At 40.5% G+C, this 144,179-nt stretch overlaps 1 long non-coding RNA gene across 1 annotated transcript; it reads left to right on the top strand.

Annotated features, from left to right (window-relative positions):
• Nucleotides 1–40,911: 40,911 nt before the first annotated feature.
• On the top strand, nt 40,912–138,166 carry LOC114551202 (uncharacterized). The gene is made up of 3 exons (XR_003691866.1): nt 40,912–41,386; nt 136,827–136,985; nt 137,099–138,166. It is a non-coding gene; the product is annotated as an uncharacterized LOC114551202 (long non-coding RNA).
• The last annotated feature ends 6,013 nt before the right edge of the window (nt 138,167–144,179 follow it).

Genomic DNA, 144,179 nt, shown 5'->3' with positions numbered 1-144,179 from the left:
TACTGCAAAGTTCCCTGCCAGTGACTTATAACCGACCATCCTCCTGGCAAACTGGCAAAAAGACTGAGCTGCTTCAACATCAAACCAGTTTAAGTAGATGGGGCTGGTAAATTGGACTGTGTAACTCTGATATACCCAGAAGGCTGTTCTACAGAGCCACTTTATCTACGCTACACCTTTTTAAGAAGAGGAGTGTCTAATCTCCCCTGCAATTTACAATGGACTGGCCAGCAAGTAATATATTACTATATACATAAATTATTCTGAAGTTAGGAGATGAAAACAGTGTATCTTGGCCAGAGGAGCACTCACTATGTTGCATTAATTAAGTTCTGTTCTGTTTAGTAATAAGCTCTAGAGTAGTTCAATTGAATTTATAGAGTTATATATTGTTGTCACTTTTGCTTGGTTTTGTTAGCCATCTTGACATTTTGTGACTAAAAGCCTTTGTACCTGCTATTTCAGTTTTATGCTTACCCTTCCCAAACCTTTAACATCATATTGTATTCAAACTCAAATATCTTACTTATTTTCCCCAAATTACAGTAAAATCAAACTAACTAGTTGTAAAATATCTGCCAGAATTTGTCAAAATGATGGCAATACAAAGATAGGGACTAATTATAAGGGCAATACTTCACATACACCACAAGAGCATGGTACAGTACAAGCACACACTTTAGCCAGTAGACTCCAAAGATCCCTCCACAATAGAAGCTCTCAAAACTCTGTAGCTCTGTGTGTTGAGCAGAATTCTTTAAATTGCACAATGAAAGTGCAAAGAAAAAATGTGCAAAGAAAAAATAAGCCTGTCCAAAAGAAAATCAAGACTTGTGGTTAACATAAATGGATGTTTTGGCAGGTGAGGTGACGAGCCGCTGTGTTTCGGTGGGTTGGCCAGCATTGTTCATTTATGATAAATGTGCATTACGTGCATGAGCGGCTGGAAACACGAGTTTAAAACGGCCATCGGTTCCAACCGTTGATGAGTGCCAGTGAAAAGCAGGCTAAAGTCCTAACATGTTAGCCCAAGCATATCTTGAGTTGTTTTGATGTTAAAAGCCATTTTAGCTAGGTTTCTGTGTGCTGCCCGTTTCTTTGCTATTCCCCTGAATACCATCTTGTTGCATTAATAGCAGCCTCTTAAAGTTCCCCACAAGCTGAAAGCTACATGCTCCAGCTGAGGAGAATCTGCTGGCATGGTGTGAAGGGCTACTTGGGATTCCCTTACAAGTCATTATCAATCTGTCCCCTTTTCTCAACATGGTTATAGGGCACATTATGGGGTTAAAGAGAGGCCTTAGCTCTCTCTCTCTCTCTACCTCTCTACCATATCCTTTTCTTCTCACATACTGTATCACATGCAGGCACACACACACACACACACACACATATGCTGACATTTGTGATTACAGTGATTACCAAGCAGTGAAAAAGTCATATGTTGTTTCCAAATAATAGATTGTCAAAGCAGCAAATGAATCTGCTCCCACCAGCGATGCGAAATAGACATATTATTTTCAAATTTCAATTTATTGTCTTGTGAAGTCTGCTGTCTTGTGGGGCTGCCACTCACACAATTGTTTTGCTCAATAGTGTTAGCAATCAGGTAGTGAGACGTTGCCACAGTTTGTCAGATGGGGCTTATTTTTCATCTGTCGCTGCCATTGTCGGAGAATGTGGTTAAGTCACATTCAGATGAGCGTTAGCTGTGTGTTTACAGAATGTGCAGGAATGGTGTGAAATTGGCGGGACACCATGTGGAGCTTTGGGATCTCCCATGATGCTTTGGTTCAGGCCCTACATTATATCTACTCTGGTCTTTTTGTTGCTGCTTCTCCATGAGTAGCATCTAGAGAACAAGATGCTGCACAATAAGAAAAAGTTGCCTTTTTTAGTATTTTTTAAATGTTTATATATTGAGGTTAAACATGTTAATAATTATACATTTTAATATTGACATATAGGAATTAAAATTTCTACAATATAGAAAAAAAATAACAGAGCAAACTGCTGCAAAGAGTGTTCTATCATCACTGTCAAACTAATGATTAAAAATGGATCTACATTCATCACAGTTTCAGGCATTTTTCTGTCAGCAAAGATGTTGTTGCAGAGAGGTAATAAAAGAACCGTGAAACCGGTGACAGTAACCAAGGCAAAACTATTTCTCTCATCCTGAGATGCAACAGAGAACAAATAATTGATTTCATACCGAGACTTATACTTTATTCATTGCAGGGATATGGAACTGCCAAATACAGGCTAACTTCTATGATTTCAAAAAACCTCCAACAAAGAGATAAGAAAATCCCGACCCATGGCCCAGTATGATAATATCTTATCCAATGCTATTTTAACCTAAAGTAGGTTCTTTTCTCTTAAAATCTGTAAGGCTTTTATAGATTGTTTCCTTTGGCACAATATTTCTTTTCTTCAGCTCAATGTCACACAATTATGACAAAAATGTATCATTTCATCTGGGATTTATTCTGAAACTTTTCACTTTCAATATATCCATATTGTGCTCACTTGCAATTTGTTCAGTAGTACATTTACTTCACTATTTATTTTGAGCAACAAGCTAGTCTAAGATGGATATAAAAAAACAGCACAAATAATATTGCAGTAATGTCATTTTTCCAAGAAACATATGCAAACATAACCTAAACAATAGCAACAATAAGCAGCCATGGCATTGTTTAAGCTTCATGGGAACTGCGGGAACTGTGCAAGAGTCTTTTCAGAAAATATGTACTGCTAATGCAAATTTAACTTGAGCTAACTGTGTGCTGGCTATTGCAGCCTCAGTAAAAATGACAACAAAGTAGGAAAATATGTCAGTCAGTAGTGAGTAGCTGAAATAAAACTAAATGTTCCGCCTAAAGAAAACAATAATGCAATGTTCGACTGAATGTTGGAGATGTAACAACGTCACTATTCGATTTGGATACCAGGCTGCCACTGACGATTGGATGTAGGGGTTGTAATGATGATACCCAAGCCTTTTAATTGACTATGTATAGAAGTCATGATAACCATAATGTCAAGTTATATTTCACTGGTAACTAAAAAAACAAAAAACGGATACAGTGATCAGAGATAAAGTTGCTGGATTTCATGATATGCTATAAATAATATAAGATTTTTCACAACTAAGATAGTTATTAAATTAATGGTTTCAAATTAAGAACAGAAATGTAAGAACAAAGGTTATATCTCCTACTTTGTACACACTGAATCTTAAAAAGAGCACAAGTCAAGCTTGACTTTCTTTAGTGATGAGATATTTGCAGTTTTGCAGAGAGCTCAGTTTGCTTACAGTGAGAACATTAGGCAGCCCCAATGTCCTTTTCTATGTATCCACATACTTATTTTTCTCTGAGTCATGCACCTTATTGTGCTACAGTACAGGGTACATACACAGACATGCAATGAGTCATTGGTACTGTCTCCTCCCTACAAGTGTCCTCTCTACAGTACATAAAGGGCATCATTAAGATCTTGTCTATTGTCAAACTCAAGACAGAATTAAAGTGCAGGGAGACTTTATAGTGTTTCTTATAGTTTTGCTGGGCCTTGCTGAGTTCATCTGTCTCTCCCCTCCCTAAGCCCACTGCTCTGCTTCAACGCTCATTGTTTTGATCTATTGGCCAATAGCATAATGCTGATCTTTTAGCCAAGTGCGTACGCTGTTCATCACCATTGCCCACCTGTTTGCTGCAGTTGCCAGCAAACCTATTTAGAGGTATGTAGGAGAGAAAAATGGTTTGTACTGTGGATTCCTGTTTGTAGCATCACATTGGAATGAATGGAATGTTGTCCTGTAGCAGTGCATCAATGAGGCCTTGTATCTCCATTCTACTTTAAAGGCCTGCATTATTTGCCATTTGCAGAACCTCAAGCACTGTGTCAGAACAGTTTGAAAACGTGCTAAAATCTAGTCACCTGTTCTTTTAGTTACTTCTAGTGTTTCCTTTGTAAAATGAAACAGGGGCACCTCCTGTTCCTAAAATCCACACAGGCATGAGAGCATGGTAAGCCGATTACCCAGCAGGACCAGTTTTAGTCCATACTGTACCCTGATCAATGTAAGCACACAGATCACAGTATGTACAGGTAACACGGTAAGTCTCCTGTTTTCTTAGGAACCAGAAAATTGCCACAAAAGAGACAGTTGAATCCAAAAATAGCATTGTTCTGTACTACAGTAGCTCCTTAATTTCCCAGGGGATGGCATCCACTTCTTTTAGAAAGGCCAGAAGTGACTCGCCCACTCCAATAGAGTGGCTTGATATACAGTCTAACAGGAGTGTATAGCCCAGACCATGGCTGTGACAAACAAAACCCTAACCCTAAAAAAAAAAATCACCAACCTTGACTATAGACCTTTAGAGTATTAAAAGCATTTTTTTTTTCCATTTTGGGAATAATTATTTCCATACGTAATATGTACTGAAAATATACTTTAAGACTTGCAAATTATTTCTTGCATGTGTTCAGTAATTTGTAGGACACTGGGGAAAACATCTACGCTACTTCTCCCTGGTCCTAAAGATTCCAAATCATGCCTCGGCCCAGACTCTGTGTTTGTTTATCCACTCTGTAGGAACACTGTAGTGCTGCCACACCTGATAATACTCTGTCAGGGTGTAAGGAGCTTGAAAGCCCTTGTCCTGCCTACGGTCCTCACTCAGCATGTTAGGCAATACACACACACACACACTATACAGGCAGTGGGTCGTTACCTGTTGAGTGGCCACAGGTAACTGCCACTCCACTCTCCATTCTAACTACTAATGCTAAGGTGAGGGGTGCAACAAGAGAGAACAACACCCTGCCACTCCTGGGGATGTGTCAAGGGAGACAAAAGAGGGCAGTTAGAAAAGTATGGCAGAGGCTGGCAGCAGGTAGCTCATTATTTTGTAATGTGTTTAAATGTTTCATTAGTCTTCAGAACATTTTAGCACTCTGGATTTCTTTGTGTACAGTGTACCTGTTGATGTTTTCCCCTCTAATAAAAGTCTCCTATGTTTTGCAGTTGGGTTAAATTTGCCAGGCAATTTAACTTGGACACAACATGGCCCAGGATGTTAACAGATAATGTAACACATTTACTGTAAGATCCACACTAAGCCATGACATTGTGGCTAACAAGCTACACACTGGAGGGTATCTGAATGTTGGCCTTTGTACTCTGAGTAACTGATCTCTCTGTCCCTTATGTAGTGTAGCTTATACTGTATGTGCCTCCTCCACTAACACAGTATTTTTCTGTATTCTGCTCCCGTCAGTTCATCTGGCACATAATGTGTTTGTCAGGCATGGAGGCCCCCAAGCTCGGCCAGGCTGAACTCCAGCCATACGTCTTTCTTTCATTACTTTGTCATAGGGATCCAGTGGCCTCCAACTCTTGCCATTAATCCTATGCCAAGTCCCCACCTCAGAGTCCCATTTTGTTTGCAAGTTGAGCCTTGTCTTGCCATGGTAGTTAACTGAAAATAAGGACTGTCATAGCCCTGAGCCCCAATAATTGTTCCTCTGCACCTTTCTCTAGTATTTGCTCTGCAACCATGCAAAAGGTGGCTTAAACAGAAGCAGCTTCTCTTTCAGGCTGCTTTACTGATCAGTTTATTGTCTGAACTAACGTAGGCTGCCCCCAGACTAAAAGATAAACACAAACAGGAAGTACTGCTCTCTCTGTGCTAAGCTTGGCTAAACATGTCACAAAGAGATGCAAGTGATCTCAAGTCTTATCTAAGACAAATTTCTTCAAATGTAAAAGTAACAATAGCATGGGTTATGTCATGGCCTATGTGTATTTTTGCCCTCTAAATGAAAATGCAGAAGTCAATCAATACAAAGGAGCATCACTGCAGCTTCATCAATATCATTTAAACTTTCAGATCTTTTGAAGAATTTCAGGGATATTTATTCAGCTAATAACCTGTGGACTTTATTGACCTCAGTGTTGACCACAAAACAGATAGAACTGATATCCTTGACATAAAATAAAGCTATTAAAATTTGTTGCTGAAACGTATTGCAAAGTTGGTTGTTCACTTGTCGTATACTTATCTAGGATATAAATTGAAACTTCAAGATAGGGAAGGAGGTAAGGAGTGGCTTGAAATTCCAAACAGCACAATAGAGATTTCTAGTTTGAAGTTAGAAATGCCAGCATCTTGTGAAATATCTTCAGGTCAGTGCTGCTGATGAATAAACTCAACAACCCCAACAGCAACAAAAGTCTACTTGCATCTTTAATATTACTAAATTAAAATGCCATTAAACAAATTTAGGACATGACTTAATCCACAGAAGTATGAGTGTGAATCAGACATTAATATTTATTACTTTAGTTATATAATTAGGTTTTGCTATAATCGTTTAATGGTAACATCTTCAGGGTGATGAATAGCAATTTGCAAATTGAAGATAAACATGTGGATAACACTGAAAACCTTGTGTATATCGGCTTAATCGGCCATAGAAAATCATTGAGAACATGAATAATTACATTGTGTTGTCAACCATACTTACTACGTCCTGTGTAATGTGATGGGTGAAGCATTAACACTGTCTTAGCAGAATGAATAATTCATGATTTAGCTGCACATATCCATTAAATGCTTGTTACCATTACTTGACACTAATAAATGTACATTATGATTGGGCTTGATGGCTAGAATCACAAAACAGAGGGAGATGGTGGGAGAAAGAGTAAAGCCTCTGAGTGATATAAATGCTGATGGTGATGTAAAGGTTTTTTTTAACATTACCAATCAAATTGCTTTGAAGAAATGATGATTATCCTGGGAAAATTAAACCATAGTCTGTTTTGGCCAATTGCCAAGCGCAGGTGAGAATAAAAGTGATTTATCAGATTATTTCCTGAAATGTTTTGCAACTGACAACTTGAATAATTAATACTCTTGATTACATGGCATAACATAATGAAACATTGACTCAGAGTTTGCTTATTTACTCACTCACTGGGAGTGATTGCCTCTAGAGATCATTTGTACATAAGTGGCAACAAATATGTTCAATCCTCTAAAAAGGGAGGTGAGCTGCATTATTGAGCATTGGGATTATCTTTGTTTACCGCATTGCTACCCTTAATCTCCCTTTATCCGGAATCCCTACGCTGAGTATGACAAATGTATTTATAATTTGGTTAATTTGTGTTAAGACGTGTGTGTACAAAGTGGCTTGATTTGCTTGAATGCCCTTCACTTTCCTCTCAACTGCAAAAACAAGCAGGAACACTCCTCACTCATCTGCTGTTTTCTCATGCATACCAATGGACCCCAATCGATGGCATCTTTTAATTGAAAATAGATAGAGCCGTTTATATGCAGACTGATCTGCTGCACCTTTAGCCCTGTTCCGCTCACGTGCTGTGATTGCAGATACCTGCTCTACTTAAACAAATGTGTGTGTTTGTGTGAGGTACAAATCTGCCAGACGTATTTCTGAGGGTAAGGAGCATTGATGCTATGAGTAGCTCAGGCCTTAATGTCATTAGTCAAAGACGGAATGTTTAATCATCCCTCTGCATGGTTATCGATTTGCCATTAGTCAACAACTATTTAAAGAAAACCTTGAATAGAACCTCAAGCTTTAGCCGACAGGGTTTCTTAATCACCAATGGACGACCTTGGACTTGTTTAGTTGTATCACAACACCACATCAGGTATTACAGATACCTCGCCTCTGCACTTCACCAGGACTATACATCATTGTGAAATGCCCAGAAGGCTCTCTTGATTGTGCTCCTGAGAGCACATAAGGGATTCATGAGGGAACATAAAAAGGTAAGAAGAGGAAGATGCTACACAACAGCACAATGAAAACGGCTCCCAGGTGCACTCGTGTCGGTCAACTTTTGTTGTTTCATCACTGGAAGTAAACATTAGCGTATTTTTGAACACAGAAGCGGGGACATAATTATGAGGTCAGACATATGTTTAGGTTTCAATCTAAGGACTCAGAGATACAAAGATGTCAATCCAAGCACTCAAAAAGATACAAAGGTTTAAATCCAAGGACTCATAGGAGATACAATGGTTTCAATCAAAGGACTGATGTACAAATGTTCTGTGATTAACAGTTAGTCAAGGCTTGTCACTGCATTAACTAATGGTAAAATAGACAGCTTAGTTAACTGTTATTAACAGTTAGTCAAGGCTTAATATTGCATTTACGAATGATATAATAGACACCTTAATTAACTGTTATTAATAGTTAGTCAAGGCTTATAATGGTATAATAGACACCTTAGTTAACTGTGATTAACTTAGTTAAGGCATCAACTAATGGTAAATAATGCATCAATTAATACCTTAGTTAACATGAGCACTGTTAATACATGTTAATTAAACAATTTATTCAACTGTTAATAACGGTTAGTTAATGCTAATTAATGCATTAACTAATGCTAATTAATGTACCCTTATTGTAAAGTGTTACCAAATGTTCCAATCCAAGGACTCATAGAGATACAAAGATTTCATTTTAAAGACTCAAAGAGATAGAAAGGTTGCCGAGATCGCCATAGCAACATGTAAGGAGAGATAGCCAAGCATGACTACTAATTGTGCACACAAAGGACAAGACTACATGTGTTTATTTATAGCGAGATTCACCAGTCAGCTCATGTACAATTTAACTTCTTTTAAAAAAAAAAAAAAGGATATTCTTAAAATATTCTGTATACCTGCAACTAGCTATTCAGAGTTTCAAATGATATACAATAAATACCTATGTATACATGTATTGAATTCTTTTTATTCAAACCCTGGAAGGCATTGGCTATTATGAGCTAAAATCTGATCTCTAAGGCTATTACCATTGCAATCACATGATGATTTACTTTAAGTGTGAACACAAAATGTGCACCTCCCATGTCACAGTACCCTGCACACACAAACATATCACATTATGTAAAGCTCACTGCTATGGCATGACAGATAGCTTTAAATCCTTTCGCCTGGCAGATGTTTTGTTTGTCTCACACACCATGATACATTATATGTCAACGGCAATTCTAACCTAGATTTCTCTCCAGATGAGCACTTTCACTTTGATTTGTGCAGGCAGCGTGAACCGAGTCGGGGTGACGCATTTGGCTCTGGGTTATCTGATCGAGTGGCATCCACATGATCGATGCCCATCATGGCATCATCATCTGCTGATGTGAGAGAGAGGTTTGAGGCAAAATTCATTAGCACATGGAATCCAAACAATTCCATGTGAAGTTAGCTTTTGAAAAATAAAACCTGTTTAGACAGGTGGAAATATCCAGGACATCAAACCAATGTCATGATCAACCACCACAAGATCAGCAATTAATTAAACTTTGCCTTGTAATCTTTCTTTTGCTCAAGATAAGGACAACCAGAGATATTTTCTCTTTATCAACACAGGATAGTGGGCCAAAAGCATTGGGATATTTCATTCAAGAAGTGGGTAATGCCAGGAATCGATTTCTGGCCCATGCAGGTTTCAGAGTCAGCTGTCTTGCAGATTGCAGCACAGCATGTCTTCCTGTCACCACCGTGCAGAGCGATAATTATTGTGTTTGACATTTTGTAATACTCTATGACTTCTTAGGTTTCCCATCAATGGTTCAGCACTCTGTATAACAGCAGCACAGCGTTCAGCACTGTTGCCTAATAGCAAGGTTTGAATCACACTGGGTCTTTTTTAAAAGGAGTGTGCATGCTCCCCCCATGTTTGTATAGTTCCACAAAAAAGACATGAAGGTCAGAACAAGTTGAAACTGGCCATAGGTGTCGGTGTACTTGCTGTATGGCTGGCGACCTCACCAGGGTGTTTGCTTCCCTCCTGCCCAATGCATGTTGGGATAGCCTGCGGTGCAACTGTGACCATGTACAGCAATAGATGGTCTAGAGTAAAAAAAAAAAAGTCTGCCCCCATCCCCCTTCAGGCAAAACTGAGACAAGTGCACCCCCCCTTTGCACTCCTGTCTGCTCTGTGTCAAATACATTTATAGTGCAACATGACAAAAGTGAAATAATGGAAATTATTAATCCAAATATGCTGCTCTATTTGAAGTGCTACATTTAAAGACAATAAAAGTTACTGAAATAGTTTTTTTTTTTTTTTTCTCTTTTTTATGGGTCATGGTGCAGTTTGAGCAGATGAGTTTTCAGTCTGCGACCGATTATAACTTCATAACTACGGTTATAACTTGAGCCCTGTTTCATGTTTTGTTTTTGTTTACAAATAAGTGTTGCCAGATTACTATGATACTGAAGAAAACCTGAAAACAGGATTATTGTCAGGAAGATTCTGAAATCAAATGCACCTTCTATGCCTATTCCAAAAGGACAGCAGCGTTAATGATATCCCAAGAAAGTGTAAGACACACTGCATTTATAAATGTTTGTATCATGTACGTAAATTGCTTCCCATCAGCAGCTCCAGCTGCCGGACGTGTTAATAAGTGAGACAAACCAATGACTAACTTCCAATTGTTTTTAGAACACCAGCTGTACTTTCCTCAAACCTCACACAAAACCTGCCCCTCCGACCAGCGCTGTCTCGCCTCACAGTTCATTGTGAAAAATTAGGTCTTTTTTTAAAACATTTTTATACATAAAATCTCCTATTTTAATTTTCACTGGATCTTCTTTGTTTGCACAAACAGACCCCATACTGTACTGGGGAATGACAGACCAATTGCCTGGTTATGCCTTTGTTTGCATTTGCTTCCTAAAACATGTTTTATAATAACAGTAATAATAATGTACTTTGATATACTATACCAGCTGCAGCTTGTAAAGACTAGCTGAGGCAGCTGGTGGAAAGCAAAATAGTGGATCCCATCATCCACGCCTCTTCTATCTGTCTCTCTCTCTCTCTTTCTCCATCTCTCTCTCTAGTGGAAATAAACTGTTTTTTTATATCAGGAAACTGCCACACAGCTGGTCCGCTGTCACACTTTGACTGATTTTCCATGCCACACGATTCATAATCATTGTGATCAATTATCATCTTGTTCCCAGATGACCATCTCAATTTGGTGTACACTCAGTGTTAAAATGGCTTTTTATCAGTTTGATCAGTTCATTTCGTTTAGCTGTTGCTCTTTCCAGAACGTAAATGTCGTAGCTTTTATATATCAAAGTTTGACTTGTTTGGAGATTGACCCAGTTTTTGAGAACAACTTTCCCAGCTGACAAAGCAGCATAAGTTCATTATTGTTAAGGCAGAGAAAGATTATCACTTGATTGAAAACTACATACAATAAGTGTGCAGTGAGAGAGATTAATTTGCAATATACATCTAAAAATATCAATATTTAAGTTCCCAGATCATTTTTGGACAGTACTGCCAGTCCAAAACGTACATACAAATAACTGATTTAGAAGAGGAAGGTATGTTGTGCATATCAACAATTCTATAGCTGTTTGGGAGAAAATTCCTAATAGCAAAAACATTACAAAACCTAGAAAATTGTAATGCAGTTCAAAATCCCTGCTCCTCATTCAGCTGCATTATCCAACTCCAGTTCTGGCATCTAACAAGGGAGTCGCATCTAAAATCAGCTTTTCTTGTTGATTTATATTAGTGCTAATGACAGTAGCATGGGACTGCTGACATGAGGCTGGACATTTCCATGTTGCAGGGAAGCTGTCAATGAGCATTTCAAGGGTGTTCATGCTCACTTACAGTGATTGACGTCCGTGGAGATGCTAATGCTGCAGGACATGGGATCATTTTCTGCCTCTTTGTGTGCATGGGAGGGTGAGTAAAAGTAAAGGCGAGAGAAAGCATGTGTATGTGTGTGTTTATGGTGGGCCTGGTGTGTGTGTTTGTGTGTGTGTGTGTGGCTGGCCCAGCAAGAAGAAAGTCACTTGCCAGGGTGAGGCTTCTCTTGCAAAAATGTCAACATCACTGAAAATGAATTTGAGGTAAGTGCGTTAATGGACTCGTTTGGGAACTGCCTCTGTGTCAAAAGCAACTTATTAGAATGAGATCAAGAGAGAGAGAGGGCTGATTAATTATTTGCATATATTAGATGGTGTAGTTGCTAAAGCTTGAGCAGTGTCTCTTGACATCAAGTTAGCCCAGGGAGGTTTAGCCAGTCTCCACATTCGTACTATAAGGATGATCACCCATCAGTGATGTCCTGTTTTCATTCCCGTAAGTGTCTTTGATATAGCAGTAAAATCTGTAATTATTCTATGCGGCATAATTCATCTAATTTATTGTGAGGGCATTTTGACACATTTTGAGTCACCTCGGACTTATCCGTGGGGTGCCTCGAGGTTAAGACTCAAAGGTAACTTTACATTCTGTAAGAAAACTTTCAACCATTTCCTTCGCTCCAATTATGCCTCTTGAAGGGATTTTTTGGTGACGCTGAGATACATTGACAGCGCCCGGTGAATGTGAATTTCCCCCACCTTTTGTTCCGTCCTGTTTAATGTGAGACTCCCCAGAGAACGACATGATGTGTGCTCTTTGAGGGAAGGTGAGATAGAGTGTCAATTAAACTTTTTTCTCTCTTCTTCAAAGGGTGGGAGACACAAGGGGCAAAACAATTAATTAAGTTTCCTGCCGTAAAGAACGTTGGCGAGCAGAATGACTGCAGACATGTTTCCTGCAGAGTCCTTTTATTCTTTTTATTACATTTATTTATTTTGATTTCAAAAATGCACATGTGAAAATAATTCAAGTGAGGCGTTAAGAATTGTAATTAAATTTCACGCTGCTCTGTACCACTTGAGAGATACTTTAATTCAGCTAAAGGGGGTTTTCTTTTCAAACAACTGACATCCTGAACCCCCCGGAGTGGTTTCCTTCACATCCTGCTGTGGTGATGACCACCATATCCATGCTTTTCTTTCCCCCCCACTGAAATGAATACACAGTAGGACTTTGATGTGATTTATTCCAATTCACTGTGGTTGTGATACACATTTCATACCAGAGATCTGCATTTATGTATTTCTCTCACCTTCTTCTCTCGATGGAGCGGTTATACTTTCAGACAGCAGATGCATTGCGATGACATTTATGTGAATGAGGGCTGAGAGGCTGAGACAGCCAATGATGCTTCAATGATAAGCCTTTGATAGCTGTCATGTGTGGCGTGCATTCGCATCGGGGCCTCAATCAGGGATTCCATGTAAAGAAATTGCTTCATCATGTCAATATAGGACGGAAAAGGCATCAGAAAAATGTGTTTCCTTGACTCAACTCCTTATGTCCTTCCAAAAATGAGCAAAAATACATACACATTTTGACCCTATGTGGTGTCCTAATATTCCACAAGGGCCATTGTGGAATATTCTCTTAGCTAATTGAGATACATGTCTCTGTCCAGGCAGTACATTTGTTAAGATCTGCATTAGTTGGCACTGTAACAATGGCATAAGTGACCTCAAGTGCCTTTTTATATTTCAGTGCCCTTGAGTCTAAATTGAATTATCCATGAACATTGTATTGTCTCCAGAGAAAAGCAGCTGACAAACCAGAAGGCTCGGCATAGGAAATGTGGACCCGAGGTGAGCTGGATGTTTGGTGCTGCACATTTCTGCACATAATACAGGAAAATACGTGAAGATAATTCCAATAGAGACATTTTTCTACCACCACATCAAACTGGTTATTGATTTAAAAGCGCTTTAGGAAATATCTGAGGAAATATAAACCCATCTTATCAGTTAAAATGGGCATGTGATAGGGAAAGGTGCCCCAAGATACCGTAGAGCTGACTTATTCGTATAATTGAAACTTAGGTATCGGGAATTGCTTTTGGGCATTTCCTTCCACACTCATCACAACAAATAGCTGCGATTTTGCCATCAATGTCCAGACTTTAGTCCTCTGATTCACATTCATTTGTGGAGTGTCTTATATGAACTACTTTTCTGTTAGGAAATAAGGTTTCATTGTATTGCCAATGACTTATGAGCTACAAATATTGTCACAGGACAGGGCGTCATGACATCCAGTGTACCAATTGCGCAGGCAGTGTTGGGAAGGTTACGTTGGAAATGTAATAGGTTACCAATTACAAGTTACCCTATTTAAAATGTAATAGTAGTGTAGTTATTTCAATTATTTTATCAAAGTATTGTAACTTATTACATTTAATTACTTTTTCATTACTTTTCTAAATTCAGGCGTGTCTTACCTACTTTATTTAATATGACCGCTTGTAGTTACTGTAAGCTAACTTAACTTACATACCTGCAGATGTTTTTATGTCGATTGACTGACTGTTGGCAAACGTTCTTTGCATTGCATGGTTATGTTCAACCCCTTCTCAGATTTTTGTATGAAATGTTTTTGTTTTTTATAATACCAGCAGTGGCAACGCTAAGAAATCTTGAGAGGCAATTTAACTGTCAGACGGGTGGCGCTGCACATTCAAACATGAGAACCAATCAAAAGCATCAGAACAGCATCACATTTTACTAAGCGGCTGTGGCTGGTTACATGTAACTAGTTACTACACAACACTCTGCGCATGCAACGTTTATTTTATTAAATCACAATTTTAAACCGTGAAATAATGACTGCTCTTAGCTCTAAAAAGTAACAAGCAGAATAATGCAAAGTACAAAACTACACTGGCAGTCGAACACTGCTCATCATGATGTGTGGCTGTCTGATTCACACTACTGTGCTGAAATTGAGAAGTTGATAATGTAGCCTTGAAAACATTGTAAATTAAACATACTACAGTCTTTGCAATCTAACAACATACTGAGTGAAAGTATGAATGCAAACAAATCCATGCTGCTTACATGGAAAACTTGGTCGGCCATTGCCAGACAATGGACATACCGAGCCTGACGCCTCATTAAAAGAAACAGGACAGAACAGACATCACCATTAGTCTGATTTCTGCACAGACAACAGATGCTGTAACCTTGAGACAAAAACAAAACAGATACTGGTCCTGCATTTCCACTGATCTAGTACATCTCTGTAATCTATTTACCATCTACCATGGTGTATTACCCCAAACTAGTATGTGAATGGGATTGCTGGGTCAGCGCACAAGCAAAGCAACCGCCAGGATCAGATATCAAGAGCTGGAGGAGTTACACAAGGAGAGGGACTAGAGCGGAGTGTTCTGGTCAACTCGTGTGAGGGGTCGATCTCTATAGAAAGGCCTAACTTACCTAACTTATAAATGTCATTAGCTGGAACATGTCTATACTTAATGTGGGTCCTTCTTTGTAAAAAAGAGTGTTTGCTTAAAAATATTAATAGAAACATATTTTTAAGTGTCAACAAATCCTATAAAAAGACAAAACATTATTAGGTATTACCTGTGAGGCCAAAGTCGGATATATATATATATATATATATATATGTGTGTGTGCCATAAAGCTCCATTGTTGTCCAAAAGCTATTAAAACACATCAAAAAGCCACTGGGTGACATGCTCTTTCACTACCACGACCATGGGCATGTAGTTTGTTTTGAGCTGATCCCACACACACCATCCTGCTGCCAGAAATATTCACTAAAGCACAGAATGAGTATTGTAGTCAAAAGTGAAAATAGTCCCCCAACAAACAAAAACTGTTCTCCTGTTTGCTGAAAACTAGAGTGACCCTGTGGATTCGGAAAATGAGTTAGCCTTTCTTGAAAATAAAACAATTTATTTGTGACCGGTTATTAAGATTTAGATCTTGGATAAAAACCAATGCGCTTGAGGCTGAGTGCCACAGTCAAGGTCGGAATGTCAGACATTATTAAAAGATGGACTAATGCTTTGTTGATTTTGGATTTATCAGAAATGAGAAATGTAGGATAATACCAGTCTTTGAATAATGCAATTAATTAGACCTAACAGCTATCCTTCAGGCGGCTAACATATCACCGCTATAAATTTATTAGATTAAGAGTAAGGAGTAAGGGGGTCGACTCATCTCAATAGTGTGAATTGTGTAAGATCAGGGCACTCTTTGAGGTGGACACTGCAAGCATGTTTCAAAACTAAAGTAGACAATGAGACAGGCTGACAGGAAGTAAACTAGGTAAATTATGGTCTGAAACTGATACCAGCCTAAATTGCCAACTGCTGGCTTTAATAAATGGAGGAGAAAGACAGTGAGGCCTGCCAGAGATGACTCAGCAGGAGCATGAAATAGTTCCAGATAATCTCTTTTGCTGCTGGGACATAATGCTTCAGGAATTTTTTTATTTTAATAGGGCATTATTTGTATTCTATTCAATCATTCTACAACAGAAATAAAATGTCACCCTCTAGAGCAGCTTTTGAAAAGCAAAAGAAAGAATGAACACAAGCAGCAGAAGCTTAGTGAACTACCTCAGTTTTATATTTTTTAATCACTTTATTTTAAACTATTTCTTTTAATCCATCAAGTTTCATTTCCTTCAAACTATTCCATAAAAAACATTTTGACTATTATACTTCTAATATAATATAAATATTTGTTTTGCATTTGTTCTAATCTTTGTGTAGTGCAACTGGAATAGTGTGTGTTTTTTTTTAACTTGGGGTATATGTACTTACTATTAGAGGAATTAAGTGGTATTTTTTAATGTGTTTTAAAATCTGCTTGTATGTACTGGTCAGGTAGAGGCAGTAGTATAAAGGGTGTCAACCTCTGTGAGTGGAAGCTGGATTGCTCCTGCTTGTTACATGCGGGACAAATGGACACATGCATGCTGTGGAGAGCACAACGTTGGGCCTGATGGCTTCTTTCTGGGGAACAGTTTGACTTATGAAGTATTCTTTGCATCCCTACCAACAGAAACTGTACGCAAGGAACATTGCCTTTGTGGATTCATGTAAAGTCAACATTTTTTCAAGTTCAGCTTGTTATAGTTCTCATGTCCAGGTAAATTATTAATCACACAGTCTGATGATCCCATTTCTTCAAAGCTATTATCATCCATGTCTTTGAATGGAAAGGAATAATCCTTGTCCAGTCTCGTTGTTGCAGACATTGTCTATTCAAGTAGGCTACTTCCATCAATGTTCATCAACATTGAAGCCACTTGACAATTCTTATTAATCATTTCTTTTTTCATACACTGTGTTGTGGGTGCTGTACAAGTAAGGAATTGATTAAGGAAATTCTGACTTTTAACCCTGGTCCTCATCTGTGGTATCACAGTATAATGCTAAAAATGTATAAAGGGAATGTGTGCAAAAACACAATGGAAAGGTCAGTGTAAATTGCTGGAAAATAACATTTCTAGCTTGTTAATGCATTGCAAGTTGTAGCTAATGGATTTTTTTTTGTCATTTCATAAATGACATTTTTCAGATGACTATGAAAATACACAACATAGTGGCATTCGCTGCTTCCATCGTCATTTACACTTTTCAAAAGATCAGTGTTAGCATTTTACTTCTGTAGTAAAAGTCCATACTGACTGCTACGGAGTCCAACGTTTAGAAACAGAACACAGTTACCAAGCAGAGAACTTAATTAGGCCAGTCACAAATGTAATGTTGTTTTACTCTTAGTTTGGTCATCATTTGATCAAAGCTGTTGTAGGTTACGTTCCAGAGTTTACATCTCCACAAATTACTATCAACAGCATATAGGCAGTGAGCAAAAGATGCAACTTGCACTGCTTTAAAAAAAAAAAAAAAAAGATTCTGCAGAACTTGGTTAACCAATGGTTGGAGAACTTTCCATAAATTTCACTTTATAATGTGAAATGGGCATTCTGCTGTGTCTCAGATTTTAAGAACTTCCTCAAATTATTTACAAATTCAGAAGCTCACTGCATATTCTCATTGACCACAGTAATCATTTCCTCACAGCTTACCCTGTGTGTAATGAAACCCATTGCCTCCTAAACCCGAATTATTTTCTTTTTTTCAAGGGGCAGAGTGATAAAGGTTTACCCCATCAGCCTCTTCATAATAAAGTGAACAAAGTTCACATAAAATTGCCCCTGCACTGTCAGCTGTTTGGTGCGGTTAGTCTGGTGCACTCTTGTTTCATCAGTCCTAACTTTATCAGGGTTGCAAATGATGTACTGTATGAGCAAGCCTTGGAGTACGATGGGGAGAGAACTGCAGATCTATGTGAGTGCGGTTTGGCTACCACCTTAAAGAGGTTCAGGAGTGAGAGACGGTAAGTGAACAAATTGTTTGTACCTTATGAGCAAATTGAGTCTAGAGCAGCCATATAACATGGCAACCCTGGCAAAATCAGTTTGTAAGTGTTTATAGTTCACTTGTAGCACCAGTTTCAAAATCGCTAGGTGATTCAGAGATTATGATGTGATGGATACTGTATGTACACTAGATTTTTAATTTGAGGAAAAAATAAATCTTCATTAGGCACAAGGATGCACAATAACAATGTCCACAGTGCTTTACACAATCACAGCATTTTGTGAGCAACTGACCATCATTTAAGTTATCTGTATAAACACTGTAGGGCTCTGTACAACAGCATTGATGGTGATTGTGCGGACTATACCATCTCACTCGTGACACTTAGGGTATTGGGGGTGTTGTTTGGTACAGTATTTAAATCACTGAAAGTAGCTCTTTAAAAAAAGTAGTTGACATTAAGTTTTTTGGTGATCACATGGGGTTAAATTTGGTTGAAGAAGAGAATTAACTACTCTGCTTGGTCAGGAGTTACTGACTGGGATAGTAGTTAGTTTAGGAAAGATGATCATGATAATGTTCATCTAAGGGAAACAAAAAAAAAAAACACTACATTTTGTGTAATCTAATATTAATGTAATTGCATATCTAATAATTTAAGAATTTTTCTCATTATAAATGTGTCCGTTATTACTCAATGTGTCTATGATTGTTGTCTTCCAAAGCCTAGTGTTGTCTTTTTAAAAACATGTACTGTTTAACTCTGTATCCATCCTGTAACCAACTCCCATCCAGTCAACTGATCTCCAACGTTGTCACCACTGATGAACAGCAGTCTCTAACTGAAACCACCTTAAAAACATAATGTACAACTACCGCAGCTTTTTTATTTTATTTTATTCCTCCACAGGGGTGGGCTCCATGGGTACCTTAATGCAATCAACCGTGTGGTTCTGCTGCACACAAGAACCTTTGCCAAAACATACTGTAATCCCTCTCTTGTGTGATTTTCTAGCTGTCAGTGTAGTGATGGCAATTACAGGCCCTAGGGTGCCAGGCAGGTGGCCTTTGAGTTTTAAAATCAGTCAGGAGGTCTATAGGGGCCATTTAACCTAGCTTACCTGACTTTTTGTTGGAAGCACTTTGAGAGAGAAAAAAAAAAAAAAACCTAGTATGTGTGCATGACTGTATATAATGTGGACCCACTCTGGCAAACAACCACACTTCAATAGACCTTTCTCTACTGTACTGTAAAGTCCCCATCTTTCTCACTCTCATTCTCCAAAGTAGCTTATGTGCCCTCTCCGCAATTTGGGAATTGAATGCATGCTTACATATACACACACATATTGCATTTATCCACATACACAGGCCTGGGTGTGTGTGTGTGTGCGTGTGTGTGTGTGTGTGTGTGTGTGTGTGTGTGTGTGTGTGTGTGTGTGTGTGTGTGTGTGCAGAGAGAAAAAAATACTTTATTGTTCTCAAACTCTATGTACAACTACTCCTCGTACTGTGTACAGTTATACACGCTGGGCCCTATTTTAACGATCTGAAACGCAAGTATCAAACGTGAAACGCAAGTAGCTTTGTGGGCGGATCTCGGGCGCTGTTGCTATTATACCGGCGGGATAAATGAGTCTTGCGCCCGACGCAAATCTAAAATGGGTTGGTCTGAAGTAGCTAGGTGTGGTTTGGGCGTAACGTGCAATAAACCAATCAGAGCGTCATCTCACATTCCCTTTAAGAGCAGGCGCGCTCGTTCCATGGCGGATTGCTATTATGACGGCGGATTTGCCTGGCGCACGCCAGCGGGAGCTGTCCGGGATGCGGCAAAGTAATAAATGACCGTCTTGGCCGGGTGGCGATGTTGCTGCGGCCTCTCCGGCGCATCTCCACAGTCTATAGAGGATTGCTGCAGCCATGGAGCATGGGCCTCCAAACGCACCACCTGCTCCTGTTGTGCCCGTTCCTCTCCATCTCCGTCCACCCACTCCACCAGGAGCGCATTGCCACTCCTGGACCAGATTCCGCCGGAGTTGTCCAATCCCGCCGTAGTTCAACATCACGTCTCCTTAAATCCTCTAATATTTCCTCATTTATGTCATCAACACATCCATGATTCATGGAAATGCTGTGTAAAACACAACAAGCCACAAAGAATGCTGTGACTTTTTGAGGACTGTAAAATGCCCCCTGATCTATCCAAACACCTGAAGCGCATTTTTAGTAATATTTTCCCTTGTAATTATATATGGTTTGCAAAAATGGGAACTGCTGCGTCCGTGTAGATGAGAGAAGCAAAGTGTATGCGCGTTGTGCACACGCTACATTACGGCCAAGCATGCGCCCCTAAAATAGCATCTGAATAACGCACCACTGACTTTAGACTAGCGCCACTGACTTTAGACCAGGTTTTTCCTGGTCTGTGGTGGAATTGTTTTCTGAAACTGCAAAATAGCACCAGGGAATGTTTGCACCTGAACACACCTCCTCTTTTCGCTGAACCGCCCCCGGGAACGCAAATACATTCCCTAATTTACCGACGTGTGTCTGTGGAGGGAAAAGTCGGCTGTGCGTCAGGTGCAAAATAGGAATGATAAATGCGTCGGTGTAAAAAGGCAATTGCGCTGAGTGCAAGATAGGGCCCGCTATGTGGATTCAACTTCTCAAGAGAAATGAGGCAAAATGCTGTTCTTATTTTGTGTGCATCATCGTCATCTTCCCTCAAACTGAACTGTACGTTTAAGATGTTACACACTGAAGGGTTGGATGGCATCAAAGTAAACAACATTTTCTCCATCTCAGCAGTTTCATCCATATTCTGTTTAACATTTCCTACAGAACAGTATGTCAGCCTTATATGACCTTAAGCAAACTTCTGCGCTGCAAACTTCACTTCCCTTGTTTTGAAGTCTGTTCAAGTAGAACTCCATAATCAAAGGAAATGAGCGCAGATCACAGTATTTATCTTTTTTTTTTACCTTTTGAAATGGTGAACGCTCTTGCAGACAGGTTTATTCCTGCCTCTATTTTTGGAAAAACATTTCAAAATGATTGGGCAACTGGAAACCCAAAGGTCAGGTACACTCCCAGGAAATATGTAACTACCAGAGAGTCATTTCAACTTTTTCATTAACTTGTACAGTCTGGTGTTTAAACTCAATTACATTTTTTGAATTTAGTATAGCCCTGCAATATTGCATGCATAACTATTTTACGCTCTGTCACAAATTAAAGTATCTAAATTACTACGGTAGTGAACTAGGAGAGACAAATAACTTGTTTGAATTGAGCCATGAATTATACATGATGTTCATCAATTTAAACAATAATTTTGCAGACTTTCTTGACTTGCAAAATTATCTTCTAAATTGACAACCATCATATGTGTAATATATGCGTTATTATGGAACCCACACAACTTCTAGGCAAGACCCGCCCTTCAATAGCATTCAGACACTACTATTGGCCAGGAGTCCATGCTTACGCAAGGTAATGCAACCTGATTTGTTCAGGTCCTATCCCCTGACCAATCGGCTAGCCTAACTTTAACCACTCGAGGTCAATGCCTAACCCCAACCAATTGAGCTGATTCATAGGGCGGGACTTGCCTAGAAGTTACATAGGATCCATAATAACGCGTAATTTATGGCTCAATTCAAATGGTATCAAAAGATTATTTGTCTCTCGCCATTCACTACTGTACATATTTTTTCCTGAAATAAGGTCCTATAGTAGTCCACTGGAAGGGGAGGACTTTGCCTCTCTGGACTTGCAAATACTACCCTTTAAATTCCCCTTTAATTACTGATTGTGGATGTAGTTGTGAATGGGAGTATGTTTTGACCCTGTGTGCTTTTTCAGTCAGTGTCTCACTTGAAGAGCCAATCTCTCCAGCTATGGCTCACCAGGAAATATGTTGTTTTTATATTATCTTAATAAAGATGAGACTGTGACTGGTAGCGGTCCGGATATTGTTATACCTCAGCAATAATGTTCTGCTTTTCTACTGTGACAGTGACTACAACCAAGAGGGATGTGCCACCAACAAACAAGTCGCACAGCCAAGATTTTACATTGTGATAGTATCTGTGCCATGCCTAAGACATGTAGTAGACAGGTTTTAAGCTGAAGGTGCTGGAACATGAGCAATTACTATTTCCTTAAGTGTGTGTTTTCATTTATATTTGCCATCTAGATTATCTACTGCTAGTTGGAATCATGTAGATTCTCTCATTATTAATTATTGTATATTAAATAATATTGCTATATTTACCTTATCTAAACCTTATCTGCATATCCTCTGGAGTCCTACTGATCATCTGGTTCATATATCTCACCTCAAACAGTCTATTAGAATTTTTCAGTTCTTTTATTTTCAGGCAATAACACACAGCTGTTGATGTACTCCGTATACCACAGGTTTGTTTGGGACTAAAAAGAGTGCTACATTGATGTAGCATCACACTTCTATGACATTGTCAGGCTCAAAAGAGAGATCAAAATAGATGTACCAGGGAAATTATTTTAATTTATTCTATGCATTCTTCTTTGTCAAAAACTGGCGCCTACACTGCCCACGATGCAATTTTGAGGGCTGACCGCTAATCCGTTACATTAATAGCGGCTAATATAGCCTCGAGCCGATAGCCTCAAGCAGACATGAGGAGCGGGCTACAGAGGTCTGTTAAGCTCACTACTTTCAAACTCCACATCCCCAGATATTTTCTTCTGTCCACACTGAGGCTGACTCAAGTGACATCACACATCAGATTTATCAGCATACCTCCCTCTGGAGACACAAAAGGCTTTATACAACTTCACGACAATCCCATTTTTTCCCTCATCATTTTATGTAGTAAAGATGATACTCTTGTCACCAGACTCCCCCCTTCCCTTGAAGTATTTCCTCTTACTGTGCTTGTTGTATTGTGTTCAGCTCTAGTAGCCAGCAGTACCAGTATGGTATGCTGGTATGACTCATGTATTAATTGCCATTTCTCATTGTAACACTTGACTCCTGCTGCATGCTTATTTTCATGCCATCCCACCAGGGAGCTGCACACTTCAACACAGTCCCCTACTGCCTGACCTGAGCAGCGGCGAATCACTTTGACAGGTTGTTAAGGCATCGCTGGGTAAACATCACTTGTCTTGAACTTTCCAGCTGCAGGTCTTCTAAATACATGGCAATACAGTGACACAGCGCTCCACTCCCATTAACCTCTGTCTACAAATATGGCTGTGGTAGGGGGGGCTGCTTTGCATTTGCAGAACAGGTTGGAGCGTTTGAGGTAGATTGAGCATGATGAATGTTAATCGATGATACAGTATGTCCCGAACTGCATAATGAGCTTGTCTCTCAAGTCTTCCACACCTCTACAAATAGAGTTTGGCTTCTGCCCTTCGTTCTGTATTCATGTGTGTATGTGTACGCGCCATTAAATCTGCACTTGAATAGCTGAAGGAATCTCAGCCCGCTTGTCTTGTTCTGAATGCTTTTGTCATAAATTCTGAAATCCTACCTTGAAACACTGCCAATTTTATAATGTGCCAGAGAAAAATTACTTTTGGTGTTCTATTGGTGCGCTACCACTTTGATTATCATACCATTCAACATGCTGTAGTATTTGAGGGTGTTTTTCACCTGGCTGTCATACAAAACAAGCAATCAGTTCTGTATTCTTTTCATTTGTACGTTTTTTTTGTTTGTCTTTTTAGCTGCTGTAAATTGGACCAGACCATCAAACTTGGAGGTTTGAAAGTTTGACAAGCAGCAATTTTTACAATCAGGCATTAGTTTGGCAGTTTTTCTTGGATTATTTCACTGATTTCATTTGATTATTTAACTGAACATCTATTCTTTCACACTTGATGAACAGACAGTAGCATCTGAGTGCATGTAAATGACAATTCTGGTTTATTGAAACAGCAAATAGCAACATGATAACCCAAACTGCCTGTTGTCAACATTTAACAGACCTAGTACGTTTTTTTACATTGTAGAATATGGTTTCTTTTGCTTTGGTTGTTTTTCAGTACATTTTTCAACACAAGTTTGTTCGTGTAGTGAACACATCTTTTAGTGAAAGGGTGGACCGATTCTTTTCACAGAATTGGTTCCTTCAAGTTGATACACGTAAATGTATGAAAGCTTTCAAGTTTTAAAGCTTTTTACAAAATCTAGCATCAGTTTCTCTGTGACACTCGTCGACATTATAATACACGCACGTTCGACAGCTAGTGTTGCCCACCCCACAAACCTTCTTAATGCATTACCAGTCATGTATAAGTTTACGTTAATAATATAATTGTTTAAATGCACTGATTCAGCATCCCACTTGTATGTAGGTAGGCTATGTAAGCTCAATACTATGTTACAGAAATGTAACTGACCAACGATCAGTTGTTATTTTTGAGGAGGCAAGTAGCAGACGTCTTAGTACGATGGAGCAGTTAGTTCAATCTTGTTCAGATTAACCTGCAGACTTTCAACTCGATACCGATTCAATCGCTTCTTGTTCACTCATGCGTCCCAGTCCGAGTGAACCATTCATTTGATCTTGTTCAGTGAGTAGCTTTCAGGCGGTCGCTTTCCACTCATTCATTGGTTGTCCCGCTTTCAATGTTTTGAGCGACTGCATCACTGTAGCAGGTAGCTTGAGCAGTACCCTTACGATAACAGTATGAGTGGGGGGGCCCCTGGTTAGCTCACCTGGTAGAGCGGGTGCCCATATATAGAGGTTTACTGCTTGAGGCAGCGGCCGCGGATTCAATTCCAACCTGCGCCTTTATGCTGCAGGTCATTCCCCTTCTCTCTCCCCTTTCAAGTCTAAGCTGTCCTATCCAAATAAAGGCCTGCAAATGCCCCAAAAAATTATCTTTTAAACAGTTTGAGTGGGAAAAGTCGTGAATTCATGAGTTCCACAGGTTGACCTGATAAATACCGGACACTAGTCATTCAAAAAGATTTGTACGTGGCACGTTCATTGTTGCCCATCACTACTAACTTTAACAAAGAAGTTTGTGTGCCCTGACCTAACTATACATTAACAGTGGCGGTGGCAGTTCAGAAAACAGTCTAAAAAATGTTTTTATTGAATTAATTTGTAACCATTTTGGAAGGCTATGACAAATGTTGTTATGACAAGTTGTCACGCCAAATATAGGCCCATTTGATCAGAAAATGCTCATATGGGTAATGTTGGACAAATAAGATTAAACTTTGACATTGAACACAGTACCAGTACAACAAAAGCAGTTTAGCACCTAACCAAACAAAAGTAGCAGACGTGCATATCAAGATAGATAAAAGATAAACAAATGTGCACAAGGAACAATAGACAAATGGGAAGAGATGTACTGTAATATATACAAAATAAACAAAATTAGATGCACAGTATGAATGAATGCAGCAATATGTCAGCAAAATGTTAATATTACGAGCAGAGTGTGGTCAAAACTTTGGAAATACAAACAGCATGCAATATGTTGTAATAACACTGATATAAGACAATAATGTGATCTATTGTATCCCTTTCAACACAGGAACAGTAGAGGGTGTCATCTTTCAACCAAAGGAGTTGATACAAATGGACACACTGATGAAACAGTGTGAAATATGACAGCACACAGTTGCCTTCATTGCAAAGTTCCATGTTTCTCCTCAGTGTTTATCATACTTGGTGAAGTGACTTGTACGTAAATGAGATTTGACATATTTGAACAAGGCGTAACGGACAACCTGTGAAAACTGGTCCTATAGTCAAGACCTGGGTCAACTAATTGGGGGAATGTCTCATTTGGTCTCATTAGTGGTACCTGGAGCTGCCAAAGCTTTTAATGATGAGTCTGCGAATGGAGTCTTTTCAATGCCTTTTAAGGCGCTGACACACTAACCCGATAATCGGCCATTGGACAGTCTGGCGAGGTCAGTGACTCGAGTCTGTTCAGTGTGTTCCGTGCCGTCGTCCATCTGAGGGGCTGTCGGCCTTTATTTTGGCCGACCTGACATGTTCAGTCGGAGGCAGGGCAGTCGGGACTCACCCGGAAATGGGGAGCGGAATGAGCGTGACTAGAGTCTCTCAAAATCTGACGAAATTTTTTTAAACTGACCTTTGTTGATCTGAAATGAAGACAGATTCAGCAACTGCATGGCCTATTTCACGCTTAAAATGTTTTCAGAAACATGTTTCAGTGAACTCTTAGTACAATATGAGATCGTATTCTGAACAAGCCGCCATGACAGTCTGGCTTTGAATTTCCGGAGAAAACAAACGCATGTGACACGTTTGTCCAATCACTTGCCGGTTTTCATTTTTTGGGCAACAATACAGATTAGCGCCGCCTGCTGTTATGGAGACGTATTACGTCTCGTCTCTTTGGTGTGTTCTGTGGCACTTTTTGGACCAACTCCGTGAGACTGATCAGTCCGACTGGCCGTCTGGTTTGTGTATAACTGCCATTATGTTTACTTTGTATTCCCTTATCGTTGAAAGGTGCTAGACAAATAAAAGTGCCTTGCCTTGTCTTTCCTTTACATACCACAGCTGAAAGTAATATATATATATATATATATATATATATATATATATATATATATATATATATATATATATATATATATATATATATATATACATATATATATATATATATATATATATATATATTATAGTTATTACATCTCTGGAACAATGATGAATTTACATATGACATAATTATAAAAGGCAAATCTTATTCATTGACTCAGTCACTTCCTCCACCATTCACTATTTGAATGCATGTGGAAGAATAAATGCATAAATGTATTTCTGGCAGATGAGATGAATAAAATATTGGGTGAAGGGTGAATAGATGGAATTTTGAATGACCACTCTAAATGAGCAAATTCATGAACTGGAGTTTGCATTGATGACTGAGTGACAGAATGACTTTCAGCCAACATGTCGGCTTTTTTTGTTGCATAACCATTCAGCCTTGAATTTGGTCAATACGGGGTTTTGCTTTGAATTCAGGGTAGATTTACATCCCGTGCTGTGAAAGCAGGTATTACCCTCCAGTGAGTTCTGAAAATAAGGGAGAGTTTAGTGTTGGATTCAAAACGAACACTCTTGGCAGATGGGAGCGTTTGGAACATCACATGGGGCATGCAAGTTTTCCCAACTCTCACTGCGGGGCGGTGGTGTGTGTGGAGGCCATCTTGGACTGCACTCAAACAGCTAGCAGTGACTGATGGGCCCAAGGGATGTTTACCCCTGCCCAGTGGTATAAACGCTTTATTTTTTCTCGTACAGTTCTGCTAAATCATGTGGGGAATGAACAGGTCCCAGAGCCTTAAATGGTACACAGTGAACTGGCACTCAGCCTTGGAGTCAAAGTCAAATGCATCAGTGGCATTTTATGTTGATGTTGTTATTATTTTTTTCTGAACTTGCTTTTTTAAAAAGGGCATTTTTGGAAGATGTGGTGTTAAAAGATCCAATCACTAATGCATTTTACCAGCTCAGTTTTGTTGAATAGTTCAGTGGAGTAACATTTAAACTAACGCCTCCTAGGAAACATTTGTCGAGGTGAGGAAAGCAGCAACCAAGTATGCTTCCGGTCTAAAACAATTAAGCGGCATTAAGTTCCTTCAAAACCCCACACTCAGGGTGCCCCAGTAGCTCACCTGGTAGAGCGTCCGGCCCATGTACAAGGCTGAGTCCTTGGCAGCAGTCCGGGTTTGAGTTAGACCCGTGGCGCTTTGCTGCATGTCATCTCCTCTACCCCCTTTCCTATCTATGTGTATTAGATCATGAAAGGCATAAAAAGCTAGCCTGACAAGCCAGACCCACATGAAGATGTAGGGTCTGGGAACTCACCATTGACAGGGCTCAATCCGAGGGGCGGGATAAACGGTTGTCTTTCAAATTCCCTCTGCATGTACAATGGCTTGAAAAAGTATTCATACCCCTTGAACTTTTCCACATTTTGTCACGTTACAACCACAAATGTAAATGTATTTCCTTGGGATTTTATGTGATAGACCAACACTAAGTGGCGCATAATTGTGAAGTGGAAGGAAAAGAAAAGGATACATGGTTTTCAAATTTTTTTTCAAATAAAAAACTGAAAAGTGTGGCGTGCAAAAGTATTCAGCCCCCTTTACTCTGATAGCCCCAAATAAAATCCAGTGCAACCAATTGCCTTCAGAAGTCACCTAATTAGTAAATAGAGTAAATAAAGAGTCCAGCGGTGTGTAATCTAATCTCAGTATAAATACAGCTGTTCTGTGAAGGCCTCAGAGGTTTGTTAGAGTGAACAAACAGCATCATGAAGCTCAAGGAACATACCAGACAGGTCAGGGATAAAGTTGTGGAGAAGTTTAAAGCAGGGTTAGGTTATAAAAAAATATCCCAAGCTTTGAACATCTCATGCAGCGCTGTTCAAGCCATTATTCGAAAATGGAAAGAGTATGGCACAACTGCAAACCTACCAAGACATGGCCATCCGCCTAAACTGACAAGCCAGGCAAGGAAAGCATTGATCAGAGAAGCAGCCAAGAGGCCCATGGTAACTCTGGAGGAGCTGCAGAGATCCACAGCTCAGGTGGGAGAATCTGTCCACAGGACAACTATTAGTTGTGCACTCCACAAATTGGGCCATTATGGAAGAGTGGCAAGAAGAAAGACATTGTTGAAAGAAAGCCATAAAAAGTCCCGTTTGCAGTTTGCCACAAGCCATGTGAGGGACACAGCAAACATGTGGAGGAAGGTGCTCTGGTCAGATAACACCAAAATTGAAGTTTTTGGCCTAAATGCTAAAGGCTTTGTATGGCGGAAAACTAACACTGCACATCACCCAGAACACACCATCCCCACCGTGAAACATGGTGGTGGCAGCATCATGCTGTGGGGATGCTTTTCTTCAACAGGGACAGGGAAACTGGTCAGAGGTTCACCTTCCAGCAGGACAGTGACCCTAAACATACAGCCAGAACTACAATGGAATGGTTTAGATCAAAGCGTATTCATGTGTTAGAATGGCCCAGTCAAAGTCCAGACCTAAATCCAATTGAGAATCTCTGGCAAGACTTGAAACATGCTGTTCACAGACGCTTTCCATCCAATCTGACTGAGCTTGAGCTATTTTGCAAACAAGAATGGACAAAAATGTCAGTCTGCAGATGTGCAAAGCTGGTAGAGACATACCCCAAAAGACTTGCAGCTGTAATTGTAGCGAAAGGTGTTTCTACAAAGTATTGACTCAGGGGGGCTGAATACTTTTGCACGCCACACTTTTCAGTTTTTTATTTGTAAAAAAAATGTGAAAACCATGTATATTTTTCTTCCACTTCACAATTATGCGCCACTTAGTGTTGGTCTATCACATAAAATCCCACTGAAATACGTTTACATTTATGATTGTAACGTGAAAAAATGTGGAAAAGTTTATGGGGTATGAATACTTTTTCAAGCCACCGTAATAGGATGGCGCTACAACCAGGCAGAGCATCCAAGAAGGTAGCGAAGCTAGTTGATAAATTAAACTTTTCAATGTTATTCATGTTTTATCATTTGTATTATTCATTTTTTGTTGGAAAATATACTGTGTTTCAGGATAAGACTCATTTTTGCACATTACAAGTTGAACTATGGAATTTGAGTGAATTTGAACACAAAGTAAGTACAATTTGTTTCCTTAATCCAGACATTAAAAGCAATACTGAAATCCAACAATACAGTGTAAAAAATAAAAAAATAATACCAAGTTGCAGCAGCTCTCATTTAACTCTGGTGTCCTCACAGTATGTGGCACCTGGTGTGATAACACATATTGTAGCCTTCAGTGAGAGTTTGAACAGCACCTCAAAGTCAAAGAGACATACATAACCGGTGACATACAGTAGGGGCTTAATATTTTGACGTCGCATTGTCAGCTGTCTGCTGGGATCAAAGATCAGCTTCTCATGTGATGGTGCAACAAGTGGCTGCACCAGTGAAGAGATAAAACCATTTTGTGACATTGCATGACCTATTTGTAGAATATTCAAAAAGGTACAAATTAAAACAAAAGGCATTGCTTTTTACACAGCTGTGTTTTAGATTGGGATATCAAAGGAAATCTACCCTGAGTTTGCTGGAAAGAAAGTGAACAAAAGATGAACCATACATGACTCCACTGAACCACATTTGAAACTTTCAGGCAACACAAATCATTGATAATCTTTTTGGGGTTTGACTGAGACACAGTGTTTTGCTGCATTCATGTGGTGTCAGAATAGTCAAAAAAATTGTTCCAGACTCATATGAACGCCCCCTCAAGTCGGAACAACTCGGTAAGATGGTGAAAATGTTGGTATACAGCTTTCCAAGTTGACATCACATTATGCAGAACAATGGCAGCCAAAATTATGTTTGGTTGATGGTAAGAAACATTAATTGATGTAGTGCATCTAAATGTTTGCTCATATGTAATTTGTAATATTCTATTAGGTTGTAACTGTTGCAGATACACAGAATTTACCCATCTATAAAGCTGCAGTTCTAAAGTGCTGAAATGAGATTTGAACATTCTGTTTCTTTTTTTTCTTTTTTTTTAACCTTTATTTATTCAGGTAAGTCGATTGCGAACATTTGCATTGACGACCTGTGCCACATTCACACAGTCACACAGTTACACATTCAAAGCAATTTATGGCACATAGTTACGTCTCTTGTGCATCCATGAACCTCCATTTGGTTTACAGTACAGTAAACTGGTCCTATAGCAGTCCTCCAATTATGAGATGGTTGATAAATGTCATTGTGAACCACTACAGCCAAAGTGACAGCTGACATTTTATGATCGGAGCACTCCTAGTAACAAAGTATCTGTATCGTGTCTGCCGTGTGATGTATAGCTTTGGAGGCACAGTCAGAAAGGCTGCCTGTTTCTTTCATTTCACCACCTCTCTAGAGTTTCTAAAGAATATCCGCTAGGAAGAATATTACAATTTAAGCCTGTGAGGCCACTACTTCCAAACATACTCATTTCAGATATATCGCCAAGAAGTACGGTTATCAAAGAGATCATTAAGGGAGGAATAACTATCACAGCATGACTGAACTCTTACTGGAACAATGGCTTGAGAGATTTTTTACATCATAACATTGTGTGTGTACACGTCTTAATATCTGAACTGACTCAAATAGGAGCAAAATTGATTATGCTAAGCTGAATGCATGTATAGAGCAATGACTTGGGGGCAATACTCAGATGCAGATGGATTAAACAGATACTGACTTAATCAAAATCGCTGTTCAGTAATAGCATGATATCTTTCTGCGTATTCAGAGAGGCTATTAAAATGAAGTAGTCCAAAGAAAAGCAAGAGCTTTTGGATGGTGGGTGGCTTACAGAGTTTAATCAATATCTCTGCTTCTTTCCTCACCACAGTGCATGTCTGTGCCTCTGGATGCAGTGCCCTCTTCAACCCTGGAGCGATCCATGTGAAACCCTCGCTACAGTAAACAATACCACTGTAATGATACTAGTGGTGTCCCCGAATGGATTTACACATTTGAATCAGAATTGACGAATCTTTCTATAGTCGACTGATAGTCAAATCATCTGTGTGTGTGTGTGTGTGTGTGTGTGTGTGTGTGTGTGTGTGTGTGTGTGTGTGTGAATGGGTTGGGAGGGGCACGACACTAGTCAGCCGGAGGGAATCATGTAAACCGCAGGCGCGTATGGACGCGTATTTCGCATCCACCGCATGCATAACTGTCTCTATTTTGGGAACTGTGTATCCTGGCTCAAGTGTGCGCATTAAGTCTTTATAACCTTCACTGTCCACAACATTCACTGGCCTCATTGTGAAGCGAAATAAACTCTGCAATTTTGTCCGGGATTTCTCTTTTCCTTTTGTCGGGCAATGGCGGTCTCAAATCTAGCTTTCTTTGAGTTAGTTTTGGCGCAGCTCCGGTACTACTACTACTACTACTACTACTACTAGATGAACCTCTGTCGTCAGTCTGATACTGTGGGTGGATCTACAAAAAAGACTAACATATTTTAAGTCCCAACATATGATATTGCTATTCGTAAATTAAAAGCGCCATTATATATGAAAAAGTGAAACGTCTTTATTGGTAATAAACTTACCCGTTTTAAGTGGAAAGCCATGTTTGTTGTTGACGAGTGGTAGGACATGAGCTGTTGGCACAACTTGCATTTTACTTTTTTTACCATTTGAAAGTGCATCCACACTTTAGATTTTCTTTTTCCAGACATTGTTAAGTAATGTTAATCTCCTCGTCTGATGCTCCTCGTCTGTCGCGGATCAGGGAAAGTGAAACTTAAATCTTTCACAGGGGTGGTTGGATTTACACACACACGTAAAAAATATTTATTGAACTTTTCTTTCTTTCTTTTCACGTTTTTTTTTTACAGCATTATCATAATTAAAGGCTGTAGATAACTTAATATAACCGTACAAAACCAGTAGTTCTGTGTGAAATTAGACATTGAGCACCCCCATATTGCCAAAATGGTATGATCCTCGTTTCACAATAACCCCCGCGAAGATCCAACTGTGAGATTGGTGGTCGAATCAGGCTCCGCATATCGATGCATCGAATCTTCGACTACTCGGGGTCACCCCTAAATGATACAGAGAAGAGGCAGGGGATAAAGTATGATCTGACAAATCCACCCTCCCTTTTCTTCTCTTGCCACAATTAGATTTCAGATTGGTTTTGATGTTGGATGTAAACCAGCGGCGTGTAGTTAGGGGTATTTATGCCCCAGTGTAAATGTGATGTTATTTGAAGAAGCAAGACAGCATCGCTTCAGTAGCTTGCTATGTAACTGTCACTCACTCTCCCTGTCCTGTCTGTCTCTCTGGGCGTGAGCCACATTGTAAATGCCATGGGTCACTTTTTAAAAGATCAACATGGATGTTAGCTGACGGATTCTTCTCAGCCCAAAATGAAAGCCTTGAGGTGGCAGTGTGTCACCATTGGACATGTGATTTCATTCTCTTTTAATTGTCTCCACAGCGAGCAACTGAACTAAGATCAGAGATTAAAGGATTTTTTCAAAGAATCATTTCAAAGCGCCCAGCCATCTCACCCATGACTAATTCAGTTAGCATTCTCCATACTACTGCTTTAATACAGCCTCTTTTGTGGGATGCAGTGTCATTTCATTTGCAGTCATGAAAAAGCCTGACTTCTATGTGCACGCTTTCTACAGCACATCTTTTTGACGGCAGACACTTGATGGTATGTGCGCTGCAGTGACTTTGAATTTCATTCATGATCTAATTCCTATTTAATTCCACAAGTTATTCAAACTCTTTTATTTAAAGGCCAGACGTGTATCATTGTCATTGTCCAATAATAAAACTGAACTTTTCAAGCCTAGGTGTAGTATTAAATCAAAACAGATTTAAAATAAAGCTTCAGGGCATCCTACTCACTCTTAATTTAAGGTTTCACCAAATTATTTACCTCAGTCTTGGATTTGCTCAGCAAGATTCAATCAACTCGACTTTAAAGAACAGGTACTGGTGGACAAAAAACAAATACAGCGCTGCTTTAAGCTAAATGCTAACCTTAAAGGTGCAATATGTAATATTGTATGTAATACTGGCAGCTAGCGGTTAAAATAGTTACTGCACTACCAATTCAAAATACTGGAGAGTCGTCTCCCCCGCCCCCTCCTGCCCAGACTCGAAGTTCACGGAGGTTGCCAGGCTGAGACCGCAGCATTCACAAGAATGTTGCTAGACGCTTTTCTCACATAGCCAGACATTACTCCACAGCACAGCGGAGTAGCTAACGTTAGATGCTAGTCTCACATAGCCAGACATTACTCCACAGCACAGCGGAGTAGCTAACGTTAGATGCTAGTCTCACATAGCCAGACATTACTCCACAGCACAGCGGAGCAGCTAACGGTAGATGCTGTCATAAAAGCCTGTGCTCACAGGGAGCTCTGTAACCAACTGACAGACACTTTTTTGGCTTAAAATGACAGTATGAACCGCTAAAAACACAACAACCTCACTGTCCTCTCCACACGCCAGTCAGGCACACTTCCTCGGCTTAGAATTACAATACGAAACTCTAAAAATACCACTACCTTGCCGACGGAACACACTTCATTGGCTTAGAATTACGGCAACAATCGCTAAACACACTGCAAACTCACAGTCCTCTCTTTCCGATTTACAGCCCCCCTCTCGTGGCTTAAAATAACTCACCGTTATCGGCTCCAGCCGCTGAACTACACGCTGTAAACAGCCATGGGCTGCTTGCCTGGTCCTCCCGGTAACGTTAACAGTTAGCAGGGTTAGCATGGCGGCGTTAGCCAGGACCAGTCGGGATCACTTTACTGGCTGTGTCTCAATTGTTTTTGTGAGTAACCAACTCGGGTACTCTAGCTATATAATTCAATGTGAGTACACAAATGTTGAAATGACAAAAAATGCCCGTCCCTAGTAGCTGTGATAAATTAGCCTGAAGCTAATGCTTACCTGTTCAGGAGAAAATAAGCCAACTCTGCGTCCTTTTGGGATCTAAGCTGTCTCCATCTTTCAGATACATCTCCAATATTTACCAGGGGGTTGTTACGTCTCTGGTCACGCAACTGTTTTTTTAATGTCATGTAGAATCTATCTCCGTTGATCCTGTTCGTTTGTGTGCTGCTTTCATGGCTGTACTACCGTTACAGCTGTAGCGTGCTGGGTTTACGTTTTTACAGATATATCTGGCAACCCGGCCTGCCTGTCAAACTGGGCCGTTGATAACAACACACAGATCAAAACAAACATAAATTCCGTCACGGAATGTAAATTTCAAAAAGAAAAAATACTGACATTAGCATTGTTGTCAGAAAAGATAGTATTTCAGTTTAACATGTTTCCTTAACATCTGATGAGGCATTGGTTTCATCTTTGGATTTACAACAGTACAAATATTACATATTGGACCTTTAACATGTGATTGTATAACGTTTGCCATGATCACCATCTTAAGTTAGCAATTAGCATGCAAACATTTGCTAATTAAGTTTTAAGTACTGCTGAGGCTAAGGGTAATGTCTTGGTTTATGACTAAATACTTGCAAAGTGAAAGTATTAAATACATTTCAATTGTAACCTGATGGTGGCACTAGAGGAAAAGTCAGGGTATTCCAGAAGTCATTAGAGTGACTTTATCACATGCACTGCAACCCTGAACATATCTTAGCTTTATGTGAGAATGTCCGAATCAGGAGTGGACATTAAATGGACTTTAGCCTGCCAGCTCCCTAGAACAAAGTCAGTGTAATGTCTGATTGAGCTCCTGTGTAAATAGAGCAGGTCATTGCTCTGGGGAATTCACAGCGAGCGATTGAGCATGTATAAGTAAGTTAGAATGCGTCTGACATGGACAAACATGTCGTGAAAGGGCAACTCCGGACAATGACTGCACCTGATTCTCCGATTCATGTGGAAAAAAACGTCTTAGGTTACATTGTCTGGGAACCACAAATGTCTGAATAAAGTTGAATGGCAATCAATCAAACTGTTGTTGAGATGTTTCAGCCTGGACCAATGTTTTGGACAGACTGACTGACCAACCGACGAAAACAAAACCTGAAAAGATTTTTAAACTCCAACTACCGTCCTCAATTTATGCTGTAAACACTGCTAGTGCATAATTCCTTCACAGCCTAGTGAGCAAACCAGTCACAAAAGGTAACAAGCTCATGTCTGTGCAGGAGAACAAGCTAGAACAACATACCGACAGATCCATACGCCTCATTATCTACAGTGGACATTGTCTTACGAAGTGGCTGCCAGTTGATTTCCCCCCACTGAATATGGGTCATTGTATGTGACACAGGAAAACTGAAATGAGGTTTTTATTCTATTCAGCTTTCTCACCAGTTGGATTACTTTTCCCTGATGAGATTTAAATCAGAGTTGATCCTGTTAAAGGCGAGACCTCACCTCTGCTCATCAACATCTGATTCAAGCTGGTGGAGTTAATCCCCAACTGATTTCATTTAGGCTGCCTCCACGCTTTAACATAACTATTTAGTTCCATTTTGTTTGTCGACCTATGACGTCATCCTGCTCAGGGATGACCCGGGCAATATGGTTATTCTCACTGGTCTTTGTTTGACCTTTTCATCTTGATGGACTCGCAGAAAGAGGAAGAGCAGGGAATCGGAAGTGGGAGCAAGATTGATGCTGTATTGATGTTTTCTCCAAGTGGTTTAAGTGTCGCTGTAAGCTACGCTGTCACTTCACAAACAGAATAAGAGATTTGGTGAAGAGGAGCAACCGTGCCAGCATGGGCGGCTGAAAGAGAATACATACATAGCAAAGCAGGGAAATGCGGTTGTGAGCGTGCTGCAAATTTTATTACATTACCTTAAGCTATGTCTGCCCCCCAAATGCCTTGTGTCTCTGCACACCGAGGGAGTCAAAGGAAAATGTCAACCAAATGCTTTCTGTTAAGCAGCATCTGGTCCCCTCCCAGCAGATTCTGACCATCTATTATGTCAGGTAATTGTTGGTAATCTTACTCCAGCCACTGGCAAAGCTTTTAATGGTGCTGCAAGGCTTTTCATGAAAGAAAACAACATCTCCAACAGTGACAGCTTGTATTTCCTTTCACCTCAATCTTAAAGTTTGGGTACTCTGTGAATCTTGCAGAAGCCCTTTGCTTTGAAAATACGTTACGCCACCAGGAAGCTGTGGCAGCTGCCCAGGACACGTTCAAAGGAAAACACACATCCGCCCTCGCGTGCACTGTGCCCTCCTATTATAAGCATGAGAATCTGCTCTTAGAGATACACACTTCAGTCGAGGTTATGATTATGTGTCAGCGGGTGTTGGACAGAGGGTGTGTGTGTGTGTGTGTGTGTGTGTGTGTGTGTGTGTGTGGGGGGGTTGTTATCTTTATGGCTGAACAAGAATTAGATGGAGGAAAGGGAACATCTTTCAAAAACTCTTGCCAGGACTCGGGAAGATAAGGAGAGAACGCTCCATTGGCCCGGCATTGTGGAAGGGAAAATTGCATCAGAATCCCCACAAAAGACCCAATAACCCCCACAATTTACTTTCCGGATAAGGAATCATTGTAAATAAATGTTAACAGACAGAGTGACCACGGCTGTGTAGGCTAATGTATACCACACTCATGTCATGTTTGCGGTCTTTAACATGCCCTCATGCTCTCTAAGCATTGCACAGAAAATATGTGTTTGCTTGAAGATAAAGTCTATGCTTCAATACAATTGCATTTAAAGTTATTATACTGAATAGGTCTAAATTGAATGTGAAGCCTAATGGCTACATTTGCAGCAGAGTTTTCTTTGATGAGCAAATGGTGCAAATTGTATTAATTAATGCTTTTTGATATGCTGTGTAGGGGCAATTGGCCAAACTCCCCATGATGTCTTAATAAAGCAAGTAATGCCTTGTCATTTGACTTGCTCAAAAGCAGAACCTAACATTGACTTGTGGAGCGTCCTTCAATGTAATGTTGCTTTTGAATTTTCAATCTAAATCAATAAAATCATCAGCAGAAGGAAGAACACCCACAGGAAATCTTAGGTCATGGAAGAGCTTTTTACCTCGCAAACCGTGTTAACCTGCTAACACAGATGTCTCACTTCAACCAATATTATTCTACTCAAAATCATCTCAAAGGGGCTGCTAAAACTGGAAGGGTACTGAACCCAAATGCAAGATTTAATAGATGTATTTTCAAAAGTTATTTTTTTGTTGCTGAATTTATGTGATACGACAAGCTTTAAAACCACCAAGAAAGGCCTTGCTGCAGTTCCCAGTGGGCTGCCACTCGCTCTTTGCACAGCGTTACAGAGACAGGAGAGCTGCAGTCCCTTTACAATGATTTTAGTCCAAACTGTTGGTGCTCGGGCTCAGCTGCTAGCAGTGGCACACTAGGGTTGACAGGAAATATGGGAGGAATAACTGCAGTACTGTTGCTAAGGCACCTTCTGGCCTTAAGATTCAAGGCTTGAGGGTACAAGATACTACCTTGCTCTACCATAAAATTAAAGTTTTCTTGAGCGAATATAAAAGAAAATAATCTCTTTTGTGGTGTTCTGGAGCTTGAAAAGTCTAGGTGAGAATGTCCATGGGTTATAATAATAATAAAACATTGTCATTTTAACACGTTGACCTAGTGGAATACATTTGTGAGGTATGTAAGTATGTCCAGTATTGTATAACTGGCCTTTACAGGCAGAACATTATGGATCTTTTTGCTGTGCAAGATACAATAGTAGGAGTTAAGGTGTGATGGGGTAAATTGCAATGGATTTAACTGTTGAATTGTCGGTTTAAACAACAACAACAAAAAACATGCATTTAAACAATGCATTTGAGTCTGTCAATAGAATAGTAGGCTATTAGTCATAACATCAAATGTAGCAAACTTACATCTTTATAGATTACAATCTAAAATGGGTAAGGATGCTTCTGTATGCTGGTGCCATGGAATTAAATAAGCTACCTCCTTTAATTATAGTCAAATCTCCCTGCCTTTAAGGCAAACAAAAGACACGCCTCATGTAAACTCAGGCGCGCAACTATCGGTAAGCAGGGTAAGCGGTGCTTACTGCTAAGCAGGGTAAGGGTAAGTGGTGCTTACTGCTTACCGGACCAATCAGGGGCCCGCCCGACTGGAAGATATTGATTGACAGCCGGGGGCCCCTATCGCTTATTCATTACACGCGACCGGGCCATTTCACTTTGACTGTAACAGCTAGGTTCCTGCTCAATGGTGTGTCCCTCTTTAAGAATGTCATCCGACTACATAAATATATATATATATAAAGTAATTAAGCGAATTTATTTGAATAAATAATATTATTTATTCAAATAAATTCGCAACAACATATTTTACTGATCATTAAATACATGTGACGAAAAATGATAGATTTTGATGTTATTTGTTTAGAATTGTGACGGGGATTGTGGGATATGGGAAGTGAACGTGCGTGTTTGCGAGCAAAACAGTAAACACATTGAACGTGGGACAGACAGTGTCGATATGCAGTCGTCGTCAAATTACAAAACACAAAAGTGGCTTTCAAAAGCGACAACGAAAAGAGGAATTGGAGAAAGCAAGGAGTAAAATTACCAAAAGTAGGAAGCTTCTTTAAAAAGATAGCACAGGAGGGGGAGAGTGAAGAGAGTGAAGCACCTGCAGCGACCGTTGGCAGTTAGCAGCTGCAGCTCCCTGGCTAATGCTAGCACCAGTGGATCAATCAGCATCGATGTAGAAGCACCCGCTTCCAGCTTGGTGGCCTGTGCGAACACCAGCGGGTCATCCAACGACAGCATTGAGGAGAACGAGGTAGATCCTATGCCCATCACTGCTAATATATATCCTCTTTGCATGAGTATCCAACCGACATGGGTCATTATCCTGAGTGTCTAGACTCAAATGCCAAACGTTAGCTATATATTATCTACGGGGTCCTGCCAACCTACTGGCCCTTTCCCACGGGATCCCGCACAGGATAACCGCTCCTTTACTACGGTATATTATTAATATTTACAAAACTAAGTCTGGTTTGGAGATACCGAGGACATGGCTGTGCAACTCCCCGACGCTAGATGTAGCCTACTGCCAGCCCTGTTGGCTTTTTGCCAAGTCAACGTGGAAAACAAATACCTGGCGTAATTTATCAAAGAAAATTCAACAACATGAGTCATCCACTCTACATAAAGCTGCATGTGTGACATGTGACCATTGGCGTCAGAATGGAACTATGGATAAGGATATGGAGAGGGACATACTTCATGAGGCCAGCTTTTGGAGACCGATACTACACCGTGTGATTAATGTTAAGCTCACTTTAGCTATGAACAACATTCCCTTTAGAGGACATAGGGAAAACATAGAACATGCTGTTGGTGTCGCCACTGATGTTACGATCAAAGAGTCCTTCACTGGATTTCGTGAAGTTAAGGACTCATCGGCCAGTGAGCTTACTAGGGAGATTGTTGCGTCTGTGGACAACGGCTTAGACCTTTCCAAGTGCAGAGGGCAAGGGTACGACGGTGCCGCAGATATGCGCGGCATATACAGTGGAGTCCAAGCAAGGATAGCTGCCAAGGAGCCAACTGCCGTGTATGTACGCTGTGCCCCACACAGTTTGAATCTCATCCTTAATGATGCGGTGAAAATACAAGAAGTAAGGCAGTTCTTTGACATTGTTGAGCGCATTTATGTGTTCTTTGGGCACAGCATAAAGAGAGGGGCAATGCTCTCAAATAAAACACACAGTGATGACAAACAATGACTCCAACATAACACTGAAAAAGTTATGCCCGACTATATGGTCCTCACGTTACAAAGCAGTAACCGCTCTGAGATATCGGTACAATGATGTGATGAAGGCATTGGCAAAACTTTCACTGACAAGCAGAAAGGAAGATGAACGGGACGAGGCTGCATCGTTGAAACAGGCAATGGAGAAATTCTCATTTGTTTGTCTTGTTGTCCTCCAAAGCAAAATCCTGGGGCGAACTAATGTGATATCAAAACTTCTACAGTCCAAAGACATGGATCTCGCTACAGCAGTCCAGCTACTGGACAGCGCCATCAGAGACCTAACGGTGTTCCGACAACATTTTGAAGATGCCAAACAAACAACGAAGGGCCTTTCAGAGTGGGGAGTGAGCAAGGCATTTGAGAACACTCGGCTGAGAAAAGTGAAAGTGCATTTTGACGAGCTGTGTCAAGATGAACGTTTAGCAGATGCTGAGTCTTACTTTCGCGTCCATGTGTTTAATGCCTGCCTTGATATTGTCATCTCTCAGTTGACAATTTCAAGGTTCTACTGCCCGAGACCCTTTGCACTGCAACAGATGATGAACTGTTTTTGCAAGTAAACAGGCTGGTGGAGATTTACAGTGATGATATTACAACTGATTTCCCAATGCAATGGTTACCATTCCGTGCAAGCTTGAAAGACCGTATCTCTCAAATGAAAACAGTGCAACAGCTGACGAAGATGCTGATCGTCGAGAACAGCTGCATCACTGCGAGTTTCGGGGAGGTTTGCACTGTTTTCATGCTTTTTCTGACCATCCCAGTGACAGTGGCCTCTGCAGAGCCTTCTTTTTCAAAACTGGAACTGATCTCAGGAGCTCAAAGGGACAGAGTCGTCTCTCTGGACTTGCCATACTGTCAATTGAGAGTGCCCGTGCACGCCATCTGGATCTTGAGGATTTAATCCACAACTTTGCACAGAGGAAAGCCCAGAAAATGCCGCTATAATGTAAGTGAGCATCTTTTTTATGTATTTAGACCTAGGCCTATGTGTGTGTAGTCAAAGCAGTGAGTAACAATGTCTTATAGTATGATGTCACCAGCAGTGTTTTTTAATGTGTTATGGTGCGCCGTCACCAGCAGTGTTTTTTCATGTGTTATGGTGCGCATTCACCAGTGTTTTGTTTTTGTTGTGGTGCGCATAGGCTATTTCTGATTTTGTTGGTCATCTCATCTCTTATATGCTGTGTCTCTATGATCCTATCCTGTCCTAGTCATTGTAGCCTGCTCGTGGACATTGTGTCATCACGTGCTGTAGTAGGGGGCCCTCCTTGATAATCCTGCTTAGGGGCCCGGTGTTGGCTCGTTACGCCACTGATGTAAACAGTAGAATTTGATTACATTTCATGAATATCGATCGTTTGTACGGTTGATCTCATCGGATTTTTCCCCTAATCGGTAAACAGCTTATGCAATAAATGCTGATGGAAACGTTATTTGCCAAATAAATAATGAACTGCGATTACGTTTTAGGTAATTTTACCTTGCAATCAGCCATAAAACAAAGAAGAAGAAGTTTTATTCATTTCCGCCACGTATTTCCGCACTTTGCAGACATGGTGGGTGTCAACAAAAACAGATATAAGTGGACGAAAGAGGAGATGAGAGAATTTTTTTAATTAATTTGCAAGCTGAATATAACCGCTAATATATAGCAATAATAGTTGTCTGGCATTCATGTGCACCTGCATCGTCATAGCGATGTTTTGATAGCGTTGTGTTATTATCGCTTGATATGTTGCTATCAGCTGCACACAAGCACTATTACAGTGCAATATTAATAATTTGTAGGTAGACTCCGTGATCCATTTTGGCTAGCAAACTTTGTTAACAAATGTTTGCTTGAATGTTGTGCGATTTAGTGCGAAAATGAATGGAAACGCCTTAACATGTTTCAAATCAATTCAATATACCAATTTGATTGCAAAACAGCATGCAACTTCATTACACACATATTTTTAATCACTTTGAAGACATTGGATGGAAACACACTTTCACCGGCTATATTCGCATGAATGGTTTTAGTGAACTTCAGATAATTCGATTAACAAGTGGATGGAAACATAGCTAATGACTGTGAGATGATTTTTCCTAATAGAAGGTTGGTAATGCATTTTTATTATTTGCCTATTACTTCATTGATGTCACAACTGTTGTCTTTTATGTGATATCCTACTCCCGACCAAATCTGTAGTTTGGCCCAAAGTAAAAATAGCGGGGGTGTTCACTTCAATTGACCATTCAGTGATATAAAGTGTCTATTCGAAAGTAGAAGATTTAAAATTTCAATTAAAATTAATCTCAACACCTATTTTCACAATGTGAGTTTAAGCTCTGCAGCTCCCACTTTTCGGATAGACTGCCAACAGTGTGTCTGAACACTCCAAGCAAATGACACCCGGCATTAACAAACAGCAAGTCTGCCACTCCATCCGTCCCGCATATGAGAAATACTGCTAAGAATTTACTTATGGTTCCAGATTGTGATGTCATCTCTTTATGAGGGATTTGATTGGATCTCTCTTCCCAAGTGAGGCCTAATTGCCATCAATACAGTTTTCATATTTATGAAAGTACAATTTTTCATTTCATATAAAAAAAATACTTGACAACCTCAACTGGCAAAGCTTGGAGTGTTTTGAACTAAATTCCAGGCTGAATGATAAATAATTAATATAAATGATCTATTTCTGCCATTTCAGAGCAGGAAAATGAAACTTTAGTATAAACTGTTTAAATTATAATTATGCAAGCATAAAACCAAGTTCTTATTAGGGATTAGGTATTTGGACACTAATGAAAAATGAAATTTATTGGATTTAAAATTGTGATCAAAGCAGTCCAACAGAATGGGTGTGAGCTCTAAATTGTAGGTTTTCTTAATAAAGTGATCTGGATGTAAAATGCCCTCATGTTTTTTTAATGTTGTTTTTTTTGGCCACATTAGAGGGCAGTTACTTGGGGCACTGTCTCTAGAGAGTGTCTAGAGGGAAAATGATAATGTGAGTGCAGTCAGATAGTAGAGCTTCATTTTTAATTTCCTTTTGTTCGATCCAGGTTATATTTCCAACTTTCAAAAGCATGCTAATGCACTAGTATGTAACAGCAAAGGCTCATTGTTGGATAAAGAGGCTTGATAAGGAAAAATCAAGGAAATAAAAGGAGGTAAAAATTAAGACCTTTAGATACAAAACACAGAAAACCAGGAACTTATTGCATGTTGTCATGGAGAAGGTTAAGCAGAACTTGCTTAAAAGAGCTACTTGTCATTTTGGAATTAACTGTTTCTTTAAGGCAAAGGTCTCAAACCACCAACCTAGAATTAGATCTGACCCACAATTTCCAAAAGCCTTAGACATGTTTACAATGTGTTGCTCAAGTTGGCCCACCCATTACTTTCATAATTGTGTTATTATTTGAATAATAACACATTTTATATTTTTTTATTATAGTAGTTCTATTTTTAGGGGGGCTGCACAATTGTAGTATAACAATTGCCTTTTTATTTCACATTTAACAAAGCAAATAAACTGTGCCAAAAGTGCACAACTTGTCAACATAAACCAACAGCACTCTGATTTACCATGGTGCTCCTGACAACAAAGTGTCTTTCCGAACCTCAAATAAAGGGTGGCCTGGAGCAAAGACAATTTCAAAAGAGGTCGATGATTCATTTATTTTCATGGAGTTTAATGTGACTGCTACCCATTTTATCTGCAAGGTGATAGTTGCTGTTTCCAGAAGCATTTTTCCACTAAACATGCAGGGGAGTGTGCCAGGTAGCCCTGATCCAGAACTGTATTGCGGTCTGACTTTTCAGTCACGCAGGTGTTTCTGCAATTAATTATGATAATAATGTTAAAAAAATACAAATATATGAAATGGTGGGCAATCTTTTTAGTGACTTCTCAATAGGAAATGTGATGACAAGCCATCCTATAGCTGTTGAGGTATTTCAGTCTGAACTAAAGTGGATAACTGACTGACCAATATTACCATATAAGGTCACATAGCCAAAACCATTATTTATTAGTTTTAGAGTTAATTTCAGAACTTTACTATTCGTCTATAAAGCACTTTATGGATTTGCTCCATCTGACTCTTTATTTACCCCTTTCTGACCAGTCGCTTCTGGTCGTTTCTCGGGCTCGGCAAAAGCTAAGGGCCGACTCAAGCGCAGCTCCAGGCCTACTTCTTTTCCATGGCTTTTGAAACCACTTAAGTTGCCACTACCAGTTGGTCTTACTGATTTTTGTATTAGTTCATTGATCTTTATCTTGATCATGTGTATGGCATTTAATATTGTGTTGTATGCTGTTGACCTATTATTCTGCCTATGGTAAAGCACTTGGGTCAGCTCACTTTGTTTTAAATGTGCTGCAGAAATAAATAACTTGACTTATTCTGCCAGAGAGAGCTGTTTCTTCCATTTAAGCCAGTACAAGCCATATACTGTACAATAAGATGACACATGGCTTCCTTCTGGCCTCCTAGCAGAAGTATGCTCACTGGTGGCAGAAAAACCAACCTTGCCGACTGTAAGTGTAGGCTGAAGTGTGTCAGGTAGCAATAAATGTGACTAGTTAAGTATTCCACAAAATGTTTCTCCAGTGTAATTCAGGCCCCGAGGCTGTGCATTTGTTAGCATACAAAGAGAAGAGGCTCCAGGGCAAGAGAGGCAAAGATACTTTTTTTTACCTTCATCTTGATCCTTGAAACTTTCATTAGTTCTCTTTTTGGGAAGTAGTCAGAGAGTGATGTTTCTCTGTCATGTGAAAATTTCCTGAGCTACATTTGAATGCAACATGTGTTCATTCTTATTAAATGCCATCCATTTTCTAAAAAAAGACACCCTGGATCATTCAGCTGAGCTCAATAGACCTTTTTCACGGCAGACATCTTGACATGTCATAGTAGGAAAAGCACTGGTGTATTCAAAACCATTAATTATGGTTGCATTCCACTTAGGATCGACCCTGGTATTGTACTTTCTGACTCACTGAAATAGCTTACTGGTACACGTGATGGAATTGAGCCATCGTTTAAGGTTACCAATTTCAGTTGTGCTTTTCCTACTATGACAAGTCAACATGTCTGCTGTGAAAAAGGTCCATAAAGTCTATGAATAAGAAAAAGGCAATAAGCTTGAGGTGAGAGCGTTGCAAACGGGCAAGGTAAACTTAACTGAAGCCTGGGCTGAATCTCAGCATCGATTCTTATTACATCCACTGCCAATGCAAACAAGGTGGCAAGAGAAGAACACATTACATTTTTGTCAACATCCCTCTGGTGAGCCTGTAGACCTGCCACTCTGTATGTGGCAGTTCTTTGTCCAGACAAAGTATCGGAATATGCTCAATACATCAGATAATATCTATTTAGAGAATTGAAGCCTTAATAATGAATGGCTGCTAAAAACCTGATTCATAAAGCTCACCTGATTTTACATGTTTAAGGCAATGTGAAAAGGAAAAACATAGGCCAACGTGTCATACTGATTGATGGATTCAACGTGGAGTTGAACACATTTAAGTGAAGGGCTCTAATCATACGCTATTGAGTTGCTGTTGTGCAGCTGATTACAAATTACGTTCCAGGCTACCATGTTGCCTTTGGGCTCAACTGCAATTGAATTAGACTGTCACCATTCAGACATCTCCAACTAGAGTGTGTTCCGTCTCTGACAGGTGTTCTTTCTCCAAGACAGGTGAGTATGTGTTTGAGACGTCTCAGTTGCTTTTAATGATGCTTGGTTTTAATTTGATGGGAATGTGCGAACGTTTACTGTTCAAAGGAATTATCTCATGTCTGAAGGATGTAGATGGAAATATATACCCAGCTGTCAGTGCTTCTCTCTCACATATGTATGTCCATTCTGTTTTTGTCTTTATAGCACACATATATGAGATGAGAAAAATAATCAAAGAACAGTCAAGGAAGAATTCAGACAATTTAGACAAAAACTCTCCTCCTTAAATTTAACCTCCTGCCTCTCAAAGTCTCTTATTACAGTAGCTTTATACAAGGATGTATTGCACTTTTTTTTGACATGTTGACTAACAGAACACTGGTATTCTGCTGGGACTGAAGATTGAACTTTCATGTTTGCAATCACATCCATGCAATGACAGAAGGCTGGGAAAATACATAAATACATAAATGTGGAGAAACATAACAAATGCAGACTTTCTTACAGGGCACAAAGGTTCACTGGGGCGGCGGGGGGTAGTATGAAATTCATGTGAATCATTTTCTATGGCCTTCACAGTCAATGTATATTTACTCAGCTCAACACATTTAGGAGATTTCTGAGTTTTTCTTAATATTAATTATGATAATCCCATAATAAATCTGGGCTGTTATGATAAAGATGACATTCAAAAGGGTAAAACCTAACTTAGTTTGTCTCTGAAGACCGTTTCAAGCTTGGTTATAACTCCCTCAGCACTTCCTCCCAAATAAAGAGTTGCCAAATATCAACAGTCAAAACTTAGTGCAGTGTAACTCATTTAGATCTGTTTAGCTGTGGCTACATTTGGCTCGTGGTCATGTCTATCCAGTCAGGCTGTTCTCATTTACTGTAAGTACGAAACGTAATTCACTACTTAATCTGAATATAACCCACATAATCCACGACGTGTAGGGCTGCCTCTAAGGAAAAGTCATTTCAACCCAAACCATCCAAACAATCCTTTCCTAAACCTAACCAAAGTATTCTTGTTCTCCTCTGCAGGGGCTTGCACAGGCGCACTGATTGCGTGTTGCTGGATATTTGTAGGTCAAGGCACACAAATTTGTGCATACAAACCATTGTATGAAGTAGGGCTGTCCTCGACTAAAGAAATTCTTAGTCGACTAACAGAGCTGTGCACTTTGAGAGGTGGTTAAGACTAGAAAAGCACAATATAAATGTAGTTAAATAACCATCTGTAAAACTGAGTTTCTCCACAATTAATCCTGCAAAAGCACCACTTTAAATCTTGTGTTTACCATAAATGTGCTCCGAAGTTTCTTGGAAATAAGTAATTAAGCATGAATAAGCATAAAAAATGACTAATCGACTAAAGAAATCTTAGTCGACTAAGACCAAAACGACCGATTAGTCGACTAATCGACTAAGAGGTGGCAGCCCTAGTATGAAGATATGTTGAACAAGTGTAGCAGCTAAAAACCAGCAGGAAAAAGCTGTTGCTTGTCACATTTATAGACATTCATGGTCATTTTTGTAAATTTGGTAGACTAAGGAATGTGTACAAGGATATTGGGTTAGATTAATGATGATTGTTTTGTATTGTGGAACAACTTAATAATATAGGATATAATAGTATATAAAATTGCCTGCAATTTGCCCAACACCTTTTCACAATAACTTTACGAGGTATTGCTAAGAACCGGTAGATTGTCATAAATGCTTTCATCTTTGCCAAGTTGGGATCAATATCTTAACAAGGAGCCTTTCACAGGCCTGTAGTGAAAATTAAACAGTTGATAAACTCTGCAGTGTTAAAATCAATACCCTGCCCCTTTCCTCTTTTTTGTAATCAAAGTTTTTATTGTTAAACACACCACGATACATGACTTGCAATCAAAACACTGAGTTTTTTTTTTTTTTTTTTTTTTTTTTTTTTTTTTTTTTTTAGATCACAGACATCACAACTACATTGAAAAAATGTATGCATTTCTGGATTTATGTAATTTAGCCCTGAATTGCTGTCTTTTCCATGGGGAATTATTAGACGGAAACACATTTAGAATGTGCTGCTGTGTGTGTTTTCACAATTATTTCCTTCCCTGTGTAATCTGCCGTCACGCCGGTTGTCAGGGGAAATGACAGCATCCCATATTGTGGCACACTAAAAGTCGAATTGTGCATGTTCTAATCACTGATTCTCCTAAATAATACATTAATTGCATCAACACTGGCTGCAGCAGAACTAAGCTTCTTAGGCGAGCTGCTTGCATTGTGTCTATTTTGCTGCCCCATTATATGAAGAGTGGAGATCAATGCAGCAGCCTAATGGTTATGCTGGTGTAGTCGAGCCCGTGGGAGCCAGTTGGGTGTGTGTACGAGGGCTCTGGAAAGGCAAGATTCTCTACTGCAAGATCCTTGTGGGCGTTGTCTGTCTGCTGGGGCCTTTATGGCTAACATGATAACATTTCAGCGTACGTCAAGTGTAAGATGCTTATTTTTTTGTGTCATTTAAAATCAATAACAGCACGATTCATGTTGCCAGTCTATTAATTCCACATGGGTAATACCATTCAGCACAGAAGTCACGCAACATGGCATATGGGATACATTCAAGTGCATTATGTATTTAGACAGATCTATTCTAGTCACGTTTAAATGGGTCTCATAAAAAAAAACAATACCAGCAATTGTTGATATGTATGCAAGTGCTTAAAAGAACAAATTTAGATTTTGAATTATAGAAAATAGATGAAATACTTCTCCAAAATTGCAGTAATTCCAAACTGATTTAATGAGAGTAAAAATACAACATAACGACGAAATTAAAACTTCTGTAGAGAACAACTACCGGTATATATTTGCTGGCCCTGTATCCTATTCTGATACCTCTGCACATTAAAGAGGCTTTGAACATATTCCAAGAATTCTCTCCCTCTTCTCTCTGTGTACTGATGTTATTAGGTGCAGCTCTTTGCGTTTTAGCAATTCAACCTTTACAACCGAGGCGGCGAGTGCAGCGCTGTACTTTTGACAACTTTTTTTCCCCTGATGTTTCCCTTGCTAATGAGAAGGTATTGACTATTCGGAGTGAGCATTCGATGAGCCTATAGAAGCTGAGGTTTCAAGTGCAGCCACATTATTCTGTTTTCCTTGCGAGACGCCTACATACATCAGGATGATCCATCTCCAGAGTCATTAACAAAATCACTTTAGCGCGGTTCTGACAAGCCTCAGTGATTGCCGCTAATGAACTTAGCACATCAAAGATAAATCAAAGCTGAGAAAAAGACTTGTTTATGCACAGCTCTGAAAATGGGCAAATAATCTAGGGTATATATTCTTTGGTTGGATTGAGAAGATCATTGACATGTCACACACATACACAGGACATTGCCCTTGAAAAATTCACTCATCCATCAGATAAACAAACTGGCGTCGAAAGGAATGCTTTGTTCATTGCAATTTGCACACTAAACGCAGTGGCATTATGCTAATGTTAACATAACCGTTTTCATCCACAATGGTATTCTTTGTCACTTTGGAGGAAATCTGTGTTTTTAAGAGAACTATTAGGGAGTGCTCCAGCATTTTCTGCCTAATTTACATCAGTCAGTAAACTGACAGCTGAGAAAAATGTTCCTGAACAGAGGGATGGCTGTGAGCACTGAGTGTAAGTTTGATAAACTCTCCCCGCAAACGCCCTCAGCAAAGATCTGTAAGCATTTTGCACAAGTCGAGCGGATCGTGCAACATCTTCCGGTGTGATTTATTTTTTCCCCAATCCTGCCCGTCATTTGTATTCCTCATTGTCAGCGTCTCACAGTTGTTTGAGGATCCCACAGCAATTGCTTGCAGACACCGGTCTGCTTACGGTACAATTGTGGTTTGCATTAGTGAACACAGTGCTCACGCACACTTGGTGAATGTGCATTTGCTGAGTGAGGGTGGGGGTCATCTGAGCTGTCTGCGCTACGGCTCTACGGCTTCTACGGAGCTTTGATTCATAACCTCAAGTAGATTTCATTTTGTGCTTCCTTTTCTAGTTCATCAATATTTCAGATACCCCCTCAATTGCTGGTGGAATAAAGCATATATTAGTGCAAATATCAGTCAAGGTTGCATGAGTTTTCATGCGTTAAGAGGATTTTTGTAACAACTTGACTTCCTTATTGCTACATGGATCTCCACGGAGCAATAAAAAAGGCGGATGAAATAAGTCTTTGCAGTTAGTGTAGATACTGGGCCGAAGTCTTCAGAGGGCTAAGGCGCGAAGCTGAAGCAGGCCTCCAATTGAACAGAGCTCATTAAATAAAAGTCAAATTAGGGAAATCACTAGCCAAATATTTGTAAAAAAACACTGCAGATGGAGAGAAAAACACCTGACATCAGAATGTGTGTGCCACGTTAGTCCATAATCGCGGTTCCTGAAAGATGATGCGAGGCCAGTGAGCATGGTGAGATCTATTGCAATCAAAGTTTTAATCTTTAAATCAAGGCCTTTAAACAGTTCATATTGGAAAGCTTAACATGTTGATCATTTACATCGAGATTTCTGTCCAAATTCCAGAATAAAATGTAATCCTGTACCATTGAGTGAGCAGTTCCCTTTGGCTTTAAATACCTTCAAACTAGACTGTCTAGTTTGTCTGTTTTTCTTTCAGCTGTTGAATTTGGAAGGATGGTGATAATGATGATGCTTCACGTCTATCTCAGACTTAATCATTTGTTTTACTCAGGCAGGCCCTGCACAAAATCTTGACCCACAAAGAGACTGCCTGATGCAATTTAAAGAAACATATGAATGGACATGTTCGCTCTTTTCATGAAACACAACCCAAATTGCTCATAAAGATCAGGCAGATTGTACATCATTAAGTTTAGTGAGGAATGTGTTCATACCCAGAATAACTGCAAATCAGTACTCCCAGTCAGGCTGTGGTAAGACACCGTGATTACGAAGAACCAGAGAAGAAATACTTTTTGGGAGTGAACCTCACAGAGTCCTCCTTTTGAGCTCAATTATAACCCTTATTATTGAATGTGAATAAATGAACAGCCAGCCTTAGTGCAATTAGAGAAGACAAGAGCTGAAAGAGCAGTTAGATGTTGTAAAGGGCAGGTTCACAGTGTTTTACGCAAGTCTTCCCAACCTAATTGGAGCCTCAATTCTCTCCTGTTTCAGCACAATACATCCCTTCTAAACCACTTAACGTGTTGGTTAAAGGAAAAAAATGGCGGTTAACACACAATCAATGATTTGCCTGTAAGGCTAAGCAGGGCACATTTAGTGACCCAGGATTTCTGGTCTAATCACATGACCACAGACCTCACAGTGCTATTAAAGGCCAGTTATGGTAGAATTGTTGCTGGCAAAGGCCAGCCCTCTATTGTTCTTCTGTTCCGTAGGCTTTTTTTGGGATGTAACTAGTCCTGCACGCTTTATGCTACTTAAACATCATTAAAATAATAAAAGTAAGGGTGTACGTAGTACAAGCACATTCCAGTGATTTATTTCATATGGATTTTAGAAAATCACGATTTTATAACTTTAGGTGAAATGATTCAACTTAGTTCAAACCTACTCAACTTTGAAAGACAGCTGCTCTGACATACGTTGAACTACAGACTCTGAACTTTTAAAACGCTCGGGAACTGGTTGTACTTTATTAGGAGTTAGGGTATCTTTTACACTTCTGGAGTAATTATGTCAAAAAGCAGTGTTTTCTTTTGATCCAAATTTTATTTTGAATCCCACAGTTTTAACTCTTTTAGTTATAAGGTATAATACCTTAAAATGTAGCCACACGCCTCTTCTCTCATTATGTAAACATCTATCTTACAGGAGTTAGAGGTCTTAAGTCAACTTTTTCTAAACATTGTGTACATGCTGCTCAACTGCTCATTGCCGTTTACCCGTTCTTCTTCACCGACATTAAAAACTGCTGACCTAATCTTTCTTTAATTTTCTCTTTCTTCAACCTTGAAGATTCCCCTTTAATTTTAACACTGTAACCAAACAATATTTCCTCACGCTCAACTACTCCTGCTGACACTGCTAGAAGCTTTAGTTAATGGGCAATTACACAGACTTCTCCTGAAGAAAAAAAAGTGAACTTATGATGACTTCTTCTGGTAGTTGTGTTTTGCATGGTGGTTTGAACTATAGTCTCATTATCATATGGCTCCAAGTCAATTCCCAGTAGAGGGCAGATACAGATATTCCTGATAGCTCTGTGCTGATAGAGCTGGTTGGTTGGCTGAATGCAACTTTATGCTTACACATCCCTCTCACACGGGAACAGGGATGTGGGCCTTTATTAATCATTGATTGCCATTTGTTTATATGACAATCACTGTTTACACCAATGTATGCATCTCCCATTCATTTCATTTTATTAAACTACACATGCTGTATGTACTCAAATATTAACATGTCGCTTTTAATGAGGTTTTAATCAACAACAACAGCAATATGACAATTAATATGTGGTCTCTCAATCATATCTCATTTTAGCAATTATATACAATGCACATTTTGGTTTGCAGACACAAATAGGCATTTGTGTTCCACCTAAATTGCCATTATGAATATTTCTTCTCTTGATAAAAAGGAAGATTAAATCAGCCATGTATTGGTTGAGACAAGTGACCCTCCTCTTTTCACCAACAAAGCCTGAGCCCACGGGTTTGCCGACAGCAGAGATCTCTCTCTTCCCCCTTGCATTTCAAACAGAATTTGTCCAGTGCACAAAGGCACCGTCCCAAAATCGCAGCCTAATGAGACACAAAGGATTTTAACACAGCTAGTGAGAATACATCAGACTTGTAAAGCAGATGCTTTGAAGATCTTTCACTTCTTTTCCGCCTCCGCTCAAAGCCTTGCTGTCCCCTCCGCCACCTTCCCCACAGCAAGGCCGCACATTCTGCAATATGTTGATTAGGAAAAAGGAACTGCAGGGATTCATATCACTGACATTGACTACGTGTGATTGATATCCATTGATGGTTCCATTGATTCACACGATCACGATAAAAAACGACTTTCTGTGCATTTGGGTTTGCTTCTTCATGGTTGGCTTAGTGGCTGTATCTCTAATCAAATTAATTTCAATGTTCAATTATTCAAGAATTCCTTAACAAATTGAGAGCTCCCTTTGGACTGAAAACATTAAATGCCCCTGAAGATATTTTTCCTGTCTACCTTACCTTGAAACTACTTTAACAAATTCAAGTCGAGTGGATCTTGGGGTTTAAAATGGTTCAAATAGTCACCCAGAGGAACCATTTTCATTCTAAAAGAATCAAATTACTGGTTTGCTGTGATGAACTTGTTGAATGTAGGTTGCACTGAATTGGGTATTAAAATGTGGAGAAGGTTATTCTAAATACATACACGCTTGGTAGAGCATTGTTAAGCTGCAACGCTTCCCACCATTTAATCAGTAATAGGTCAAGCTTATTCTCACTTATTTCTTCTTCTCCTGTTGTTGTCTGTGAGACTGTTGACTTTGAGAAGAATTTGAAATATTGCAAGATACAAATCCCCCCTGTGAACAATTTTGGCTACCTGCATTTGGTTGTGTGTATTGCTTCAGGGGCATTTATTTTATCATCTTCCGAAAAGAGAAGCTTCGGCCTGCAGAGTTCCAGCAACATTTTAAAGTAAAAGCAACTTCTTGGCTACGTTGCTTTGGATTTGTGGATAATTGCAGTACCATAGGCAACACGTGTCTTTTCTCTGAGAACTGACAGTGATCCTGACCTTGCGTCCCACCTGCTGCAGAGGATCACACGGAATTTCATGAGACACGCTTGCGGATTTAAGTAGAACACTGCACTTTCTGAGATTATTGCAGACAGATGGGGCTTCATCATCAAGGGCTGTTTGCACATTGACTCACAAAGCACACACCACCAGCTCCCTGAATCTTCTGCATTGTAAGAAAAAGACTGCTTGTGCTTGACACCACTCTCCGTTCTGATATTTTAAGAGAACTTGACCCTATTTTTTGTCCCACCCACCGCCATTTGTTTTAATGTCCCTGCTGCTGCCTTGTAGGGTAATCAATATTTCCTGTACATGGGTTTGTGTGCAGCCACGGGCCTTTTCACGGGTATAATAAGCCTAGGTAAAAAATGTAAGCGGCGGAATGGAACATGCAGACTCCATGTCTCACGAGGAGATTAATCTTTCAGCATAAGGAGCCGGGCTGCTGTGACTTGGAGGAGACAACGGAGGGGGAGGCAGCAGCACCGCAAGTCGTCCCAAAGACAAAAGGCTTCCCTTGGTTAAAAACACAGCTGCAGCCTTTGTTTTTGGCACTCATTTCACAAGTCTGATGGAAATTTGCAGCTGAGGCATTCATCGGCGAGTGCATGAGGAGAGAGAAAGTGATTGAATGGGGGAGAGGAGGAGAAGAAGAAGAAGAGAGCGAGCAGGGGAGTGAGGATGGAATGCATAAAGTGCAAAGGAGTGCACCATTATTCATGCAACACAACATGTTGACCCATTTGTTCCAAAGATTTTTGAGAAACCCTGATTATGGTTTTGCGTTAGTAATTGATTCTCTTCCTTTGAGAAGCAGGACCAGGCTACAAGTTTGACTTGATTTAGAGGATTATCTAGCTTAAAATGGAGAGAGGCCTCAAACCCTATTGCGTGACAAAAAAATCCTCTCCTCATTTTGCAGCCTTTGTAATTAAACAATTTTGTATTAGTTGGTTCCATCGACCCTGACAAATTTGTTCACAAAAGAATCCCCGAAATTCACCCAGGGAAAGATCTCAAACTAAATAAACCCACTGTAAATGGCTAATTTCTGTGTTATTACCTAACAAAGTGCAGCCGTGTGGTCCTCCTGCCTTCCCTCTTCTGGAGCCAGCTAAAGAATGCGTAATTAGTTCCCTGGCCCTGCTGCACCTCAAAAGGCTTACCATCATTACTGCCATGCAGAGGAACGAGATGGCAGAGGGAGCACGATTCCCGACAATTATTTGTCCCCAGTGAGCAGGGCCTGCAAGAAGAACTAAGGGGAAGGCATGAAGAGCAGGGGCATATCAAAGAGACCCGTGTTTTTCTTTTTTCGTCATGCAAATGTGCTGTCATTTTGCAGCCGAGGAGGGAGAGCCTCACAGAGGCAGGGATTGCTGTTTGGGGAGGAGGGGAAAAAAAAGTTGCATCACTGTGTTGTCTTGTAACAAAGATGTCCTTTCATGCGGCGACAAAACTGTGTTTGTATATTTTCATAAGATTTCTGGTGTGAAAGTTTGGGAGACAAACAGAGGAATAGTGCTGGTGCATGGCTGCTGTGCAAGTATGTCTTAGTCACTTCTGTTTAACACAAATACCCTGCATCTCCCAGGCCAAATGTTATGTGAAATCCTCAAGGGTTAATGTTTTTTGGCTAAGCTCGCGCGAGAAGGGGAGAGCTTAAAAATGTCCACACCGCCCCACACAAGATCGTTCAAGCACAGTTGAAGCCTGAACATGCTTCATGTGTTTGTTATCACTAACAGGAATGATGGCCAAAACTACAAATATAAGACTAAGAATCATCATTTAGCAGCCCTGTAATTTAAGGCTGTCTGTATCACAGAATCTAACATAAACACATACAATACTAATCAAAAATGAAGTAGCTATATTACCCAATAGAGTTCTCAGTCTACGGTTAAAAAGCAGAAAGCATTTCAGTCTTTTCTCATAAGCATTCTAGACTTAGTGAGACATCTGAAACGGTACTGTAATTGTGCATGTCATTATTTAAAAAAGGCAGACATAGAGGGCTCAGCGAGCCACGGACTGCTGGGACAATTGCACACACTTCACTCTGACAATTAGAGGTTATTTGGAGATTTGTTGGGGGATCACTTCCACTGTGGACTATCCACTCTGCAGGATGTCACAGTGCGTCTTTCACAGCGGCTGTCACGCTGTGATGGGAAACCATTACAGTTGTTCTGGATCTTGTTGGCCGTGGCAAAATGTTCAGTGTACACTCTAGCAAAAAAAAAATTTGAGGAGTTTCTATTAAAGCGGTTTTCAGCCCTAAGAGGCTTTTTTCCCCCCACACAAACGTGTGGATGAGGGAGAGGACAGAGAGGGTCTAAACACCATTACGGGAGAGTCAGCACCTCTGGTGCTTTAGAGGCTTGATACTTTGTAGTGGATTCTCAGCTTTGACAGGTTCAACTGACACAGGGTCCCTACTACACATTTAATATGTGCAATTATCCATCTGCATCTCTCTCTCATCTGCAAGTTTGAGTCTCGTATTCACTCTTCCACACCTCGCTCCCAATCAATCAGACTTCCACCCGTCCATCCATATATCCCGGCAGGCTTAGAAAAGTAGGACACACTTTAAACTGCCAACACTACCACTGCTTAATACAGTGGAAAACAAAAACATGCACGGTTGCCTGCTTATCCCAAAATTAATTAGCAGAAAAACACCGGTCGTGCGTATTATAATTATTGGCCACTCACTCCGGAATGTTGTCTACAAGATGAGTGAAGGATGCCATGAAGAAGGGAAACAAGTTGAGAACGCTTTAATGATGGACAGTTTCAATGTTTTCTTCCTCGTTGACGTTTTTCAAAGATGGAAAACCCATATAATCATGGGTTTTTACAAAGAGGTTGCCATCCTCTTTACCCTGCATCCCAACAGGCTTTCCTCCCTCAGGATCCCACCACCAAACAATTAGACACAGACTTGATAAAACTGTTTCACAACAGTATGTCTAAGTAAAAAAAAAACTTTAATATTGATATATTAAACTTAGTGAGTGTGTGAGTGGGAGTGTGTGTGTGTGTGTGTGTGTGTGTGTGTGTGTGTGTGTGTGTGTGTGTGTGTGTGTGTGTGTGTTTCTTGTTTGGGAAACATTTTTTTTTCTTCCAATTCAGCAAAACATTTTTTTTTTTTTTGTATTCCCCGGAATAAAAATAGCAGTAATCTGCTGCTACAGAAGTCAAGTAATTTGCAGAGGAAAATGACACAAATATCCCAAGAGAGTTTCAAGATCATTGGGTGCACTTCAAACTTATACAGTAATTGCATTATGAATATACTCTGAATAAAACAGATTGTGTTCTAAAAACTACATTGTGGATGTTCAAGCAGCCCTTTAAATACATTATGTCACCATGAAATGTTTGCTTAGCACTGTAATTAAGGTGCTGGTAAATCTGATCTAAGGTGTTATCCATCTTATCACCTTTAATCAACAGATATATGATGTGTTTATCAGTTCAACCCTGTAAACTTGCATACATCCATTACACACAGCGCTCGTGTTCCACACACACACACACACACACACACACACACACACACACACACACACACACACACACACACACACACACACACACACACACACACACACACACACACACACACACACACACACACATACATACATACACACACACCCCAAGCTTTTTAATCTCCAATGTTCTCCCGAAGCACATTCTTCTGTGTCTGTGGTGCAGGGGCTGGTTAAATAGTGTGACACTGATCTGGAATGATTAAAACAGAAGAGACCCCTTTCCTCCCTCCCTCTACCCCTCTCTTCCTCCCGCCCATCCTTCTCATCTCATCCATGCTCCAGCAGTCACAGATTCTTTGAAGGAGAGATTTAATTGGATCTCCTCAGAAGGTGCTGTCGGATTAACCAAGCAGAAAAACAGAGTTTTGACTGGTCATGCATCTATCTGGGGCATCAGATTGCTTCCGACAGACAGTGATCCCAATAATCCCACTGCACCATGATAAAGGGGAAGAGATATTGGATCAAAAGCATATATACATTATGACTGGGCTTTGAAGGCATGCGTGGCGAGGCGATGACGAGATAAGTTTGCGATAATTATATGTGGCCTTGACATGAAACTTGAAATTAAATAAGATGTGGTGGTTAGGGAGACTTTTACCTTGTGCTGCTACAGTACGTTTGTGTTGCATGCTGAATGAAAATGTTCTGCTGAAAGACATTTTCTCGAGTGAACTATCTACATGGTTTCACAGTAAACACAGCAGGGACAAACAACACATAAACGTATACGGTGCGTTTGGGAAAAGCACATAAGTGAAGTTTGAATGCTCACAAAATGAATCAACCAAGTGTTCCGTTACTCGGGTAAATACATCCCTCTTGACGTTTTATTATTTTGCACTTTAGATTCCTATCCTGCACTCCAGGAGTTCATCTTCTTTACTGTTACCTATTTTATTTCTGATTCCTCTTTATGTACAGTGTATCCTTTGAAAATGTGTTGCCATGGGGACACTGTAGAGGTTTCGTATGCACAAAAGAAAATTCTGGGCAATAGTGGAGCCACCATCAATGTGAGCTTCAGTTTGGCATTCCCTATGGAAACATTACCACTCCACTAACAGCTTGCTTGTAAGCTGACTTTTTTGGATAGAAGACAGACCCTATTATAAGCAACAACAAAAACAGATTAAATGTGGCAGCTAAGCTAAATTATTACACTATTGTAATCAGTGAGGAATGGTTTTTAAAGGTGTACTTGTACAAGTCAAACAGTTGGTTCAGACGTATACATAGGTGTAAAAAAAAAAAAAATAAAAAACTTTCCTTCATTTCCATAAAATTACAATTTCATTACACTAAACTGTGAAATCACTTGTCTGCACTGGGACCCAAAAAACAGACTCCAGGAATGTAGCAGGTATAGTTAAAGTAGGTTTTACATAAAGGTTAGACATGCTTACTGTCGGCAACAGATGATCACGATAAATCGTCATAATGCAAGGTAGTCAGGAACAGGTACAAGCAATCAGGGAGGAAACTATTTCTAGACTGCTAAACGCAAATGAAATGATCGGACAAGGTGCAGACGTTAACCTGACCTCCATCTAAAATGGGCTGTTCTTCTTTTATAAAGACCATTCAGTTGACTAATTCAATTTTGGGGATAATGATGAATTGAATGCATAATTTTTTGGAACTACAGCTCCCATAATTTTCATGGAAAGGATGCAAGCAGGATGTATAATGTTGCCATGGGGTTACTGTGGGCTAAAACATATTTTTACCTTATGTGTTTACATTTTGGCACATTGACACCATTAAAAAATATGCTGAAGTAGCTTTCAGTAGTTCCTGTTTGCAATGTACCCATCGCTGTACAGACAAGTATCACTGGACTACTGTGATACTCAAGAAAGCTTAACAACAAGTTCTATAGTTAAAGAGTGCTTTTTTTTTCTGTGCTTTTGTAGGCAGATTTATGGAAGTTCATGACTTGTAAATTCTGAAGCAAATTGGCACAGGTCTCTATAGTTCCTTACCAATAGTTCTCAACTGTGAGAAACCAATTGTGTGGCACTTTTGGAAAGCAGTCGAAATGTGACAGCACTGTTGATCTATTATGACATCTTCAGTCTTGAAACGGATACTTCTAAAGGTTGCTCTCCAGGCCCTCTGTCTTTCATTGTAGCTCATGTTAGCGGCTGTGCAAATGTTGGCACAAAAAAAAAAAAAAAAAAGGACCTGGAAAGCAGCTACAAGCCACTGCTTTCCCCATCAGCTCTGTTAGGGGGTTGGTAAACCTCACTCAAACTAAACTTTTAATCTCAGTAATGTTATTTTATCCTTTAACATAGCTACTGCCTGTTGATCAAGCCTATCCCCAAACATTGCAGCCCCATCAAAACCCAAGTATAACACAACACAATTCAACAGTGCCACAAACTACAGCCGGCTTCCAAAGTTTTCATAAATAGAATCAATTGAACATCATAACCTTCCACAGGTTGCATTTATGTCGCACTGTTTTCTCAGACTGCATATTTTAGCTAGGTGTATGAACTGGAAACAGTGCATATCATGATACATTCTCTTGTTTAATAATATCAGGGGACATTATCATACACAGCATAGATTTATACTTTTGCTGTAAAAGATCATTCCTAATGTATTTTAGGGCTGTCAAGTCTGACAAATTCAAATTTGACTCGAATTGACTTGAATTCATACTGCCATATTGTGTAATACACAGCTACTCCAAACATGCTCTAGCGCTTATAGACTGTACATTTTTAAATTGAACGGGTCCGGAACAGTTTAAATATTATTATATTACTTTATATTTTAATGTTGAATAAAACATCAGTCCTACTATAATATATGGTCTAAGAATAGCAACGTTATGTACTCATTTTTTTTGTTTTGTTTTTCCTTGTGCATCACAGCTTCAAAAGGACTGCCTGTGTTGCTATAGATTTATTATTTTCTTTTTCTTTTTTGGGGCTTTTTTCCCTCCTTCCTAATAAAAAGAGCTGCTGTTGGTTGCAGTGAGGGGCACCATTAACACATCCCCCCTTAGGGTGCCCTTGAGGTCAGGATCAGCACTGCATGAGACAGTAAAGTAGGATGCTGTTTTCATGCTATTTTGCATCATGACCTCTGGTCAGTGCAGCCTTAAATGCTCATGACAGCTGTGCCTGGGGCTGTGGAGTATCAGGGCACCGGTTTTGGGTGGTTACTCTAGATCAAAGTCCAGGGGTCTCATTTATAAAACTGTGCGTAGGATCCTTACTAAAAGTGTATGTATGCCCATAAGCCAAAAATGACGTACAGCAAAACAAATTCAGATATATAAAACCGTGCGTAGGCACACCTGTAAGCAATGTTCCCTTTATAAATCACAGATTACCCACAAGTGTGCGTACGTGGATCAGCCACTCATCCCACCCTGTACACGCCCATTTTTAACCATAAATAGTCAATGCGAAGCACCTCATGAATGCTGATCAGTACGTTAATGACCCTGGCAGTTCTTTCATTTTGCCAAATCATGCCGACTAGCAGGGAAAAAGCAAACAATTTCTCAGATGCTTGGGAATTGCAGCAAATTGAATTATAACTTTGGTCTGTTCTCGCACAGTGTAGGGAAACCTGATCTATAGACTACCTATAATAATAATACTGCCCAAAACGACAGGCATTACGGCACTCTGGGACAGCTGTGATATACCAGACCTATATGATAAGAATTAACAGAACTATATATTATATCCAAACAAGCCTTAATAATGTATAATTTTTATATAAAACACTTAGCTGTCTGACATTTCCCTCTGGAAACAGCCGGTTTCCTCCAGAGTGGCAAGGATCTGTATTTGGACCGTGATGTGGCACGGTTCCGGCATGTTGCCCTCTTTCCTGGACCCAATTCAGTACATAGATCCGAGAGCTCAGCTTTAGGGAATTTAAATTGGCATATTAGCCAGTCATAGTCATGGTCCCTGAAGTCTCTTTCCCTCCTGATTCTTCCGTTGCCGTAGTCCTCCTGGAGGGCCAGCAATGCCATCATGCAGCATTACGCAGAGGGGTCACCGCAGTATTTATATGTTTACAACAATTTGTGATTGTTAACACCTTGCCAATATCAAAAGCATCATCTAGTGGTAACCCCCACCCCAAGTACAAGTTGAAGACAAAAGTCTAATAGGCAAACACACGTTTCTTAATGCAATTTTTGTCATGAACAGTATTAAAGTTTGGACCGATAACGAGGACATTGAAGTGCAACTATTGCGTGACTTTGACATTTGATGATATATGCACAGTTTTAAAGACAGATATTTAGTTATTTACCCTGTGTTCTGCAGTTATCTAATGATAGGGTATTTGATGCTATCCTGTATTCCACGCAGTCGGCCGTCTTCTCCGCCTGCGCTCCGTAGCAGACAATGTGACGGTGAGACAGCGCCGATTAAATATTAAGAACGGATTTTGATCAAAGATTTGAGTTGGATTTTACAAGGCGTTTATGGAACAGTTATCACTCAGTACAAGCGCAAATAACACTGCTGGATTTAATCTTCATGATAACGTGGACGATATGGAGTAAAAAAAAATGTGCGTGAGGCATCAATAGCCTACTTGAAAATATTACAAGTAATCGTTCTTCACACATTTACTTTCTGCCGTCTGACTTCAGTTCACCACCTCACCATCTGCATCGCCAATTCCCATGGTTTCCAATACGTGCCTATGCATGGGTCAGAGTTTGCGTGGAGGACCGCACATTCTCCGATCAAGTTTGTTTTTTATACACCACAACCTCTGCGTGGGATGTGGTGTACACACATTTTCAGCCCTGTTTTGTGCGTACACCACGTTTATAATGAGACCCCGGGTCCATTTGTGTCTGCTCTGTCCCTGGTTAACAGTGGTGATGATGATGATGACGACATAATTATTTGTTTTAACAACACTATTTAATAAAAATAAAAAAAAGTGTCCTACACATACATGCATGCTAATCTCAAGCTGAACCTGTGTGTGTGTGTGTGTGTGTGTGTGTGTGTGTGTGTGTGTGTGTGTGTGTGTGTGTGTGTGTGTGTGTGTGTGTGTGTATTCTATTAAATGCTTCATTGTTTTTTGATATGAATAATACATGTCAATGAGTCCCCCCTCAGGAGGTTATGGGAATTCTAATCAGGGAAACGTATAGCATGAAAAATATTTTTAGACCTCTTGTCTCCACTTGTTGTATGTGTGGGTTATAATGTGATGATGATTGTGAACGAGGCTATAGATTTCCAACGTGGTAGACAACGTCAACGTCTGTTGACAGTGATATCTCAAGCCGCTGCTGTGATTAAGCAGTCCCCTTCTGGCGGAGATTACAAACTGCTGACATAATAGAGATTTGAACAATTATTTACAGTTTACGGCCTTTTTTTCTAAACTGTGGGCTGGGACCAACAATGGGATGGAGGGCTGCTAATGCAGTATACTAACGCCTTAGGTTAATAACAATACTGAAGGAAAGGGTTCACCACATAGAGTCTGTCACAGTGATTAATCAAACCAGCCCTGACTAATATAACCAAACAATTGATTGTGTTTTTGCTGGAATACCATGTAGTGAGGAATTTAGTTCGTAGATGCTGCAACTTTTGCAGAAACTTGCAACTTTTTCATGAAAGAAAGTCCAGTACAACATGCAATATATAGCCTAGATGCACTTTAGCTGCATGTCTGTGTGTATGAGAATGAGTTCATGTGAGAACATTGTGCATAATGTAGACAGGATATATCTTTACGCTTAACTAAATAGTCTTGGTCTCTTTGATTTAACCTTATACTACAAGCATTAAACGCGTGCATAGGCTTTATGTGTCCATTATGTTTGTAAGGAGAAACTAGGAGCTGCATAAAACCAAGCATACTAATGCAGTATATGTGTTTTCTGCTCCAGCAGATGTAGTGGCAGTGAGATGGTGCTGCTATTTCATCCTCTAACATCCCAAATATGGTCATGCATATGCCTATTTTCACAGTCCATCTCTGTGTTTCTGTGTCAAATCAGATTGGGAGGTCATGCACAAAACGTAAGAATTGGTGGTGCAGCATTGTGTGCACAATCACAGGCGAGATTGTATTTTCTGCATTTTCTGGTTTTGACAATCTAGTGAAGCACACATTTGAGTACTTCTAATAGTTCCCTTAATTTTTGCAACTCAACATGGACAGACCTCATAATTTGAGTATTTGTTGAAATGCTCAAGGTCAGTTCCTTTGTCTATCACTGGAAAATTGAGCTTCTGTTCTTAACACAGTATATTTCTACACTGGATAGTAAATCAGTAAATACATTATGCACGTGTAAAAGCTTAGAAGTCCAGCCTATATAGAGCTGTTTGGCCCTTGTCTATTTATAGAATGTGATAGATATGAGATTGCTGAGCAACACAGCATTTCAATGTAACTGTAAAGTCCAGTATCGAGTGGATATACTTGTCCAAAACAGTAGAATTGAGAATTAAAATTTACAGCCATGCATCTATGGCAGGCATATGTTCTTGTAAGACATGGTAAAAAAAACAAAAACTTTTCCATTAATACAAGCAAATAAACTAAATAACCAAGCAATATTGCTTGCAGCATACTGTAGCATAACAAATCTTGAGTACCTATTACAATATTTATCATAGCTTTCAATCACCCACATAATAGCACACTAATTAACCTTTTCACATACGAAGATGTACGGCCAATTACCCCACTGGATTGGCACAGACCGTTGATCACCAAAGATGTAAAACGGGGAAAAGTGATGACCGCGACTGGCTGAATGGGTTTGATGCTGCCCGGTGCTCGTCAACAAAAACATCAGCACTCACTCACTGTACTAGAGTCTCCTCCAACTGCATATAAAAGCACAAAGATTCAGTTCAACTCTAAAGAAAAAAAAATGCAGAGGACTGACTAACTGAACCCAGTTAACCAATGGTGTATTATGCATGGGGTCCATGTGGAGTATGATGAAAGTCCCTGTTGAAAATTACTTTTGATGAAAGGTCATACGGTTAAAAGGTTTGCTGGATGCTATTCACATATTTTATTTTCTGCTGGCTGATGTAGTAGTGCTCTACTTCCACGGTCCAGCTGTCAGGCGGTGGATTGGTAAAAAAAAGACACTTAAAGAACCTAAAATTGCACAAACACTAGGGGTAAATATGTGTCTTTTAATGTATCAAAACTGCCCTAAATGCAGTGTCATTGTTTTGTAGAGGAATACGGCCAAACATGTCCTTTTTAATCACAACTATGTACTGAATTATACTAGCAAAAGTTTATTGAATTTGGTTTAATGAACACATTTGAACTGCAATCGCAACATCATTGATTTGCCTGTTTTAGGAAATGTACTAGTATTAGCATTTAAAATACACTACAAAGCCAAAAGCATGGGAACATTATGACCATAGGTGATTGTTAAACATCTTATTCCAAAACCATGGGCATTAATATGGTGATGGACTGCCTCCACTCTACGAAGGCTGTCCATAAGATGTCAAGCCGAAAAAGAATAGGACAAACCAAACTGTTTCAACAAAGTTGGAAACATGCTATTGTCCAAAATATGATTGTATGTTGTTAGGAGTTCCCTTAATTGAGACTCAAACCAAAAAGTATACATACATGGGTCTTCACATACTTGTCGCCATACAGTATAGCGAACAAGATGTTTTAAGGATTTTTTAAAGATTATTTTTTGGGCTTTTCCACCTTTAATGGATAGGCCAGCTAGGTGAGAAAGGGGAGAGAGAGAGGGGGAAGACATGCAGGAAATTGTCACAGGTCAGATTCAAACCCTGGACCTGTGCCTGAAGGCATAAAGCTCTGTTTACGTGCTCCTGCTCTACCCACTGAGCCAACCCAGCCATGATGTTTAAGGATTTTAATGCTAAATAGCATGTCAAGATACATGGCATATATCAAATTACATTTTTTTGTAACATTATTTAATCTACAAGGTAATGGAGCCAAATCTTGTAAAAAAAAAAATTGTGCTTAATAAGGACCTCAAAAAAGTATTGACCGTTCTATATAGATCCCCCAATGGGATCAGTGTCTTGGGTTACAGTCCCAGGTTCCCTGCGCCCCCCCCTTTGTATTAACAGTCTGCAGTGTGTAAACGGGCCATCTATTAATCTAATGCATGCATCTCCTCCCTGTGGACTGGCTGACACTGTACTTTGATCTTTGTGGTCATTCCTCATGTCTACAAGTAGTGAAAAAAAAATGCTTCAGAAGGGATAAAAAGGAGGAAAAGCAGACGTGTCCTTTAATGCTACACAGCGGGTGAGGCTAATTCATCTTTGCTTGGGTCTTGTATCCTAATCAGCTCACGAAGTTGCAATGCACTGTGCGCCGTTTGTGAATGGCGCTGACAACAGAGGCTGCTTGGCTGATCGTCCGCTCCATCTGCCGTGATCGACAATGCCAGATTGGAGACGCTTCCTGGGTCTTCTCCACATGTCTATGCTCTCTCTAGATGACTGGGTCCACACCAAATTACTTGTCACTTTGATACCAGAGCGCACATTAGCCCCCTGTTATATTTTAGAAGTCCCAGAGGGTGTGGTGTAAGTTATACCATGATGCATGGCTACACATTTACTGCAGGATAACATTTTGTGACACATTCTGCATCCTGGATCATACACCATACGTATGTGTGATTAAGTCCCATGTTTCCTCTGCTTTTTAATCACACTTAAGTCTTAGCACTAAGCAGGTATTACATATAAATTCAGAGTGTGATTTATAACACTGTGTCCAAGAACAAAGGGATGCGGCACTATAATGGGCTTTGTGCTTTAGTGGAGCTGAATGAAAGCTTTGAAGTTCACACTTCTATATGTAAATAGTACTTGTAAGAACTGCACAGTGATATGGAAATAATTTGAGTCAACATCGTTTACAATATATTGCATGGTAAGAGACTTTCAGAGCGTGTGGAGGAGGGAGTATAATGAAATTAAAACTAAGTTTGATTTTTGAATTTAAAGAATAAACTATATGAAGAGAACATTTTCTGCAGTAAAATGCTGAAGTGGGATGCCTTTTCCCATACAAAATAAGAAAGCTTTGAGATCCAGGGCTGTCCTTGATCTTCACTGCTACTTAAATATGTTAGAAAAGTGGAAAGGGGCAGTGAGACATTGGGTTTGGGCACTATCCTACATTGATTTCTTCAAAAGAAATGACTTTGCAGGCAGGGAGTTAAACATATACAAAGTTGCCAAGTCTCTTTTAGCTGTGACTGTAATGGAAGTTGACTTCTTAAAGTCTAGTTAAGAAGGGCAGTAACATTTTGGTTTTGAGCTATATTCCATGTGGAATTGAAAGAGATCTCTTTGAATGCTGGGATCATAGTTCTGGGACTTTAAGCTTAAACATGTTGCATAATGGACATAGTCTAAGCAAATATCAGTGTAACCGGACTACAAGACTACAAGTCTTGAAATGGTCTAGCAGCTTTAGAATATTTGACCATATTACACCAATTTTAGCTTCCCTTCATTACAGACTTTAGGTGCTTCTGATGACTTTGTAAATGGGCATGGACTCCTATCTGCACAGTTCAAAAGAAGTCAGCTGGCTGCAGGGCCTTCTCTTATTGTGCCCCCTTCTATTTCCTGTAGTTGGTTCAGAGTTTGGTCTCTCTTAATGAACTGCACCCCAGTTTGCCTGAAGACTTAGGCAGTCTCAGTGGAGCGGTATGGTGTGCACCCAAATTCCAATGGCTTTGTTTAACCAAGTGAACTAAATGAAAAAGGAGTTGCTCCACAGTCTGAATAAACTGCTGCTGATATGCTTGGCATGATGCACCCCAAGGCAGATTCAAGCATTGCTGACAACTGTTTGTGCCTGAGCCCTCAGTAAATTACCTTTATTTGCAATAACCTGAAAGAAATACCTGCAGCTTTATTTGCTAATTCCCATCTTGGTTAATGAGTTTAGCATATGTTGGAGGTAGGGTGATGACAAATACTAAGCACGGAGATTTCATCATCTTATGATGACCGTTTTCTAAAAAGCAGGGAGGAAGATAAGGTAGGATTTAAAACATTTAAACGTGAAATCACCCATGGAGTTAATTGGAATTATAATCAAAAGTAATTATTGTGGATGCTTGTTGATAACAGAAAACTCCAACATTATTCAGCGTATTCAATTATGCATTACTTCAGCAATTCTGTTGGAAGCGTGTTTGCTCGTATTTGCTCCCACCCAGTAGATAATGTCATGTAATTCATGTAATTGTACATTTGAGAATTACAAGACAAATACAAGACAGCACAGGTGTAGTGGTGCATCTACTCAATGACACATACTGTATTCAGGCTTTAGCTGAATTCACAATAGGGCTACATTTTATTTATAGTCATTGTGATGTCAACTTGCCCGATAAACACATTGCAAAAGACAATATGCACTTATGAATAAAGTAACAACATATTAAATGACATTCCGTATCCAGGCGCTATTTTGTCTGATACACAGCATGTTGTTATCTCTCTTGCCAATCAGACTTTTATTGTGAACATCCAGATGCTCTGGGATTTCTTTACTTAGGGCACGTTCAGACCAACGAAAGCAATCTGGGCGTTGCTCTGCAGGGTTGTGCGGCAGGAATGTGCTTTGTTGTTGCAGGAAACCGTCAGCTGTTATACAAAGTTTTTTTACCCTCAGTGTTAAAAAAAAATTAATTGTGGCAGCGATAGATGCAGTGAGGTTTACTGTACGGGACTCACACTCCCTCAAAACAGACGTGAATGGCCACTGTGGGGTGAAGCCGGGTTGATTTTCTCTAAAAGTTGACTGTCTCAACTTTTGCTGCAGGCCGACACGTTTTTTTTTCGTCATCCCCTGTCGCCACCCCCCCCACCCCCCCGCTGCAGCTTTAACGCACTACCAATACCAAATCAATGGGAAATTCTGCATTTTTGCCGGACAGTCTGATGACTACCGCAGTGGGTGTAAATGCAAGCTTAGTTAAAAGAGAGTATCAGTAGAAAACTGCACTTTAAAAATGTAAATTTAAAATGTTTTCTTTTTTATTTAACAAACAATTTGTTGTATTTTAGCAGTATACTTAAAATCAGCAGAAAGGCAGCACTGCGTACAATAATATCGGTTTATCAGGGCTATTGCAAGTAATATCATTATTGCGATATTAAACAACATTATCGCATTATTTTCCTAGTGCAGCCCCAATTCACAAATCAAAAATGCGAATGTTCTTCAACAAGGAGACATTTCATTACTTCCATGGAAGCCACAGCTTGTATGCATACTGTATTAGGAGATAAGTCCTTGTTTTAAATGACTCAAGACATGCATATTTCAACAGTGAGCAGATTTAAATGAGTCACTCTCCAAACACAATTGGCTAATTATGGCAATGAGCTTGTCTGATCCAAATTTAACTCTTTCAGATTCATTTAATCAGATTGACATTGTTTTTGCCTCCACAGCAATAAGCTTTAGTTGCTCATTTAGCCTATATTTACCATCACGGGCAAATGTTGAATATTCCGGAAATAATAATTTACTGGCAAAGAATTGGTTTAATGTTAATCAAGGCGTACAGTACATTTAGAATAAAACATTATGAAGACATTCATCTAAGGGGACTTGAAATAGACTTCTCACGAACGTTACACTCATTAGGTTTATGAAAAACAAAAAGCAAATCCACCCCTCGGCGACTGCTGTCTATTCACCGAATGAGCCAGTGTTCACAGGTCATTCAAGGACTTATCAAAGCGCTCATGACTCACACAGCTAGATGCAACATTCCCAGCAGCTTAAATTGACTAGACACCCCCAAGGTCGGCCAGTTATTGGCTCACAGCCCTCAGCAAGAGTCAATAGGCGATGGGTATGAGCTACCGTCAAGAAACGACTTTTATTTGAGGTGAACAGTGTGCTGCAAGTCATGTTCAATGTCAACGGAGAGAAAGGCTTGAGTTCCTGGGGTTTAAAAAGCAATTAGTGGGACAGTTACAGTTGTAAAGGACAGAAAGAGTGTATGTAATATTCTCAATGCTGCATTAACTTCACATAACTCAAAAAGCATGGGCTTGTCACAAATCTCAAAGTGTATGTTCACAAGACGGGTGTAATTAGCTTATAGTGTTGTCATTCATACATATGTTCATTTGGTTTTTCCATTTTGTTTCCATTATTTTGATGTATAGTTTTGAATATTGTGGTTGCTGTTATCTTTTTTTTTGTCTGGGTGGGTGGTGATGATGGGGGGTGTTCATGTTGCAAATTTTTGTTTTGTTTTTTTTGTATTAAAATTAACATTGTTAATCATAAAAAAAGTGTGTTCACATCAAAAAGTCTCAATGCATGTTTAAAAAAAAAAAAAAAAACACTGTTATCAATAACACTGGCAAGCTTGGCATCCAAATAACAGTATTCTAGTTATTAAAGCAAATGACTTATTCAGCAACAACTTAACACACCACTAAAGAAAATATTCCCACCAACAGCTAGCAGACCTTCTGCACAGGCTACAAACATCACACGCAGTCAACAAGTGACTGAACAAACAATAAATGCAAAAGGCTCGGCGGGCTTTCTTCCAGCAATTGTGTAGTCCAGCAACAACACAGCAGATTCAGCGTCAAGGCAAACACAATAGCTTGCATGTAAGCCCTCCAAACCATCAACAACAACACAGCAAGCAGTTAAATACACAGACAGCGGCAGATAGAAAGCCATCAGGAAGCAAATCAGCTAGCAGAAACACGAACAGATCTAACACAAGGTTTATCCGACTCACGTGTTTGACGTCCTCTCTCTTTTCCTTGATGTAGATGAAGTGTCCGTGGCTGGATGTCACTTCCCTTCTATGATAGCTCCTCGGTCCTCGGCTGAACCGGAAGTTGTTCTGGCCCTCCGGCTCAGAGCTCTTATTTATGCCCTGACGATCGAGCATCGAGGAGGGATCTCAGAGGAGCTATGAGCGAGGATACACGAGAGCAGCCCTTCCGGAAGTTGTGCAGCTAAAAGGCGCTTCTGCCCATACAGCTGACAAATTCACGTGACGCTTTAGAGGACAGGACGTCTTAGGTATATGTGCAGTTTAGTGTCCCAAATTCCCCATACAATGTCCTTAATTAATTATGAACCTGCTAAACCACCTGTGCTACCCTAACGCTACCGCTACCCCTAACCTTAACCCTAACCTTAACCTGTTTCAAATAAGACCCTCATCATTTGGGACACTCAGTTTTTGGAAAAATAATTTGTGACACTAAACTGCACGTAAGCCGAGGTCTTATCCCTCTAAAACACATTTCCTTGTTTCCCTTTCCTCGGATGATTTCCTCGCGTCTCTCCCATGCTTCCTAAGTGGGACGGACTAAGACGCAAGGAAAGGAGGCAAGTGGAGGAGCCGGGGATGCAATGTAATAACCTGGGATACAGCCCCTCTCAAATAATGTCCCACTGCACAGTGGTGGCCATTTTGTTTGTTGGCAGCAGTCCTCTCTTTATTGCTGCTAGGATCTAGCATTAGCAACACTGGAAAACAAGCTAAATGTCCAGGGTTTTTCACCTACATGTTAACTTTCTCTTGTTGCTACTGGCTTCACAATTCAGAGTCCTTCATTCAAAGTTGTGCAACATAACATGGCAGACACTGCCAAATACTGCTCACCTCTTCTCTTTTGGTATACTTGACAGCAGTAGACCTTTTTTTCACAGCAGACACAAAAGCACAGGTTTAACTACTGATGCTAACGATGGCTCTGTTGCATTACATGTAGGTATCCCAACAAGCTATGCCAGTGAGCCAGTATGAACTGTCATGATTGTGAGTTCTGTTATGTTCTGTTTCCTGTTTTATTTCGAAGTCCGTCTTGTCGCCCTTGTCTTGTCAAGTTTACTTCCTGTCTTTGGCTTTCCCTCCCTTGTGATTTCCCTAATGTGTATCACCTGTTTGCCCAGCCTAGTGTCACCTGTCCCTTATTAGTCCTCGTTACCTGGTTTATTTAGTTTCTGTGTTGTCTTTGTCTGGTGTTGGATCATTTCATTCGGTTTGCCTGTGTTTACGGTTGGATGTTGTTCTCTGTGCTGTTGTGGATTCTGTTTTTTGATTGTTCCTGCCTGGCTACCTTCCTGAGGAAACTTTGTGTAAGATTATTTTTGTTTAAATAAATCACCTCTAACTGCATTTGGGTCCAAGCCTTTCCTGACTAACTGTGACAGAATGTGCCGACCACTAATGGAACCAGCAGTGTTTGAGCCTCAGATTCACCATATGGACTCTGATGGTGAGCTTATGATTAACTTTTATCGCTCCCTGCATGAGGAGGACCCAGCCTTTGCTAGGCATCTTACAGAGGTGCGCTGGCAGGCTACGGAGCGCGAGTTTGGCTTCCCTGTCTCCAAGCCTGGCGGCCTTTCCAGGCCTCATGTTCAGCAGGCAACCAGCTTACCCGTTTCCAAGCCTGTTTGTCCTCCAGAGTCTCTTCAGCTAAAGTACAGCCCTTCAGAACCCCAGCTGACCTGCAGTCAACCAGAACCTCAGTGGACCCTGCCAGCCCCTTTTGTCTGCTTCTCCAAGTCAAAACGAGTTTCAACCTGGAGGAGAGCCAGAGACCTTTATGACCCTATTCAAGTATTTTGCTTTGTGTGCTAGACGGACTGAGAAGGCCAAAGCCGCCAGCTTTCAAGCTGGAAATAAACGGTCCCGTTCACCTTCCTGCAGCTCCTCTGAACACTGAGGCTCAACTGAGACCTGTTTAGCAGGCGCCCCCTTCAACAAGCAGTCCTTTGAAGGGACTCATGGAGGCTAAAGACAGAGGAAGGGACAATATGGCTCCCAGCGCCATGCCCTGCATCAACCTCTCGTCGAACCGGAGTTACGCAGTGTGCCTGAGCTGACCCGTGTGCCTGAGCCCCAGCTGACCAGTGTTCCCCAGCTGACCCGTGTACCAGTGCCTGAGCAGACCCGTGTGCCTGAGCTGACCAGTGTACCAGAGCCTGATCCGACCAGTGTTCCGGAGTCTCCGCTGATGTGCAGCCGCCCAGAACCGCCACTGACGTGCAGCCTCCCAGGTTCTGCGTCACCTGACCTCCCAGAATCAAGGTTGACCGCTCTCCCAGAGTGTTTGCTTACGGGCAAACCAGTGACTTTGTCGGTTTTTGGCACCTCGGGATTATGCCGGTCTCCAGATTCTGTTTTTTGATTGTTCCTGCCTGGCTACCTTCCTAAGGACACTTTGTGTAAGACTCTTGATTTTAAATAAATCACTTAACTGCATTTGGGTCCAAGCCTTTCCTGACTAACCGTGACATGAACAATACCAAAGCAATGGAACTAGCCCACCTAAATTAAATACAGGCCTAATCATATTTATTACACCTGGGCTTTTCCTGTTTTGGCATGTCAAAATGCCTGCTGGGGAGAAAAGTTGAGATTTATTTTATCTTTTTATTTACTTTTACAATATTTATGAATCACAGCTATGTTAGCATTTTAGGACTACAAGGGGTTTAATAACTAGCATGCTAACTAACAACCAGTACAGTAGCTACTGTTATCTAGTGTTTGCTTTTAATACTCAAAACCTAGCTACTGTTATCTAGGGTTTGCTTTTGATACTCAACACCTCACAAAACTAAAGATTTGAAGGGTAACCAGTCTGAGGGTAAATTATTAGCAAGTATGTCATCTGATGCAGATATAGATAGAAACACCATAACCGGAAAAGTAATGATTTACACCACGTTTCTTGACAGAACCCATCACAGAAGTGTCTGATGTGGAGATGCTGTGGGCATGTTGTGCTTTAAAAAGCAGCGGGTCTATAAAGACCCTTTGATGTCCTCTGGTTTGCCCCCAGAGATTTTGAAGCAAGCACAGAAGGAGAGCTTATGTGATAGATTTCAAACATTTCATATATACGGGTCAAAATGATAACTTAACTGAGTGAACTGTTCTGTCCAAAAGATTCTAACACAACAAACTTGGGAAGCATTATTCTATAGTGACCTTAACTTAGCAGATAACCTTTTTTTTCTTTTTTTTTTAATCAAGTCACAACATGTGTTCTTTCACAAAGCTGCTGATGCACTTGAATAATACATAAGGTCACAAATCATTGAATCAATTTTTAATGCTATTAAGCACTCTCTTCAAGCTCATATGATTTAACAATATTCTTTTGGCTAAATTAACATGAGCAGTTCTTGTGAGCTGCTGTTAAGGGTCAAATTCAAATCTTGACCCCATTCTAGAGTCAAATTGGTTATTTATGGTATTTTAAGTTGAATTTTATCAAGATTGCATGGGAGTTGGCCTTGCTCACATTTTATTACGGTCTTAATTTGCATGTATCACTGCATCATAAATCTGTGCCACCAGATATGCAGCCTTCATTACTTCCACTTGATTTTAGACCTGGACAAGATAAGGAAATGTTTAAGCAGCTCTCAGATTAAGTGCACTGCAAAGGCCAGTTTCAGCAGCGTACTAAATATCACCTCACACTTAAGTAATTGTGTGACTTAACCAGCTTCATGTCCTTGTGAGAAATGTCTTTTTTTGATACAGTGGCTGGTCTGTTCCCTCTTTAGAACAGGCGAAGGAACCCAAGCAAGCTTGTCATACGACAATGCCACTTAGTCATTCAGCTTCTTATTTTCTCTTTGACTCGTTCATCTGTCACTCTGCCAAGAGATTCACCACTTTCCTCTGATAAACGCAGCTTAATCTAGAGGTAAGTGAGAATAGGCAGAGCACTTCCTTTATTCCCTTTCCCTTACAACTTTTGGAGGCCCCCGATTAAGTTGAAGCTGACCAGCTGGTTATCAGAGCTTTCATGCATCCACAGAGAACCTGTATCCTATCAGCACAATTCTATGAAGTACATTTAGCAGAAGTTTGCTTGCCAGCTTTCACAGCCTGTCAGTCAATTTTAGTTTGTCTGGCTTTCTGTCAGTAAGTTGGTTTGATTTTTCTGTCTCTGTTTCTTTGAGTTTTTCTTTCGCTATGTCTGTCTGCCAATCTGGTAGAGAGACAGGCTTGTTGAGTGACTAAGTTTATTAGTAGCTAATTGTGAGCAAAAGCCATGATAAAAAAAATTCTAGTGTAACCTCATGTAAGTTTGCATGCATGACTTTGCATGACTTGTTTGCTATTTTCCTTATACACAAACAAAGACCAATCTATTTGAGGTTCAGGGCACTAGTGTCTCTTGCTTATGTCCCAATTCAGGGGCTGGATCCTCCAAGGTGTGCATTTCTGGACCAAATATATCATAGCATGTCAAGAATTCTGTCCCAGTTCATATGCTGAAAGGACTGCAGCCTCTTTTTTTTGAAATTTGGAAGACACCGTAGTTTTGTAGCACTCAGCATCCCACAGTACATTGGGCAGTTAATTAATGAAGCTGTAACATATTCCATTTACCAGGTATTTGCATTCAGGTGGTCATTGATCACTGGTTTTATATCGCTTAAACCAGACCAATGAAAAATCCACCGAGAGGTGTAAATAATAGAGGTGATAAACTCCACAGTTTTGTGCTTTACAAGTTCATTATGTCTATAAGTGCCATACTGTACAGCTCTTACTGTAAACTCAGATAGCTTGCCCTAGTTTCACAGTGTCACTTCAGCACTATTGGACTTGCTCATAAACTTTTACATATTTGACATTATGGGTTGATGAAGGCAGCTGGAATGCATCATTAGTTTCAGTCTGTCTGGCTAGACAGTGTCTTTGTCAGAGGGGACATGGGGTCAGCCTGACCTTCAGGATTTACACAAAGGACACATCTCTGTGAGAGCGTGTCCCAGGATCCAGCCCTTAATTAGAGAGGACTTCTGTATACAGGTGGGACATTAAATTGCTGGGTCTATGGAACAAAACACCCCCAGTAGTACTGTGCAATACAGTCTGGCAGTCATTGAGGCCTTTGGCCCACAGTTGCTAGAAACTGCATTTTATAAATTGTATACATGGCCATAACATTAATCAGTAGATGTAAAATGTATGAGGTACTTAATGACAGCTAACTAATAATAACTAATAAGGCCACACTTAGAAACTAATTAGCTAGGCAAAGCAATGTATTTATATATTGTAGTTAACATTTGTATTTTAAGACATTCTCATTTAACAAAAGTCCACAGCAAGCTCCTGTTATGTATTTAATTGAAATATTGGTCATTTTAGCCATATTTTCCTGTTTTTGACATCATCACTATTGCTTATGTTTTGGCTTGAGAACACAATGCCCCCAAATCCCAAAAATTCCAAACATCATTCAGGAATGAGATGAGCACACTGAACACATCATAAATCAACCATAAATAAATACCATCCCCAGTGCACTCCCATGACTATTTTGTCAGGGTCATTTGTGATCATGTAATTACACAGCGTCCTGTGCATCAACTTTTTAAGAATGATTTACAGTGCAGGGTTCATCTGGCAACATTAATCATTCTCATGGTAATAGGTTTTACTGTTGGTTGTCTTCTAGGGCCTGAGGTGAACCGAGAAAAGATACCCAAGAGCTCTAAATTAATGCCGAGCCATTGCATGTCATTACTCACTGAAGAGTATATTGTCAATGTGGATGTTGATTGTGAGCAGAATGAAAATGGTGTATTACTGATGTTAAGGTTGTCATATTGTATGCAGAATGTATATGCGGCGGTGTTTAACACAAATGGCTGGAATAACAAAAATAACAGCATTAAGATTCCCCTCAGCTTTAAAAATGTTTTTATCTTGTTTTGGCCCAGTCATTTAGTTAACAAAAAGGTCACCACCGTTTATTACTAACACACAGAAATGACTGTGACCGCGTAAGGGCGGTCCATTTTTATTACACTGGAAAGCTGTGTAGCAAATGTTATTTCACGATCCCGTATGTGGTGACACAATGGAAAGAAGGGTTCTTTCAAAATCTCTCCGAACAGATATGCTTGATTTATAATATATCTTTTTTAAATGGGTGTCACAGGCATCATGGTCATGCAGTTTCCCTCGCCCCATGGTGGAACATGTTCATTTCAGTTCATTTGAATGATGAAAGGCTGGGAAGGTTTTTTAATGACTACCACAGAATGAAGGTCTTGGTCGCACAATTCATACAGCTGGTCTCAAAGTTAAATTTAATACTCCTATTTTTGAGCCCTAATTGTAATACTGAGCTATATGGACGTGGCAGCATGTATAAGATCTGAGTGATGATCAGTTCTGGCTTATAGCTAAATCCCCAGATTTAGTGATTGCTTTATTTAATGAGCACAACTGAGAGCCAGATAGACACATTCCTACATTGTTCTTTTAGGAATTAGTGAATCTTATGATGTCCTGGTGGCGAGGAGGACTAATCCTTGGCTGAATAGAATATGTAGTCTTTGTATAAATACCAGTTTTAAAGCCTTTTTCTTCTTCTTTTGGTGTGTGTAAATGAATAGATACGAGCATGCCATCTGTATTTAATGAGACCCCTTCAGATTTTCCATATTTGCTGAAATTAAATTCTTTTGTTGGGTAGTGTATTAACCCACAGGGAGTTATTAATTAGTTTGTATTTAACTAAGTTGTAATTGCTGTTTCCTGAACACCAACGAGTTGAGTGTCCCCATACAATTGGAATCACCAATATTAGGCCTTTTACATCTCATTCTTTTTGGCATCTAGCAGTGACAAAGACAGTAAACACGAGTCTAGCTTCATGAGGGTGTGTCATGAGATTTCTGGGAATTGTACTTTCAGTCACCGTTTGAAACCGTTTGGGGGCATCGCATTTGTGTAAATGTGTAAATATCCAGGTAAGTAAAAGTTACTAGTAAAAGTAATGCATTGTATTTTGTATGTATTCCACGTATTTTTTACTGTCAGCCCCACAATGACGTTTGCTGTAATGCAGCACCTCCACTGTCCGCAGTAATTATGACTGTACAGCTCCTAGTATAAGACCACGAACATCTGCGTAGGGACGACGTTGGGATGGTAGATGGGTACCAAAACACAGGACTTTCAAACTGGGGAGCAACGTTCGTGTCATGGAAGAACTACTTAAGGGTACCATTGTTTTAACCAAAACCACAAACGTTTTCCTAATCTTAACTAGTCATTTTTGTGCGTAAACTTTCAAAGTCACCTTTTTTTGCCATTTATTTTTTCCGGCCTTTGTTGTTGGTAGAACAGCTTAGACTTGAAAGGGGAGAGAGGCAGCAAAGGGCTGCAGGTTGGAACCCAACCCGCAGCCGCTGCGTTGAGGGCTGAGCCTCCGCGTCGAGGGCTGCGCATCTGCATATGGGTGCGCGCCCTACCAGGTGAGTTACCCAGGCACCCCAGAGTCACCTTTTTGTCATGTCACGTACTGTAGGCTTAACAGTGACCGGTCGCCCGTAATTTCGTAAGACATACAAATTGTGCAAATCTTTACAGTTTTTGCTGAATTTAGTGCCAAGTTGTTTTGTCTGAACCTGACAGCCAGCTGTTCCACCTCATGTCTGCATGCTGACTCTGTGGCCGTTCTGAATAAAGCAATGTGAGCGGCTGAACAATTGTGCTGTCAGTATACTTCACAAAGAGGTCAGCCACTGGTGTAGAATAAGAAAAGCAATAGCAGGTCACTGCTGAGGATGTGTTCGACATTTGCTCTTCAAGCTTCACTTGATGTGTCTCACCAGTTGGGAAGCTGGTGATCCACCAACAGATAGGATCGGGCACAGTCAGCTGGGAGGGCTTGGTTTGTAGTAGCTCTGGGATGATGGTATTAAACCTGGGGCAGAAGTCCACAAACTGTGTCTTGGCATTGGTTCGTAGGCTGTCAAGCTGCTGCAGGATAAAGTGAAGGCCCATGTTAACAATGTCCTCCTCTGGCCTGTTGGGTCTGAAGGCAAACTGTTGTGGATCTGTTAGCGGTCAGTGATGGAGATGAGATGAACAGTACAAGCCTCTAGAAAACTGTTACGCTTGTTGGGAGCTGGGACATGGTAGAGTTTTTCAAGAAGGCAGACAAGTAGTGTTTTAGTGACTGAGATGCTACGTAATGACATGAAAGCTCATGCCATTAAAAAAAAAAAAAAAAAAACTAAAATGTCTGTACGTTCATTTGGCGATACATTTAGCTTTTGATACATCTAAAATTCTTTGACTAGATTTGCATTTTTTCTAAAACTTTTTGTCTCTTAATTTGGATTTGTAATGAGCGTAAATCAGGAAAGGTCATGACACTGTTCATGAATACAGCACTTGTCTTTCCTCCTTTACTAACTATTTACAGTGTTGAAGAGGGGTAGATATCATGTAAATAAGTCATTTATTGCCAAATGCCCTATCCACAGCCAATTATGTAAGTCTGATGTTGGTCATACTGATGTGTTCATGTGAATAAAATGTGTTTTAACTCTAAAATGTACTTTTAGGAAGATTGAAATCACTAAAGGTGTTCTGGAATGGCAATTACAGGGTGTTTTAACAGGTTTTGCATTAGCTTGAAGGAATAGTAATACTTAAGTTGTAAACATATTGCCTAATTAGTATTGTGCACTTAGGTCACATTAGCCACCATAATGTCCTGGTTACACTGGACCAAGAAAGGTTGTTTCAGAAAACCCCCCTGAGTGTATTGAATTGAGAAAGGATGCTTTTTATTACTCGTCATTTCTACTTTTCATTTGTAAGAAAAATTACGTTTTTTCTTCTCTCAAAAGTTACAAAGTCTCACTTTAAAGCTGGAGCTGTTGTGATTGGATAAATGTTGAAATAATCAAACAGAAATCCATATTTTCACCTTGCCTCCCAGCCTCTAGCCATGGGAGTTAAGTCTAATCTGTAGTCGTCAATAATAGCAGAGGGTTAGGTTTTGGCTGGGTGTAGTTGGATCCCCATTCCTATCGGTGAGTTCCAGCATTGGGAAACTGGCAACTTATTACTGGCTTTGAAGATTGCGCTTATATTTTGTTAATATCCATGGAAGCACCCCTGCTATATTTGTCACAATTCTAGGTTTCCACCATTCCTAAAAAAAAATTAATCAGGAGAGCCAGTCCTGCATTCTATATCCTCCATAGAATACTCAAAACACAGTTTTTGAGGTTAATGTAGAGCTGATTGACAGTTGGCACATACCTGGAAACAGATGGAAAAGGTTTCGGTTTGAGGCTGGAATGAGTGGAGCTTTATGCACCCTTACCATTGGCATACAGCTAGTCCAGTGTCGTACACTAATGGGGAAAAAGCTAATAAGAAGGATGGAATTGAGAGACATTGTATTTGTAATCCCGCTAGATCTGTGTGTGTGATGTTACACAATGCTAACAGCTATGGCAGATGAAAGCAGGTAATATAGTTCAACCAGTATGAGACAAAAAGAAATATATAGCATTTCCTGAATTATACCATCAGTTCGCTCACATGGAAAGCTCCCACTGGAGTCTAATGGAGGGGCCCAAGCTAAAGCCACATCTCAGTGAACATTAGAGTCCCACTAGCTTATGTCCTAGCCAATTCAGGGAGCTCATCCATCTTGTTAGCCAACGCCTCCACATTCTGTATGACAATAGATGGAAGTACGGCTTTTCTCTTTTTTTTATTTTTGTCCTATATTGTCTATCTCTCACCTCCACCACCACCATCCCTTTAGTAACCCAGCAGCTCACTTAGTAGGTCCTTTGGTCTGCAGGTGGCTGATGGCCTCGGGATTCATGCTCCAGAGCACATCCTTGGTGGATCTCACTTACAATATGTCACAGTTGGGCTGTAGAAATTTGATATAATTGCACTGAAAAAAAAGCATGCTTGAGGGCCAAATGTAAAACAAGAAAAATAGCAGAATAATTTAAACAAATGGAGAGCCACTGCAGTGGTCTTCAATTAGTTTGTCACCGTCTCGGAAGAAATACATGAAATGTTGAGTGTTTCTTAAACAGATTAGTTTCTAGCTAATGGAAGCAGAATGGGCACTGACTGTTTTTCTGAAAAGTCTGCTAAAAATGTCGTTATTTGTGAGTCAAGAGGGAGGGAAGCCAAGGCTTAATCGGACAGACAAAGTTTTAACATAGTAGGCAGAGCTAAGAGGGCGAATTTGGGGGCAAGAACACTTGTGGAATTAAAGAAATGAAAATTTTAAGAGCTGCAGACAGGAGATGATTAGAGATCAGGAAGCAAGTTTTGGTTCGACCAATGTTTTAAGAGCACAAAAGTGCAGGAAGGTTTTGTGGCTGCGATGAGGGCCTCATATGACAATTTGCTGCCAGGGATCACACCGAGATGCTTAGTGGTCTGGGCAGGATTCACAATGTTGTTGTCACCAAAGATAAGCTTAAAGCGGCAGGCAGACATCCAACTTGATATGTCAACTATTCAAGCAGAGACCCAGCGTGTCTGAGGGAGAAAGGGTGATGGAAAAGTAGACTTTAGTTGGTACTGTGAGGACAAGAGAAATTGCGGAATATGTGACAGAGCAAAGACGTCTACTGGAGCAGAGGAAAGCAAAGGAAGAAACCCGAGGGAATTAGTCAAGAGGATGTGAGGAAAAGGCACAGACCCGCCTACATAAATATGATTTGAGGGGTCAAACCATCCAAGTAGAGACCAACATATTCAGAGATCAGCATGAGGCATCTGCTGTTTCACAGTATGGAAGGTGGACTAAACGTACTAAAAGGCCAGAAGGGAGGCAGCTCTCACAGTGCATAGCACCTCACTAACAGCACGCAATGCAGTGTGAGGATGGGCCGCCTAGAAGCCAGAGTCTTTGAAGTGCAACCATTTCAGTGAAGGATTAGACAGCTGATCGGTTAATTTAAAGCAGCACATTCAGGCTTTTTACAAAGAAGTGAAATGCAAACAAGCACCCACCCACCCAAACACACAAACACACAGACTCACAAAGAGCAGATGCTACATCTGCAGTACAATGATAATGCTGCACTTGGCAACTTTAACATTAGTAGCACAAAATGGCCATATATATATAACCAAGGTATGATTTCCCGGGGGGGATGTGTGGGATTTCCCCCTTTCTGGTCTACATATCCCTTCCTCTGCTGAATTATTTTTTATCCCCGGTGGGTACAAAATGTACCCCCCCCTCAAAGTGATCAATGCTACTTCACCAATAGACACAACACATGCCATAGAACAATAAAATCGGAGCGTCAGTTGCTGGTTGTATTTAGACACGTTTCCTGGGTGAAAGTAATTTGTTAGGGAACTCCGGCTTTAAAGGAACACGCCGACTTATTGGGAATTTAGCTTATTCACCATAACCCCCAGAGTTAGACAAGGCCATACATACCCTTCTCCTCTCCGTGCGTGCTGTAACGCTGTCTGACGGCTCCAGCGGCATCAGGCCAGCACAGAACATGCAGGTGAATGGTTCCAACAATCCTACTGCTCCGAATAAGTGACAAAATAACGCCAACATGTTCCTATTTACATGTTGTGATTTATAGAGTCACAGCGTGTACAAAAAACAACGTAACATGAGACACAGCCATCTTCTAACTGTAAACAAACCGGGAACTATATTCTCAGGCGGAAGAATATAGTACTTGGGCGGAGTGATATGCTCGCAGCAAGCCTGTCTGAGAATATAGTTCCCAGTTTGTTTACTGTTAGATCAACTCAATACATACATACTTGTTGTTTTAGTTAATAGTTGTGTAAAGGTAAGTAACCCAAATAGCAGATACAGACAGACAGACAGACAGACAGACACACACACACACTTATTCATTAAATTATTACCATCTTTGTAGTAAGTGCAAGTTAAGTTTGTTTATACACCACACACTATTATATTTGTCAACAATAACGATGATAATAGTGATATGGGACAAAGCACATAATATATACATTACAACAGATTGAACAATTAATGGGCGAAAAAAGGCGAGTGAATAAAACCGTGTCTTTAGTCTTGCAAAGTATACCACCCCTGCTTTATTACTGTTATTACCGAGCTAACGCTAGCTTGTCATGCTAGTCAGCTGGATAACGAGTAAACAGCAGCACCAGAAGAGCTACTGGAGGGACGGTACGTTCCTCACTTCAGAACGGAACAGAAGTAGGATAGTGTAGTGACTACCCTGCTGTTGAACTCCCTTCCTCCTCATCAAGGACTCCAACAGGTTTACGTTTTAGGTGCTGACTCATCACCGTGGTCGCTTTTGCTTATCTTGCAATTAACACGTTTTTGATTTATTTAGTGTGAAATGCTCCCACACCTTGGATGACTTAGGTCGTACTGATTTCTCTGCCTCCGCCGTGTGTTTCAGAACAACGTTACGGGTCTCTCCGGTCTCTCTCCGTATTTCCTCTACCCCCGCTCTGCTCTTTTTTCTTTTCTTTCGCTCCGCGCTGCTCCGCTCCGCGCTGCTCCTCTCTGCGCTCAACTCAATTTTTTTTTTATCTCTGGGACTAGGTTGCCTAATAGTTGCGCGACACAACAAATCGATAATTAAATTCGTTGCCAACTTTTTTAGTAATCAAATGTTATTGATTTTATCGATTCGTTGTTGCAGCCCTAATATACAGTAATGATAGTTATGTAACAATGTATTCACTTTGAACAGTCCCAATCTAATGTTAGGACATTTTTGCCATGTCATATATCTATAGATATATGACAGATATATATTTTTTTTGGATTCGGATATTTGTTTAATTTTGGATCAATGAATAAAATAGATCAAACACTTTTTGATCTCATATTTGGAATATCATTTCATGAGCTTTAGCAAACCTTTTGTCAGAACAATGACAACACACAGTGATAAGTATCTGAAAAAAATTAACTAAGAGTTACACTACTGAGAAAATAATTGCATCCCTATCAAATGATGCTGTGTGAATATCTATAATATTATCCATCTAAGATGGTGCCGAGACAGGGCGCCGTAGCAAGAGCTCTCCTCTGGGCTGTCTGTTTTATGTTTGTTTTTGTCTTTGATTTATTTGCCACTTTAAGTTATGGCCGTGAGACACTTCTGAGGATCCGTGAGGAAGTTTGTGGTCTGTCATTTGCCAATACTGGACTGAGGTGTGCTGATTTGGATGCGTGCCCCACTCGAGGCAAACAAGGCCAGGAGTCGGGCCGCGGAAGTCGGGAGCAGAGCGAAAGGACTGGGCGGAGGTATCGCCACATACGCCGTACAGCTGAGCCCCTGAGTGGGGACGCTACAGGCTATCAGCGGCGGAAGCGCAGACACCGAGGGAAGCGAGGAGGGCTGCTTGTGAAGCTGCACAGCCGCCAGTCGAGGATCCCGCTGCCGTCCATCTACCTGGCTAATGTCCAGTCATTGCTGAACAAGACGACGACCTGCTGAGCCACATCAAGACCCAGCGCGAGGCCCGGGACTGCTCCGTGTACTGCCTGACAGAGACGTGGCTACACAGCGGCGTGCTGGATTCTTCTTTCCAGCCGCCGGGCTTCTCTGTCCATCGCTCGGACAGGGTGAAGGAGCGTACCGGAAAATCGAAGGGTGGAGGTATTTGTTTTTTAATTAACAAACTTTGGTGCACGGATTGTGTCATCGTGAACAAAACTTGCAACGTTAACTTGGAATGTCTTATTTTGAAATGCCGCCCCTTTTTTCTCCCACGGGAGTTTTCGGTGATGTTCCTGTGTGGAGTTTACATACATCCGCGGGCGGACATTTCTGTTGCCTTGAGTGAATTAAGTGACATTGTACACAAAATTGAGAATTCCAAGGTTAATGCTGTGGCTATAGTAGCTGGTGATTTTATGTATTTTAGCATATAATTTTAAAATTGCCTTTCCCAACTACTATTAGCATTAGGGTTGGGTACCGAAACTCGGTGCCAATAGGGAACCGGTGCCGACGTAAACGGTAGTAACGAGACCGAATAAGAACGAAAGTTTTGGTGCCTCATTTCGGTGCCTGACTTTACACTACACCTGACAGCATGTAACGTTAGCCTACCTTTAGCTAGCAGCTGGATTAATCACGGTTAAAATGCTGACAGCTAACGTTAAACAGTGTAAAGTGTGACTGTATTTCACTGAGGAGGACTTCAACAGCGGGATGTAACAGTCTGCTCTGCAGCGCAGCAGCTGCCCTTGTCGCAATTCATAGATATACAGTATGTTTATATGGTCGGAATTAAACAACACAGACGGTGCGTTCACTTGAAGCTGCCATTGTCGGAATTAAACAACACAGATTCACTTAAAACTGGTAGCCTCGTGGTGCTTTGACAGTAATTGTAAAATACCCTTTTCCCATCTGGGGTTCAACAGCAATTTACTGGTGAAATAAGTTATTGTTATTGTTATAGTTATTATTTACTTTTTTTTTTTTTTTTTTTTTGAACTTTATTGAAAAGTACCGGTTCAGGCACCGTTTAGGCACCGGCACCGTTTTAAAAGTATCGATTTAGCACCGGAATCGAAAAAAAAACAAACGATACCCAACCCTAATCAGCATGTTAAACATCCAACTAGGGGAGCGCACATCCTGGATCACTGTTGCAGTAATGTAAAATCTGCTTATAAATCCAGTCTCAGACCAGCCTTTGGAAAATCCGATCACTCCTCTGTGTTACTTCTTCCTACATATATACAGAGGAGTAAACAATCAAGTCCTTCGTCATGTATTGTTCAGTGCTGGACGAAGGAGAGTAAAGTGAAACTACAAGGATGCTTTGATGCTACTGATTGGTCTGTGTTCCATTCAGAAAACTTGGATGAGTATTGTGATGCAGTGACTGGGTACATTGACTTTTGCATTGATTGCTGTGTTCCAAGAAAGGTAATAAAACGCCATGCTAGTCAGAACCCGTGGTACAATGCGGATGTGAATAGGAAAATGCAACAGCGGGCCGTGGCTTTTAAATCTGGTAACGCCGCTGCTTATAAGCTGTCCAGATATTCTTTGGAGCGGTCCATAAAAGCTGCTAAACGAGCTTTTGGAGCTAAGATAGAGGGTCATTTCATGGAAGGGGACCCACGACGTATGTGGCAAGGGTTAAATTCTATCACTGCTTGGAAATCTAAAAGAGGATCTATCACTAATGTTGATCCATCCTTGCCAAACAAACTAAATGAGTTTTATTGTCGTTTTGAAATCGGAAATGTTGAACGTGTTGTTTTTCCTGCTTGTAATGAGCAGAGCTTTAACATCATTCAAGAGGACGTCCAGAGAGTTTTGGCCAGGACGAAGGTTAGGAAGGCACCTGGACCGGATTGTATTCCTCCTCGTGTCCTTAAACTGTGCTCCGAGCAACTTGTTCCTGTTCTGACAGATCTTTTCAACATATCACTGAAGACGTACACTGTTCCAGCTAGCTTTAAAAGATCAATTATAATTCCAGTGCCCAAGAAGACACCTGTGACGTGTCTGAATGACTATCGGCCAGTGGCCCTCACATCTGTCCTGATGAAAACCTTTGAGCGGTTGGTGTTGGATTTTATCAGAGATCAAATCCCTGTGTCTGTGGACCCACTACAATTTGCATACAGGAAAAACAGAAGTGTTGAGGACGCCATTTCTTTTGCTTTAAACTCTGTCTATAAGCATCTAGATGCACATAAATCATATGCTAGAATGCTATTTATAGACTACAGTTCAGCTTTTAACTCAATGGTCCCAACAAAGCTCATTCATAAATTGAAATGTCTTGGACTTGATGATGCCATTTGTAAATTTTTTGACTTGTCGAACACAAAGGGTCAAAATCAATGGTTGTATCTCAGATGAGCTGTATGTTAGCACTGGTTCACCGCAGGGGTGTATTCTGAGCCCCCTGCTGTTTACATTGTATACTCATGACCTCGCAGCATCTCATGATAATAATGTCATAATCAAATACGCCGATGATACAACTATCATTGGGCTGATCAGCTCAAACGATGAATCTCCTTATCGCGAGGAGGTGGAGAATGTTGTTCAATGGAGTAATGAAAACAACTTGCTTTTGGACACTTCAAAAACGTGTGAACTTGTTATTGATTTTTGTCACAATAGGATTCAGTTGCCTATTACTATTCATGATTCTGATGTGCAGATTATTGAGAAATGTAAATTTTTGGGTGTGACTCTTTCTCATGATTTGAATTGGAGCTCTAATACGACTAATATTGCTAAGAAAGCGAGACAGCGCCTTTTCTTTTTACGTAGGCTTCGAGAGTTTACTCAAAATACTACGATTTTATTGAATTTTTACTATTGTGTAATTGACAGTGTCCTAACCAGTTGTATTACTGTGTGGTTTGGTAATCTCACTCAAAAAGAGAAGAAGGCTTTGAATAAAATGGTTCGCTCAGCCAGCAGAATTATTGGCTGCACCTTTCCGCTCCTGGAGTTCACATATAAAGCTAGACTATTGAATCGAGCTTTACAACTGGCTAATGATGCCTCAGGCCATCCAGCTGGGGCTTTCTTTGAGATGCTTCCCTCAGGGAGAAGGTATCGTTCTGCCAAATGTTCTACTGATCGCCATTTACAGTTTCTTTCCACAAGCTGTGATTGCTTTGAACAAAGCATCTTAAACTAGGCACTTTAAATTTATGTATGGATTTCATTGTACAGCATTTTTATATTCAGCATTTTTAATATTGAGGCTTCATGTGGCTTTGTTTGTCTGTTTTGATGTTGTGTCCTCTGATGTGTTGACTTTGCACTTTGAGCTACTTGCAATTTTTTTTTCCAATGCAGGTTACACTGCAAATGGCTAATAAAGTGAATCTGAATCTGAATCTGATATTTTTTTTCCCACAGCGTCCACATTATTAAGACATAAGGAATTACATACTGGCAGTGGCGTGCTGATTCAGTGGTTAGTCTTCTTCAAGCTCAGCAAGGAGCCTTTAAAGCTGCACAATACGACCCCTAATACATTCCTCCTAATTACCTTTGGCTGGAGTGGACTGCAAACCATGCACCATGGTTAAAACACTCTGGAAAGGAGAAGGCCATGGAACGAGCAAGCACTTTTCATGGAAATCAAGGCACAGAGTTAGTGATTAGGTGGTTGATTTTATGAATGATTGTTGTGTTTGTGGTTGTAGAAATGAGAGTGTGGGTGTGTTATTGGTTACTCCTTTAACCACTCACATGAAAATATGTCCAATTATGGGTTTTCAATTTGACATACTGTATGTTCCCAAATTCAATTCAGTAGCAAAGGCATCTAGGGTCCAAGTGAATGCCACATGTGTGCACAACACTGATGAGTAGATAAAACAAAATAAAATGCCCTCCAGAGTGCCCTTCCAGTGGAGAAAACAAGACACAGTGCAATAATGGGTGCACTTGAATGGAGAAAATGAAATTCATTGCCCTCTAGGGTGGCCTTAAAATGGAGAAAACATGATGCAGTACCATATGGCTGCCCTACATGCTAGAAAACCTACCGCCTGCTGGTGGCCCCAATGCATGCAGCTGGCCTTAGACAGTCTAACTCCACCACTGGTGCACAACCACATATAACTAGCCTAAATCCAATTGCCAATTGATGAACTGAAGCCGCAGTTGGCGTTTAAAATGTATTTTTTGTTAGTAAATCTACTGACAGAGCCTACGAAAAAACAAGGTCAAACAGGAGGTGTATGAAGAAGGCTTGTTTGTCTTCTACTTTTAGTTTTTAACCTCAGTCGATCTCACACAATGTGCTTTAAAAATGCCAGATCCAGTAACATCCCCTTGTATAAGAAGAGAAGACATAAAGCAGTCTTAATTGATCGGTTGAGCTGCTCCTGAACATGGCAGCAGTTATCTTCCCTCCCTCTCTCGCTGTCTTTTCTCTCTTTCTCTGCTCTTCAGTCTTTGGTCTCACTTCTTTTTATTTTTTCTAAATTGAAATAGGGATGTTTGTCAGGATCCTGTGAATCCAGGCTGCGCTCTGTGCCCCCGCTGCTCCGAGGCCGACTACGGAAATAATCGAAACCGTGTCACCAGAGCCGGAAAGGTTAATCTTTGCAGACAGAGAGTGGGCAGTGCAGCTGAAGAGATAGACTTGGGAGTTTACTGCCCCGCTATTTGTCATACTAAGCCTTTACTTTAGACAAGGCAACTGGACACCTTGATCCGCTTAAATTAACTGTCAACATAAATGCAGCGCCGGTGAAAAAAATAAATAGGAATAACACCCCCACCCCTTCTGCACCCACAACGTCCCATAAAATCAGTGCTCTTGGATGGAAAGGTCGAAACTGTGTCGACCGCAGGAGTTAAGACAGCTCACAGAGACAAGTTTGAGATCCATAAAAAGCCCGACTACAAACCTGCAGAACTTGACCTGAGCCCCAACTGACTATCCTCCACTGTATGTAATTGGGGGAGGTGGTGGGGGGGGGGACATCAATGCCTGCCAGCACACCAACAGACAGTGGTTAATTCCACAACAACAAGAACAGGCTTATGGGGGCAGATTGCTTATCACTATGTGAAGCAGATGAGAACTTATGGTTAGTGATCTATATTTTCATTAGCAAGATACAGTCTTGGTTAACTTATAAATGGGAATGTTACAAAACACCTCAGCAGGTGGTGTTTTTTTATCCATCATTTTAAAAGAGGCTGTTAACTGTGCCAAAAACTAAAAAATAAACAATGAAAGTCTACAGCACATGTGATTTTTTTTTTTTTGCTGATAAAAATCGTTTCACTACCAAAAACAAACCATATGAAGGAAAGGATAAAATTAAGAATCTGCAGAATATGCTTTATTATTTCAGTAAGAGCATCTACACGCTGCTGCAGTGAGTTTTAAAAGAACATGGCATATAGACAATGCATTTGATCTTACATTATTTAAGATATAAGCTATCAATGCATTTGATCTTACATTATTTAAGATATAAGCTATCTCATAGTGAATGTTGTATTGGTATCCCAATAGATTTATCAATATCTATTCACAAATCTTTAAGAACATCAAGCCAAATAGGTCATTGTGTGCATTTCCATCCTCTAATCTTTAATTTCTGCATCTTTTAACCATATATGCAGCTTCTTTTCTTGCACGTAAAAAAATCCCTATAGGCCTTGCACCATTTCAGCTTCCATGGCCATGTCCAAAATCCAATGTGACATGTGATGTTTCTATTTTTGTTTTTTATAGACTGCTTTTTTGGGCAGTCCAACCACAGCAGGTCACACCTTCCCCCTCTTTGTTCCTGACCCCTCTGTGTCTGTTACTCAAGGATGGAAAAGAAACACATACATCAAAATACACTCAGCTGTCTTCAGACCTTTGACCGCTCTCTCCTCTTCCACATAAATGCACCTCATTGTGAAAACCTTGGGTTTTGATGTGTAGCTTTTTTGGGGGGGCTTCTGTTCAGTTCCCTTTAGGCGTGTTGTGCAAGCCTCCTGAACTCCCATGCTGTCAAGAGCTTTGAGTTCCAGCAGAGACTCCTCTCCATCTGCCCAGCGCTCTCCAGGTGGACTGTTCTGACATTTTGTTCAGTCACTGGCAAAGTACGGCAGACAGGAGGAGAAAATGTGTGGATCTGTCTTACGGTATCACGCTATGTTGCCATTTTATAAAGTAACCTTATTTTAACTCTACCTCTCATGTTTCCTTACATTGCTATAATACCTAATGGAGTTTTACTCCAGACGGGACTCAGATATATTGACATTTTTTGTGAAATAGAATCTTTTACTGTCAGTATGATAAAACATCCTGTCTATCTGGTCCCCTGAACTTTCCTAAACTAAATGGCTATATTTCAATTCAAACTGGCAAACACTTTCATTAGGTTGTCATCACAGTAAATATTTATTACTGTCAAAGTTATATTGTGTGTAATGTATTTCTGAATTCCCCCAATCTAAACGTACAGCTACCATGTCATTGACGTATACACCAACAATTTAAGCTCAAAAAGTTTCTCCTACCTAGACTTAAAAACTTAGTTAATGGACCTTTGAGTTTAGATCATTTATTTTTTTGTAACATTATTCATGTATATACTGGACAACACACTCTGTCCCCGAAAGTATATTTATATGGGACTGTTGTGTATTTGCATCATTAAATGATCAATGTTTAGTTCCAAGCAGAGAAAAAATTTCCAGATATGTCAAGTATTTTACAATATATAATTAAAATGTAGTTCAGAAATTGTGTTCCAATTGGTTGGAACAAACATAAGTTGGGGGACAAAAGACAAGACATTGCAAAATAAATACTGTCAAATCTGGTGCAGCAGAGGCCTAGATATCCTCACTTTTAGTCCCTTAAATGGGTCAAGCATGAAATTCTTTGATCCTACACTTCCCATTGTGCACTATGTCTGTAGGGGAACACCACATAAATTAAGAATTTTGACGGTTCCGCGTGAAGTCCCTACTACTTGAAAACAAAGAAGATGGCTACTGCTGCTGCTGGCGAACAGCGGTCTTTCGAATCAGCTTTGGCCGAGACTCTGGAAGACTTGGAGTTAAGCACTGAAGTCATTCTTAAAAAGGAAGATGTGTTTGGAATTTTGCCGACCGGATACGGCCAAAGTTTAATCCGTCAACTAGCGTTGCTCTGGTTGGCTATGAGTGTAGATGGAATTTGAAAGACGACCATTTATCCCGCCCCCTCGGATTGAGCCCTGCCAATGGTGAGTTCCCAGACCCAACATCTTGATGTGGGTCTGGCTTGTCAGGCTACTCTTGCACAGCAGCAGTCAATGTGGTGCATACAGTAATAAATACGTGGAATACCTATGAATTACAGTGAGTTACTTTCTCGTAGCAATATGTACGAATGGCAGCCTCATCTATAACATATTTTCCAATTCATTGTCTATGGAGCATTTCCAGACTTTTAGTCTTTCTATTCTTTGACCATAGAAATAACATGTATGACATTTTGAAAATGGGCGTAGTTCCCCTTTAACCATATTTCAACCTACACACCCCTGAAAAGTCTCATGGATATAACTGTATTTTGAAGAACATATTGTTGATGTTCAGACAACATAAAAAAATAAGACTGGGGGAAATGTATTACTTTCACTTATTTTTAATTGCATACTTCTGTGAACTGGTGAAGGCACATTGCCATTTTGTCTTACATTCTATGTGATTTATCTCTTCAATTAAATTTGTATGGCAACTTATCAAGAGTGGAGACTGTATGAGAGGAAGTTTGTTTTGTTTTTTTTCAAAAGGGATTTCTCCAGTCTGTTTCCCTCATGAGTGGAACTTTGGCTGGGGTCAGTGTCAGACTGGTTTTGTTGAGTCAGACTGTGCTGATGAAATGGAAAAAAACTTTTCAGGGTCTGACTAAATTGGAATCATTAGCGGGTCCAACGCTTCCTGCTCTGTAACCTTTCAAACTGCAGGTCCAACTGAACTTTGAGTGAGTGCTGAAGTCATCTAGGGTCATTTTGTTGTGATGAAGAATAAGCCAAGAAAAAAAAAGGCCAAAGCTTTTATTGTTTTATTTATTACGACATAATGCTGAACAGCTGTCGCTATGTCATACTGCAATGGTATTTGATGCTTTTCATAATAAGAGAATCAAAAACATAAAACACGTATCTTCCTGTCTTCCACACAATTAAAAGACTTATATGAATCCCTGACTATTTGCAAGATGAACACAGTTGTGCTGAATGTGTGTAACTATTCCGAACAACTGTTCACATAAAGCTTTGTATTGGCTTATATATTTGCAAGGGGGATACATTGTTTTCTCCCAGAAAATACAAGCAATTATGCATGCTAACAGTTAGATCTTGTGTTGGGAAGAACTGGCTAATGAACTGAAAAATCTCACTGAGTCAACACCTAACAACTAAATAGTCCAACAAGCAAGAACAAGCGAGCTTGCCTGGTATGAATATAGACTTGTTTACACACACACACACACACAAACAAACACATCTGACCAATAAACACAAATTATGCATTGTGTTTGTTCTCATTGTTTTTATCCCTTTGTCTTTTGCAACAAAGGTTTTGTTAAGAGTGCATTTTTGCATTCATTTGACTTAGATTTAAGGCTGCTGAGCTTCTCCGCTCAGCTGGTGATTCTCACTCGAGGCATGCTGGGAGTTTCCATCACTCCTCCCAGCCGGCCCCAGTGATATTCCGGGCACAAGCTTGCTTTTTTAAACCAGAAATCTTATGCTGCTTTTGTTGACTTGCAATATTTGACTTCAAAAACAAGCCTGGATATGCTACACTCATTCAAAAGGAATCATTACAGGGACGCCGATATTTATCCCCTAGGGTTTAATCATCAAGCGACGTATTTATCTATGGATGAACTACTACACTTACAGATTGAATCTTACGTCCCCTCATCAAACTCAATAATCCAAGAGGTGATTTACGTCAACAGTTTGTGCTGTTCACATTTTGATCATTTATTTATAATGCTTGAGGGCTTTTTGGGGAATGCAGCAGAAATGAATGCCAGAAAAGAATAACAGCTCGGAAACCTTGATGTTGATTTCAAGGAGTGAGGAACTAAAAGGATGAGGAGTGAGTTGACAGTGTTGTTTGGGATGGAGGATGAGTGGAAGATGGCGTACTTTTAAATGCTGCTAAAAAGAATCAAAATCTCACAGGACTCAATTGAGAAACTCAAAAGTTGTGTCCTATTTTGCAGCCTGACAGTAGTGCCTTGTTTAAGGGGAGGAAAGAAAATGCTGTGATATTTGCCTGGACTGAGTTTGAGTAAATTCCATGCATATATAGGCAGGCTGATTTTATTCAACAAGGGTAAGCAGTAAAACACACTGTACAGGTTGAGGAGGTCTGAAATTGTTTGCGGCAACCTCATAAAAAGATGGGAAATTGTGTTGGTTTTTCGGCTGATATGCAGCACCAAGGTGAAGGACGTGGTTTGGTTGGAGCCACACACACACACACACACACACACACACACACACACACACACACACACACACCCCCCAGAAGCAACTGCCTTTATCATGCTGTTGATCTTTCCTATGGTGCTTGGCTTGTGGATTATCATATGTAAAAAACAAGGTTGTATTAACAAAACATGTGATTATAATTCATGGTCTCTTTCTCAACACACTATAAAATATGGATCATAACATCATATCTGCATGTTTAAAGTAGCCTACCTACATTCCCTTGGTGGAAAATGATTTCATTTTAGATGAATGCTGCATGTTTGATTCAATATTTGGACAGCTGAAATTAAGATAAATTTGAATTAATGCATTTCCTTAGCCAGGAAATAATTACTATCACAGTTAATTCAGTCATTTTATCAACTGAATTATACCGTTTTCTTTGTGATAATATAAAAGAATAACGGAAAGCTACTTATTGATATCTGCTAGATTTCCTCTGGCTGTTGTCTTCCAACTCAAGCAGACAACAGTGCCAGATAAAGCCATCTTTTTATGATAGAATTAGTCGTGGAAACATAAACACAACGTATAAAACCACACTGGGAAAGAAATTCCAAAGAGAGAAGTGGACAGTGGCAATACGTTCAACAAAAAAACAATGTTCAATGGACTATTGAATAGTGTCATTAGGAGTAGATTGCACCATTTGCAGTGCTTCAAAGCCTGAGACTTGTTTTTAGGGTCACAGGATAAGTGTGACAGAGCTCACAAGTGTTTGGAAGCGAAGATGAGTGGTGCTATTTGGTATTATGCTGGACTATTTTACTGTGAGAAAGCCGACTGTATGTGTGCTTCCTTTTGTTTGAGCCCCTTTTCTCAGCAGGAGAAGAAGAAACCACACTGTGGAGGCACAGTTGTTGTGTTATTGTTCTGGTCACGTTGTCTTTGCCACTTTTCTCTTCTTCTTTTCCTCTTATTTGTCTCTGTCTGGATGAAAGCGAATAAAAACAAACTGCATGACATCATAATTAAGCTCGCTCACATAGTGGTGATGTCCATATTGTTTTTCGTTTGGCTTAATCAAATGCACGCAGCAAAGCTCTGGGATTTGTCTAACGTGGCCTCGGTCTTCCGACCTCCAACAGTTAAAGAGTAAAACATAATCCGCTCGAGTCTTGTTTATTATTCAAAAACACCGTCAACTAAGGATTAAGAAAATACTTGACTAAATTGACACGTTCTGCTTCTATTACAATTCGTCTGCAGCGAGAAGGGCTGCACGTAGACAGTAAGCCTTTGTCTTAACACAGTCATTTTCTTCACATGTATCCTTACAAGTGAAATCTGAATTAAAATGCAGAAAGCAAAACGGAATTTATTCATCCTCTTTACATAAGAAAAACATCAAACCCTTCAAAATACATGCTAGCTTTGCGTTAATGATTTCTAGAATGTAGCTTTGGATTGCCTGTGGAAACTAGGTTACTGTTCTGGATCAAATTGTTACATCAAAAAGATAACGTTTGTGTGGGCTGAAGGTTAACCCTTACAGTGCCTTATTACAGGACCCATCTTTTCACATTGTCCTTTAGAAAGCTAATTTTCCACATGCATCAATACTCAACATCTCCGTCGGAAACTAACAGTATACTTTATTTAGCTGGCAGTTGTTTGCTAACCCTCCCCGTACAGTACACAACATTAACTGATTTCCACATTGTTTGTCATTAGGCCTATACAAATGTCAGCAATGTTTCAGGATTTGGTGAACGTGCCCCGTGTCGGAGGACCTCTAACCACAGAATAGCTATACAGCATAATCCGCTCAAGTTTGTTTACTACACAAAGCAAGCACCCTCCTCCGAGGGGCTTCAGAGAATGGAAGCAACGCCCGTGAATGCGGCTCCTCACTTGTCACCATAACAGCCTCTCCAGAAAATTGCACTGTTGCAAAGTATGTAATTAGAATAATTGGCGGCGAGCAGCGGGGTAAATGTTCTACTATATACATAACGCCGTTTGGATGTACATTACTTTATCAGCTCGTGCCGACATGTCGAGGGAGAGGCTGAAGCAGGGGCTCTGCAAATGCCACAAAGAACACGGAAAAGGTCAACCACTCGTGTGTTCATGACAAATGGTGCATTGGAAAACATTGAAGTATAGGTAAACAAGATTCTGCTGTATGTTGGTGATGCGTATGTAATATGTGCAACGAATGTAATGTGAATTGTCCCTGTTAAATAGATAAGAAAATAAATTAGAAAAATAATCAAAACAGCTATACAGAAATATGAAAACTGAATGGGTTTTTAATTAATCCACAAGTCACACACATGCACATACACGCTTTGCCTTTTCTATCAATCTCGGAACCAATTGGCTATTGGTCTGCAGAGGATTTAGCCTCTGGGGGCAACAGCCAATATTTTGGGGGTTCTGGTGTAGCCAGCAGATTCCGGGTCAAGACTTCCTTTTTCGTGCACCTGTCATTGTTTACAGTCAGAGTCAAGACTTTTTGTAGGTCCAGACAACATTTTGGCTAATCTCTAACAGATATCTGCATTTGAATTCAGATGAATTAAGTAAAAAGCTAATAAAAAGCTACATTTTCATCAGGCAATAGCCAATGGGTTCCGATGGTTCCTGCATGCAACCAAAACCCGCTCAAACGTGATTGCTATACGACGCCGACTATAAATGGAAACCAGAATGCATCCGATCTTTACTCGTTACCTACAGATTCTGCATTCATATGCATGTATCTTTTTTATAGAGATTACTCTTCTATTGGCCTTTTTATTTCATATATTTGTAATCCTGAATCTTTTTTATCCATTTGTATGTTGTTTTGCCCAAATTTTAACCAGAGACTGAGGCTAAACACCCTGTATACATTCTCCATCTGTTTTTTTCCTATGTGTATTGACCCACTTAACAAAATATAATTTCATCATGGTAATTGATGCTAATATATGTCCCATACCCAGCACAAAACAACAAACACATGTAAATAAGTTGTGGGCTGCAGTGGGTACAAGTTCTCTATTTGTTTCTGTGTGTTAGTGGCTGGTTGGAGATCAGCAATCTAAGACACGATGCAGTGAGTCAAAGGGCCCTTGATTGAGTACAGCTCTTGTGTTCACTCGTGGTAGACTCCATTACTTCTCCATATATAGATGGCAGTGGGGAAAAGGATCCCCAGCAAATTTGATCAGCGAGATTACAAACCACTGCGTACTAGGTCATTTAAACCTCATCTCTGTTGCCTGCAAGGACCATAATACATTACTCCCTCTGTGCGGTACATCTATCAGTCCCATACGTGTTGCTGCTGCAGGTCTCCCAGAAACAGATGAACGAAGAGGGAAGAGCTCTCTGACCAAATGGGGTCCTGACCCGACAGGGTCAAGAGAATGTGAACAGCGTTCAAATGACGCTTTGAATGGGTGCAGATTAATCATGCGGGGTTGGCAGTGGGCAGGGAGAGGTGGCCTCGATGGAAGCCATCTTAAATGATAGACGGTCATATGAGTGTCTCAGAGCCCTCTGAAAGTGCTTTGGCCTGGTCGGCATGTTGCAGAAGGACACATAATCTATTGCTGTAATTGGACATCAGCAAAAGGGGAAATCAACAGTGGATTTGTGGATTGGATGTACCATACTGGTAGGAGATATATCACAACTGCTTCTCTGGAACTATATGAAATCAGTAACATGTGGTAGTTATGTGTTTGATACATGCTTTGTAGATATCATGTTGACATTTAAAAAAAATAAAAAATAAAAATCAGTCAAGGAAAGTGGACTCAAATGGGAATTCTTCCAATAAAACTAACTGGATTTGTGGTCGGAGATGTCATTTACCTTGAGGCATGTAAAAGGACCATACTTTGTGATCATTTAGTACATCTCAGCCCATTTACTATACACTGCGTACGGTCCTTTTTATAGCGTCCGATCATCTTCCAAAGCAAGATGTTTGCGTCAATATGGCAGCTTGCCATGAGTGCATGACAATCACACTGTAAACGCATGAATCTTGCTTGAAACAGAAAAGTCATCTTAGTAATCATAGTGATAGGGATGTTTTAGAAAGTGTACTGTATGAACACAGGCAAAGCCAATCTTGGACCTTGTACCAAGGAGAGGAACTGGGCCAGAGGCCTGTACTACGAAGCAAGATCAGCTTGTCCTGGATTTCTTTCAGTAATCCGGCTTCACCTAACCTAACTACCGCGGTCCCACATAACCTGTACTACGACGCTGGTTATCAACTAGTTCAGTCAACTCAGGGTTTGCCAATCCAGCGGCGCGCGCGTTCACATAAAAGAGGCGGTGTTTGCGCACCACGACCAATCGCAAACATCTACCAGAGCCGCATGTTATATATAAGAAGAGCAAATTATAATTCTCCATAAATATGAAGAACACAGACTCTGTTTTCCAGGGAAAACGCAATACAGTCGCTGCTTCCTAAAACAGGAGGAAAGCTGGCAAAAAAAATAAAAAATAGCCGACGCTGTAGATGTTTAAATCACAACGCTTATTAATATCACTTCCTCATCAGTCAGGAAGATCTGACCATAATTACACTTGTGCTTTCCATAAACTGTCGTTGCTTTAGCCTATTATTTCAGTTGCAACCCTGGCAGTGGGAAGCGACCATGAGAGCAAATAAAAAATATGAAAAACATAATTCAAACCGATGTCCGCATTGGCGACACATGGCTCAAGAAGCCGATATGTAATCCCCTCCCATTAAAATGTATAGGCTATATTTCATAAAAATACCCATGTTAATGGGGTTGTTGGTCTCTCAATGTTTTAACTTTTGAGCGCACCCCTTTCTCCCCCTCTCTCTCTCTCTCGCTCTCTGCACCGAGCTCCGCCTGATCTTCTTTAAGAATGGTGACGCCGTTATCAATCGGCCTATTGATTGGTCAGTAGGTGCATTTACACCGGTTGATCTCTGATCTCCAACTTAACCTGCTCCCGACCAGGTTAGGTGTTCAGCATGAGTTACCACTGCGATTAAACCCGATAACAACTGATCCACCTTCGTAGTACAGAAAATCCTGGGCTGAGCCAGAAGTTAGCTCGTTAACGCCAAATCCTGCTTCGTAGTACAGGCCTCAGGTGGTGTCTGTCGTAGTAGCCAGGAAACCAGGGCATTAGGGACACAACTAGGCAACGTCTTGTGTGGTTAAAGCCACACATGGCTGCTCAAAATAAGTGCGTATGGAAGTGCTGAACTTCAGTGGACGCACTAGTGAATGTCCCCTTTTTATTGGGCTCATAGTGGCAGACTTATCTTGGGTTGGCTAGCTGAGCATGCATTAGTGTATGCAAAGTTCAGTGTATGGATCCACTGGATTAAGAGTTTAAACCCCTGAGAACCCTGTTAGTGTGAGATCCAGACTGAAAGAGAACAAAGAGCTGTGGTAAGGTTTGGTTAAATAGGCCAAACACACCAGAATAGTCCTTTAGTGCGCTCTCAAAAATCAGAAGGCCCTCAACACTCAAGCTTTGCCTAATGCCCTGTTATCGTCTCACATCTACCACCCATTGCCACGCTCTCATCTCATTTGCATGTTGGCCCTGTTTCAGTCTGAATGCTGCAAAAATGTCCCAAGGATCTAAACAAGGGGGGAATTGGATAACTGCCCTCAATTATTCATTTATTTGCTCCAATGCGTGTCTAGATTTGTAACCACTTTATCAGCCTGACCTCTCTGTGAGAACACCTGTGCTAGCAGTGTTAAAATGACCCCCCCTCTTAAACTTTAACTCATGACTTGTGTTGCTTTGAATTTAAAAGGGAACAACCTTGGTGTATTATGGCAGCATAAAAAAAGAACAATTCAGTTTTGCTACCCTCAGCCTATTCTCCGGAGAAACAATTATCATTCTTTACTGTGACTTTTAAGAGTTGCTCGAGGGCCAAGCAGAAACAATGACAAGGACGTCTCCCTGTTTATGGAATTTTGTGAATATTATATTTGCTCCCTGCTGAGAAGCTGGACTATCAGACTGATTCGCCTACTATACTCAGCCTTGCTGTGCCAGCCTTTTGTTCCCTGCATCTCCAAACATTTTCTTTGCAGCTGTTTGAGTTAATGCTGTCATTAGACTATTGGATCCTGTAGCCAAATTACAATGTGATCTCCAGCATCATCTATTCTTTTCTTCCCTCTAAGCTGATGAATAGCTTAAGGTCAAACTATCAAATTAGTGGCTGCCATTACTCCCCAGACACTAATGGCATCTTTATGAAAGGAAAGATATGTAATATCTCCAAAAGCCTTTTGTAGACCAAACAGTTTGTCTGTAGATGAAATGTGAGTGCAGTGCTTGGTGAATTGTGAAATGAATTGGGAGGGGTGCATGGTGTGCGCCTGTAAGTGCCAAACCCCTTTCCTTCACATACAGACCAACTATGCAATGTTTTAAATTAATCTAACTCTGCTTGTATGTGTCTATTAATCTGTGTATGTCACTATGCCCTTAATTATGGGATCTAATTTTATAACAAGATATATAGCAAGAACAAATAAAAAACAAGGTCAAATATAGTGCAAAGAATAACAAAGCCACCCCAAATTGTGATCAATAAAATGAGTCAATGACCACATAATTAAAAGTGTTTATTCTACTATGTAAACTCACTGTTATTTGAGTACACATTTGAGTGGAGTCTCACTTAATTATTCCCTGTTTGTATGTGTTGGGCCTGGAGACCAGCCAAGGACAGTTTGAATGGACATTTGAGCCTTGAGGGGTCAGTAAGTGAATCCATTGCAATTAAAAGGATATAGCTGGTAATATTCTATATTTTATTGTATACTGTATTTTATTGTATATGTTATGGTCAACATATCTGATGAAAAGACCAAGACTACAATTAACTGATTGCACAATTGATTGAAGTGTGGCAGGAGCCGGATGTAGCATATTTCCTGCCTAACTGGGGATTTCCACCGAATGCAGAACGTCTGTGGACCGGCTCTGCTGCGTGTCTGCTGCGTGCTCTACCGTCCGTCAATACCCACCGGGTCCAGATTTGTTGCATAACGGCTGCGGCCATGACTGACAGCTGAAGTCACGAGGATCCACGAGCTCTCGCAAAGTCAGGTAGAATAGAACCACAAAAACAACAAGAGTTAGTTTCCATCCAGAGGAGTAGAGGGGAAACAGCTCTGTGCTGTGTTTTCAAGGTGTAGTGCAGGGAAATATGATCCGCCGTGAGCACAGTGTATTTTATTTTGAAAAATAACCGGATGTTTTATTTTGCTTCTGTGCTCGACTTCCTGTGCCGCACTATCTGAATTGTGCTGAATTGCTGCGGAGCTCTCCAGCGTCCGGCAAAAATAGAGGCTCTGCGTATCAGCTCAGGAGGGCTGCGCACCGCCGGAGCTGGGACGGAGTCAGGACGCAGCCGTTCTGCAGTCAGTGGAAATACACATGCTGACTTGAATGGAAACCTAATGACTCCGCCGCCGCTCTGGAGCGGATCCGCAGATGTTCCGCAACCGGTGGAAATTGGGGGTTAGAGCTCCATTGTTATCCAAAAACTATTACAAAACACACAAGTCACACTCATACTGGGCGGCATCTCTTTATTACCATAAACAGGGGCACTGTAGTTTACTTACCTCTACCTTTCTGCCAAAAATACTCAATAGAGATCCAAATGTGTATTAATCCGGGGCGGCCTCTGACTCGCCCGGTGGGAGCGTTTGCCCCATGTTGGCTGGGTGCTGGAGCGGCGTGGGTTCAGGTCCGACCTGCTGCCCTTTGCTACATGTCGTCCCCCATCTCTCTCGCCCTTTCATGACTAGCCACTGTCACTTGTAATAAATAAAAAAAAATATCCACAGCTCAGAAAATATTCCCCAACAATCCTATTTAGTCCTGTTTGACTAACTTTGTTATAAAAACTACAGTGCCAAAATGTTTTAGGCTATTAGGTAGACTATATTGGTCTTTTAATGCCAGCCTTATGTTTTTTAAATTGAGTTTTAATAGTCTATTATCAGAAGTTCGAAGCAGGCCTGTCTAAATGTGTTAAATTTTCATAAAAACAAACTAAACATAAGAGACAAATAACAGATTCAGCTTGTGTTTGATTGTTTTTTTTTGGACCATTTTAGAATCTGACATCCTGCATTGCCCAGGTTTTATTTGAATTCCCCTGCCACCCGAGAGGCCAACACGGGGTGGCTTGATCTGGCAACAGGACTGAAATCAAACAGCTTGGCTTCAGTAAGAGACCCCCCGGACAGCCGCAATGGAAGTCCATCACTGGGTCACAGCCTCAATCTGTCACTGTCTGCTGCTGCTATCAAGAGCAGGGCCAAGGAGAAGACGGGAATGACTCAGGACTGCAGCACTCCAGTTCACGCTTTGGGTCAGACACTTGATAAATGTTGTATTCTTCATATTTTTCTTGTTGAGCGCCCTCATTAAATTTATACCAGCCTCATGCCAGATGATGTAATTAGAAGATGAATCGCTTGGAGACAATCTGAATGTGAATCACAACTCAATTTGAAGTAGAGGTCCCTAATAATTTCATAATATGAATATTTATGTTATTTCTCCTGCAAATATAGTGCCATGTCCTTCCCAAGAGGCTTGTACACCAAGACTGAATCTTCGCCCAGACTTCAATCAAACAGCTTAGTTCACGAAAAGATCCCTTCTCCACCTCCACCAGCTGCAGTGAAGGTCCAGGTTATAACCTCAATCCCTCACTCTGAGGTTGGAGATAGACTGTATTCAGTTTCCATTCAGCCAGCTTCTCTGAATCCAAACTGAAATTGCATACCAGAAACCTTGAGGTTTTTTAATTTAATCCAGACTGAAAATAAACCTTAAAAATGTTATTTTCTCCTGGCATTTGCTCGGTGCTGCATTTTAAATAAATGTATATTTTTTCTTGGCAGGGACTTTTCACATGTTGTACATCAATGTTCCATTTTAACCATCCACTACTGTACACAATTAAGGCTGTGCAATCACAGTGCAAGACTGTATTTCACTTGTGGACATGTCCACTTGTTATTTTGGCTCTTTAATGATGCTTTCCTAGGGGATAAGATTAGCTGTGACAGGGGTGAATCCAGGTACTTCCACAGGGGCAGAAAGGCTCCTGTTGGATTTAGCTGGATACTCTACAGACCTTTCTCTCAGGCCTTACAAGAGGTGAAAGCCTCACAAAAGAATTGTCAGATATTCCTTCATCTGACAAAATTCACAATTCAGCCTATTATTGAATCTCTTGAAAAGGGCATGAGATAACTAGACAGTGTAAGGGTCAATGTGGGCAGGCAACATATTCTCATCAACCTATGCACAGCTGTCAAGTTATCTAGTAAGATATCTTATAAAATTACGAAAACGTATGCACGTTTACATTCTATTTAAAAAATTTGTCTGACGGTTTTTGTACGGTGGCCGACAGGCAAACGCCCTGCAACTCGCTAATGCTTTTTTCTCTTGGATCCTTCTTTTGGAATATGGACCTGGAACCTGAAATGGTGCCTTTTATTCGTAAATTCTCGTTACACAAACGGCTAATATGCTTTACCGACATGTCGCTTGCTTGCTGAGCTAACGAGCTATGCTTTGCCTGCAGCAGCAGGGGCTTGTGGTTGTATTTTCATATGCTTCGTTGATCGGATTGGTTGATTTGGCCCGTCTATCACCAACATAGGTGGTGATAGACAGATGGTTTATCCAATCAGCTAACCAGTATTTTCTTCCCAAAAGTTCTCAAACGGAAAGTTCCCAAATGGATATGCCGAGCAGATCCATCTGGCGGAGTCAGGTAATGTATTTGCAGCCATCCATCCATCCATCCATCTTCGTCCGCTTATCCGGTATCGGGTTGCGGGGGGAGCAGCTCCAGCAGGGGACCCCAAACTTCCCTTTCCCGAGCAACATTAACCAGCTCCGACTGGGGGATCCCGAGGCGTTCCCAGGCCAGGTTGGAGATACAGTATAATCCCTCCACCTAGTCCTCGGTCTTCCCCGAGGCCTCCTCCCAGCTGGACGTGCCTGGAACACCTCCCTAGGGAGGCGCCCAGAGGGCATCCTTACCAAATGCCCAAACCACCTCAACTGGCTCCTTTCGACGCGAAGGAGCAGCAGCTCTACTCCGAGCTCCTCACGGATGCCTGAGCTTCTCACCCAATCTCTAAGGGAGACGCCAGCCACCCTCCTAAGGAAACCCATTTCAGCCGCTTGTACCCTGGATCTCGTTCTTTCGGTCATGACCCAGCCTTCATGACCATAGGTGAGGGTAGGAACGAAAACTGACCGGTAGATCAATAGCTTTGCCTTCTGGCTCAGCTCTCTTTTTGTCACAACGGTGCGATAGATTGAATGTAATACCGCACCCGCTGCACCGATTCTCCGACCAATCTCCAATTGTCTCCTCACTCGCGAACAAAACCCTAGTACAAGTACAAGTTCAAGTACCCAAAAGGTACTTGAACTCCTTCACTTGGGGTAAGGACTCATTCCCTACCTGGAGTAGGCACTCGATCGGTTTCCTGCTGAGAACCATGGCTTCAGATTTAGAGGTGCTGATCCTCATCCCAACTGCTTCACTCTCGGCTGCGAACCGATCCAGTGAGTGCTGAAGGTCGCAGGCCGATGATGCCATCAGGACCACATCATCTGCAAAGAGCAGCGATGAGATCCCCAGCCCACCAAACCGCAACCCCTCCCCACCCCGACTACGCCTCGATATCCTGTCCATAAATGTTACAAACAGGATTGGTGACAAAGCGCAGCCCTGGCAGAGGCCAACCCTCACCTGAAACAAGTCCGACTTACTGCCGAGAACCCGGACACAGCTCTCACTTTGGTCGTACAGAGATTGGATGGCCCTGAGAAGAGACCCCCTCACCCCATACTCCCGCAGCACCTCCCACAGCATCTCCCGGGGGACCCGGTCATACGCTTTTTCCAGATCCACAAAACACATGTAGACCAGTTGGGCATACTCCCAGGTTCCCTCCAGGATCTTTGCGAGAGTGAAGAGCTGGTCCGTTGTTCCACGACCAGGACGGAATCCGCATTGTTCCTCTTCAACCCGAGGTTCGACTATCGGCCGAACCCTCCTTTCCAGCACCTTGGAGTAGACTTTACCAGGGAGGCTGAGAAGTGTGATACCCCTGTAATTGGCACACACCAAAGGGGGACCACCACACCGGTCTTCCACTCCTTTGGCACTGTCCCAGACTTCCACGCAATGTTGAAGAGGCGTGTCAACCAGGACAGCTCCTCCACACCCAGAGCCTTGAGCATTTCTGGACGGATCTCATCAAGTTGTTTGACTACATCAGTGACTTCCACCTGGGAAATTGACAATGATCCCCCATCATCCTCCAGCTCTGCCTCTAACATAGAACATTAGTCGGATTCAGGAGTTCCTCAAAGTGCTCCTTCCACTGCCCTATTACCTCCTCAGTTGAGGTCAACAGTGTCCCATCCTTACACACAGCTTGGATGGTTCCCCGCTTCCCTCTCCTGAGGTGGCGAACAGTTTTCCAGAAACACCTTGGTGCCGACCAAAGGTCCTTCTCCATGTCTTCTCCAAACTTCTCCCACACCTGCTGCTTTGTCTCTTTCACGGCAGAGGCTGCAGCCCTTCGGGCCCTTCGGTACCCTGCAACCGCCTCCGGAGTCCTCTGGGATAATATATCCCGGAAAGACGGACGGCTTCCCTGATCACCGGTGTCCACCACGGTGTTCATGGGTTACCGCCCCTTGAGGCACCTAAGACCCTAAGATCACAGCTCCTCGCCGCAGCTTCAGCAAGGGAAACTTTGAACATTGTCCACTCGGGTTCAATGCCCCCAGCCTCCACAGGGATGCACGAAAAGCTCCGCCGGAGGTGTGAGTTGAAAGTCTGTCGGACAGGGGCCTCCTCCAGACGTTCCCAATTTACCCGCACTACCCGTTTGGGCTTACCAGGTCTGTCCAGAGTCTTCCCCCACCCCCTGACCCAACTCACCACCAGATGGTGATCAGTTGACAGCTCCGCCCCTCTCTTCACCCGAGTGTCCAAAACATACGGCCTCAGATCAGATGAAACGATTATAAAATCAATCATTGACCTTTGGCCTAGGGTGCTCTGGTACCACGTACACTTATGAGCATCCCTATGTTCGAACATGGTGTTTGTTATAGACAATCCATGACTAGCACAGAAGTCCAACAACAAACAACCACTCTGGTTTAGATCAGGGAGGCCGTTCCTCCCAATCACGCCTCTCCATGTGTCTCCATCATTGCCCACGTGCGCGTTGAAGTCCCCCAGCAGAACAATGGATTCCCCCACTGGAGCCCCATGCAGGACTCCAGTCAAGGTCTCCAAGAAGGCCGAATACTCCGAACTCTTGTTTGGTGCATATGCACAAACAACAGTCAGAGTTTTCCCCCCCACAACCCGCAGGCGTAGGGAGGCGACCCTCTCGTCCACCGGGTGAAACTCCAACGTAGCGGCGCTCAGCCGGGGGCTTGTGAGTATCCCCACAACCGCCCGGCGCCTCACACCCTGGGCAACTCCGGAGAAGAAAAGAGTCCAACCCTTATCCAGGAGTATGGTTCCAGAACCGAGACTGTGCGTAGAGGTAAGCCCCACCAGATCTAACCGGTAGCGCTCCACCTCCCGCACCAGGTCTGGTCCGTCGAGGCCCCTGACCTTCACTGCCACCCGTGTAGCAGCGCACCCGTGTAGCAGCGCACCCGACCCCAGCGGTTCCTCCCACAGGTGGTGGGCCCATGGGATAATGTATTTGCAGGACCACATCATCTGCAAAGAGCAGCGATGAGATCCCCAGCCCACGCGTTTGCTAAATGCTGTGCATGTGTTGTCAAATTAATGAAGAGGTTTTCTTAATTTGCTTGTGCTTTGTCTAATTGCATGTGTTTTCTTAAGTTTGTTTGCCCCTGTCGGCCACCATAATTTTGTTCCTGAATCTCTCCAGTTAGACATTTTGATTGCAGTCTTCGTGTAAATGACCCTTCTTCTCCTTCTGATGTTTGTATTATTCCGGTTTGTGGCAGCCGCATGACGTCATAAACATGCCCCATTCGCTGGCTGTGAATTCTTACATGGGCTAAATCAGACATTACACAGGCTTTGTACTAGGGAGCTGGCAGAGTACATTCCGTTTAATGTTCGGTCCAACTGATTCTGACATTTGCCTTCTCACATCTCCTCTGGGTAATGTCTAGATAAGTTCAGGGTTGTGGTGCATATGTGCAAGGGACTGTAGATAGCTTATTTTATGCTGTCATGGCTATTAGTCCTCTGACAAAAAACTTTTTGCACCTTTTCGTTTTGTCCAAAATGACACCGGCAACAACAGGATGAAATACAAAATGCTGGTAATAATATTCCCAGCAGATCCTGCAGGCTTTGGACTAGTGACCATTATTAAATGATAACAGCCAGTTGTAAATAATCAGGGCATCAAATTCTCTGTGAGGCAGTAACTTTCTCAAGGCTGTTGGAAGCCTAAATTCCATTCCCCATTGACCCCCCCTCCTCTTGTCTTCTTGCCCTTAGAGGATGGATGCTGTTAAAGTGTGATGATCTTTGCCAAAGGGAGAAAAAAATACCATTCCAGGCGCAGTTGTGTACTTTGACATGAGCCGAGATACTGGAACAAAGGAGGAGAGTAATGCAGGATTATGACTCATACTAATAGGCATCTCAGCGCTCCAGACATTTGTAATATTAAAGATAAATATTTTCCTATTCCTTGCTGTCTCAAAAGTTTCCAAACCTTTAAATATTATCACTGACTTGACTTGGGAACGTGTCCTCAAATGTGTGTGCTTGTGATATGAAAAATATTGCACTTATCCTGGATCCGTGGAGCTGGACGGATTCCTATTAGGAAACCATTTGGAGTTGGAGTTCAAAATCCAAGGTGTGCCTTTGTGATTTAATTAGGGGATTGCAAACGAGGAGCCAGGTCGGTGTGGAGATGGCAGGCTCATAACTCACCACTTCTGTTGCCCCCCGCTCTCCGGTCCCCAAGACAAAGTAAGTATCATCCTGTATTAAGAAGTTACAGAAACCCCTTTGCAACGGCCATCGTGAATCCATTTCTCTGCAGCTCTTGTGAAATAGGTCACAGTCTATTTCTGTATTTCCAGAACTTCTTATAGCTTCAAATGATGTTCAAGCTGATTGAATTTTACTCCACTGCCCCTTCAACCCTTATTACAGACCCTCAGGATTTCTGATCAACCTAAAATGATTCAGTAACCTTTATATGTGACTCAAACGTTGGGAAAAATAAAGCTCTTCTGGTTTGTCACTTAATTATCTGAATCTCCAGAGGGACTCATTTACTGCATGCTGATGTACTGAAGTCCAAACGCAACAAATGTGTCATATTCCAACAAACACTCTTCATTATTGGCCTCAAAATACAGTAAGAAAAATTGTTTCTTGGTTTGAGACCTGAAGTGCAGAGTTTGGTTTAAGTTCCAACATGATTGATTCCTTCTCAATACTTACAGGATTTGCAGTCCTTAAAGCTTTTCTAGCAGTTACAGAGCCAGACAGATATCTGCCGCTGGAACTTTTTGGGGGTTTTGTGCTCGTTTTGTGCTTCTTTTTTTTTTTGTGTGTACGAGCTGGTTTCTGTATGCAGCGTGAAGGCAGGCTTGTAATGTAGCTCCAATTATATGGTGCGCCTAAAGGGAAGAGCAACGAGGCTTACTTGAGCATCTGCTACTTTTTGATGCAGTTGCTGACCTCATATTGTCTCCCCTTCTGGTGAATTATTTATCACGAAAATATCTAACAAAATAAATACAAAGGGTTCCACTTCGCAACTCTGAAACAATGAGAAAAATGTCTGTATTAGAGATAGATTAACATGTACGATGTAATAAATTCAGTTAATTTCTTTGTGTAGTTATTCAGCAAGACAGTCAAATAAAAGTTGTTGTATCCTGCGAGATAGACAACTTTTTTTCAGTTTATCAGTCCTAATTGGAGCCACGTTGACAGTTCGAACTGAGTGATTAGCATTTTATGCTTTTTATAAATAAGTGTTGTCAATGTTAATGTGTGTGTAATTGATCTTAATAAGTTGCTTATGATCTTAATAAATATGTCATGTGCTTCTAAACAGTATACCGGAACAAGAATGCAGTGACAATTAGTGCACCACCAGGTAAAGTCCAAAAAAAAAATCTATTTGCTTGAATTGAACGAACAATGCTCTTATTAAAACTAATAACTATAGAGATAAAGTAGACGTTTTCTTAAAAACTCTAAGCTCTCCGTCCAACTTTTATAATAAAAAATGGATGAACTGAGAAGTCACAGCCTCGCTTTGCCATTGACTTGTGGACTGAGATAATGATCACTGAATATGGAGGAATTTTTACCCCTTCTCTGTGTCTCTGTGAAGTCAAGGCAGGTATTTCCTCAGAAATTCACTTAAAGAGACACTTGATCCTGAGATGTCAGCAAAACTATCATACTGCTGAAGACAGCTGTAATTCTTTAATTCTACAGCTGAAATGTTTTAGGTCCCCAACTTGTATTGCATTGTGGGATATCCTGGAGTAAGAATAAGTAAGTGTCAACAGCATTCATATTAGGCTTTTACCTTTGTCTTTAGTATTCTGACTTTTAACCCAAATCATTATTTAAATATTGTATATCACATTCACAATCCAAATGAGGTGGACTAACTGTAAGCACATTAGTGAAGGTTTTTTTTTTGTTTTGTTTTTTATGATTCTGCATCTGAATGCCTGAGCTTGAAGAAACCGCTATATGCATGCCTGACCTTAATTTTCACTATGTATACATTATGCAATCAAGTTGAAGTTTTCGGATGATGTTAATGAAGCCAACTGCATTCCAGCGCTGGTCTCCCGCTTGGGCAAACAAACATCTGCTCGTCAGCTAAAAGAGAAAGAAAGGGAGATATTCAGGCTTTTCAGATCTCAGGCCTGAATGCTTTTTTCTTCAGCGCTGTCCTTCTCACTGAATGCATCGTGACTCTGAATCACAAAATAAATCAGCCTTGCATCCAGAGTGGGTATGTGTGTAGATTATTAATGGCTTGAAGACGTGCATTGAGCGGAGGGAACTCCATCACAGTGGCGACAGGGTACATGTTATTCCTTCTGACGTAAATGACCCCATTTACTTGCTAGCACAGAGCATGAGAACATACAGAACAACCTAATTATATACTGTAGACCCACACATGCCTCAGACCTTTTTTTTTCTGTGGAATCTCCAACCGTATCTGAATTGGTAATGCAGAGATAATTGTAGCGTTGGTGTTTTAAAGTAAAGGCCACTGTGCCAGCATGCAAACTTACTCACAATGACAAATGCTAACAAGCTGATGTTAAGCAGGTATACCATTCACTGTGTTCACTTTGTTTAGTGTATAAGCATGCTGTTATTTGCCATCTAACACTGGTGGAAAGTCGTTATTTTTGCAGTTTTTGTTTTTTATAAACTAAAATGCAGTAGATGGAAAGCTAAGGGATCACACAGAGCTTATTTCAAGGCAATCCATCCAATATTTGTTGAAATATTTTAGTGAAAGAGACTCCCTTTCCATGGCAAAAAAAAAAAACAACTCTAGATTTTTTGATGCAAAATTGGCTCATTTTAAAGCCCTAAGTCATAGCAGACCCAGGTGGGCGGGACAATTGTTCTCCGCTGCTCTGGGTTATTTTCTTCCCTCTGTTTTTTATTTCTTTCGACTTTGTCATTTGATCAAGAGGTCCATGCAGTTCTCAAAAAGGACATCAATTTAATTTTCTGCCTGAAAAATTGTCCTCTCAAGAATTGATTATTGCTTGACTACTTTCAAGAGTTGTATTCACCCATCAAAAACAAAACAATTCCAACTGCAGCTTCCCAGGTTAGAGGAGATGATGTGTATCTATGACACAACACATAATTATGGAAAATACTATCAATCAATTGACAGAGAAGCATAGACATTGTGCTGCTTTGTCTTTCCTGCATATTATGCATTTGTAGGATTTCATTATTTAAATCAGGCGTTGATCAGTCAGTTCATTAAAGTATGCCACGTAAATGCTCATAATTATCCTTTAGCTTTGGTTTGCTTTCTGGCACTGAAGTGGGATGAAATTTCTGCTTGTGTCTGAAAGAAGTTGAGTAAAGCCAAGTGAGCTGTAACTGATGGTAATCCTATTCCCTCTTCTTATGAGACATTTCTTTCTCATCTCACCAAAGAGCGGGCGACCTTGGTCAGCTTATGGCTCGACAACATGCGGCACTTTCAAATATCGGCCAAATAAATAACCTTGTACATTAGTTGGCTCAGTGAATAGAGCAAAGGCCTGCAGATGGACTAAAGCAGGCCGACTGTTTTTTTTTTTGTCTCTTAGTGTTTCTTTAAAGTCTGGACATGAAAGCTCTTCCAATGCTTTATTTTAACATCTTGCAGGAGTCACTGGTAGGAGGAACTTGTGAAGAGAAGGTCCGACTCACAGCTAAAGATCAACCCAGCGTTGTATTTATTTCAGTCTGCTGATGGTATTCACCAAAGGGCCTCAACATAAGAGGGAACTTTTCCACCAACTCTGCTAATCTTTTTCCTCCCTGTATAGAACGACAGAAAAGAGATAAAGAGCAGGACGGAATCGGAACAAAAAGTAAAAAAAAAAAAAAAAAAAAACGGACATGTCTAATGATCAAAGGAAGTGGAACATCTAGTGCAGATGCCACTGATCTGTTTTGACACTGATTGGTCCTGATGTAACACAAAAAAATATGAACCCGATGAAACATAAAAAGTGACGATGGGAAGTAATTGGGACATCATTTCTGCAAACTTATTTCTTCTGATGACTTCACTATTTCTTTTTTATTTAAAATTTGCATCAATAATCCCAGTGCCAAAATGAAGAAAGGGATTAACATCAGCAGAATAATTGAAGAAATGGATTTTGGGATTGATGTTACTTGGCAACCCCTTAATTTGAGTTTCTAATGGTAGCTTTAATTTCAGTCAATTGAGTCACTCTGATATCATATGCACGGAAGGCACAATTTTCCCTTCCCACCTTGCTGGTGTTAAATTTGTATGAGTCAGGGGGTAATACACACTTGATGTAACTGTTTAAATAGTGTGTGACAAATTCATACTATCAGCTGCTGCTCCTGGGGTAATTGCTCTAAATGACACCAGGCTGCTTTTGTATCTGTTAGCATCACAAAGTTATTAGATCATAATAGTAATTGTCATTTTCCCACTTTTTTCTGACAGATTCTCAGACATTAGTAACTGCAGCACACAAGAAACCAGTGGGGTAAAAGTAAGTAAGCAATGTCATCATACCTCAGCCATTTAAAGACGTTTCTGCGGTTGTCATGGTGCTGTTGTGTTCAAAGGTGTGTGTTTTAATCCCGTTTTCAATTTGAGCTTCACTTGACCCCTCGGAAATGCAGTGTTCCCGGCAAACAAGCGCAAGGTAAAAGGAAGTGGAAACACGTTTGGCCACAAAATACCCCACTGGAGAAACAATAAAAAAGTTAAATCGTGTGGATTGCATTTGTGTACTCAGGCACCCATTGAAGTACCAGTATAGCTTGAACATGCATATATACGGGGTGTGATTTGTGAAAACAGCAGGGGGGAGAGGGATGTTTTTTTGATCATGCACAACAAAACTAAACATGCAATACTTAAATCCCCCTTTCAGTACCATGGATAGTGCCACTTAGCCAGGCATGCCAAAAAAACGTATTCATAAACTTTACTATTCAATGAAAAATAATCTCAAAATAAAATAGCACAACGTGGTGTCAACATAAAACAGTGCTTTCAAACTGGAGAGCAGATTTCACTTCGTGGCGAAAAGAAAATACTTTCACCCAGGAAAGACTTGTTCATCGAGTGCTTTAATCCAAACCACGATCTTTTTCCTAAACTTAACTAGTCGTTTTGGTGCCTACCCTGGCCCCTTAAAGGACCGTCATCTGGCGGTGCCTGTAGCTGGCTCGCAGTCACCTATTGGCGGCTGGTAGTCGGCGTCCCGGAGCTCTGTAGTGGCTAAATTTAACCGGCATCTGCTGCTCGGATTTTATTCCATGGCACTATTAGACTGTTCACGTTACAGCGCTTTACTCAGTTTAAAATACTTCTATTTTAGGTTTATAATATATGGTCTGTTGGTGAACTAGCATTGATCACTTTGATGGGGGGGGGTACATTTTGATCCCACCGGGGATAACAATAATTCAGCAGAGGCAGGGATATGTAGACCAGAAAAGGGGAAATCCCACGCATCCCCCCCCCCTGGGAAATCGCACCATGCATATGTAATATATGCTTGTAAACATCATCCAAGCAGCAAATATGATTCCTGCAATCATAATGCTGTATAATTACAATGATGAGATAGAAACCTGTAAGAACTAATATATCCTGTGTTTTATTTACTTCCCTCCTCTGCGTCAGTCTCAGTAGGCCTACAGGATGTTATTTCCAGTGCATCACGTCCCCATCCCTTTGAGTCACTCATGTTTTCAAAATGTATTTGATTTCATGGCAGGACAGACAAATACAAAAATCAAAGCAAAACATTTTCATTTTCAATGTGGGCGCGCATGTGTGTCCTCCTTTACGGTTAACCAACACTGATATCAGACTTGTTGTTTGCACAGCTTGAGTGATGTGGCACCAAAGTGACCTACAAAACAGCCGTGGTGGGGCCATAAATCACATTGGGTCTGGAATTAATCACTGTGTAGAGGACATCTTCTGCCACCGCTGTCCTCTCACAATCACTCTCTGCAAAAACGCTTGCTCCCTCCTTCCTCCCATCCATCCTTCCTTCTTTTCCTCCATCGCTCCATCAGCCACCAAAGCGACCGGTCTCGAGAGGAAGAAAGAAAGACAGAGATGTCCTTTCCACCACTCATTTAAAATGCAGGTTAAAGTTTATAGAGTTGCTGGCGTGCCAGCCATCTGAAGGGCTTTTCAACACAAGACAATGAAGAATGTTTTTAAGATTAACCTCAAGACCACTTTTTTTTTTTTTTTTCCCCACAGCCTTCGCCCCCATGGCGCCACCATTATGATAACTGTCGGTTTTATTTCAAGACGCTGACCATAGGGACCAGGGTGAGAGCAAGGGAGGGTGTGGAGGAGGAGAAGGGTGCGCTTGATTTATTAGACAGCAGACACAGTGGGGATCCAATCAACATTACATCAGATGCCAACACCAAGTCGGCGTGAAGCTTTAAGGCACTTCACTTCAAGGGCAGCTGCCATCAGTTCAAAGACAACCAGGCACAGTGGCCGTTGTCTTCACTGTAAAGCTCAATCTGCCACTCTTCAACCCTGTAACCCTCCACTGGAAAATGATAGCGCTTGTAGCAAAGCCATTGTATCTGTCATAACTTGACAATTCATAATAATAATAATAATAATAATAATAATAATAATAATAATAATTAAATATATATATATATAAATATATATATATATATATATATATATATATATATATATATATATATATATAATAATAATAATAATATATATATACGTGGTAGTTTAAAACAGGTTGCTCACACAAACAGCTTTTAAAATGCAAACTGTAGTACAGTGTTGGTGCTTAGCAAAGCTTCCGTGACGGCTTAGCAAAAACAGGAGATGGCCCTTCACATATGAATGCACATTGTAATTCTACATTCCAGTGTTTCTTTTGTTTCTTACAACTGTAATTATTTGGTGCATGGATTTGGATGTGTGAAATTGAAGACCCCCTACATCGTCCCGGTCGTGCAAAGTCAAATATATTTCTATCAGGTTCGAGGAGGAGTAAGAGTGTCGCAGCGGAGTGGATAAATTGTTGACTGGAAGGCTTTTTAATTCCATGCAGTCACAACACCTCACCAAATTGAAGTGGGAAGTCATTTGATCCACAGGTTATTTAACAACTGACTTACTTAATTATCGGTGTGCTATAATACACCATCCAAAGGTTGCCACTGCCTTTTGACTACAGCTGTTTTTTTCTTTTCTTTTTCTGCACATTATCCTCAGTCACTTCACAGATGCCACTGACATTGAACTCCTTTCCCTTGCTTCGTGGTATACAAATGGTTCAAACTGAATGCATACAGCTCAAAAGTGTCTGCCATGCTGTCGCCACTGTAACAAGGTCGCTTCAGGATACTAAGAATAGTTTTTTCACAGCTTCCACTAAACTTAGCATTAGGTTGGTTTCTTGAATCAAGACTGGTCATCATTCATCACCTGCCAAGTGAACTGGCTCCTTTACCCCTTTTTTCTTTGCCTCCATCGCCAAACAACTTACTTCACTTTTGGACTCTACTGTAGTCATGTTTTATGACTGGGTTGCCCAAAGCTTTGTCATTTCTGGTTCAGGAAATTATGATTTTGGATCTTGTTTAATTTTTTCCCCCACCTCGAGAGTCATTTGTCCCCACAGGTGGCCTAATGCATTACAATCTCACACTATAGGAGACAGGGCAGGTTCAGGGTCTAAAAGCCGTCTGTATGTGTCAAACCAAATTTGCAAGTGCTGCTGCAGGGGCTGAGAGACAGATTTGATAGCTAACGTTTATAGCTGACAGCTGCCCAACATATTTTTTCAGAGGTTAGTCAAAGGCCTCAGTGTATGAATAATGTCCAGTTTTCCCTGAACCTACTGTTTTTTTTTTAGGAATCATACAGATATGCCACAACTTCATATAGTTCTTTGGCTAGGCAGTCTGCCAGGTAAAAGAGGGGCCACGAGCACAGGTCAGGAATGGATTTCCCAATTTCCCAAAAGATCTTGATATATGAACACTCTCAGAATACACTCATTCAACATGGGCTTTTTAGTGGCAACTCAAACACATAACAACAAGGTATCGTCACCTTATTTTCATGTTTTCTGACCTTGCACGCAGTGTTCTATGATTCAACCCTCCCACACGCATACACACTACTTGACTGCAATAAGCCACAAGCAATGTAGCAATAAATGAATGCCTAGAATGTATGTTTTACCAAACAAACTGCATACATTTTTTACCCTCCTTGTCAGATATCTGCTATTTCACAGTTGGATGGGTTCACATTTTCCAGGAGTGTGTAACTTAAAAGGTGCAGTAGGTAGGACTTATAAAACTAACTTTTTGTCATATTTGCTGAAACTGACCCTATGTTTGAGTAGAACTAAATGAAGCAGGTCATTAAAAAAAATAATCTGGCTCCTCTGGCACCACCTACAGCCTGTAGTGTGATTTGCAAAAATCCACAGCTCCCTGTTCAGATGCACCAATCAGGGCCAGGGGGGGGCGGTGTCTAACTGTGTGTCAATCACTGCTCATGCACAGGCATTCATTCTCCCTTGTGGGGGGAGGGGTTTAGGAGAACATTTTTGGGCTTTAGAAGAAAGGCGGGAGGGACAGAGAAGTTGTTGATGTTCACATTTTTGGGCTAAGTCCTGGATCTTCCCAATCCTACCTACAGCACTTTTAGGTGGCTGCTGTGAGTGGTTTGCATTTTTTACAAATCCACCCTTAAGTGGTGCACAAGAAGCTCTAGCCCCCAGACTAAATGACACATCACTGTCCAGATGACCAAAAATACAAACTAAACTGCAAGAGCTGTTGCACCAATGCTAGCATAAAAGTCTAAGGATAAAAAGCAGCAAAAGAGCAAGGGTTATTTGATGCCCAGGTCACATCATGTGTAAAATAGGAAAAACTATCACATAAAAATTTATTTTGTTTGAAATAATGTCATTGTATAGACAGGAATAAGCTAAAACAAAAGCGTAAATCACTGTGGCAGCATTGTGCTCTTGTTTGGTTCTTCAATCAGGCAAACAGGTGTGCTGCATTTACCTTTCTTATATGGGCGTTCAGTAGTCACATAACCAGCACAGGTGAAACTAATTGACATGCTTGATCACTTTACATCTTTTAAGATGAAAATAAACCTTCTTTAGCTAGAAAACGCATGTCACCATACACCTGGTAACATCTAAATTTTAGATATGTTAATATGCTTTTTCATCGTCCTAGTTTTCATATTTATTTCTATCTATTTTTTTATTTTTCACGTTTTTATTGAATTTTTTTAATAATAGGCTTTATATTGTTTGCCATCCCCTTGTGGGTTTTCACACAATGTGGTTTCTTTCACACTTGCTTTAGATGGAAAGTAAAAGTTGTTATTTAAATTTTTCGCTGTCATGATTATTCCCTATCGACTACATGTAAATGTGAGCCAACTCAGTATCCTCTTAAATCTCCTCTCACGGCTTACTTGCATAAGAAAGCCTTTGCCATTTTTTTGGATCCTTTCTTTCATTAAATCAGTCTTTATTTTTGATTTAGGTTTCACTTTGTTAATTTTTTTCTATTTTGGCTTTAAATCCTTGGCTTTCTCATCATATGATGGTCCTTTGTGTGCTGTAGAGCATTTTGTAACTTGGCAATAATTTATGATCTACTTTTCTCAAAATAAGATAATGTGCAATAATTTTTTTACAGATCCTTTAAGAATTAATTAATCTGGAAAGGTTACTTTTTCTTGTGTTTGGCTGTATTTCATTTACTTGTGCCTATAGGGTTAGGGTTAGTTTTTTGTCATGAATTTATTGTAACTCCTTTCACCTGTGCTAGTTAGTTTGGGTGTTCATGTGAATACTCATGTGACAACTGACTAGGATTGGGTACCGACACCCAGTGCTAATACGGCACCGGTGCCTTAACAACCCGTATCTACCGGACTGAATAGTAACGCAGATTTTGGTACCTCATTTCGATGCCATTGGTCGTTTTGTGTAGTATCATTTTAGCACTGGTATCAAAAAAAAAACGACGTAATAAACATCACGTACTGTACATAAATGCATACAGTGGATACCAAATTGGCCGCTGCTGTTCATTCATTGAAGTGATCCGTCGACGACCACACCGTCGCCATATTGGGACAGATAAGACGTGCCTCTTAATGGATGTATGTCTATCGAGGCAGAAGGTCTATCCACGATTAAAATCATAATTTCTCGCTGCATTTTCAACTTGGCTTGCTTTGTTTCAAATGCCAGACATGTATATGATACAGGATACTTGGTGCGGGGTTTCTTACCAAAAGACCTTGTCTTGTGTAGCTAGTAACCGTATGTTGCTTTTAATTAACCAGGTTGTAAACATGTTGATTTCTGCTATGAAGTAGGGATTTTTTAACACGGAGGTCAATGGGGGATTGTCACCAACAGAATTACAATGTTGAGTCCTTACAGCGGCATCGAGTTTAAATCCAACCTGCAACCCTTTGCTGTGTGTAATCCCCTCTCTGTCCACTCTTTCCTGCGTATCTAGACTCTTATATATAAAAAAAGCCTAAACATGTAGTCCCACTGCTTTTTAAATTAGCTGCGACTTTTTTGTCTTGCTTTTTTCTGTCTTTACATTCAACCAAATATATATTTTTTTAAATCACCCCAGGGATCAAAATGTGTCAAATCAACTACATCGTTCTGATTTGCCCTGGTCAATCAATCCCCCTCAAAAAACACTTTCCCTGTTGTCACAGCAATTAATCGGAAACATCTAATCTAGATCTATGAAGGGGAATGCTCACCAGGACACAGGAACTGTCTCCTCATTGGTGGCTGGCGAGTAGCAAATGGCTGGTGGAAAATCAATACTTTCCAATTAAGTGACACTTGCTCCCAAGGGATGGTTATGTCCAATCATGTGGTGTTTTTAAGTTATTAAATACATGGGTTGTTCTGACTTTTTCTTTCTTAATTGTCCCTCAGTTTTCACATTCAATTACTATTACGATACAGAAGCAAGGGGAATCCATATAAAAGGCATTTAGGAGGCATGCACACATAGTAAAGCATGCCAAGTGTACATTTCTGGGGTCATTATCCTCAGTTGTAATGGGAAAGAAGCAAATGAAAACAACCTTTGAAAGACTGTACAACCACCTGCCAAATATGCCGTCAGCTGCAATATGAGCTCTGCAAAAACAGCCATGCTATGAGGACGCAATCTGTTTCAAGAGCCCAATTCAACTGGAGTTGACAGCGTTGGTATTTTATCCAGTCAGCTCCAGACACACCACCATCACCACTGCCTCGACCAAGCAAATTGCTAGCAGCTAGCACCACTCCCTGAAGCCCAGTACGCAGAGTCAATTATGTTATTGGGTTAGCAGCCATGCTGGTCCCAGAAGGGCAAGAGAAATTAAGCGCTGCACTTACAGCAAGGTGGGTTGGGACGATCGGTAAATGATTGCAGCATTTGCTTCCCCGCCAACTTTCTCTGCCTTTGGTGTGCCTCATAAAACACGTGGAAAAATGCAATTCAATGAATCAGACTCCACTCCTCAGTAAATGAGAGGACTCTGCACAGTGTCTATTAATGTCAACCCATGACATACATGTCTGAGGCTCGCCTCTGTGGTCTGCACTACAAAAGGCCTTTTGTAAGATTAAGTGGGTAGGGAATTATTTATGAACACAAGGGTTTGTGAACACCCATAAATTATTACCACATTTTACATCAACTAACATACTAAAAAAACTTCTCGCTGATGCTTTTTATACAGCGATCAAGTGCGTACTAGTAAAATACCCTTTTCAAAACCTGTTTTGGGTTATAGAAAAAACATTAAGTCAGAAGGGTGAGGGGGAAGCTTCCCACAGAGTATATCAAAGTGTTTGATATCTGAATGTCTTCAATGCAACGATGATTGTGCTCAGAGGTGTCAAAAGTATTCACATTCATTACTCAAGTAGAAGTATAGATAGTAGGGTTTGAAAATACTTTTGTAGAAGTTGAAGTATCAACTCAAGCTTTTTACTTAAGTAAAAGTGTAAAAGTACTGGTTTCAAAACTACTTAAAGTATAAAAGTAAAAGTAATGTAAGGCAGAGATCTTCAACAAATTATTGTACATTTTTGAGTCTTTAAAAAAAATAAAAATAAAATGCCTTAACATAATTCCAACATATTATTAGCAAACATAAATGATAAGCTTACTGGCCTATAGGTAAGGTAGTCACTAAGATATCAGCCCACAGATACAGTTAATCCTAGATTTACTGTGCCACATACAGTATGTCACATACAGTATGTAACATTAAAATATGATTTATAAAATCATGCCAACAATTAATATTTTAATAGCTTATGAAAAAAGGTATGTAAGAAGGCTTTAGGTTACCCTAACAGTTATTGTAGGCCCAGTTTAATATGCAACTTAATTTCATACAATATGTAGGGGGTCCCTGCTACATCTCACTTTAAGTTAAGGGGTCCTTGGCTTAAAAAAGGTTCAAGACCCCTGATGTAAGGGGGGGAAATGCCATTAAGGACAACAGCTTAACTCTAAAACGTGGGGACAAAATCATATGACTATAATAATGTTACAGTATATTAAAATCATACCTACAAACTCAGAAGGGCTGAAAAAGGTGACACGTAGGCTACATCTCTTCTGTGTTTTTCAGACAACGGCAGCTACAGTCTGGTGTCAGACTCCTCTCCAGTGAAATATAGACACACTTTTACACCGTTTAGCTCTCAGCATTTTATCATGTTTACTCCATCTTCTAGCTAACGCTAGGCTAACCTGCTTCCAACTGTAGTGTTGACTAGCGTCCCGTGCGGCGATGTTCAGTTCCTTCTAACGTCCATTTTCGGAGCATCGCGCAGGCACCTAAGGCACCGAAATCCGTGTTGCTATTCGGTCCGGTAGATAACGGTCGTTAAGGCACCGGTGGCGTATTAGCACCGGGTCTGTACAGGTGTTATGGATCGCGTAAAAACCAATAGGGTGCCGGAATAGCTATGTTTATACTTCTCATCCAACCACAATCAAATTCACTCTCTCCGGATGGAGCGATCTGGATAGGGTTTTTTGTGTGTGTGTTTTTTTTAACGATGACGAGCCGGAATGAAAACAAGCCAAACTGAAATATGAGTAACGAGGCTATTTTTAAAATGTAGGGAGTAGAAAGTACAGATAATTGCGTGAAAATGTAAGGAGTAGAAGTAAAAAGTATGCTGTAAAATAATTACTCCAGTAAAGTATAGATACCCAAAATTTCTACTTAAGTAAGGTAATGAAGTATTTGTACTTCGTTACTTGACACCTCTGATTGTGCTCATGCAAGACTTCAGCTCAGTAATCCAGAGCCTACCGTGTTTCTGCGAGTATGCTGATTTATTTTGAGTTTGTTCATGTCATCAGAGATATAAAAGCAAAACAAAGAAGACTGCCCATTTGGCGTGGCCAAGGACATTTGACAATTTGTAAAAAGCTACATCCATCTTCAAGACTAAGTATTGAACCTTGATGGTACGGGAAATCAGCAAACACATTAATTTCTGTCACTGTGGACAGAAGAGGTACATTGTTTCTATTTGCCAATGATCAATTTTGGATGGGAGCAAAAGGATCATTTTTAGATGGAGGCAAAAATGAATCTACGTAGTGCTGTGTGTTGGTATTAAAGTCAAATGTATAACCCTTTTAGTACTTTTTTTCTATGCTAAATGCAGTGTGCTGCGAAATGGGAACATTTGAGTTATGTAGTTAGATAAAAGGCCTTATACTTTTCCATTTTTGAGATATGGTAAACCATTTCTGCTTTGTCGGAAGGGCATGCAGCAGAGAGGGATAGGGATACAAAAAAAAAGTCTTTTCTAGTATGCAAATTATAAGTGAATACAGGGCATGTGCACAGGCCTGCCAAGTCTTCAGATGTCCCTATCTATCTCTTTTCTTTCTCTCTTTCCCCGTGAAATGAAGCTGTGATGTCGGAAATGTCAAGATCTATAAAGGAACTAATGGAAAACAATAATTGTGAAGTATACTTGTGCTACACAGGTGGGGGGGTCGAAGAACACAACAGGACGTCACACTAATTTGGCCATTTAAGTGACACTCCCACTGCCGCACAACCCTGCGGCGAACTAGTCAGACAGACTGATCTAGTGTGAATGAACCCTAAAGGCTTTTAACATCATACAGGTTCTAATTGTCCATCGACAGCATGAGCCCATTTGCAATGGCGTCAGAGGCTTGACGCCACGGAGCCGAGCAACAGTCCAGAATCAACTAATGCACCTTACTTTGAAAAGACTGAAGGATCTGTTTTTCATGCTGTCGCAGATCAAGCACAGTGACCTCATCCTGGCCGAGTGGTAATTTTGCTTCGCGCAAGTGGGTTCCGTCCCACCTTCACTGGCAATTTCACAGCTTTCCATGACATCACTTGTGTCGAAATAAGCGCAGAGCACACTAGAATGGAGTGACCGTGTTAAATCGGGGGAGTAGTGCAATTTGTGTGCCAAAAATGAGCTTGAGCCTGTTCAAACAAGTTCTTAGCACTGACACATATGTTCAGTGCTATTCTTGTCTTTTCTTTGTGACGTACAAAGGAGCACTGAGTAGACCCTCTCAAATCACATAAAACCATGTTACGCTCACTCGTTTCCCCCCCTCAGAAATACTGTTTGTTTGTTTCGGTTATAAGATGTTTTATACATCATAACACATAATGCACCTTTATGATTTTTTTTTTGTATGGAGTTTGGTGCAACAACAGGACACATATTTGTTCTAATGCAAGTACTCTGATTAACCGAGTTCTTCTAAACACCCAGTGCGAGAATTTACGGACTTTCTGATTTTGTGCATCAGTCAGGTTGGTTTCTGCAACACGGTGCTGATATTCCACTGGATTTGTGTATGGTGTCAATTGAAGTAAACAGTAACAGCCTTAGTAGCTCTGCTGATCTTCTAAGATATGTTCACGTTCAATCTACAGTCTACAGGTCGTGCTCTCAGAGCCAGGCAGGCATTCCCACTGTGTGTTGCCTCAGTCACTGAAGTGAAGGCAGACCATGAGAGGTAGACATACAGTGTGATAGACAGGGCTGCGTTTTCCTTTTCTTTTATAGAAGAAGTAAGATTATTAAGACGCCAGAGTTCTGACATTTCATCCTACCTACCAAATGATCATATCTGAGATATTTGCATATGGGTAAGTTAGTCTTTACAATACTGCAGTATGATTGCAAAGGTTGTCTCTTATACAATACCCTATGTGCCAAAAGGCAAGTAGTGCCTGGCTTTTTTTGGGGATGAGAGCAGTTGATCTGATTGGCTTTGATCAAATCCAGACCTTCTGTTATTTTCTGGTAATGTTTTCCACCTAGTCCAACTCCTTTCACAACTGTACCACCTATGCGCCCCTGCTGGGACAGCACCTCTGGTCACAAAATGACCAGAAAATCTGTTGGTCACACACAAAAGAGCTTGTTCCTTGTCTGCCTGTGTGCCCATTGAAATCTATCTTATACTTGCCACTGATGTGGTGCAGAGCAAAGACACTTTTTTTTTTTTTTGCCACTACCCATTCAACCATGGGTATAGCTAGATGTACGAGCATGCTATTTAAACTTGTTATTTATTTAAATCAGCTTGTTTCAAGTATTAAAAATGTATCCAAACGTTTCATTTCTCTTGACTGGTGCAGTGACTTGCAAGTTGTATATTGCCTTCTGTCCAGGGAGGAAGGTTCTAATGAAAGATTAAATTGATTTGCATCATGGGAAATGTAGGATTCACCATTTCTGACCCATACTAGGGACTAAAAGTCAGTCATTTATTTTAGTCATTCTTTTTCAAAAAATTGTTCTTCTTTTTTGACCATTCAAGGATCTCAAGCTATTCGTTCGAGATTTAATTCACAAGCTAGTTCTGTTATCTCTGCAGCTCTGTCAACACATGTCCTAAGCTAATGTCACACACACCTAAAAAAACAAATTAATGCTTGGCCAGTTTGTGGTCGAAGCAGGGATCCCTTTGCTACCATGCAAGCAAACTCTCTGTCTCTAACACACTCACAAACACACACATCACAGTGGACACCTCCTCGTGATTGATATTCCCGCAGAGATTTCGAAAGCAGCTGATCCGGAAACCCACATTGGCAGGTTAATGACATGACCCCACTGTGACCTCATCCTCTGGGCTGTGTATGCATACCATCAGCCCAGTTAAAGCTGACTCAGGCTGTATATGTGTGTGTGTGTGTGTGTGTGTGTGTGTGTGTGCATGTCTCCATTTGTTTGTTTTGCATGTGCATTTATGGGTTTTTCTTGCACGTACAGTACATGGTGGTGATGTTCTGGACACAGAATTCTGCAAAGCAGAAAAAATGCATTTTAGAGAACTGTTGCTAGCATTTGCTTGTCTGTATGCTTTCAGTTTGCTGCGGGAATAGCTAAATTAGTTTAATTATTGATTTAGTGGATGTCAAGCCAGTTTTTGTCTGTTTCTTGCTTTAGTTGGTTTGACTTGCAGCGGATGAAGACTCCATGTCCTCTGAGTCTGATGCGAAGATAACAGCTCCTCCTCCTGATTCATTTAGATTTATTCATTATATGGACATTAAGCAAAATGGAAAATACATTAAAAAGGCTGATGCAGAAAATCGCCTCAACTGTGGAGGAGTGTTGTGTATGTGTTTGCGTTTGTGTGTTTGGCAGAAATTTGGCACAAGGCCCGATGCGTCATTCCCGCTCTTCCTCGTGGACAGGGAAGCGTGTAACATTTGCCTGCACTCTCGGTCACTAGAGACCTAAGCGATGAGCATTGCATGCCGTTGGCATTACGGGCTGAATTCAAATGTCCGTTTTCATTTCAGCTGTCGACAGTCACAGAAAATGACCGGACAATAAGCTGCATTGATTTGTAGAAGTCTTGTTATTGTCTCTTGGAGTGACACTTTTTATCATGTCAGACAAACCATACCCTCTTGTCAATTACCACTTTTTTTATTTGCTTTTGCATCGAACAAAATGAGGTCTTCATCTCAAATGTCAGCTTTTCTACTTAGATTGACACGTTTGCCACCTGACGTAGGCATGAGACGGCAGCATGACAGGAAGCAACACAAAGTAGATCACGGGAAAAGACAACCCTGTCACGTCTTGTCTCTGTCAAGTCTCTGTGTTTAGTTAGTTTCTTGTTTTCTGTTGGTTTTCCATTTCCTGTTTTATTTTGAAGGTTCTCTGTTCTCCCTTGTGTTGTCTTGTTGTGCTTCCTATCTTGTTTTTCCCTCCTGTTTGATTGTTCTGCCCCGCCCTGATTTGTTCCACCTGTTTGTATCACCGGCCCCTCGTTAGTGTTCATTACCCTGTGTATTTAGTCTCTCTGTTTCCCTTGTCTGTCGTTGGATTCTTGCTTTCTGTTCATGTGGTTCTTGGTGTGATGTATGCTGTCTGAAGTGTTTTCTTGGCTGAAATAAATTTTTGTTTAAACTGCATTTGGTTCCAAACCTTCCCTCCACCTTGACAAACACTCCATTTGTACTTCAATATGTAAACTTTTGAAATTGAATCTACAAAATCTATGCACATAAACTCAGTCTTTGGAATCACTTACTCAGGGCCATTTAGCAGCCCAGGAAGCTGAGATTTAGCCCACCAATTCATGCACTTGCAGTACTGTACCAGTATAATCAGATTTTAAAACGGGGGTAATCAGCACTGAATTAGCCTGACAAGTCAGACCCACATCAAGATGTTGGGTCTGGGAACTCACCACTGACAGGGCTCAATGAGAGGGGTGGGATAAACGGTTGTCTTTGAAATTTCCTCTGCATGCAATAGGATAGCGCTACAACCAGGTAGAGCAACGAAGAAGGTAGCGAAGCTAGTTGATAGATTAAACTTTTGCTGTATCTGGTCGGCAAAACTCCGAACACATCTTCCTTTTTTAAGAATGATTTCTGATTTCAGTGCCATACTTTTCTCGAAGAAAAGTTGAACTCAAAGTCTTCCAGAAGACTGCAGTTCCCAACAGCAGCAGCCATAAGCCCGCCCACCGACTCTATACACGATGTGATTGGCCTGACTAGAGTTTGGTTTTTCCAGCTCGCAAGTCAACGGAGAGTGCCTAGACCCCCCTGGCTGCAAATTAAATTAGCTGCCACTAGGGTGCGTCTAGATTTCTAGGCTAGCACTGAATCACACTGTGAAGAAAACTGCTGCTCTGCTCTTTATGGGTTTCCAGTTTGTTCAGTGCTGGCCATACCCCTACAAGTGATGTCACAACAATTATGTGACAGTAATGTCAACTGTGTCATTACTGATTGGCTTATTTTATAAGCTTTGATCATGGAAATATATGGAAAATACAACCTCTTTAACCTTTTGTATCCCGGAACACGTTGCTAGTAGAGATTGTTCTGTTGGCAGTACTCTGTTTCAGATTCAGTTACACCCCTGAAAGCTGCCTGATTCTCCACAGTCTGTACTGTTGGCCACTGAGCAGCTCCAGTTGAGTAATTGAGGATTGAGAGCTTTGCCCAAGGGTATCTCAATTGGAGTTGTTGATGGAAGGCAGTGTTAGACTCTTCCCCTGATATCCCCAACTACTGTGGGGATTCACTGAATTGATTGCAGTGTAAGGCAGTATAAGGTATGTAGTTTTGTGAGTAATAATGACCTTTATCTCACTTATTAATATGACCGTTATTATATTTTTTGTCATTGTAATTTTGCGTTGCTGCTAAAGAAAAGAGGTACAGTACATGTCAACTAAGAAAAGTTGGTTGTTTCCAGCCATGTGTTTTTGAATTTCTCTTTACAGTTACATTATGCCCTTTTTATTGCTCATCCATAGTATTGTCTGGTTTAAAAGATTCACAATAGGCCTACATATCCCAGAAATATTATTATTTGAAATGAAAAACATTATCTTCTGGGGATAGTAGTATGCCCTGCAGGCTCTAGTTTTTATTTAATTTTTAAATGCATTAAAGTGAGGAAGAGAAAGTATCAGTGCAACTGTTTTACACCCACAAATAATAATTCCCATGGTTAAACCAGTGGTGCATGGGGTTTTCTTCTTTTACAGTGTTGTATTTCTTCTTTTTTTTAATCAAACAAATGCTACAAATGTCCATGGTACAAATGTTGCTGAGTTGTATTGAACCAAAACATTAGACATTTCATTTAGCGCCACGATCAGGACAAAATAACAAAAGGTTGTCCAAAACTCAGGTTACAATAGGTTTATGATCAAATGCCTCACCCATCAGCCTCAGCTGTACTTTGTGTTCAGTGCTAGTTAGTAAATGTTAGCATGGTAACTAAGTTGAACATGGCTAAACATTAGCATATTAGCACTGTCATTGGGAGTATTTTAGCACGCTTACATTCAGATCCTTTACTTAAGTAAAAGTACCAATACCACACTGTTAAAAATACTGTGTTACAAGGAAAAGTCCTGCATTGAAAATGTAATTTAGGTAGAAGTATGTATTGTCAGGAAAATGTCCTTAACGTATTCAAAGTAAAAGTACTCAATGCAGAAAAACCCTCACATTTTAGAAACGAGAAAAAAAAGGGTCAAAAGCATCAACAAAAGCTTCAAATATTCGTTAAAGGTGTCAAAAAAGCACTGAAAGCGTCAAAAGAAGTGTCAAAAGAGGCGACAATAACCAATTCTGTGTTTAATCGGCTAATCATTTCAGCTGGACTTGTAGGCCGTTACATTGTTGGGTAGTTTAATGTATAATAAAACATTGTATTTTATCAACTATGTGCAAAAATCTTAATTTGTAAAGTAACTAGTAACTAAAGCTGTCAGATTAATGTAGCGGTGTAGAAGTAGAAATTGGCATGAAAGAAAAGACTTGAGTTCAGCTCAACTTTGTTACATTCCACCACTGTTAACATTAGCATGTAGCTAATATCTGCATGCAAGCATGGTTGTAGGCTCTCTGAGTACCCATTATGCAGATGCATGTGACATAAAATATGCATAAATACAATGCAACATTAAAGGCATAGAGAAGACATGCAAATGTGTTTAATAAAAGAAGCGACTGCACAACTCTTTTGAACAGTGCATAGAAACCACTGTACTTTGTGTCCAGAGTCCAGCAGACTTTGAGTGCACATGCATGTGGCATGGCCAGGACACTAAGGACTACAGTACATGTACACATCCACAGTACATGAGTCCAAACACATACTTACACTTTGTCTATATCTGTCTCAAACACACTCATGCATCCTGTCCCTGGGTTTTACTCCACAGAAGACCACTCTGGTGTGCTGATGCAGAAAGTCGAAGCAGGCTGTCAGGTACTACGAGCTCTTCATTAGACACAGCACTTTCACAGCCATACCCAGCGCCATGTAATAGAATTTATAGAGTGGTAGTTGAATTACGCTTTTCCCCCTCCAAGAGGCCCCGGCTGAACAGGTGGGGAGAGATACTGGGAGCACTCAAAGCCATTGACTGTACTGGATATTCGTTTCAGGCATTCTGAATTAGCCGGGGAGGCGAGGTGCTGATATTTGGTTTGGGATCTTAAGTTGGAAAACTCATTGAGACTGTCATAAGCTATTAGCGAATGGTTAGGTGAGTGGACTGAAAGCATTCTTTGCAGGTAGCGCTTAGGCTGCCGCTGATTACATTTGCATGCTGTTTTGTATTTCATGTTCATGTCAATGGGACTGGGCCAAAGAATGGACCTATTTTTAGCTTGTATACCCAATAGGTTACAAGCTTGGAGTTAGGAAATATTTCTTGGAAGTGCTGCTCTAGGGGAAGACGTGATCTCATTTATAAATCCTACTCATTTAAATATAAAACTAACTCATTAGTTAAACCTAAATGTGTGGACCACCAATTCTGACCGACCTGACTCAAATACAACAAAATGAAAATGACTGGCACGATCCCATCTATGGTCTTTGAATTTGCTGAATTATACATTGTGTTAAACCTCAGTTTGGCATAGCAAAATAATCAATTTTGTAGGATATGTTCCACCAAAACTTTTTCAGGGCTATTAAGGCCTGCAGGCTAAAAACAAGTCACGTCTCTTCTGATCCAAATAACGTACCATTAATGGATACAATGTACTTGTTTGGCAATATGGCAGTGCTATTATGTCTTGCTTGAGCTTTATAATACTTAACAATGCCACCTTATCGAGTGAAGTGTTGTGGTATCACACTCTTGGACTGGGGTACTAACTTTTTATTCATGGAATATACAAAAGGTCAAGGGTCTAAGTCTTTTATAACAAATGTCATACTATACATACTACAGTCCCTTATACAATTGAACCAATAACACACACATTTAACAAGACAGCATGGTGGATTTAGTCATAGGGATAGATGGCAGTTTGCCTGTAACCAGTGCTTTGAAACTTTTTATGATTATTCAATTTTGCAAATGTCTTGTACCGAAAAAAAAACAAAACAAATAAATCTCATATTTTTACCTTTTTAAACACATTTCAGGGGGAATGGACGTGCATCTTTCCCAGATCATGAACTTCGAAATTTGGCCACTTGCAGAAACCAACTGAATTTACTCAATTAGTATTTGTTAAGGCACATTGGTGGTCTTAGGGTTGAGCACTGTGGGGGGGCTTAGGAGCAAGTGTTCTGCATATTAGGCAGCTGCCATGTGCCAATTTAAAGTTAACATGACTTTCATTACGCCCCTTTCTCTGTGAAGGTGGGACATCCCTTGCTTAATATAGATTTATTTCCACATGTCTCTTGGAAATGTAAGAATCTAATAGATATTTATGGTTGGGCTCTTTTTAATCTAAGAGGAGTCGGAACATCTGCGGCAAATTTTAGTTGAATAAGACTTTCAATTTGTCATATACACATACTCAGTCACATGAGCACAAGCAGTAAAAAAGATCTGTTGCTTGCAGGGTAAGGTAGGATGTACTGTAAATATATGCGTAAGTGCTAGTACTCTATGGTATGCGACAAAACAATATTGATTGCTATTCATCACTCCTCACATATTGGCTTCATGTATTAAGAGTTCAGTAGAAGTTTGCTTCTCACCTTTTGGACACTGATAACATTTTTGCTATTGCAATCCATTTGCCAGCCTGAGTTTGTATCGTTAATGCGAAGGAATATCAAAGTGCAACGTAGTTACAAAAAAAAGTTCCTCACTAAAGAAGACTTTGTAGAATAAGTTATTTATTGTAATATGAACGAGACAACACAAATCCACACAAGGTCTACTCTATACACGTGTTCCCAGTCTTTATTGGAAGCAATTATTGCCGTTTAAATCTACAAGAAGTCACATAAGGTGCATCCAAACTCTCAAAGAAAGGAAGGCCAAGGTCTATCAGGCTCATTATTAAAATACAGATTGCTTCCTTCCCATAATAGCAATCTCACATATCTTTCACTAGCGAAGCATATAAATGTGTATTAGGCTTGGCACCAGGTCAGGAAGAATTAGTTTCATTTGCATTATTCATCGACCTAGCAGGCAGACACATCTTTCATTGCTTGGGTGACTTACTGTTGCAGAATTTTAAATATTACCTGTTAAGATATACACACGGTATTTACTGAGGCAATTTGCTCTGAGGGCGTTTTGTGGAGTGGTCACAACAGTATATATACACCCGGGACCTGGGCCTGCAGACAACAACCTGATGTGCTAATAATTGGTTGATTTCGGAACAGTCAGTGACGTTTCTTTGGGGAGAAAATAAAAGAGCTGAGTCCATTAAAAGAAAGCTTACTTTGCTCTGCTAAGCAACAACATAAACAGCTCTACTAAGAAAGGCAGTCTGCCAATAAATAGACTGGTGTGCTGTGTCAAATGCAGCATAGATGGCTAATCAATGCGGGGCAGTTCACTTTCCGATAAGCCCATCCGTTTTGGTTGATCGCCATCTATGTGCAGTTGGGTTGAGTGTCATCAAACACATACTGTGGTTGATCGGCAATAAGATGAAGCCACTATGGGAATGCAAACAAGCATGTGTAGAATTTGCTGTTTACTCACTCTAAATCTTTACTCAAACATTTTATATTACCAGCATAGTCTCTTGAGTTTGAGATCCTGATTGAAGTTATGCTTTTAAATATTTGCATTTACCCACTTCAGTAATGCCAATACATTTGGATTCATATTAGGCAACAACAGATTCATAATTTTTATTTTATTTTTAAATAAAAGGCTATTTCAGCTTGAAAAGTACCAACAATGCATTTAATTCATCTGGATGTAAAAGCCAACAAAGGTCACATATGTAACTATGGGTCTATGAATTCTGGAAATTTGATTCTTATTTGTATGTGCCCTTCTAGTTTTCATTCTTGAACCAGAACAGAATAATGGATCCAAAAGAACTTTTAAATATTTGTCCATCAGAGATAATCCACATCTCTCGACCTGCGTCAATGGCTAGCCTTGTACTTTGTGGAAGTACAAGTACTCAGAAGAATCTGAGATACTGTCGTCCCCCCGTCCCCCCCATTGTATTTGATTTGGGGCGAGATGCAGCCTTTTTTGTTTATAGGCCGGGCTAAGGCTTGAACACCATGGGTCAGGGCCCGTGTAGGGCTTTGTAGGTATGGCGTACATGGCACTGTCACAATTTGGTCCTTTTTGTTTCTTTCCCTCCATAGAAACAGGCAAATAATTGCTGTTGCATTGACCACTATACTGGGACCAGAACCAATTAATAGTATCATTCTCATCAATCATAATTACAACTTCAATAAAACTAATTAAGTTGCTCATTGATTTCAGACATTTGTTGTGGTCCATTCCAAGCATATTGAGCTGCCAACATGCATGCTCTCTGCCTTTCTTGCACAGACAGTAACTGGCAGAGCTGAAGCCTGAGCTGAACTCTGACAATGATCACATGAATAAATATGAAGTGCAAGATACTGTATAGTGCAAGCTCCTGAAGAACACTCCTCTAAATCAAAGAGCAGCATAGCATTTGGCTACGGGTGGTTAAACATGGCCTGCAGACTTTCTCATATACAAAAATGGTGTATGTAAGACTTGCAGAATCCAGCTAATGCAGTGAAGTGGCAGCAACATGCATGTGCTGCGAAGTACTCTGTCATCTATAAGCGGCGAGAATGTGGCAGCTCCTAACTATTTATTTCCTGTGCTTTATACATGTATGAGATACAAGCCACATTTCTGAAATGAAAAGTTACAGTGTAACTTTTCACGAACTCCCGTGAGACTGTGTTGGGAATAAACAATGAGGTAAATACTGTATATGCATGCAACCTCCTGTTACAGGACTGAATTATTGCCAATTAATGTCTGCTCTGCGATCTTCTGCTTGATGTAACCAATGGTATGTAGACACATATATAAAGCTGCACTTATTTGAACAAAGGGGCTATAATTGCCAGTGAGAGGTAATTTTGATCTTCAGTATTCCACACATTATGCAACTGGACGTCAGCAGACTGTGCACATTATATTCACATTGTCTGAATACAGGAGAGCTGTGCCTCTTTCATAACTTGCAATTATTCAACAAGTGCTGAATACTGAACTTTAAAAAAATCCAACTTCTCGGTCAAGGTTTCCAATTGTTTTATACTTAGTTTTCAGCTCAAAAGCATAATGCATCTCAAGACAGATTGCATGAGAGCCTGCCTATTAGCAGGAAGAACAATAGTGTATAGGGGAGGATGGGATGGTAATGAGTTCTGGATCACCAACCACATAAACAATACTCTTAACAGATGGGCGCCAACAAGTACCAGCTGCGGAGGCAGTGGAGTGAGGAAGGGACTTGTCGTCGGCGAGGACTAAATAAAACCCACTTCTGGAGGGTTTGGTCTGGAAAGGGACAGTAGCAGCAGTGACATCCTTCGAGGGAAGGCAACCTGTGGCTGCTGACGCGAGGGCGGCAGGTGGAATGAGGATGGCAGCAGACAGTGTTGTGCCCCCACGAGGACGATAGCTCCACTTTGATCCAATGCATGATTCATCACAGGCTGACTTGACCAAGGACAACCAAGGAGCTTCCACACAAAAACTTTTCATCACATTTCTTAAAAGTATAACCCTGATTTATACCTGCATAATAAAGGTGGCAGGCTTATGCCGATTTTTAAGGGAAGGTTCATTTGAACGTGTAAAGAGGAAAATAATGTGTCACTGATATGGTTTTGTCAACAATAGACCCCAGTATTGACACCTATAGCTTTCAATAGCTACACTTTCACATCATGACATATTTGCCCATTATGCTGGCATCAATAAAAGTTATTTGGCTTCTACATTCTGACTCATACTTAAATTACTTTTTTTTTGTTTAAATAAAAACATTCACATAAAAGACTACTATCCAGCATTGGACCTTCACAGCATACCAATTGCAATACAAAAGCTGAACAATGTTTGTGCAACACACTCCCTAGGAGGCTGCGGTGCATCAGGATCAAAACCTCACGCCATAAAAACAGCTTCTTCCCATCTGCTGTCGGCCTCACCTAACAAGGCCCCGGACAACTACTGATGCAGACTGACTGACTGACTGACACACACACACACACACACACACACACACACACACACACACACACACACACACACACACACACACACACACACACACACACACACACACACACACAGACAGACAGACAGACAGACAGACAGACAGACAGACAGACACACAGACAGACAGACACACACAGACACGTTCCACTACACCCCACTTGACATTATCGTACATACTGGACTATACCTGTCCATTGCACATGCCATACAGCCTGATCTTTTGCACATCCTTCAACATTTAAACCACTAAACCACTCAGCCTTTTGTTTAAACAGCCATACTGTACATATTTGTTTTTGTATTTATTTATGTTTATGTATGCACCACCCACCAAGGCAGATTCCTTGTAAGTGTTACTTACTTGGCAATAAATCCGATTCTGATTCAGAATCTATCCAAGTGAAAAACCTGCTATGTCACACCTTTTGACACTGTGGTGAATCATTTAGTAGCTGAAAATGTGCTCTTGGCTTTATCTGCTTGATTGTGTCCCATTATCTCGGGCCTCTTGATGACCTTCAGACAAGTCAAGTGCAAAACATTTAGACACAAATAGGTTGTGACTCTGCCATTATGCCAATCAAGGCTCTGTGTGATTGAAAATGCATTTGGCTGATATATGATTTTTAGGCACAACATAAACAGCCAGCAGCATCAACTAAAACAAATGTGCCAGACACACAGATTGCAAAGGTCCCTTTGATTAAGGAAGATTAGTCTTAATAAACAATCATTAAAAATAATACCCACTGGCTTTCAAACACCTCTAGGTAAAAGACTGTGTGCAGAAGTAGCTTGTTTTGATATGTGCCTGTGCCCACCTGCAAGATTCATGATTTGGACTGAGACAAAAGCTCCTTGTGGAACACTTAAAAGTGTGTCTTTGTGTGCAAGTGTTGTGCCATTTGTGTTATGTGTGAATTTGTAGCTTTTCAGCCTCTGACCCTCTGGTTATGAAGTTCACACTTCTCAGCACCTGGTTGAGAAGCCAGCAAAGGAACGAAGCAAATCAGTTCAGAGAAATTACTGGATTTCTAATCAGGTGAGATATGATTTAGGTTATTAGTGGTAGCACTTTGGCAGTATGTTGGTGAAAATAGCCTCTATTCAAATATAGCAAATCAATCAAACTGAAACAAATTGTTTGAATCAAATGCTTAGCTTTGTGAAATCCATTCCAGTGCTGGAGCAATGCATATTTTCACAAAAACAAACATACGAAGAAATGAAGAGCTTAATTGAATTTGCAAAGGCTTTTAATTGTGTTTATATTATCAGGGTGATAGTTGTTAAAATATGAAAGGAAAAGGTAATTATATGAGTGTGTATGTGTGTTTGTGGTGAAAGCGCGACTGAGCTAGCAAGGAGTGAGCATTGGATGCATTCACAATCTCGCACCTGGGAGCTACACCTGCAGCCTTTGGCCACTGACCAGAGAGAAGACAAGTTGAGGAGGTTTGTGTGTGTGAGCATGTGAGGGAGTTTTGTTAGCCCAGCATGCATTCAAACTGCTAAAGCTCCAGCTTGTCCAACCAGACTGGAGCAAGAGCACTGTGTTAATAATTCAATGTAGAATTTAATTAAAATTAATTATTGAAGGTGGTTTGCGTCCCACCTTAAATATTTAAGTAGATCTCATGATCATGGGATCTCTCAGACTCTTTTGAAGGAATTATACTATTGCTTAATATCGATACAAAGATTGTCCATTTTCAAAAGTGAAACATACATGGGATGCTGTTTCCCTCATTGTTTTCCAGTGTGTAAGAATAGCCAATAATGGCTGATATAAAGCCAGCTAAGAGAGAATAACTGAAATGTTCTTGTAAAGTGACAGACTCTCTGCTAAATCTGATCTGACAACTCAGCGTTCACTCAAATCAATTCGCCAGGGTGGTCATGCCCCCTCTGCATATACCATGCATTAACGCTGCAGACAGTTATGACATATTGTAACATAAACTGTCTGAACAAACTAGCTATTCCTTTGCAACTTTTAACAGTGGAGCAATGTGTTGATTCTGCTCCAGTGAATACAACCAAGATACAGCAGTAGTTAAGCTAACAAGCACTAAAAAGTGGAAATGCCATATCTGTACACACACACACACACACACACACACACACACACACCTACCTAGGAGTGAATGTGTTGTCTTAATGCATTACTACAGTCTTGTCCTGTTGGCCACAGAACTTCAACATACTCACTCAATGGAATTCAGCCAGCATCCTCTCAATGTCAAACTCTCTTTAAAGCTACAACATGCCCCGAATATATATTAAGATTGGCCATGAATATTTTTCCAGGATAAAATGTATTCCAATTTTTTGCAACATTTCCGTTACCCATCGCCATCCCCTCTCCAATAAGAACTCTGTCTACGGAGATTTACACCGCTTACAAGTGTGGGTTATGTTTGATTTATTGGTCAGGGCTGCCTGGTGATTTCACCTGAGCCAGCGTTTTAATTCGGCTTTGGGTGAATTAAGGTACAGACCAGGAGTACAAATTGAGCTTGCCCGTCTACGCTTGGTGTGTTTGAGAGCTTCTGCCAACCTCTGTGATGTAGTGTAGGCTACTGTAGTTAGAGAACAACTAATTTGTCAGTTCTGGGTCAGAGAAGGGCTGGTTTATAGCCAGAAATCACAATGTTAGCACATGAGGGCCTCTTACTTTTCCACAATAAGAACATAAGCAGAATATACCCAATATTTAGAATTGGTTAAAAATGATTAATTATACAAACATGGGACGACAGGACTAGGACACCTCTGGATCACCTTGTGACTTGTGGTCCGAATGCTTGTTACATGGCTGAATGGTAAATAGCTGCAGTCTCTGAAGTTACCATTATTTCCAAATGCAAAACTGCTTTTCAAAAGCTTTTGCCTGAGTCAATTAAAAGTGAGTTTACTGAAATCACAAGATACATCTGCCAGCCATTATTCCGCTAGAAAACAATAATTTCATACACTGCTTAGACTCTCAATAAATGTCTATATTTTGTTTCAGCTTCCTTAAAATGTGTGTTAAACAAGAGTAACTTAATCTGTTCCTCTCTACATTTTACAAGTGCATATACCCTAGCCGTTCAAAATGCATTATGTTTCCCATGGTATTATTGAAAAAGGAGAAGAGAGGAAAAGAGAAGGCAAAAGAAAAAGAAGAGTGAAAATGAGGTTGACATGTTGCATGATATCACTGCAGACATGGACAGACTGTTCTTAAGGTGTTTATGTCACACACCAGTATAAGGTTCTTATTTTTACAGCAACAAAAACATGTCCACTGTTAAAACCTTTCAACTTTAAATAATTTATTAAAACCAATAAAGCATAAGAAAATGCTCCTAAGCTAAAATAAATAAGACAGCCACTTAAAACTAACTAAATAGTGTTTTTTTTAACATGTTAGTTTTAAAACGCCACTGTAACTTACTTTCAAGGCCAGTTACCTCAAAAATACCACTCGGTAGCTTACAGCAGCAACTGCAATTACACATTTAATTTTTCTCAACCCATCAGTCGCGGGAGTACAAACACACAGCACGCCGCAGGCGCTGGTGCGCAAGGTCGTCCACAAGCAGCGTGTCAGTGTAGTCTCGGGGCATTTCAACAGTGATAAACTCATTGGTCATCAGAGGCATCAAACCTGTGCCCGTCTGGTTACAGGGTGCTCTCTCTAATTACCAGGGCGTACTGCTCCGCTGACACACCAGTCTGACCCACGGTATCACTTTAGCTGTCCATCATCAGCTGTCACAATGCGAGCACCGAGGTCAGATAACTTATTTTGTCTTCTTTTTTTAAGGACAGGACAGTGTACACTTGAGGGACTGATGCTTGTGGCAGCGTGAAACTGGAAGTACGCCTCACCCAAAACCCATTTTCCCCTGGATGATTTGATGAATAATAATTTCGACAACATACTAGATGATACTGTGCCACTTTGTATTTATTTTTCAATTAAAAATGACATTGAGAATGACGTCCCCCGCTTGTGCTCTGATGTTTTTTTTTTGGCTTCATGACAAATTCAACAAGGTATAGTACCCCTGACAATAACAACAACAACCTTCCCCCTGTGTCCCCTTAATTCCAGATTCGGGAAAGCTGCCAAACTACAACAGCCGCAACCCTGACAGATCAGATAATTCAGGACTCACTCCCTTAACTCCTGCCATCAAAAGTGCCTCGGTATCACCTTTACCCATCAACTCATGTTACAATGCGTTGCTTACCTGCGCTGATCTGATATCTAGTTAAGTCATGAAGGATGCATATCAACTCAATTTGGTATCGATTGCTCTGGTAATTAGGCATAATTTAATTTCCCACAAACCCCAACCTCCCTCTGTGCTATCTTTTTTTCAGACCCGGAGGAAATCAAGAAGGCATCGCCCGCGGAATATGTAATTTCTCTGAATATGTGTTTCCCCCAGTCGGCTCAACCTGATAGAACACAGCTTCATTTTTTGGGGAAGAGTGCTGAGAAGGCATATAGCTTTACACGTGTGGATTAATGACGAGCACATGCTGTGAGCGAATGTCTGTTCTAAGTTTGTTGACTGCAGGCTTGTGTCTGACCTGCAGATGAACTTGTGTGATACTGTACAACATGGCAATACAATAAAGCTAATGTGTGGACAGCAAAACTACTTGTAGTATATTGTTAGGTAAGGTAGCCTGCATTTTATCTTCAATGGAATGGGAAAATATTTAAGTTCAGAATGTGTCTGGAACTTGAACTAGTTTATTTAAAGGTGTAATCTTTACATTAAATAAAACCTTCTTTTTGATGCTAATTTTTATTGTGCATTTTTTCAGGAATAGTCATTCATTGTATTTGCATTCTATAATTACCTCTCTATATAGTAGTTAGTATTGTTAGTGGAGGAGTTAGCCACTCCAGCTGTATGTAAGGATTTTTCCACCAATTTAGCCTTGCACTTCTATAACGTTATTGAGCTCACAATGAACAGTTATTTTTTTTGGTACTAAAATCCTTGCAGCAGAACGGAAGTTTGTCTTTTTTTATTGCATGCATCTTTCTGTTTATGGTTTCAGTATTTTGCCTTGTGTTTTGTGCTATTTCTGTTGCTGCTTTGTAGTTTTCTGTATGTTTCCTGTTTTTGTTGGTTATTCTGAATTGTGTAAGTTTTGGGTGATTCCTGTGCTCTCCGTCCTCACTTGTGTTGTCTAGTATTGTGTCAAGTTTCTGTGTTTAGTTGATTTCATGATTTCTGTCTGTTCCTGTGTTTTCCTGCCTTTGTTGATTGTCCTGCCCCACCCTGATGTGTTTTACCTGTTGTCTCACCTGTTCCTGATTTACTCGTCACCTCATGTATTTAGCCTCTGTGTTCCCTTTGTCTCTTGTCAGATCGTTTTGAGTTTGCGTCCTTGTCCTGCCAGTCTGCGTCAGTTTGTATATGTCTGCATCAGCTCCTGTTAGTTTCAGTGTTTCCTGTTTTTGTAATTCCTTGGTTTTTTGGATTTTTTGGGACTTTGTGTTTTTGCCTGTGGAAGCCTCAGTTCTCCGTTGGTTTGGTTTTTGTGTTGTATTAATAAATCCCTGAGCCCGAACCATCTCCTGCCTGCCTGCCTCATCTCTGCGATTGGGTCCTTTAATTCCCTACCAGTGCAACACTTTCTTCTCTATCAAAACCTGCATTAAATTACCCAAAATGCAACCCAAGTCGCTCAAAGTCTCAGAGATTTGGGTATGTTGTATAATGTGCTATATAAATAAAGCTGCCTATGTTGTGCTAGCACCAAACAGGGTGGCTTTTATTGTGAAGCAGTCGCAGGAAAGACAATGTATTTGTCACTGGGGTTAGCACCGACTGCAAGTGTTCATCAAAAATGCCTTGACAAAACAAAACGTGGTCATTTTAGGCATTTTTTTGACAGCGAGTGAGTGTTAAATAATTTTAATGATTTAATTATATTTTAACATCTTTATATGCTGCTCTTTTTTATCCTTAGTGTATATTATCTAATTAATTAAGATAAAAAGAAATATCTGAATGCCATTCCAAATCCTGCCCATTTATGTACATATGGTAACGATATTTTTAAGAGGCCCAGGCCTGCAGAACATTTGTGAAGCATATTGTGAGTGGGAGTACTGGTCTGAGATCAGCGCTTAGTTTTCCTCACCATATGATATAATACAGCATGACTATCAATCACCCTGTGAGATTGAAACTTTAGGATTCATCTGTTGTGCAGATTTTAGAAATGACTTCTGAAAACCAGCCATGGCTAAACAAACAAGTACAAATCCGAGGATTTTCGTTCACCACTCTGCGAAAATTGATCCAAAATGCCTCACAGCTCTGCTTTGTTAGCTCTTATACATCAGCTCGAACTGATAACAATGTCTGGATCATCACCGCGAGAGTGAGAGATGCAAATTAGGAACATTTGCATACCCTTTCAATCAAATTTACAAGCATATAATATCAGCCTGGATCTCTGACAGAGCTCCAATTGTTGTCAGTATGTGGTGGAGTTCTTAATGTTTGAGCATTACTTTTTCCCTACTCTGACTTTCTGAGCCCAGCGCTTGATTTAAGCTCAAATCAAAAACACATTTTCAGCGTCCCCTTGGTGGCAGTTTCACAACTGATGAGCTTCATAGCGTTGTGCCTTTGTTAAAGAAAGTTAAGCCTCCTCAAGAGAGACGTTTTTGTTGTATAAGCGGAGGATAAAATTGGAGACAGTTTCAGAAGCATTTAATAATAACAAGCAAGTAGTGGTAGGCATGTTTTCTTCATATTTGTTTTCCCTAAAACTCTACTTAACAAGGGGAAAAAGCATTTACCAATTTGTGCTGCCTACCTTGTTAAATATTCCCAAGGTTTCACACCTTTTTGTATAAACTTAAAATATCCAATCTGACACCAAAATGCAAAGCACTGAAAATTGTAGCTGCTCTTTTTCTGTTCTCTCATTGTGCACGTTGTGTGATTGCATCTGCAAATCAGTACTTTTAATATGCAAGCTATTTCTATACTTTCAGACCTCTTTTTAACCCTTGTATTAACACACAAAGACATTATTTTAAAGCAACAATTCATATTTTCATTTCCATCGCAAGACCAATAAATTGTCTTTCATAAGTAGATAATCACAAGGACGATTCAGACTACCCCAATCCAGTGGTTACAAATCCAAATGACAAAATGCCAACACATTTTAGCGCTTTCCTTTCCTACAGCGCAGCCTGAAGCCAATTTCCATCACTACACGCGAGTTCTGACAGCCATTGTGTTCTGCTCTGTTCCTGCCATTTCACTGACATTTTTGAACATGTGAGTCAAAGAGCCTGTAGTCAACTCTTGCAGTCAGAAGTCATGGAAGTTATGTCAAGCCTGGGTCAAGTCATTCCAGGCTCAGCTGGCAAGGTTAAAGTATAGATGGCATACTGTGAGAACCCATAAATGGCTTGAACCATTAGATCACTGAGGAGATTTTGTAAAACGTCCACAAATTCACAGCGTTTCATTTCACTCCAACTAGAATCAGTCTGCTTGACAATTTTTACTGAAGTATTGCATGAACTGGAAATAAAAGGAGTAACTTATTGAGCATTGAAGTTCATTCTTTAAATGCGATCAGTAATATTAATCTCTGAAGTCATGGGTCAAATGCATAACTACCCTGAGTGTAGTCTCGCATTGCCAGACCTTTCTCCACAGCACTGCGGAGGAGGGTCTGGCGAATCCACACAGCATTTTTTTAGTTAAATTACTATATGACTCCAAAAGTGGGGGCGCAATCGCAATCCCAAAAAGTGCGGTGAGCGAATCTGGAGAAAGTAACTTTAAAACCAGGCTTCATGTTCTTTTGTCAGTGTGAAGCATTCCTGCTGATTTGAGATTCACAGTATGGCTTGTAGTCTGGCTGAATCCCATGTTGCTCTTTCTTCAGGCATAATGGTACAAATCCCCCTTTGAAGGAACTTTTGTGTCAGAGTCATTCAGGAGCCGTTATCATTCACAATGCTGGCATTGTAGTCTCACACCCTTCCTTCCTTAGCCCACTTTCTCTGGGTTTCTTTCACCTGTTTAACCTCAGCATGGCACTCCTCTGGAGTATAGTTTTTCATGCACACTCTTGCCAAAAAAAAAATTGTGAGCTGGTTTTGGGCATTCTTGCAGCAAAGGTGGTACAGGATATTTATTTCCCTTTTTACAGATTCTGAAAATGGAGAACAAATATGCACATTACATTGGGGTCAAGTTACTACAAAGGGGGGACACTACTTTAATAATTTTATACACATTTGTAGTTTTTAATAAGGTCAGAAAGTATTTAGGAAGGATTTGGAATGTGGAAAAAAAGACCACGATATGTGGTTGAAACCTCTGAAAAGGCTAGTAAGCATTATTTTCAAAACACAGGAACTTGCACAATATATTGAATCCACCGCTCATAATGGCCACGAGGCTGCTTGGAGCACACAGGGTTTATTATTTGCACTTGGAAGTGTAAGACACAATGGAAGAGACAGAATATGGGCATAAGCACTGACATGATTTTGGCTTTCAGCACCTCCAGAGAATTGTTTGTGTGACTGAAATCCTATTCTGTGGTATATCCAGCAGTCAGTATGTGTGTGCTGTGAAGCAGTGTGACAGTCAGTGACCTCCTGTCGTTCCTGCCCTCCCTCCCCTTCCTTGATAGTGGCCGCGTTCCCTGCAGGAGTACAACTCGGCGAGATGATTGCCTTGGCATCACCAGCCCCCTCACTGCCGCTTTAGCCCATAAGCCTTCAAAGAGCAGCTAGCCATGGAGAGGGGCCTTCTAAGTGTACAAAGCACTCTAAGCCCTGCTTTTCCATAGCACTTAACCACATCTTTATTAACATGGCTGTATCTGTGAGACCCACTCTCTTTGTGCCAGCCTTCCATAGCTGGAACAGGGAGCAATGCCAGTGATGTGTGACTGGCAGGAATATTGGAGAAAAAAAGTTTAGTTTGTCTGTATTTAACTTCTGAAGCAGTGCATGCGCAGATGTAAATTGCGTGTCGAATTTTAACTCACGCATACTGAATGTGTCCTTTTGCACTCTGCATATGCGATAAACAAGCTCCTACTTTCAATCATACTACTCATGGACTATTTTCAAACACACAACTTTAAATACAGCTGCATTAGATCTGTGAAAGGGATGTAGAAAAACTAAACACTTTTCTCTGATATAAAGAACAGAGGAAAAACAAAGATTTTCGTCTCTCTGAACTCCTCAGGAAGAGTGTGGCTAAATTATACAGCAAGTCTGACGAGACGGACTCTTTTTTTTTTTTTTTTTTTTTTCTCCCTCCTTCAGCTTAGATGTTGATGGCAGTTAATTACTGCAACATGTCGGAAAAGGAAAGTTATTACACGAGAAGCTCCTGATTTGCTTTTTTTCCCCACTCTCACACTCTTTATTCGTTACTCCTTATATCGTTATATCGTTCGTCTCTCCCTCTCTCTATACAATGGGCATTTAGTTCTTGACCACATTGTGAGATATACATCTCATTAATTCTTGCCTCCCAGCCTCTTGAGACATGCAGTCATTTGTATTTATATATAAATATATTGTTTTTTTCATTCCATTGCCTTTGTGGTTCATTATTTATTTATACAACAGCAATTATTTCAACAATAACAACAAAACTGAATAGAGCCAAAAATACCAGTTCATTTAAGATGTATATTATTCAATTTACAAACTACTACTACTAATACGTTTACCATTCTTGATACTAATAATGTTTGGTAAGATAAGATAAAATAGGATAAACCTGTATTGATCAACAGATGGGAAATTAAGTTGTTGCAGCGGCACAAAGACAGCAATACTACAGTTATATAGAGAAAGTTTAAAAAAAGAAATAAGAGATATCTAAACTAAAATAATAAAATGAAAATGGAAGAACTATACAAGAGCATATGGAGACCAACTTGCAAGGTAAAGTTAAAATTATAATTTTTGTGCTTTTCTTGGGCAAAAAAGGTCATCAAGTGCACACATTAAAAAAAAAATATCACAAAAGCTGAGGACAAGTGAATACAAAAAGCATTTAGGATTACAAAATAGTGGAAATACATCAAAGAAATACAATGGAAAGACATTTGCACAAACCTTTGGGAATGCTGTCTCGAAGTGCATTACCTACAGAACACAAAGACATCACTAAACTCTTAAATTTGCAAATTCAAACTGGCTATCACTAAATCACTGTGTATAAACACAGACACTATGAAGTAATGACTTCTCTGATCATTTCAAAGTAACAATAAATAACTTGAGTGTGCGTGGCAAATGGAAGGCTTTCAAATAAAGCGTATCGTAGATCATTTTGCTGCATATTCCATACTCATAAACAATACGGATGCATTTACCGGCCTGCCACATGTCCAATCTCCCTCATCAGTGTATAAACACTAATCCAGTTACCACTGCTCATTATCCCGTGTATGCCAATACACACGTTGATTGAAAAATGATAGTCATCTGAGATCGAATTAGTGACAAGGTCACAGCAGTGACCTTCCAACAAATTAGTACAGGAATGCTTTAAATATCACGGCCACGGCTTAGAAGTAAGTCCAGTTAGTCCTGTAATTGCATGTGCGCCGCTTGGAGATGAGCAGTGCAAACATACATTGGTGTTATGTGTCCTTGTTAGTTGTTAAAATCACATTGGTCTTCTGTTCTGCGTCCTTGTTGTAAAGTTCTTTCATCCAGTTAAGAGATACATAATTTAAGTATACTGCAGTGCATGTCCTTCTGGGGCGTTCTGACACCCGGACTCTAAAGCTGTCCTCGAAGTTGACGATTGGTGGAATACAAATGGATTGGAATGGAGTTCAATCCATCCGTTCGTAAACTAGGGCTGTGCCAACACTGTACTGACCCGAATTGAAGATTATCCCCCCCCCCAATATCCATGCTGATCACAACAGCAAGTATGTTTATATGACATATGCATTCTTTAAAAATGGAGAGAGTATGCCTACACCTGAAAAAAACAAGTATGGCTCTCTTCCGTTCCGAAATACACAGAACAATATTTAAGACAATTACTATTGTTTTTCTTTCCCTGTAACTGTGGTTCTCATAACTGCATTGTAATGTACTTTCCATTGTGCCATATGTTTCCAAAAAAATATTTATAAAGAAAAAAAAAAATAAAGAATGGAGAGTAGTGAAGTGTAAGACTAACTTCCATTGAGTCTTGCATTATGAGTTGTTGCCTTACTGGGGATTTCCACCGAATGCAGATCGTCTGTGGGCCGGCTCCGCTGCGTGTCGGCTCCGTGCTCCACCGTCTGTCAATACCCACCAGGTCCAGATTTGTTGCGTAACGGCTGCGGCCATGACTGACAGCCGTAGTCACGAGGACCCACGAGATCTCGCAAATTCACGTAGAATAGAACCACAAAACCAACAACA

Source organism: Perca flavescens, chromosome 24, assembly GCF_004354835.1.
Source record: "Perca flavescens isolate YP-PL-M2 chromosome 24, PFLA_1.0, whole genome shotgun sequence".
Taxonomy (NCBI): domain Eukaryota; kingdom Metazoa; phylum Chordata; class Actinopteri; order Perciformes; family Percidae; genus Perca; species Perca flavescens.
Note: the sequence above shows the minus strand (reverse complement) of the source record. Positions and strands in the feature narration are given on the sequence as shown.